The sequence below is a fragment of the Salvelinus sp. IW2-2015 genome, linkage group LG26 (assembly GCF_002910315.2).
Source record: "Salvelinus sp. IW2-2015 linkage group LG26, ASM291031v2, whole genome shotgun sequence".
In the NCBI taxonomy this organism is placed as follows: Eukaryota; Metazoa; Chordata; class Actinopteri; order Salmoniformes; family Salmonidae; genus Salvelinus; species Salvelinus sp. IW2-2015.
In genome coordinates this window covers 42,601,134-42,745,312 of record NC_036866.1, presented here as the reverse complement: position 1 = coordinate 42,745,312, position 144,179 = coordinate 42,601,134, and the positions used below count along the sequence as shown (strand labels likewise).

At 43.1% G+C, this 144,179-nt stretch overlaps 2 protein-coding genes and 1 pseudogene across 2 annotated transcripts; all 3 read left to right on the top strand.

The window, feature by feature from the left end:
* Window positions 1–12,337: 12,337 nt before the first annotated feature.
* cav2 (caveolin 2) lies at window positions 12,338–16,244 on the top strand. The gene is made up of 3 exons (XM_023972015.2): window positions 12,338–12,614; window positions 12,922–13,109; window positions 15,626–16,244. The coding sequence occupies exons 1-3, from the start codon at window positions 12,465–12,467 to the stop codon at window positions 15,774–15,776; spliced, it is 489 nt and encodes a 162-aa protein (XP_023827783.1). The 5' UTR covers window positions 12,338–12,464; the 3' UTR covers window positions 15,777–16,244.
* Window positions 16,245–28,777: 12,533 nt separating this feature from the next.
* Window positions 28,778–42,887, top strand: LOC111953109 (caveolin-1-like; annotated as a pseudogene).
* A 25,988-nt stretch (window positions 42,888–68,875) lies between these two features.
* met (MET proto-oncogene, receptor tyrosine kinase) lies at window positions 68,876–142,614 on the top strand. The gene is made up of 21 exons (XM_023971068.2): window positions 68,876–69,186; window positions 72,851–74,093; window positions 96,413–96,604; window positions 100,629–100,790; window positions 101,561–101,737; window positions 102,832–102,992; window positions 103,592–103,697; window positions 103,977–104,113; window positions 104,283–104,447; window positions 105,865–105,967; window positions 121,454–121,672; window positions 123,987–124,136; window positions 128,291–128,447; window positions 128,875–129,015; window positions 129,492–129,758; window positions 132,405–132,485; window positions 133,847–134,028; window positions 134,277–134,386; window positions 134,641–134,806; window positions 138,068–138,204; window positions 140,337–142,614. The coding sequence occupies exons 2-21, from the start codon at window positions 72,852–72,854 to the stop codon at window positions 140,572–140,574; spliced, it is 4,293 nt and encodes a 1,430-aa protein (XP_023826836.1). The 5' UTR covers window positions 68,876–69,186; window position 72,851; the 3' UTR covers window positions 140,575–142,614.
* The last annotated feature ends 1,565 nt before the right edge of the window (window positions 142,615–144,179 follow it).

The following is a 144,179-nucleotide window of genomic DNA, read 5'->3' as shown; positions in this document are numbered from 1 at the left end:
GGACATCTGAACAGCGATTACTCACCACGAACTGTGCAATAATCTTTTTGTTTAATGGGTCAGATGCGAAGGATATACTGCTCTTCCCGGACCAGGCTCAAATCAAATGCCTTGCTTGGGCGGAACTCCGAATGTGCTAACCACATTAGTGCTGTAGGAGKAACAGTACGCGAGGACTAAAAACATTTTAGAACGTTTGCAGCGTGCTGGTTTTCACAGCATTTCTCTGTTGTTTTCAAGATTAACTAAAGCTGCACCAAGAGGGGAGAAGTAGTCTACAATGCTGGCCATATGAATATTTAAAATGGTGACATTTTTGGAGTGATATTTTGCTGTGCAGGCTAGCAGGAGGGACAAGAAATAGCTAGCCACAATGAGGTTAATTTTCAGAAAAGTCAGCTAACCTTGTAAACTACCTTGTCACGATCGTCTAAGTGAGGAGACCAAAGCYCAGCGTGATGTGAATACATCTTCCTTTTAATAAATMAAGAACACTTAAACAAACTATTACAAACTATACAAAATAACAAACGAACGTGACGCTAATGAAAACGAGTGCAGACATGCAACAMCAACATAGAAAATCACCCACAACCCACAATGACAAAACAGGCTACCTAAATATGGTTCCCAATCAGAGACAACGACTAACACCTGCCTCTGATTGAGAACCATATCAGGCCAAACACAGAAACAGACAAACTAGACATACAACATAGAATGCCCACTCAGATCACACCCTGACCAAACAAAACATAMAAACATACAAAGCAAACTATGGTCAGGGCGTGACATACCTACTGTAGGTATAACTAGCTACCGTTAGCTACTAGCTAATTAAATTTCTAGTACAATTATAAAACCAACAAAATGTAAATAAAAATATCATATTATTGACCTYTAAGGTTAGCCYTGAGCCCAGTATCTAGTTTATCCAGGGTCAGTGATAGGCCTACATTGAGCAATCATGTACTGTCAATGAATGCAAGTAGCTAAACTTCTCTGTGAGTTATTTTATCCTCATTTGTATGCTATTTTATAGTTTATTTTCTTGAATGTATCGACCGACGGCCTTTACACGCACACGTCTTTTTGTCTGTTTTTGACTATTTTAGCTCTTCACGGAACACACCGCCTTACTTTGAATTTTAAACGTCATGCTAGCGCTGCTAGCTGTAGCTAGCCTGCTTTGATTTTTAGCATCATGGCTATCAACGGCTACCCAATGGATATCAATGGCCAACCATTGACTGCCCAATGCTACCACTGTGAAATGCAGAGGGACAGAGTGGAAGATTGAGCGCATACGGAACAGGGGTATGTCTTTAAAAAGTGTGTTTGGTGTGACCGGATGATGGACAATATCGGGCAGCTGCAGAAGGACGTCAGTCGGCTATCCGATAACTGCTAGGTGATGCAGAGTTTGGCGAAGTCGATCTGTCACACTTCTCAGAGCAAGTGGTTTGTTCAACTTCACCACAGAGACTGGGCATACAGTTGAAGTCAGAAGTTACATACGCCTTAGCCAAATACATTTAAACTCAGATTTTCATAATTCCTGACATTTAATCCTAGTAAAAATTCCCTGTCTTAGGTCAGTTAGGATCACCACATTATTTTAAGAATGTGAAATGTCAGAATAATATTAGAGAGAATTATTTATTTCAGCTTTTCTTTATTTTACTAACCTCCCAGTGGGTCAGAAGTTTACATACACTCAATTAGTATTTGGTAGCATTACCTTTAAATTGGTTTAACTTGGATCAAACGTTTCTGGTAGCCTTCCACAAGCTTCCCACAATAAGTTGGATGAATTTTGGCCCATTCCTCCTGACAGAGCTGGTGTAACTGAGTCAGGGTTGTAGGCCTCCTTGCTCGCACATGCTTTTTCAGTTCTGCCCACAAGTGTTCCATAGGATTGAGGTCAGGGCTTTGTGATGGCCACTCCAATACCTTGACTTTGTTGTCCTTAAGCCATTTTGCCACAACTTTAGAAATATGCTTGGGGTGTCACGATCGTCGTAAAGATGAAACCAAGGCGCAGCYTGCATAGAGTTCCAAATACTTTTAATAAAGAGAAACTCACTTAAACAAAAAGAATAAAGAACAACGAACGAAACGTGAAGCTATACGAATAGTGCAGACAGGCAACTAAACATAGAACAAGATTCCACAAGCACAAAAGGGAAATGGCTACCTAAATATGATCCCCAATCAGAGACAACGATAAACAGCTGTCTCTGATTGGGAACCATATCAGGCCAACATAGACATACAATACACCTAGATGACAACACCCCCTGACATACAYAAACCCTAGACATACAAACTAGCGTARTCACCCTAGTCACACCCTGACCTAACRAAAATATATAGAAAAACAGAGATATCTAAGGTCAGGGCGTGACATGGGGTCATTGTCCATTTGGAAGACCCATTTGCGACCAAGCTTTAACCTCCTGACTGATGTCTTGAGATGTTACTTCAAAATATCAACAGAATTTTCCTCCCTCATGATGCCATCTATTTTGTGAAGTGCACCAGTCCCTCCTGCAGCAAAGCACCCCCACAACATGATGCTGCCAACCCCGTGCTTCYCGGTTGGGATGGTGTTCTTCGGCTTYCAAGCCTCCCCCTTTTTCCCCCAAACATGACGATGGCCATTATGGCCAAACAGTTCTATTTTTGTTTCATCAGACCAGAGGACATTTCTCCAAAAAGTACAATCTTTGTCCCCATGTGCAGTTGCAAACRGTAGTCTGGCTTTCTTTTATAGKCACTGCTTTTATGAAAATAAAAGCTGAAATATTTACTATACAACAAACAATAAGATTAAAAACAACAGAATTACACAAACTGAACAACTAAAAAGCACCTAAGGAAAAGCAACCATTTTATGTCAGTGATGTGTTAAGTGCCTTGCAAAAAGGAGCTGATTCACTTGATCCCTTTGTACAGKTTTCTGCCCCCTCATTGTAGAACATTTGACACACTTTTTTATTTAGCAATTGCTTCTGGTGCCGTCCTMAAGATTTGGAAGGCGGTGTATGACCTCCCCCTTTAAAAAGGTGGAGATCCTTCTGATCTAGGTAACTACAATTCTGCACTATTTTGCCTTGCAAAAATATTAGAATCACTTGCAAACTTTCAGCTAAAGACCTTTCTAACTTCAAATGATATTCTTAATGTTAAATTAATTGGTTAATTGAATTCATTGGTTAATGTCTTAACCAATCTGTTTTTAAACCTGGACATAGCACTGTTTCAGCAGCTACTCTTGTCTTAAATGATATATTCAATTGATTATATCATAGGAATCACTGTGCTGCCATATTTATAGATCCAAGGCCTTTGATACTGTTGACCATCCCCTACTCATTCAAAGGTTGTCTGAAACGGGCCTTGACCATGCGTCTTGCAAGTGGTTTGGTAACTATCTATCAGACAGTACACAATGTGTGCTTTCTGATGGTGTCAAGTTAAATTACCTTGACATTACTAAAGGTGTCCCGCAGGGATTGAGTTGGGACGTGTCCTATTTACAGTATATAAATAATATACTTGCTTGGTCTACAAGCAAAAACCTGAAATATTCTGTTATGTACGCTATTGCCCCTATGGCTGACCACGCTATGTTGGAACTGCAATCTGATTTTGTCAACTTGCAGAAAGTCTGGCGATTTGGAATTGGTACTTAATGTGTGAAAAACTAAATGTATACCGTTTTCTAATTCTCGTAGAAATATTCCAGATGGCTTACACATTTATGCATTTGATGGTTCATTCATCGAGCAGGTTCCCGCATATAAATATCTGGGCTTTTGGATTGACAATAATTTGACATTTAAAAAACATACGGATGACTAGTTAAGATGCTGAAATTTAAAGTAGGCTTATTTTATAGAAATAGATCATGCCTTTCCCTAAACAGCAGAAGCAGATTGTACAGTCATCTTTTCTGCCAGTTCTTGACTGTGGTGACACCATTTATCAGAAGGCAGCTATACCGCTACTTTTAAACCTTTGGATGCAGTCTACCATAGTGCCCTTCCTTCGCTTTATCACAGGTGACAGTTTTAATACGCATTGATGCATCCTGTATCAAAAAGTTGMCCGGTCCTCATTAAAGTCCTGTAGATCACTTCATTTGTTTACAAAACTCTACTACTCAAACTTCCGACCTACCTGACTTCACTGTTAAAATAAAAAAAGATGGGACACCAAACCCGTTCACAATGAGGGATAACTCGAGGTTCCACTAGTTGAGGYTTTCCCAAACTCAGTCCTCAGGACCSCAAGGGYTGCACGTTTTGTTTTTTGCCCTAGCACTACACAGCTGATTCAAATAATCAACTAATTATCAAGCTTTTATCATTTGAATCAGCTGTGTAGTGCTAGAGACAAAACCAAAACGTGTAGCCCTTGGGGTCCCGAGGACCGATTTTGGGAAACGCTGCACTAGTACGTACATGCTGATCTAGGTCTTCAGTTTTAGTGCCCAACATTATTGGAATAGCCTAGAAAACTCCCTAAATCTTGACTCTCTGGTGCCTCTAGGGCAATTTAAGACTTTAATGTTAAATCAATTTAATGAGCAACTGTTTGGATTGAAGGTAAAAKATTGTATTTGTGGTGTTTGAAGCTGTAGTGTTGGTTCTTTCATTTACATTTTATTTTATTTWATTTTGCATTTTGCATTTTGCCTTTGTTGAATTGTTGTCCTCAGGGCACCATTGTTAATGAAACCCTGGTCTCAAAGGTTTGCCCTGAATAAATAAAAGTAAAAAAATAAATTAAATAAATGTCCATCAATCTAAACTCTGGACCTCGAAGCCAGTTCCACTGTTCCCCTCGAACCAGGGACTGATTTAGACCTTGAAAATCAGGTGGATGCAATTAGAAAACCAGCAGGCTCCGGACCTCGTAGAGTAAGASTTGAATACCCCTCTATCTACTATGGGAAAAACTGCAAKCTTTTTGCAAGCAACATTGCTAAAATGAATAAAATAAAATGAACCTCTGTAACGGGTTTCGTCCTCCTCGTCTGACGTGGAGTAGTAGGAAGGATCGGAGGACCAATGCGCAGCGTGGTAAGTATCCATAATGATATACTTAATAAATCAAAACGAACACTGAACACAAACAACCCGAAACAGTCCCGTATTGGTGAAAACACTAACACAGGGATACAGAGAAGAAAACAAACCCCACAAAACCACAAAGGAAACAAGGCTACCTTAATATGGCTCCCAATGCAGAGACAACTACTACACCTGCCTCTGATTGAGAAACCATATACTAGGCAAACACATAGAAACAGACAACCTAGACATTACAACATAGAATGCCCACCCACATCACACCCTGATGTGGGTACAAACATACAAAGCAACATACAAACATACAAAGCAACATACAAACATACAAAGCAAACTATGGTCAGGGCGTGACAGTACCCCCCCAAAGGTGCGGACTCCGGCCGCAAAACCTGAACCTATAGGGAGGGGTCTGGGTGGGGCATCTGTCGCGCGGGTGGCGGCTCTGGCGCGGACGTGGACCCCACTCCACCATAGTGGTGCGTGGGGCTGCCACAGGACCCACCAGGCTGGGGAGACCTACAGGAGGCCTGGTGCTTGGAGGAGGCACCGGAAGGACCGGGCTGTGTGGGAGCACTGGAGCTCTGGTGCGCAGCCTTGGCACCACTCCCCCGGGCTGGATGACTACTCTAGCCCGGACCCTCCAGAGTGCAGGCACAGGTTGAACCGGGCTGTGGGTGAGCACTGGAGATCTGGTGCATACTACGCGCACCTCCCCCTTAGGCTCAATACCCACATTCGCCCGGCACGAGAGGAGCGCAGGCATAGGACGCACTGCACCCTCCCAGCGCCCCGGAGACACAGCACGCAGAGCCGGCGCAGGATACCCTGGACCGAAACTGCGTACCGGACACCAGACACGCTGAGCAGGCACAATACGCCCTGGCTGGATGCCCACACTCGCATGACACTTTCGGGGGGCTGTCCTATAGCGCACCGGGCTTTGGACGCGTACTGGCGACACCGTGCGCTTAACCGCATAACACGGTGCCTGACCAGTAACGCGCTGCTTATAATAAGCATGAGGAGTGGGCTCAGGTCTCCAACCTGACTCTGCCACACTCCCCGTGTTCCCCCCCATTTTTGGGGGGGGATGCCTCTCGTACCTGTCGCGCTGCCGTGCTGCCTCCTCATATCGCCGCCGCTCAGCTTTCGCTGCCTCCAGCTCTGCCTTGGGGCGGCGATATTCCCCAGCCTGTGACCAGGGTCGATTACCGTCCAAAATCTCCTCCCATGTCCAGGAGTCCAGAACTCGCTGCTGCCGATACCACGCTGCTTGGTCCTTTTTTGGTGGGTGGTTCTGTAACGGGTTTCGTCCTCCTCGTCTGACGTGGAGTAGTAGGAAGGATCGGAGGACCAATGCGCAGCGTGGTAAGTGTCCATAATGATATACTTAATAAATCAAAACGAACACTGAACAAAAACAACAAAAGTACAAACAACCCGAAACAGTCCCGTATGGTGAAAACACTAACACAGGATACAGGAAACAACCACCCACAAAACACAAAGGAAAAACAGGCTACCTTAATATGGCTCCCAATCAGAGACAACGACTGACACCTGCCTCTGATTGAGAGCCATACTAGGCCAAACACATAGAAACAGACAACCTAGACATACAACATAGAATGCCCACTCAGATCACACCCTGACCAAACAAAACATACATACATACAAAGCAAACTATGGTCAGGGCGTGACAACCTCATAATTTTACTCTGTAACGCTCATCTCCTGTGGTCTAATTGTCATCTCCTCATTTTCATACTACAGTATACCTAAATTACAAGGGTTGGATTTGCAGCACTTGTGAGCACTTAAAAAGGCATGTACAAAATCTGGTATATGGTTTGCTTCATATACATTGATACAATGTTTAATAGTATCAATTTAAATTGAGAACATATAAATAAACATGTAAATAATGTGTGAGCTTAGCTATTCTCTGCTTGAGATGACAGATCCCCATAAGGTCAGTAATACAATCATATTGTAGGCCTATGGTTGTATTGGCGATGCATACCATATGATAAGTTGCTAAATGGATTCAGATAGCTGATATACTGAGACAGAGTGACAATCAAATAAGACAGATTGGAGATCTTATAACTAGACAAAAAGGAAATGTTCATTTGAGAATACAACACAGACACACAGAAATATTAGAGGCAGAACAAAACCCCTTCCCTCTTAATTGCAGGATTGTTATATGTGATTAATCAACATTGACACTAGTTCATTTGAATAAGAGTTTATCAATTAAATCAAGTTCAAACACCACTTCAAAGAATCAACACTTCATCACTACAAAATGTTCAAATAAGCTAACTCGCAGGTAAAAGAACAGTAGACATCTTAGTCGCAACAACATTGGGTAATTGAGTAGTAACGAGTAGGCTATTAGTAGGCATCATTTCAGGTGAACCAAAAAAAACTCCATATCAGCGGTGGCCAACCTTGCTCCACTGATCCCCTGAGCTACTGGCTGAGCTGTTCCAGTTAGCATTGTATACAAAAGTACCGCTGGTATACACAGTTGCTTTGTGAGAAGGTATTAAAGTTCACACTTAGCCATTGTTATGTATATTCCAGTTGTACCAGTGGCCTGGCTTTGATCCCAAATGAGAGCACGTCCACCGGAGCCATGGCCCAGTGAGACACAGGTGCCGGCCCGCGTAGATGGAAACAGAAGACTCTGAGTCTTTTGGGTAAAACACTGGGGTATATCCTGTATGAAAATTCTCTATTAGTCTCTTGTGACCTGTCTCTTCATATGCAAACAGTCTTTCACAGCTTATCATATCTGAGGACAGAAAACATCAAAGAAACAGGCTTCATTATACAAAAATTWGGCAGCACTGAATATGATGTTGCTGTTATCTCGCTGTCCTCAAAGTTTTCCCCTCAAGGGACTGGAACAGGAAAATCTCTTCATAATGTCCTCCCACAAAATTGCCTGTCCTATCCAGTAGCTAGCCAAGGCAGCCGATTGTGCAGATCTAGCACCCATGCAATAATGGCTGTCTAGGCTATCCAGTAGCCTACACTCTCCCTTTACTGGCAGATGGAGCTGCAATTTCACCCTCTTCCATGGCTGTTATCTACAAATGCATTTGCAGACTGTGTTTTTAACTTACAATGATTATTTCAAGATAGCTAGCTAATAGAAAGTTAGCTAGCTGTTGACATGTAATTCACTTAGCGAAACAGTGTGTACAATTAGCTAGCTAGCTAGCTAGCTAGCAGCTCAGTTGAGTTAGCCTACAAAGTGGCCTACCAGTACTGTAATACATAATTTTTAAACACTTTCTAAATGTATTTACTTAGTTGAATAGGTTTTCCCACTGACTCCTTTTTTGGGGTCCTTACAAAAATACTATGCCATCTTCAAGACTTTTCCAGTGATAGCAAAGCGCAGACAACAGCCTTGTGGACGAATGGAGACAAGGCCCAAAGTGTGTTTGTCAACAGAGCAGTTTAGAGCGTGTTGTGACGTTTGACTTTACAAGCGTAATCCACTCTCAGTTTCAATGAATATAAACCGCAAACTATCGGCTACACTTGATAACTTAATAACTAGCACTTAAAACTAGCATAGATAACAACTACCTTGATGGAAAACAGTGATGTACATAACACGCAGCACCCCTTCTAAGGTGGTGGTTGAAATGTAACATCCATTAAAAACCATTTCTGCAATATAAAATTCTCCAGACCTCCAAGGGAGGCGTGACAACGACATGATTCGGGAGGTAGGGCAATGCGAGACTAATAAGAGTATACACAATGTTATGCAACCGGCCCTCACCACATTACACTGGCTGGCTACCCCCCATCCTACCCCAGCCAACCCTACATTACCATATCCTAGTCAACCAGTCAGCCCGGCCTCCCTCGTTGAATGCTTGGCTGTCAGAAAAGCCTTGTGTGTTTAATCCTGGGGATTGTGGGTTTGTATGGTTCCACCACTCTAGGGGCAGAACCCCTCTCTGTTCTCCCTGCTGACTGGATTCCTGCCTCACAAACACACTCAAAACAAACACACACACGGCCCTATAAAGCAGGGTTGTGCTCAATTCAGAATTGAAGAGCTTGAGAGAAACTCCCCAAAAACAGGTGTGCTTGTAGCGTCATACCCAAGAAGACTTGAGGCTGTAATCACTGCCAAAGGTGCTTCAACAAAGTACTGAGTAAAGGGTCTGAATACTTATGTAAATGTGATATTTCCAGGGGCTGGGGTGTTTTATGAATTTGCACAATTTTCTAATAACCTGCTTTTGCTTTGTCAGTATGGGTTTTTGATGAGTGGGAAAAAAAACAATTTAATKAATTTTAGAAAAATGCTGTAACCTAACAAATGTGGAAAAAGTCAAGGGGTCTGAATACTTTCCGAAGGGGGGTTAGTGTGAGAATAATCCCAACAATTAAAAAATGTATCTATATTCTATGCACGTACAGTTGAAGTCGGAAGTTTACATAAACTTAGGTTGGAATTATTTAAAACTCATTTTTCAATCACTCCACAAATGTATTGTTAACAAACTATAGTTTTGGCAAGTCGGTTAGGACATCTACTTTGTGCATGACACAAGTAATTTTTCCAACAATTGTTTACAGACATTATTTCACTTATATTTCACTGTATCACAATTCCAGTGGGTCAGAAGTTTACATACACTAAGTTGACTGTGCCTTTAAACAGCTTGGAAAATTCCAGAAAATGATGTCATTGCTTTAGAAGCTTCTGATAGGCTAATTGACATAATTTTAGTCAATTGGAGGTGTACCTGTGGATATATTTCAAGGACTACCTTCAAACTCAGTTCCTCTTTTGCTCAGACAACATGGAAAATCAAAAGAAAACAACTAAGACCTCAGAAAAAAAATTGTAGACCTCCACAAGTCTGGTTCATCCTTGGGAGCAATTTCCAAACGCCTGAAGGTACCATGTTCATCTGTACAAAAATAGTACGCAAGTATAAACACATGGGACCACGCAGCCGTCATACTGCTCAGGAAGGAGATGCGTTCTGTCTCCTAGAGTGAACGTACTTTGGTGCGAAAAGTGCAAATCAAACCCAGAACAACAGCAAAGGACCTTGTGAAGCTGCTGGAGGAAATAGGTACAAATATCTATATCCACAGTAAAACAAGTACTATATCGACATAACCTAAAAGGCCGCTCAGCAAGGAAGAAGCCACTGCTCCAAAACCACCATAAAAAAAGCCAGATCAAAAGATCACAAAGATCGCCCTTTTGGGAGATTGTCCTCTGGTCTGATGAACAAAAAATAGAGCTGTTTGGCCATAATGACCATCGTTATGTTTGGAGGGAAAAGGGGGAGGCTTGCAAGCCGAAGAACACCATCCCAACCATGAAGCAGGAGGTGGCAGCATAATGTTGTGGGGTGCTTTGCTGCAGGAGGGACTGGTGCACTTCACAAAATAGATGGCATTATGAGGCAGGAAAATGATCTGGATATATTGAAGCAACATCTCAAGACATCAGTCAGGAAGTTAAAACTTGGTCGCAAATGGGTCTTCCAAATGGACAATGACCCCAAGCATACTTCCAAAGTTGTGGCAAAATGGCTTAAGGACAACAAAGTCAAGGTATTGGAGTGGCCATCACAAAGCCCTGACCTCAATCCTAAAGAAAATCTGTGGGCAGAACTGAAAAAGTGTGTGCGTGCAAGGAGGCCTACAAACCTGACTCTGACAAGCTCTGTCAGGAGGAATGGGCCAAAATTCACCCAACTTATTGTGGGAAGCTTGTGGAAGGCTAGCCAAGACATTTGACCTAGTTAAACAATTTAAGGCAATGCTACCAAATACTAATTGCGTGTATTGAAACTTCTGACCCACTGGGAATGTGATGAAAGAAATAAAAGCTGAAATAATATCATTCTCTACTATTATTCTGACATTTCACATTATTAAATAATAGTGTGATCCTAACTGACCTAAGACTGGGAATTTTTACTAGGATTAAATGTCAGGAATTGTGAAAAACTGAGTTTAAATGTATTTGGCTAAGGTATATGTAAACTCCCGACTTCAACTGTATATCCTGGCTTCAAAGAAGGTTGGTGGCACCTTAATTGAGGGGAACGGCTCGTGGTAATAACTGAATGGAATTGTAACAAACACATAGTTTTGAGGTTTCAATGCCATTCCATCTGGTGCTTTCCTGCCATTATTATGACCGTTCTCCCCTCAGCAGCCTCCTGTGCCTGGCTTTAAAAATATGAAGACAGAGCGATTCTAAAATTGCTCCCAAGTATGTTCACTATTGGCAGAAGGAAAGGTCACTGAACTCAATAAATAGTGCAATAAATCTGCAAGAACCTCCTGAAGACATGCACAAAATGCACTCAATGTTCCTTTACAAACATACACGCATGCACACACAACACCACACACACACACACACACACACACACACACACACACACACACACACACACACACACACACACACACACACCCAACACACCACACAACCACGACACAAAACCACTTCCAAACTCACATACACATCCCTCTTATTTTATCCTCCTCGCCCTCCTCCACATCCCTTTTAATTGGAGATTGTGATAGTGGAGGAGGAGGAAAAAGAGAGGAAGTGAAGGAAGGAGACTAATGTTATCAAACAGGCTACTGTGAGGAGTGTGATGATTAAGGCCTTTTGTGACTTGGCACTCAGTGATAGTGGAGGAGGAGGAAAAAGAGAGGAAGTGAAGGAAGGAGACTAATGTTATCAAACAGGCTACTGTGAGGAGTGTGATGATTAAGGCCTTTTGTGACTTGGCACTCAGACACCTCATGATTATCTGAATGGTGAATGGTGCATGAAGAAGTCTTGTGGTGGCAGGTAGCCTAGTGGTTAAAAGTGTTGGTCCAGTATCTGAAAAGCCCCTGATTCAAACCCCCAAGCTGACTAGGTGAAAATCTGTKATGTCCTTGAGCAAGGGAGTTAACCCAAATTACACCTGTAAATGCTCTCTGGATAAGAGCATCTGCTAAATGACTAAAATGTATAAAAAAAGATGACTAGTGTGTATAGCCTACACAAATGTTAAGATAAACAAATCATGTCCAATGGTTAACTAACGTCAATTACTATTTTGCCAAATATAGCCGAGTTCAGATTATTTGATACATCTGACGAATTCTTGAACAAATATAGAGTCAAACAGTGCAAATAGTATGGGGACGTGACTTTGCTTGTTGTGTCTACACTACGTTGCGCCGCTTTCCGCGCGGGGCGTGGGACCGTTTCATGCGCGCAGGCACAGACACAAATGCAGAGAGCGCTACCAACGAGAGCTCTCCGCTGCCCACCGCGCCGTCTGTGAAGTGAAAATGGGTCTCGAAAGGGAGAATTACGAGACGAGTATCATCATGGACGAGGACGAGTTCAACAGATCAATAGAACCGATTTTGTCGAAAAAAGACTACGTCTACGCGGCGATCCCAGACCGAGATCCCAATGACATAAACGCGCACTTAAAGGTAAACTACTGTATCAGTGTCTCAGCGCACCGTGCGCTCCGGTTTTCACAAAGTAAACACCAGTGGACGGATAAGCTGTAGATCAATACTTTCGTTATMGTCGTTTTGCCATATGTAATAAACTAATCATAAGCAAACATTTTATTCATGCATAATAAATGAAAATGGCATGCGCCATTGCCTGTGTGTTTAGTTTCCATGTTGGCTGTAAACTCCTGCTAATATGTTTGTTTGGACAGAATATGACAAATGGGTGTGGGAGTGAGTCCATGACTGATTCCTGACAAGCGCTTGTCTCCTTCCCCAGGTTGGTTTTGACGATGTGATCGCAGAGCCCAGTTCCAGCCACAGCTTCGACAGAGTATGGATAGGAAGCCACGCCGTCTTCGAACTGTTCAAATATGTATTCTACCGAATACTGACCACCATCCTCGCCGTTCCCATGGCATTTATCATCGGGATAGTCTTCGGGGTCCTCAGCTGTATTCATATTTGGTAGGAACACATCACATGCTATCTTGTTGTTTCAGAGCTTGGCCAAGGGCCACATTTTCCATTGCCTGCTCTGCTGCCTATTTGTTTTGACCCATTGCAGACAGTTTGCACAGAAAGACCAGTAGGCATACTGACATATATATTTATACAATTAATATCATATGTAGGGTACAACTATGAACGCATTGTCATTGTTTTTACTTTATTTAGGCAATTATGGCATAGCTTTTCCATATATAGGCTTGTTTTGCATTATGTGCTGTATCCATGCCAGAGGACACAGTGGTTAGGTTGAAGGCAAACCAAGCAACTCCTGACATTCACAAAATCTGCCTAAGTCACTTAGCTAAGGGGCTGCTTGCTAAAACAACACCAGATCTGTGCCCAAGTGAGGCACTTTATGGAAAGTTAGGAGGAATGCAGTGTTCAGCTGGTAATGGGAAAAAAGCCCCCATAACCCCTGCCAGATAGTTGGCATTCTAGTCTGCCTTGCAGCCCTGTAGGCCTGTTTTCAGAGGAGAGTGGAACATTCCACTAGAATAGATAGGCTACAGATTTCTTGTGGGCATGTTTTGTGGGCATGTTTTGTGGGCAAGTCACAAAGTAACTGTCTTATGACCTTTAGTACAGATTATGGACTAGTTTCCCCATGTCTCAATGTCTCAGTCTCTCCGAAGAATAGATTTTTGCCAAAAGTCAATGGGTTGGATCTCAAATGGCACCCTGTCCCCTACAGAGTTCGATCTTGGTATCATCAAACCAGAGAATCTTGTTTCTCATGGTCTGAGAGTCCTTTAGGTGCATTTTGGCAAACTCCAAGCGYGCGGTCATGTGCCTTTTACTGAGGAGTGGCTTCTGTCTGGCCACTCTACCATAAAGGCCTGATAGGTGGAGTGCTGCAGAGATGGTTGTCCTTCTGGGAGGTTCTCCCATCTCCACAGAGGAAGTCTGTAGCTCTGTCAGAGTGACCATCGGGTTGTTGGTTACCTCCCTGACCAAGGCCCTTTTCCCCAATTGCTCAGTTTGGCCGGCGGGGCCACTTCTAGGAAGAGTCGTGGTGGGTCCAAACTTCTTCCATCTAAGAATGATGGAGGCCAATGTGTTCTTGGGGACCTTCAATGCTGCAGAAATGTTTTGGTACCCTTCCCCAGATCTGTGCCTTGACACAATCCTGGTTCAGAGTTCTACTTATGTAAATAAGGTCTGTTTTTTAATTTTTGTTAAAAATTCAAAAAACCTATTTTCACTTTGTCATTATATGGTATTGTGTGTAGATTGACGAGGAAATGTTTTTATTTAACCCATCAAGGAAATGTTATTTAATCCYTTTTAGAATAAGGCTATAACATAACAAAATGTGGAAAAAGTCAAGGGATTTGAATGCTTTCCGAATGCACTGTATACTCCGGACTCTGACATTGCTTGTTCTAATGTTTTTAGATTTCTTAATTCCATTCTTTAACTTTTTAGATTTGTGTGTATTGTGTATTGTTAGATATTACTGCACTGTTGGAGCTGGGAACACAAGCATTTTGCTACACCCACAATAACATCTGTTAAATATGTGTATGTGTAACAGTATAACTTTAGTACGTCCCCTCGCCCCGACACGGGCGCGAACCAGGGACCCTCTGCACACATCAACAACTGACACCCACGAAGCGTCGTTACCCATCGCTCCACAAAAGCCGCGGCCCTTGCAGAGCAAGGGGAAACCCTACTTAAGTCTCAGAGCAAGTGACGTAACTGATTGAAATGCTAGTAGGGCATACCCGCTAACTAGCTAGCCATTTCACATCCGTTACATATGTGACCAATAAGATGGGATTTGATTTGAAAAGTAGTGCTTTATATTGGGAATAGGGTGCCATTTGTGATGAGGAAGAGTCCGTCTGCACTGTCTGTCACAGCTTTTATGGAGGATAAGCCTTTTAAATATGGCTTTGGTGACAGAGCAGGGATCAGTAGAGGATGGAATGGGAACAATGAGAAACAGTTGACCCTGTGGCTGGTCAATAGACGTCTGGGATGTGTCTGATAGATAGTGTCACAAGATGTCGTGGCACTAAAGATGGCACTATAATAAATTAGGGTTAAGTGCCTTGCACAAGCGCACATGGACACGGGTATTCAAAACCGTGACCTTTCGGTTGCTGGTCCAACAGCTCTAACTGTTAGGCTTCCTGCCACACGTAATACATACTGCAAGCTCCAAGCATTCATAAAGTCTGCATGAACTGTTTATGCATATCCAAAATGGACAAAGTAAGAGGATCGAGAAGGCTGTGTTAGAATTCATGTTGCGAGGATACTCTGGACTCTGCAGKAAACGGAACTTGTTAGGAACACCTCATGCATCTGATATTACACCCAACACAAGGTTAAATGTTCCCCGTAATGTCATATGTATGTAGGTAATACCTATGCCTACACATTCTGTGCATTTGAAGAATACTGTGTGTGTGTGTGTGCGCGATGCAAAGTGAAACCTGCTTTTGTGGTCCTCCTCCTTCCAGGGTGTTGATGCCAGTGGTGCGGAGCTGTCTGATGGCCCTGCCCTCTGTCCAGGTGGTCTGGAGCAGCCTTACAGACATTTTTGTCACCCCCCTCTTCCACAGTTTGGGCAGGTGTCTGTCCTCTGTCCACGTCAAGGCCATGGACAACTGATAGGGTCTTTGTTATGGGGGTGGGGGTTCAGAAGTTACAGGATATCTTCACTTTTTTTTTTTCCTATTTCTAAGTGGGAAAAATAAGTAAATAATTTGAGGTGAGTCTTAAAAAAGTGAAGATATCATTTAGTTATGTTTGCGTTGAAATATATAATAGCTTTATGAAGCCAACATCGACACACCATGTGGTGGAATTATGGTAGAGCATATAAGTGCAACTGATAAGTTACGAGCGCTCATAAAGGATGATTAGGGTAAACTTCCCTTTGACAACACCACAGCACCATCTGGGTAATAAGATGATCCAACATGATCATTTATGTCATTTGGAAATTTCAAGATTCACATGATAAATCAGATTGTCCACTGTTCATAGAAGTGGTTGTGTAGCATTTAGAATCAGTTTTGATGTATTCTGCCAAAAGGACAATTGTGCAGTTGTGACCAAAATAAATTATTGTCATTCCATTATTTTGATGCTAAAAAATAACTGTTTTAATCGTAAAGGATCAGATCAGGGCAACAGTATATTGGCCAGTTAGGCATCACAACATTCCTGGCATCAGACATGTAACGTTTGTGTAGTTTCTGCTTTTTATGTGTTGTGGATATATAGCAGAGGATTCAGATGGAATTTGAATGAATGAATTACTTCATATGTTTTCTGTAATAGAGTGTACACTGATCCTAGATGCTGAGATGCAGCTTATCCTTCTCCAGCCTTATTTTGCTGCTGCTGTGTTAATCTCACAGTGCTTTGGATACATTTTGGACATTTGCTTTCCCACAAAGACAACCTACCTAGTAAAGACCTAAGACAGTTGTATATATTTTTGAACAGAAGCTGGACTTTTACATGTTTAATATAATAAACAAAAGGGTGGGTTGTCTGAGTATTGGCTTTTGAACTAATTATTTATGCACAATTGCCATGTTTCTTGACGGCCCATGTTTCTGTGAGTCGTGAAAAAACTGGACAGAACTTTTATGTTAAGTATCTAAGATGAGTTTACTACTCTGGTTTATTCTATACAGTCAGGTACATGGCCGTGGGCCTAGGTGCTGCTGAGCTTTCTAAAAGCCGCAGAGCAACTAGCTTGCCTTATTCTTTGACGCCAGAACCCAAGTGTGGAGAGAATCTAGCAGATAGTGCCGCCAGTTCTTCACAACTTATCGTATAATAGGTCACACAAAACCTTGGCTTCGTCCAAAATGGCACCCTATTCCCTAAAAAGTAGTGGGCTATATAGGGTATAGGGTGTCATTTCAGAGGCACGCTCGTGCTTTGTTTTAATGGGACAACCAAACGCAGCGATTCTGTCAGTAACTTCTAATCCTTTGGCTAAGCGAGGCGGTTGACAGCTTGCCACCCAGCCAGTCAATAGACCATGTCTGTACTTGGCTGAGTTATCTCTTCAGTGCTGAGAGGAAATTGGAGGTGTGATTGTGCAATAGAACACACAGGTGTGGAGTTATTGTTTTTATGTAGCAAAAATGGTAAATGGCATGATGTGATTCTAATTGAGCTCAACAAACGAGACTTATTCTTTGATTTGTAAAAAGTACCAAAAGTGTTCCTATTCTGCATCAAATAAAGATCATTATTTCTAAAAAAAAATCTGAGTATTGCTGCGTGTCTCTCTGTCATAGAAAATGATGAGAACTGTGATAGGAGATATGTTTCTCAGTCTCAGTGAGAGAGACGAGTTGTAAATCACTAACTGAGCTGGTCTGATTGCATAAGACACATTCCAATACAGAGAGAAGAAGAACTGCCTCTGCCTGACCCTGTGGGTCTATTGCAACACGACCTGGGGCTCTGCTGATAATCTACAGGTTTACACAGCACAATACTGATTTGGTAGAATATGGAAGAATATTCCATACCAGAATATTCCATACTGATAATAACCTACAGGGTTACATGAATACAGCATTTTACTGACTTGGTAGAATGTAAGGAATATTCCATACTGATATTTACAGTTTGAAATTTACTGGGGTGGGGGGTTGGTCCAAAATAGGGGATTCATACCTTCTTTTTGTTTTGCTTTTGGGAGGGTTGTGTGTTTTTTTTATTGGGTACAGTGGAGGATAGTGCACATTTCCCCAGGTTTACATTCACCCTTTTGCAGGTTTTATGATATCATTTCTTCCATCCTAGCCACATTTACTCTTCTGCTTGCCCACGCCTCCCCTATCAAGGTAATTTGGTCCCTCCCTTATGCACTACACTTTTCTGCTCGATTACTATACCACAGGTCAATGTAGTCTACCAGTCTAACAATCCATCTGCCCTCTATCTACAATTCATTGTGACAATAGTGGTGGGTGGATCGTTTATCCAGATCTGCAATAGGCTGACTAGCAATCATACCACACGTAAAATCATTAAAGGTTGCAACTATTTTCAACATACATCCACAAGAACATAGGGGAATAGATGATAGGCAGCGTAGAGGGTTACGCGTGTCATTGTGCATGAAAGAACATTGAAGACATGAGACAGACAGCTCAAAAAGCTCCCCCATTGATCTTGGTTAGGGACAATAAAAATGTCCTACCTATAAACTAGCCTACAACACCCACAATGCAATGAATCATAGCATTATTGTTTTCAAGTGAGTACAAAATTCTGCTCTAGGCTGTAGACTGCAGTGAAAATGTAATTTGAGTAACGGTGCAAAATCCCTGTGATTTGAATGTCTGATTCCATTTTGATCAGTTGTGGGTTTACTCTAGACAGTTTATAAGGTCTAGAAAAGCACAGTAGCAGGCCAGTCTGGCTGTAATTTTACTTCTGATACTGATGTCTTTTGGGAATCATCGTTCTCCCAAGTCGTCCTATAATAATGTGGCCACATACAGAGCTTTCAGAAAGTATTTACACCCCTTGACTCTTTCCACATGTTGTTGTGTAACAGCCTGAGTTTAAAATTGATACAAGTTACATTTTTGGTCACTGGCCGACACACATAATGTCAAAGTGGAAAAAAAACATTTAAAAAAAAACAAGTATTTCAACCCTTTGTTATGGCAAGCCTAAATAAGTTCAGGAGTTAAAAATGTCTTTACAAGTCACAGAATAAGTTGCATGGACTCTGTGTGCAATAATAGTGTTTATTAACATGATTTTTGAATGACTACCTCATCTCTGTACCCCACACATCCAATTATATGAAAGGTCCCTCAGTCGAGCAAAGAATTTCAAACACAGATTCAACCACAAAGACCAGGGATGCCTCACAAAGAAGGGCACCTAACGGTAGATGGGTATAAATACAAAAAGCAGACATTGAATATCCTTTTGAGCATGGTGCAGTTATGAATTACACTTTGGACGGTGTATCAATACACCCAGTCACTACAACGATACAGGCGTCCTTCCTAACTCAATTGCCAGAGAGAATGTAAACCGCTCAAGGACTTCACCATGAGGCCAATGGTGACTTTAACACAGTTACAGAGTTTAATGGAGGTGATAAGAGAAAACTGAGGATGGATCAACAATTTTGTAGTTACTCCACAATACTAACCTAAATGACAGAGTGAAAAGAAGGAAGGCTGTACAGAATACAAATATTCCAAAACATGCAACTTGTTTGCGACAAGGCACTAAAGTAATACTGAAAAAAATGTGAGAAGGCAATTAACTCCTTGTCCTGAAAACAGTGTTATATTTGGAGCAAATCCAATGCGTCACATTACTGAGTACACCAGACACTGGAAGATGAATCCACCTCTCAGCAGGACAATAACCGAAAACACAAGGCCAAATCTATACTGGAGTTGCCTACCAAGAAAACAGTGAATGTTCCTGAGTGGCTGAGCTACAGTTTTAACTTAAATCTGCTTGAAAATCTAGCAATGATCAACAACCAATTTGACAGAGCTTGAAGAATTCTGAAAATAGTAATGGGCAAATGTTGTACAATCAAGAACAACTCACAACTGTAATCACTGCCAAATGGGATAATAACATGCATTGATTCAGGGGTTTGAATACTTATGTAAATGAGATATTTCTGTATTTCATTGTCATTCAATTAGAAAACATTTGTAAAAACCTGTTTTCACTGTCATTATGGGGAATTGTGTGTAGATGGGTGAGAATGTTTTTCTATTTAATCCATTTCACTTTCTGAAAGCACTGTATGCTCCTAGCTGGCCCAGTTATTCAGGAAAGCTTAGGCACACTGCCTCCTTTCCGATCTGACCGGCTATTCTTTGCGCACCTAGAACCTAATGCTTCAATATAACCTAAATATTTATTATTTCACTTTTATATTTCGGGCATACAACAATCTCAGCTCTGTAAGTTTTGCTGCAAAGAGACAGAATCACTAGATCATTTATTCTGGTAATTCCCCTATGTAACTTGTTTCTGGTCAGGGGTTCAGGAATGGTTAAAAAAATCACAACACTTACTTAAAATGAACCTTACAAATAGCAGTGCTAAGCGATTTGGAAAGCCATAGTCAGTCAATAAATAAAATAATAATACTTGTAGGAAAGGTTTTCATCTTTAGCTCACAATCTGTGGATACTATACGGTTAGAAAGGTTGTATGTATGTAAATGTATGTACGTAAAACATGTATATAAAAAAAAAAATATGTAAAACATCACAGCACAATTGAAAAATATATGGCACATGGAAACCAGACAAAGGTATGTTTTCTCAGGACTCTTTTGTTGAAGATGTAAAACCTTTATGTTGGTCTGATGTGTATGAAGAAGTGAATACAGACGCAGCACTGGAAGTATTTGTAAAATGATTCATGCAAGTTGTTGACAAGCATGCACCTGGTAAGAAATGAACTGTGAGAACTGTTAGAGTCCTCTGGATTGATGATGAATTGAACGTTTGATTGGTTCAAAGAAATTATGCAGAAGAGGTGGCAAACAAGTCATGCTGCTCAGCTGATTGGTTGACATACTGTAAATTCATAAATATTGTGACTAACTTAACAAAAATAAAAATAAATCATGTTACCAAAACAAGATAAATTATAAACCAAGAGAAATTAAAAGACTTTGGAGTACCTTAATAAATTATATAATGGTCAGAAAACCCAATTCATCTCCATCGTTGATGGGTCATATAAAACAAAAACGTTCGATATTGCCAAAAACGTTCGATAGTGACTATTTCACTAGAAAAACTCAGATGTGAAATGACAAAATTGAACAGTGAACCATCACATTTTCAGATAAAACACATAATAATGAAAGAGAAGGATCGCCATTTTCAATTTGGGCAAGTTAGTGTAGGAGAGTTCGAAAAACGATTCTTATCCATCTATAATGATACCTACCAGGTATAGACGACCATAATGGGAAACTATTGAGAATGGTAGCAGACCGTATTAGTAACCCTATGTGCTATATCTTTAACTAAAACCTAAAGGAGTGTGTGTGTCCACAGGCGTGGACGGAAGCTGAAGTAATTCCACTGCCTAAAAATAGTAAAACACCCTTTGCTGGCTCTAACAGCTGCCCAGTCAGTTTGCTGCCTGCTCTTGGTAATCTGATGGAGAGAACTGTGTTTGACCAAATAAAATGCTATTTTTCAGAGAACAGGTTAACTACTGACTTTCAGCATGCGTATAGAGAAGGGCACTCAACTTGCACAGCACTGACTCAAATGACAGGTGATTGGTTCAAATAAATGGATAATAAGATGAAAGTTGAAGCTGTATTGTTAGAGCTCAGCGCAGTCTTTGCTGTTATCGATCATACATTGTTATTGAAGAAGCTCACATACAGTACGATGGCTTTACATCACCTGCCGTCACATGGTTGGTGATGTATTGTTATTCAATGGAATCTTCTCTGACATCAGATATGTACAGTGTGGTGTATCTCAGGGCAGTTAGTCTTCTCTATTTTTACAAATGATTTGCCACTGGTCATACATAAAGCTAGAAGGACTATGTGTGCAGATGATTCAACACTCTATATGTCAGCACCCAAAGCCAGTGAGCTAACGGAAATTCTAAATGAGGAGTTACACTCAGTATCAGAATGAGTTATTAATAATACATTGGTCTTAGATATCTCAAACTAAAAGCTTTGTATTTGGTTCAAAACATTCTCTAAGACCTAAACCTCGACAGGAGTTGTGTATCAAGGGTGTGGCCATGGAAATGACTGAAGAAGCTAAACTGCTAGGTATAACATTGGATGGTCAATTACCATGGTCAAGTCACATTGACAAAGTTGTTGTGAAGATGTGTGCAAAGCTGTCGTCAAGGCAAATGGTGGCTAGTTGAATAATCTCAAATATAAAATACAGTATATTTTGATTTGTTGAACAAAGTTTTGGTTACTACATGATTCCATATGTGTTATTTCATAGTTTTGATGTCTTCACTATTATTCTACAATGTAGAAAATAGTAAAAATAAAGAAATACCCTTGAATGAGTATGTGTGTCCAAACCTTTGACCGGTACTGTGTCTTTTTTTTTTTTTTTTACAAAAATCAACTGTACTAGTTGTTCAGTTCTGTCACGCCCTGACCGTAGAGATCCTTTTTATGTCTCTAATTTGGTTTGTCAGGGCGTGAGTTTGGGTGGGCATTCTATGTCTGGTGTTCTATGTTGTCTATTTCTTTGTGTTTGGCCGTGTGTGGTTCTCAATCAGAGGCAGCTGTCTATCGTTGTCTCTGATTGAGAATCATACTTAGGTAGCCTGTTCCAACCTGTGTTTGTGGGTGGTTATTTTCTGGTTAGCGTTTGTTGCAACTGTCAGAACTGTTCGTTGGTCGTTTTTGTTCGTGTATTCATCTTGATTAAAAGTTATGGATACGTACCACGCTGAACTTTGGTCCTCCTCTCCTTCTCCAGACGATTATCTTTACAAGTTCCATCTCGATTACTGTCCGTTAATATGGTTAAGTGCAGCAAAGAAGGACCTAGCAAAGCTTTAGCTGGCTCAGAACAGAGCAGCCCTAAACTGCACATACAGAGCAGAACAGAGCAGCCCTGTGCCCTAAACTGCACATACAGAACTAACATTAACAACATGCATACCAGTCTTTCCTCGTTGAGGGTTGACAAGAGATGAACTGCTTCTCTTCTAGTTCTTTTAACCCTATGTTACTGTAATGAAAATTCCAGATTGTCTGCATAATCAAATAACATTCAGCTCAGACACCCATACATAACCCACAAGACATGCCACCAGGGGTCTCTTCACAGTCCCCAATTTCAGTATAATGACAGGATGCATGTAACGCGCTTCCTCCTTCTCCTCATCAGAAGAGGAGTAGCATGGATTTGACCAACGTGCAGCGGGTTTTGAATACATCATGAAACTTTATTTACAAGACAAAACTAAACACACGAAGAACACTTGAATATTTTACAAAACAACAAAACGAAGAAGACAGACCTGAACGAGAGTACTTACATAAAACACGAAGAACGCACGGACAGGGAAAACAGACTACACAAAAACCGAACAAACGCTACAGTCCCGTGTGGTACACCGACAAGGACACAGGAGACAATCACCCACAAACAAACAGTGAGAACAACCTACCTTAATATGACTCTCAATTAGAGGAAACGCAAAACACCTGCCTCTAATTAAGAGCCATACCAGGCAACCCAAAACCAACATAGAAACAGCAAACATAGACTGCCCACCCAAAACTCCCGCCCTGACCATCACACACATACAAAACAACAGAAAACAGGTCAGGAACGTGACAATGCATTTGGAAGTTCATGCACTGTAAAACTCTTGTATGACTTTATACAAGTATTTTATCAATAGGAGTAGGAAAAAGGTGCCTTGTGCATTTATAAGCATCAAAGACGGCATTAACGATAAGTAATAAAAGAAAGACTGCACTTCTAAAAGCCTATGTCACACCATATCCTGCTGAATCTGCAAGAGAACATTTATTTCATGTTGATTTCGGCAAAAATTCCAATGTGGCACTGACTCGCCCATGGATTGATGTTTCAGCATCGTCTCAATGAAGAGTTCGACATTCGACTAGGCACTTGCGACATGCACGAGCATTTACAAGCCTCCTATAGTTAGCGGCATGCGGACAAGCAATATCCACCGTTGTAGTACGGATGAAGCCTGGGCTGGAATGTAAATCTAACTGAAGCAGGCTAGCTAAAAGCCTGAGTAGATCTAGCTTGCTTAGTGGTATACCCCTCTGAGCAGGTTCCTAATCCTGACAGAGCATTGGGCTGGGGAAAAATCTATATTTTACTCAGGAAAGTCATACTGTTTCCAACAGAAATGACACAGGTAACCTACACACAAGCACGTGTGCACGCACACACAAACACACACACACACAGGCCAACTTGAAAACACCATCTAGTAGTTGAACAGATCACGTCAATTTCTCCATAGCTGCTGCATAATGTGTCGTGGCAGGTTAATGACGAGTTACTGTTTCATCCTGCTGCGCTGCTTGTCTACACTGTAAAACGTTGTTTGTACAGTATTAACAATAAAAACTAACAGTAAAGTACTGTATTCATTATTTACAGTAAATTGCTGTAAATGGCAATGCACTCAGGGTGACTAAGCGTAAACAGAAACTTATACTGCAAATTCCAAAGATACTTTGGTTTAACAGTACATTACTGTAACCTCACAGCATTGTTGGGTTGGCAACTTGCAGCTTTTTCAAACAATTCTGAGTGATAGGATTGAGAGACATCAAGGTCTGAAGTGAACCAACCAAACAAGGTGTGTACAACATTTATATGATTTAGAAATATTCCACTGTAATGAAAAACATTGATTTATTTGTAAATGTGTACATTTATCGACAGTAAAATACTGTGAAGCATTATACTGCAGCATACTGTAAATTGTGGTGCATTGTGGGAAAATGTTGTGGGCAGGGAAATAATTGCTGTATTTCGAATGGTACTGTAATTCCACCCTACAGAATACACTACCGTACTGTATTTCTGGAGCGCCAAAAACCTTTTGACCACTAGTGGTTGCATGGTACGTCCTTAGGTCTGTTTTACCCTATAGTCACTGCCAGTTTGGAAGCCTTTGTTAGCCTGGCCCTCATAGCCTGGTTCCTCTCTAGGTTTCTTCCTAGGTTTTGGCCTTTCTAGGGAGTTTTTCCTAGACACCGTGCTTCTACACCTGCATTGCTTGCTGTTTGGGGTTTTAGGCTGGGTTTCTGTACAGCACTTTGAGATATTAGCTGATGTAAGAAGGGCTATATAAATACATTTGATTTGATTTGACTTGCTTTGTGGAGTGTGGTGTCAAAAAAGCGAAAGCATCTCTTTATTACGGACAGACCTCTCCCCATCTTTACAATTATTTAATTCATATGTTTTGACTATGACAGTTTACGATCTCAGCCACACCATTCATTACAAGATTTAGCTGAAGTCTAGAATTTAGGAACTTATTTGTACCAAATACAATGCTCTTAGTTTTAGAGTTGTTCAGGAGTTGTTCAGTTGTTTATTACTGGCCACCCATTCCAAAAAAGATTGCAACTATTTGTTAAGGGTTTTAGTGACTTAAATAGCTATGGTTGCTGATGCGTATATGGTGGAGTCATCAGCATAGATGGACACACATGCTTTGTTTAATGCCAGTGACAGGTCATTGGTAAAAATAGAAAAGGTCATAGAAGAATAGAAAAGGGCCTAGAGATCTGCCCTGAGGTACACCACACTTTACATTTCTCACATTAGAGAAGCCTCTGAGTTCTATTGGATAGATATCTCTGAATCCACAATAAGGTTGAAAAGCCATTACATAAGTGTTCTCAACAACAGGTTATGGTCAATTCCTCATCAATCCATGGAGCTTTAACAGTTATAATAGTCAGTTTCATAACATGTGCATGTTTATAATTGGAAGAAGCAATTTCATAAATTCATCAAGTGCAGTGTCTGAAAGATTATCCTTATTAATCACATCAGACCAACAAATTGTTTTATCATCATCCACATAAGAAATATTTAGTATGATCTCTTATACACTATTTTAGGTCCAGCTTTGGAACTTTTGCTTTCCTGGATATAGCCACTATATTGTGATCACTGCATTCAATGAGTACGGAAAAAGCTTTTAAACAACATTCTTGTCACGCCCTGACCTTAGAGATCCTTATTTATTCTCTATGTTTGGTTAGGTCAGGGTGTGACTTGGGTGGGAAAATCTATGTTTTCTATTTCTTTGTTGTTTTGCCGTGTGTGGTTCCCAATCAGAGGCAGCTGTCTATCGTTGTCTCTGATTGGGGATCATATATAAGTTGTCATTTTCCGTTCGGGTTTTGTGGGGTGTTGTTTTCTGTTTAGGTTGTTTCCCTGACAGAACTGTGCGCTTTCGTTTTCTCCGTTTGTCATTTTGTTTGAGTGTTTTTTGTGAACATTAAATCATGAACACTTTCCACGCTGCGCTTTGGTCTCATTCCGACGACGAATGTTACAATTCTACAGTATTAGTAAAATGTGGATGATCTTGTTCCTGTAGTGTTTGTAAACACCCTGGTAGGTTGATTAATAACCTGAACCAGATTACAGGCACTGGTTACAGTGAGAAGCTTCCTCTTGAGCAGACAGCTTGATGAAAACCAGTCAATATTCAGGTCCCCAAGAAAGTAGATCTCTCTCTGTTTACATCACTTACACTATCAAGCATTTCACACATATTATTTAGATACTGACTGTTAGCACTTGGTGGCCTATAGAAACACCCCAAAATTAAAAGGTTTTTAGATGTGTCAGGTGAACCTGCAACCACAACACTTTAATAACCCTTGACAAGAAGGCGGGATATGCTGTGAAGCCTGTGAAGACAGACCCAACATACTGTTAGTCATAGGTATTCATTTCAAATCTGCACCAATTGAGCATTTCAGGCACACCAACATTTCCAAATACAAACATTCAAAAGTTTCACAAAAAAAGTGCACAACCAAATATTGCATATTTAAAATTGAGTACTTCAAAAACACCAGAAAACAAAATTGTTGTATGAGTAGATCACTAGATAAATGAATTGATAGCATAATAACTCAGAACAGTTGTCACGCCCTGACCTTAGAGAGCCGTTTTATTTCTCTATTTGGTGAGGTCAGGGTGTGATGTGGGGTGGGCATTCTATGTTTTGTATTTCTTTGTGTTTGGCCGAGCGTGGTTCCCAATCCGAGGCAGCTGTCTATCGTTGTCTCTGATTGGGAATCATACTTAGGTAGCCTTTTTTCCCACCTATGTTGTGGGATCTTGTTTTTGTACAGCTCGCGTAGCCTACGGAATGTTAGTTTTGGTTTCATTTTGTTGCTGGTTCTCATTTAAATACATATGATGACCACAAATTACGCTGCGCCTTGGTCTCCTTCAAACAACGAACGTTACAACAGTAAATGAAAAGAAACTAAATTAACCTCCCATTTTAGAAATATTTACCTTTTCAAAAACATTACAGGCTACGTAGACAGGCTCCTGGATCTTCGCTTCAATCTTGGGGGTGACTGAAGCCTGCTTGATTGAAACGGGACACGTGGCACCCCCTCCTCTCCTGCTCCCCTCCCCATCAATATATGCAGTTGGTTGCATTTCCTGAAGCCTAAGTAATTCGCTTTTACGTGATATGATCTCACACTTTGTTTCATTGTATTGTTTTTTTTTCAAGCATTCGGACGGGAGATTAATGTTACAAATTGTACAAGTCAATGGGTCCTGCACAATGTAGGGCGGCCGGGTGCCTATATTAGGCTTACGGCTCTATTTTATTTTTATGTCAAATGATGTCTCCATTATTTCTCACCTTTTATTTCTTATGAGTGTTCATGTTGATAAATATTTTGGCTATGCTGGCATATTGTAAATGATCAAATGAATGTCTGATCAATAAATACACATCTGAACATATTGTCATTTATAATGCTAATGCAGATTGTATGCTGTTTTCATATACATTCCCTTGTMTCTAAGCTTCTAAATTGACTAAAACTTGACTAATTCTTGTGAAGTATATTATCTAAGTAACTGAATTCTGTAATGCTGTTTGTCTGACGTCCAACCGTCCATTTTCAGCTGTTGACCACTAAAGCCTTTTGCAGAGAAAATGGGTTGAGGCATACTATTTAAGCTCAGAATGAGTAGTCTATTGTTTACCCTGTCATCAATGACATGTGGCCCACTGTTTAGCATGGTACCTGGCAAAGACTACAAGGGTGTTTTAAAGAGCTGTCAGTCAAGGTGAGCTGATGAATATAAGCTCCCCGCCCACTCAGCCGGTTCTTTCAAGCTGCCTGATAGTTAGAGATGAGAGAAAAGGTCAAATGCATTCAATTCTGAGCATTTTAATAGCATAAAGATATAATGGGTGATGTTTTGGTCATTCAAATGCTATTTTTACTTGGGAAATAGGATGAATGTGTGGGACCTTTAAGGCCTCTAGAAGTGCAATTATAAAATACTTAAGTGTGGGATTTTATATCACTTGCACTTCTAGAGGCCTTAACAAAGACTTCTAAACTGGTATTCATTGATTTGCTGTAATATGTAAACACAATAACTAGAGGCCAACCTGCTTGCACCAATCCCATGCAATTATGGTAAAATACTGTAAAATGCAAACCCCATCTCCTCAATAAATGGAATTAATGAATCTGTCCATTCATGAATTATTTACAATTACCATAAAATTAGTACAGTAATGCACTGTACTGTTGTTTTGTGTAAGGTACAGGCAGACAGTTGCTTGTAAATTACCATAAAAACAGCAAAAAAGATCACAGTAACATTATTGGATACTGTAAAATATGGTACAGTAACATACTGTACCGTTATGGTAAGTTAAAAACAACAGGAAATGTTTTACAGTGTACACAGGTGACTGCTCAGCGAATATGAAACACATTCATTCAGTCCATGCAGATGCGCGCCGAGATTAACTCTTAGTTCTCTCCAGCTGCGTAACTAATTGTGCTTCCAATGTGCGCAACGTAAAGATAAGGCGACAGGATTTGGTAATATCCCCGGAGGAGCCCTCCAAGTCGTCACCATATTCCACACGCCTCCTGTTATTGCTTTACTTCCTCTGTTAAGCTGATATTGTCTTGGTTCAACGACACACTGGTCTGTTCGCACTTCAGGCGCGGGACAGCATGACTGGTGGACTCAAGGACGGCGAAACTGACGAGGTATGGTTCTCGGTTCTGTTCTGGACACTGCTGTCCATTATTTGTAAACATTTGTACGTTTTTAGAAGATATTTCATCATCTGAGAGCAATAAAGTTTATCTGGCTCATTCTCATTCTGACATTTATCGAAAATGCCCTTGGAAAATTGGGAAACTTTTAAACTCCAAAGCCTATTTGCCAATAGTTATCTTTTTTGGCACCTAGTTGTGAACGTTACTCCCACTCCTACTGGGCGAATGTGCAAGCCCCCTCTATCCATTAGCAATGACATGAGACATTTACAGTTATTTATTCACTTGTATTTTCTATTGTTTTAGTGAGTATTTGTACTGTGGCTGTGTAATTGCCCTTACCTACCCTGGGACGTTGGGTGCAAATTATCTTTTGCGTAACCCCGGCACATTTACATGGATGTTGCATTATTGATGTTGATTAATGTGCATTGTCCCCTATAAATAAATAAACTACACTTCTTACATTCTGAGCATTATTTATGTTTTAATCCACATAGATAATTATGCGCACAAAGTCAGTCAAAGGTGTGTTTGTTTTAGAATGTTAATTCTATTAGACTAGCTAAGCCAATCGAAAAATGCACATTCCAGTAAAACTTGACGACAGTTACGTGATTGGAAAATATGCTTGCGATGCCTTATGTGAAACACGTTCTGTGTACAGAGCATCCTAATAACCATCGTTAACACGCATTGTGTGAGTTCTTGGTGACGACCCCTTGCGGCGAGAGACGGATATCTGCTATAGAGGGGTGTGGTGCTCTCTCTTAAAACCATCTCAGGCTGGGGTAGGCTGCTAACTCTGGTGCGCTCAGTCCGTCTATCCTCTGCTCTCTACCCGTCTCTCCACTCATTTATCCCCCGCTTCTCTTCTTTCCCTCCGGACTACAAGGGATTTCTGCACTCGCAGTTCATCAGGAAACAAGGGAACATATACAAACCAAATAACAAAGAAATGGATAACGACAGTATGAGCGGGATGAAGACGATGCAGGACGTCCACACGAAAGAGATCGACCTGGTGAACCGGGACCCCAAGTACTTAAACGACGACGTTGTCAAGGTGAGTTCAAATCCGAACCAGTCCGTATATGGGATTTTGTATTATTATGCATGTTACCATTATAATATACATATGAGGACTGGAAATTGTCACTTGCACGATGGAGTAGAAGCAGTCAAATGTGCACAGTAAACTGTCAAGGGTGACCCAAAGTAGCTTACTGCGTGTGTTCAAGTTCACGTTAGTCAGATAGTAGTCAGATACACATGATATACGTGCAGTACACAATGCAACAAAATGCTTACTTGCAGGTTCACCTCTTGACAAATGCAACAACAATAGAAACGTAGCCTAATTAAGTGAATAAAATAATAATTAAAAAACTCAATGATTGAAAAATAGGATAAACATTTATCAAAAAATATGCGAAGTGGGTGGTGAGTCGCATAGCATTCTCACGTGTAACCTATACTATACGTCAGTTTGAGCTTTTTCGGGTTAATGACCCCAGTTTACAATGGTTTGTGAAGGGGCTCAACACGTGCGTAAAAGTTGTAAGCAGCAGCAGAGCATATTCTTAATAAAATGTATTTGTCACATGCTTCATAAACAACAGTGAAATGCTTACTTATGGGTCCTTTGCCAACAATGCAGAGCGAAAGATAAAGCTTAAAACAATTAAAAAATATATTATATAAATAGCGACATGAGGAATAAATACACAGTGAATAGGGAATAACAATAACGAGTAAAAATAACATGGCTATATACAGGGAGCACCAGTACGTAGTAGATATGCATGGGAATGAGGTAATTGAGGTAGCTATGCTTACTGAACAAAAATAGAAAACTTTGAGTTACAGTTCATATAAGGAAATCAGTCAATTGAAATCAATAAATTAGGCACTTCACATGACTGGGCAGGGGCACAGCCGTTGGTGGGCCTGGGAGGGCATAGGCCCACCCACATGGGAGCCAGGCCGACCCACTGGGGAGCCAGGCCCAGTCAATCAGAATGAGTTTTTCCCCACAAAAGGGCTTTATTACAGACAGAAATACAATGCAAGAAAGTGTGAGTGTGGAGGTGTGTATGTGTGTGTTGGGGTGTGAGTGTGTGCTCATAGAGTCTGTGCAAGAGGGTTAGTGCAAAAATGGGTCAATGCAGGTAAAACATTTGATTAGCTATTTAGCAGTCTTATGGCTTGGGCGTTGATTATGTTCAGGGTGCTGTTGTTTCCAGACATGGTGTACTGGCACTGCTTGCCTTGCTGTTACGAGAGAAAATTCTATGGATTGGGTGGCAGTAGTCTTTGACAATTTTTTGGGGCCTTCCTTTGTCACTGCTTGGTATAGAGGTCCTGAGTGGCAGGGAGCTCGGCCCCAGTGATGTACTGGGCTGTACTCACCATCCTCTATAGTGCCTTGCTCGCAATGGTACAGCTGTATAACTTTTTGAGGATCTTAGGGCCCATGTTGCTACGGCTGCTGTCATTAGAACAGAGTGGAACATCCTTGCTCCGGTGTTGGAACAAAGGAAATATTACTCATATCCTGTTGTTGGAACCAAACATTTCTCACAGTCCTTGTTTTATAGTTACACAGCATCTGTTATTAAATTAGTGAGTGAGAATAATTATTTTCGAAGTAGACACAAACCACACTGTGCCCATTTTGTGTACTTACAAATCTCCTTATTTGAATCCACAGATTTTCTTCTATAATACACAAATATACAATTTTGCAAATTAATCTACACAATTTTCTAGTACAGGTACAATATATAAGATATCACATAATTCAGTATAAAAACAAACAAATGCAGATATTTACCGTTGAAGACAACTTGAAATGAAATGCCTCAATTTGACTTGCTATGACAGGGGAATTCACCATTTCAAAGTAAAATGAATGAATCCTCAAAACCTTTAAAAATGACACCATTAAGTTATGTTCAGAAAGTATTCACACCCGTTGACTTTTTCCACATTTTGTGGTGTTACAGCCTGATTTTTAATAGATTACATTGAGATTTTGTGTCACTGGCCTACATACACTACCCATAATATCAAAGTGGAATTATCTTTTTCAAAACGTTTACAAATGAATAAAAAATGTAATGCTGAAATGTATTGAGTCAATAAGTATCCAACCCATTTGTTATAGCAAGCCTAAATAAGTTCAGGAGTAAAAATTTACTTGACAAGCTACATAATACGTTGCACGGACTCACTATGTTTGCAATTACAGTATTTAACATTATTCTTTTATGCCTATCTCATCTCTGTATCCCACACACAATAATCTGTAAGGTCCTTCAGTAGGCAAGTGAATTTCAAACACAGATTAAACCACAAAGACCAGGGAGGTTTTCAAATGACTCGCAAAGGGAACCTATTGGTAGAAGGGTAAAAGAAATACATAAACACACATTGAATATACCTTTGAGCATGGGTAAGTTTTTAATTGCACTTTGGATGGTTTATCAAAGCACCCAGTCACTATAAAGACACAGGCGTCCTTCCTAACTCAGTTGCCGGAGAGGAAGGAAACCCCTCAGCGATTTCACCATGAGGCCAATGGTGACTTTAAAACAGTTACAGAGTTTATGGGCTGTGATAGGAGAACTGAGGATGGATAAACAACATTGCAGTTACTCCACAATACTAACCTAATTGACAGAGTTAAAAGAAGGAAGCCTGTATAGAATAAAATATTCTAAAATATGCATCCTGTTTGGAACAAGGCACTAAAGTAATACAGCAAAATAATTGTCAAAGCACTTCACATTTTGTCCTGAATAGGTGTTACGTTTGGGGCAAATCCAATACAACACATTACTGAGTACCACTCTCCATATTTTCAAGCATAGTGGTGGCAGCATCATGTTATGGGTAGGATTGTAATCATTAAGGACTGTGGAGTTTTTCAGGGGGGGAAAAACTTTCAGAATAGAGCTAAGCACAGGCAAAAAAACCTGGTTAAGTCTGCTTTCCACCAGACACTCAGATTAATTCACCTTTCAGCAGTACAATAACCTATAACACAAGGCCAAATCTACACTGGAGTTGCTTACCAAGAAGACCGTGAATGTCCCTGAGTGGCCGAGTTACAGTTTTGATTAAAATTTACTTGAAAATCTATGGTAAGACCTGAAAATGATTGTCTAGCAATGATCCACAACCAATTTGACAGAGCTTGAACAATTCTGAAAAGAATAATGGGCAAATGTTGCACAATCCATGTGTGGAAAGCTCTTAAAGACTTATCCAGAAGCTGTAATCGCTGCCAAATGTGCTTCTACAAAGTTTTGACTCAGGGGTTTGAATACTTATGTAAATTACATATTTCTGTATTGAATTTTCAATAAATATGCAAACATTTCTAAAAACATTTTTTTCACTTTGTCATTTGGGGGTATTGTATGTAGATGGATGAGAGAAAAAATATATTTAATCCATTATGAATTCAGGCAGTAAGTCAAGGGGTATGACTATTTTGTGAAGGCACTGTATGTAAAAGATTAGTTTGTTGAGAGAAAGCTTGGCTGAAAGAGCGCTGATGTAGGCTATAGTGAAAACCACCTGTCGTGTGTGGTGGGAACAGAACAGCAGCTGCCACAAAGACAGAGGCTGCTTCCCAAATGGCACCCTATTCCCAATGGCCCTGGTCAAAAGTAGTGCACTAAATAGGGAATAAGGTGCCATTTTGGATAGTAGTGAACTTTGATTCATAAAACATGAAAACACCCACATAGGTGAGGGATCTCATAGAGCCGAGGGATTTTCAGCATGCTTATAGAGAAGGGAACTCAACATGTACCGTACTGCACTGACACAAATGACTGATGATTGGTTGAAAGAAATTGATAATAAGAAGATGGGAACTGTACTGTTAGATTTCAGTGCAGCCTTTGATATTATTGACCCTATCCTGTTGTTGAGATGGCTTTTCAACCTCAGCTCTGAATCCATGATATGGCAATCTATCTAATAGAACTCAGAGGGTTTTCTTTAATGGAAGCTTCTCTAATGTCAAACATGTAAAGTGTGGTGTACCGTAGGGCAGATCTCTAGGCCCTCTACTCTTTTCTATTTTTACTAATGACCTGCCGCTGGCATTAAACAAAGCATGATTCAACCATATACGCATCGGCAACCACAGCTAATAGTCGTGTAATGGACCGTAGTTGATCCGTGATCCGTAAGAAACACCCCCCCCATGGTTCGGCACGCATGTGAACCGTGGATCAATTGAAAAGTTTAACCATCATAGAGTGAAATACAGTTTTACTGCCGCTGTTACTTTTTAAAGTAATAATTCCCTAAATCTCTATGGAGAGTTGCAGTGAAAAGATAAAGACAAGACAGATGCTGTGAATTACTCTGAAGCCTGAAGGTTGATTTAGATTTTTTTTTTTAAGCAGTTGTGTGTAATGTTCACGTGAACGTGGCATGTTGAATCAATCCTGGATGCTCGCGTTGCAAAAAGCAAAGAAGAAAAAAGAGCAGTGACAGCCATGGCTAGCGGAGGAGCTGAAGAACTGGAAAAGCCTCCCGCTTCATTTAAGTCTCATGTACGGGAGCATTTTGGCTTCCCTGTCAAATATGATGACAGAAGAAGGGTGGTGGACAACACCGTTACCGTGTGTAGGCATTGTGCCACAAGAAATCCGTATCATCATGGAAATACATGGAGCGTGGCCACGCATTTAAAGCGTCATCATCCTGGTGTGTCAGTGACGGGAGCCAACTCAGCCAAGAGACAAGAACTTCTCACGGCGGCATTTAAGCAGCCCGTTGCTGCAGAATCAGACCGGGCTAAAGCCATCACCAAATCTATTGGGATGTTTATCGCTGCAGACATGAGGCCATACTCTGTTGTGGAGTATGGCCTCACGCTACGAAATCCCCTCGCGCACCACTTCAGTATGAAGGTCGTGCCAGATCTTTATGAAGAGGAAAAGATCCAAATTGTCGACTAATTATCCAAGCCATCCTCTGTTGCCCTCACCACATACGGGTGGACCTCCAGGGCAACGGAAAGCTACGTGACTGTGACTGCTCACTACACCACAGAGGAGTGGGAGATGCGAAGTTCGGTGCTACAGACACGCAGTCCCCTATGAGAGTCACACAGGCACAAATCTGGCGCAGGTACTGCTAGGAGCAGTAGCAGAGTGGAACCTAGAGGCCCAATAGCAATATCCCAACCGCCACAGATAATGCCAAGTAAATGAAGTGATAGATGCTGGACTGGGGCCACAGATAGCTTGCTTTGCACATGTGTTCAATCTAAAGGGGAATCAATTCAAAGGGGAATCTCAGTGAACCAGATGGACCGCCTCCTTGGGACGATCAGGATGGTGGATCCCTTTTTCCACCGAGGTACAACAGTCGCTCGTGTACTTAAGACCAAACAAGAAATGTTACAGCTACCGACCCACAAAGCRCATACACAATGTCACAACAAGATAAGAAACATTRATGTGTTGGAAGTTCCCAACAATTGTTTGCATAGTCAACTTACACACAGCACTAACACACACACACTTAACCAACCAGACATGCCACCAAGGGTCTTTTCACAGTCCCCAGGTCCAGAACCACTTCAAGGAAGTATAGTATTATACACAGCCATGAGTGCGTGGATCTCCCTTCCATCTTATATAGCACAAGTGAACAACAAACCTGGTTTCAAAAAACAAATAAAGCAAAACCTCACAGCACAAACCCTCTCCCCCAGTTGACCTACTTGTTGTGTGTAAGAACTGACATGTACACTACCGGTCAAAAGTTTTAGAACACCTACTCATTCAAGAGTTGGTTTTTTTTCATTAATTTTTTTACTATATTCTACATTGTAGAATAATAGTGAAGACATCAACACTATGAAATAACACATATGGAATCATGTAGTACACAAAAGTGTTAAACAAATCAAAATGTATTTTATATTTGAGATTCTTCAAGTAGCCACCCTTTGCCTTGATGACAGCTTTGCACACTCTGAGCACCACACACACATACTGCATGTTTGTGTTTTTAAATGTATGTCAACTGTAAAGTCTTTTGTCTGTAATGTCTTTTTCGTTATGTGTCGGACCCCAGTAAGACTATATGTCGCCATTGGCGTCGGCTAATGGGGATCCTAATAAATCAAATCAAAAATATATATAAATAAACAAAAGCTTAAACGCATACTGACAAAGTACTCATCATCATTCACGGTTTTGTTTTATATCTGAAGCAACATGGCAAACAAGTTAAATAGTCAAAACATATTTATTTTTTTAAGAGTTTCAGTAGCTACGTTTCTTTGAGTTAACAATCCAAGATGTTTGCAGCCATGAGTAGTTCCAGGGCAATCCTACTAGTCTTATGCCTTGTGTGCAGTATTTTCTATTTTATTACAATGGGTTCAGTCATATGAAAATAGAATCATATGAAAATATTATAACAGGGAACCTAATTCATGTGAGGAGAATAACATTATTCCAACCATGGACTTTTCTTACACGTGAACRTGCAAATTAGATTTTCACATGATTGATTTTAAAAGTTTTTCACATGTGAAACCGCAAATTTGTGAAACTGCAATTCACATGTGAGCTGAAAACATGTTATTCTGCTCAAGTAAAAGGTGACGTTAACATGGTCATTCTAAATTAAATACATGTGAAAATAMYGTTTCATGTGTGAAAGTTAAGCTCAACATGTGAAAACAGCTATTTCACATGTTTTTTTTTTGTAAGGGACACGCACACTCACCAGACCCGCATACATACAGACATACATACAGTCACAAACACACGCAACACACACAAACAACGCACACTACTCTCTCTCCTACTGCAGAACCAGTAGACTGTTGACTTTCTTCAGCAGTGATCTTATAGTTAGAATTTCAACAMCTGCACTCAATTGGACACATCAAAGAATCAACATCCATGCAGAGTTTGCCTTGTGAATATATTTTCCTCTCGTAAAGCTGAGTTCTTTATATAGCCCAGTCAGTGGAGTGGCTCCAAAGCCACGCAGCCTTCTGTTAAACCACAATGGGGCTAAACTGGGCAGAGTAGACACACCCACAGCCACACCCACAGCCACGCCGCACGGGCATCACAGCATTGATCGGCTCGCTAATTAGCCGCTAGCTAACATCTCCCTGCCAAATGCTCCAGTATCCTGGGAGGCGGGAGGCACATTATAGTGGGAAATTAATATGTTCAGGCTCAATGGAGTAGCTGAGGCAGGGATTCCCTTAGATTTTCCAGGCGGGGTGCAAACAAGGGGCCCAAATCAACATGATTTATTATGCAACAAATTCAATTAAATGAATTAAAGACACATGAAACCCCTTTTAGGTGGGAGGAAACAGAGCTAGGCAAGGTAGCTAGGCTAGCGATAGTACAGGAAACACTGGACTGAGGCATTCTGCAATCTAGGGACAAAATGAAAAAAATACATTACAGTTCTCACTCCAGATTGAAGCAACCAGACTGGTCACATGTTGAACCTGAGAATGGGTTGAGTTTGTTTTACAGTATGTCCAATCCCTAAAGGGGCGACYGGTACTGAGACGTACAGTTGAAGTCAGAAGTTTACATACACATTAGCCAAATACATTTAAACTCAGTTTTTCACAATTCCTGACATTTAATTCTAGTAAACATTCCCTGTCTTAGGTCAGTTAGGATCACCACTTAATTTTAAGAATGTGAAATGTCAGAATAATAGTACAGAGAATGATTTATTTGAGCTTTTATTTCTTTCATCACATTCCCAGTGGGTCAGAAGTTTACATACACTCAATTAGTATTTGGTAACATTGCCGTTAAATTGATTAACTTGGGTCAAACGGTTCGGGTAGCCTTCCACAAGCTTCCCACAATAAGTTGGGTGAATTTTGGCCCATTCCTCCTGACAGAGCTGGTGTAACTGAGTCAGGTTTGTAGGCCTCCTTGCTCACACATGCTTTTTCAGTTCTGCCCACAAATTTTCTATAGGTTTGAGGTCAGGGCTTTGTGATGGCAGCTCCAATACCTTGACCTTGTTGTCCTTAAGCCATTTTGCCACAACTTTGGAAGTGCTTGGGGTCATTGTCCATTTGGAAGACCCATTTGCGACCAAGCTTTAACTTCTTGACTGATGTCTTGAGATGTTGCTTCAATATATCTACATACTTTTCCTACCTCATGACGCTATCTATTTGGTGAAGTGCACCAGTCCCTTCTGCAGCAAAGCATCCCCACAACATGATGCTGCCACCCCCGTGCTTCATGGTTGGGATGGTGTTCTTCGGCTTGCAAGCCTCCCCCTTATTCCTCCAAACATAACGATGGTCATTATGGTCAAACAGTTCTATTTTTGTTTCATCAGACCAGAGACATTTCTCCAAAAAGTATGATCTTTGTCCCCATGTGCAGTTGCAAACCATAGTCTGGCTTTTTTATGGTGGATTTGAAGCAGTGGCTTCTTCCTTGCTGAGTGGCCTTTCAGGTTACGTTGATATAGGACTCGTTTTACTGTGGAAATATATACTTTTGTACCTGTTTCCTCCAGCATCTTCACAAGGTCCTTTGCTGTTGTTCTAGGACTGATTTGCACTTTTCACACCAAAGTACGTTCATCTCTAGGAGACAGAACGTGTCTCCTTCCTGAGCGGTATGACGGCTGCATGGTCCCATGGTGTTTATACTTGCTTACTATTGTTTGTACAGATGAACGTGGTACCTTCAAGCATTTGGAAATTGCTCCAAAGGATGAACCAGACTTGTGGAGGTCTACCATTTTTGGTCTTGGCTGATTTCTTTTGATTTTCCCATGATGTCAAGCAAAGAGGCACTGAGTTTGAAGGTTGGTCTTGAAATACATTCAAAGGTACACCTCCAATTGACTCAAATGATGTGAATTAGCCTATCAAACGCTTCTAAAAGGTTTTTGCTCTGACATGCACTGTCAACTTATATAGACAGGTGTGTGCCTTTCCAAAACATGTCCAATTAATTTAATTTTCCACAGGTGGACTCCAGTCAAGATGTAGAAACATCTCAAGGATGATCAATGGAAACAGGATGCACCTGAGCTCAATTTCGAGTCTCATAGCAAAAGGTCTGAATACTTATGTAATTATGTAAGGTATCAGGGTTTTTTTTTTWWATAATTATTTGCTAAAATTTCTAAACAGTTTTTAATTTGTCATTATGGGGAATTGTGTGTAGATTGCTGAGTAGTTGTATTTATTTAATCGATTTTACAATAAGGCTGTTATGTAAAAAAAAAAATGGAAAAGGTCAAGGGATCTGAATATTTTCCGAATGCACTGTATAAACACACGTATAAACAAATCACGTGAAAAAATGTCAAACGTCTAAAAATGTAATTGAGTTAATCACAAGATTTGGAATTTTCTCAAATTAAGCTGTCATTTAAGATTTGTTTTATGTAAAAAGCCTTACAAGAATATTGTCATCTTGATTTTGTCCAAAGTAAAGGATAGCAAAATCAGGTAAATTGATAAAGCACACTTTCTTTAAGGATCCGAACCTTTTTTTCAATGTTCGCCTAAAACGACAACCCAAATGTAACTGCCTTTAGCTCATGACCTGAAGCAAGGACATGCATATTCTGGATACCATTTGAAAGGAAACACTTTGAAGTTTGTGGAAATGTGAAATGTATGTAGGAGAATAAAACACATTAGATCTGGTAAAAGATAATACAAAGAAAAAAACATGCGTTTTTTTTTTGTACCATCTTTGAAATGTAAGAGAAAGGCCATAATGTATTATTCCAGCCCAAGCGCAATTTCGATTTTGGCCACTAGATGGCAGCAGTGTATGTGCAACGTTTTAGACTGATCCAATGAACCATTGCATTCTGTTCAAAATGTTGTATCAAGACTGCTCAAATGTCCCTAATTGTTTTATTAATACATTTTCAAGTTCATAATTGTGCACTCTCCTCAAACAATAGCATTGTATTATTTCACTGTAATAGCTACTGTAAATTAAACAGTGCAGTCCGATCCCGTAGCGATTAACCTCAATGTAAACTTATCTTGAGATCACATTTGAGTTTCTAGTTGTATAGGGAATGTTTTCAGTATATTTCAAACCCTTTCAAACAATGCAAATAATCACGATAAAAAAAAGTGTGCACTAAATTTACTAAAAGTTAACTGACTAACTCTGACAGCTGTAATTCAAAATAATCTCTTTGTAGGAAAGTATCTGTTTACATTCATTCCAATAGCAAAGACATTTACATATTTTCAAATACATTAAAACACTTTTTGGGGGGGACCTGTGTATTAAATGTAACAAAAACCAATAGACAGCTAACAATAACAGAAACTAAAAATAGCTAGCTAGGACAAAATGGAAGGCTAGCTATCGCCTATCATTAAGCTAGCTAGTGATTAGCAATTGTCATGCGAACATTAGATACAAATTTCATAAAAAATAACCTTCTAAAATATATAACATTAGTGTGGTTCATATCTACATGTAAATACCCTCAATATAAGGCGTCGTTTGTAAAAATAAAACTATTTAATAGCCAAAACATTTATAACATAATTTTTTTTTAATCTTCCAAAACGCCATCTTGTTCTCATTGACTTGTATACTTAGCTTGGATACAGTCATGTAAATGGGAAATTCTCACTTGTTTTTCACTCAGTCAAAACAATTAAATTATACATCAAAATAACCCAAGAACAAAACAGTTTTGTTCAATTGTTATCTCTAGATTTTGAAAACGTAACCATGCGTACAACCTGGGGGAAAAATATAAAATTAAGGAGACATAGAGAGCTAGCTTCTCTGTTCTTTTCAATGGGCTTCTTCCAACAGTCACYGAGCGACATACAAAGACGAGAGGCACGCGTCTGCAGCAGTAACACTCTGAATGCCTCCACCTAGTGGTAGCGCTAAGTATGCATATATATCAATGCAACACCATAATAATGGAGTGGATGGCTCATAAATAATACATCATTTTTAACACACTTGAATTATCATACTCAGGTAGTCTAAGTAACCTTTTTGAAAACAACCATTTCACATGTGAAACTGCAAATTTCCCTTTTTTTGTAAGGGTACATACAGTACTGTACTCAAGATGTACGCCTCTGGAAAATTAAATGGACGTTGCTGGGTTTTGTGGCTTAAAATAATAATATGATTTATATTACAGGGCTGTACCATCAACTTTTATTTTATGCTATAAGTTTAGCATGTTCAGTTTAGGAACCCCTTTGTGTACACAGWAAGAGCTGGTAGGAATGTCTTCTGAATAAAACCTTCAATTTGATATWAAAAAATGCACTTTTACTCTGCACTAGATACAGGTGTTGTTAAACCCTCTGACAGCAACACGTCTCTCGCAGACAAAACACACACGCAATTAAGTAACTGTAAAATAAATATTTGCTCTATCGTGGGCCTGGTAGCGAATGGGAGAGTGAAAGGGAAAGAGAGGTAGTGAGGTAGCGAGAGAGAGCAAGTGTCCTAGCATGCGTGTGTTTTTCCACTTCACAGTCTGCACTAAAATGCCTATGTGGTCATGGGTACTTGGGAGGCACGTAGCAAACCCGTCGATCACCTGAGAAGTCTTTTTACACTGAAAATAAATACCTTTCATGGTTTACCTGGGGCCCAAACGGCTACTCTTGACTAGTCTTCATGTAAAAAAGTAGGATCTTCATTTGATCACCCTGTTGTTGCAGGAAATTTCCTGATTTGATGTGACCTAACAAAAAAAGTATCGACCCCTATAAAAATGACCATGATTTGTAATTCACATTTCCTGTTATTATTTTCCTGCTTTGAGAAATTCGTTAGTGTTGCACCATCTTGGGAATATGGTGCTGCTTATTTGCCCTCTGACTCAGACAATTCTGGCACTGTGGCTCTGTCTTTTGTATCAGCTCTGTCTGTCAGGAATTGTGAAAAGATGGTTTAGGAGGGTAGAGAAAGTACAGAGGGTGAGGAGGGCATCACAAAAAATGTTTGTTGTGGGGGGGGGGGGGGGGGGTTGACCTGGTTTGACCTCCCATACCAGTCACTATGAGAGTCATAAATCTCTGTGTAATTCTTTTCTGCACATTTTTAGAAATAGGTTATATTCTTTATCTATGTTAGTTGCTTTGACAGTGAGTGTCTAATGAACCGTTATTGATTCGGTGGTTCTCTTCTTCTCCCGTCAGGTGGAGTTCGAGGATGTGATCCGCGGAGCTCAGGGACATCAGCTTCGACGGCGTGTGGAAGGCTAGCTTCACCACCTTCAGGTGACAAGTACTGGTGCTACCGTCTCCTTACCGCCTGGTGGGCATCCCGTGGCGCTGGTCTGGGCATCTTCTTCCGCCATCCTGTCCTTCACCCACATCTGGGCGGTGGTGCGTGCATCAAGAGCTATCTGATCGAGATCCACTGTGTCAGCCGTGTTTACTCCATCTGCATCCACACCTTCTGCGATCCCTGTTTGAAGCCATGGGCAAGTGCTTCAGCAGCGTCCGCATCAGCACACCAAGGGGGTGTAGAAAGAGGGGAAGAAGAGAAAAATGAATGGAGGATGAGGGGAGGATGGTGGGAATGAGGTGAGGGCTGGAAACCATAACAGATTTTAAAGGGAGAGAAGACACCTGAAGAAACTGAAAGAAAGAGAGGAGCAACCTTTTTTGATAAAAGAAGAGGTGAGACATTTCTAGAGCTGTGGGGCGGGATGTTGTCGGTGAGGGGGCGGAGACACAGAGAGTACCTTGCCCGCCTCTTTTCTCCGTCTCCTCGACGACTATCGTTTCTCTCCAGTGCTGTTTAACCAACAGGGGCACATGATTATGTCAAGTCATTCCTTGGGGTCTTTGTTTTTTATTTTGTTTTTGTTAGTGTTTATCATTGCAGGGCACCACACGCTAGCCGCCCCCCCCCCACCACTCCATTATTCCTAACATAATCGACCACATCGCTCGTGCTCGACTCTACCATCTCTCTGATTATAGCTTGTTGAATGAAGGGTATGATTGATTGAATTATTGATTGATTGATTAGTTAGTTAATTGATTGATACTSTCATATGATGGATGTTGGTGTTCTCTGCTGGGTTTGTGTTACTATTTTTGGGAGGGTAATGCTATGGGTGCGGGGAAGGGATATCCCTGTGCCTGTGCCTGTCCCATTGCGTTGTTTGGAGAGAGTTGACAAATCCCACCTGACACAGCACAAAATCCTAGAGCCAAAACCCTCTCAACACCCCTCTCTCAGTCCCACTACCCCCACCTGACCCCCTCACACACCCTCCACCCCGCTATGCCTGCCATGACTCCTAGTCTGAAACACTGAACCTGCCCTTGTTTCTGCATTCACCAGCACCTCTACAAAGCCACCGAGCCAACCAACACACTGCTGTCAGTCTGCATGCCCTGACAGACAGACAGGCAGACACACAGGTATAAGACAACCACARGATGACATCATAATCACTCTCTCCATCAACACTCTTGTTTTGTTCCAGCTCCAATCCAAGCAAGAGAGATGAAATTCTATGACAACAACCAAGTCTACGAACGAAACAGCCTTCATGGTATATACCATTTTTCTATGTGACAGAGAATGTTTTTTTATGTTTGCCTTTGAATCTCCCAAAAAATATCACTTGAACTTTGTTTCATTACATTCACACCTAGGGATCTTCTTTGAAACCGTTTGAGGTCTCTTCTCTGMAGAGGGAGGGTTGAACTTTCAATGTCGATGCACGTTTGCTGTAGCCATAGCTAAATAACCATGCTTTTTCTACACTTATTGAAGATGAAGAACTTTAGCTTTGAGCTTTGTTTGCCCAATGTATGCAACTTTTGAGTTAGTTTGTCTTTTTTATTTTTTTTACTCCACGATGAGTTTTGAGAGTATTCCCTGATTGAATAGTATGGTCTGGTGTAGACTTCTGCTTATTGACTGTCGACCACAGGAGGCTGCTGAGGCGAGGACAGCTCATAATGGCTGGATGTGTTCGATACCATTTAATCCGTTCCAGCTATTACTATGAGCCCGTCCTCCCTAATTAAAGTGCCACCAGCCACCTGTGCTGTCGGCAGCCCAACCAAGGACTATCAGCTAATACAGTCCCCTCGGGAAGTATTCAGACCTCTTCACTTTTTCCACATTTTGTTACATTACAGCATTATTCTAAAATGGATTAAATTATTTTAAAACCTCATCAATCATCAGAATGTCCTCATCAATCTACACACAATACCCCATAAGGACAAAGCGAAAACAGGTTGTTTGAAATTTTTGCAAATGTATTCAAAYTATAAAACAGAAACACCTTATTTATATAAGTATTCAGACCCTTTGCTATGAGACTCAAAATTGAGATCAGTTGCATCCTGTTTCCATTGATCATCCTTGAGATGTTTCTACAACTTGATTGGAGTCCACCTGTGGTAAATTCAATTGATTGGACATGATTTGGAAAGGCACACACCTGCATATATAAGTTCCCAAAGTTGACAGTGCATGTCAGAGTAAAAGCCAAGCCGTGAGGTTGAAGGAATTGTCCTTAGAGCTCCGAGACAGGATTGTGTCGAGGCACAGATCTGGGGAAGGGTACCAAATCATTTCTACAGCATTYAAGGTCACCAAGAACACAGTGACCTCCATCATTCTTAAATGGAAGAAGTTTGGAACCACCAAGACTCTTCCTAGAGCTGGCCGCCCAGCCAAACTGAGCAATTGGGGGAAAAGGGCCTTGGTCAGCGAGGTGACCAAGAACCCGATCGTCACTCTGACAGAGCTCCAGAGTTCCACTGTGGAGATGGGAGAACCTTACAGAAGGACCATCTCTGCAGCACTCCACCTATCAGGCCTTTATGGTAGAGTGGCCAGATGGAAGCCACTCCTCAGTAAAAGGCACATGACCGCACTCTTGGAGTTTGCCGAAAGGCACCTAAATACTCTCAGACCAAACAAGATTCTCTAGTCTGATGAAAGCAAGATTGAACTCTTTGGCCTGAATGCCAAGCGTCACATCTGGAAGAAGCCTGGTCACCATCCCTATGGTGAAGCATGGTGGTGGCAGCATCATGCTGTGGGGATGTTTTTCAGCAACAGGGACTGGGAGACTAGTCAGGATTGATGGAAAGATGAATGGAGCAAAGTACAGAGAGATCCTTGATGAAATTCTGCTCCAGAGCGCTCAGGACCTCAGAATGGGGCGAAGGTTCACCTTCCAACAGGACAACGACCCTAAGCACACAGCCAAGACAATGCATAAGTGGCTTTGGGACAAGTCTTTGGATGTCCTTGAGTGGCCCAGTCAGAGCCACCCACTTCCAGTACCCAAACGAACATCTCTGGAGAAACCTGAAAATAGCTGTGCAGCGACGCTCCCTATCCAACCTGACAGATCTTGAGGATCTGCAGAGAAGAATGGGAGGATCTCCCCGAATACAGGTGTGCCGAGCTTGTAGCGACATACCCAAGAAGACTCGACACTGTAATCACTGCCAAAGGTGCTTCAACAAAGATCTGAGTAAAGTGTCTGAATACTTATGTGAATGTGATAATTCATTATTTTAATTTTTATATATATAAATTAGCAAWTATTTCTAAAAAACAGTTTTTGCTTGGTCATTATGGGTGTATTTTGTGTAGATTGATGAGGGGGGYAAACGATTTAATACATCTTATAATAACGCTGTAACAATAACAAAATGTGTTAAAAGTCAAGTGGTCTGAATACTTTCCGAATGCACTGTAGATCTCCCACCKCTGAAATCACTGCTGTTTGATAGCGAATGGGGGCATGTTTTTTAATATACTGACACGAAGCACACTTTGTCTGCGTCCCAAATGCCCCCTATTCCCTATATAGTGCATTATACTGTATAAGGAATAGGGTGCCTTTTGGGAAGCACAATTTGACTGTCACCTTTTTCCTACCTGCTCTCTGTGAGGATGGTAAATATTAGCACGTTGCTTGATTGAATGAAAAAGGTCATATGTATTTTTATATTAAAATGACATTTTCCTTCCCTTGCTTTTACTGTACAATCTCACATCACGCTGTGCACATTAAAATGTAATATAATCCCATCTGCTAGTGATGCTTGCTTGTTAGGTTTGTTTTGTTTTGTTTTGTAAATCAGTCTCTCATTGGGGAGAGGAGATTTGTTGTTATATGACTCTGACCTTCGTTTGTCCATAGATAGAATGTGATATTTAGACTACATTGTGCAAATACACCTACACTACCGTTCAAAAGTTGTGTAACTTAGAAATGTTCTTGTTTTTTAAAGAAAAGCACCTTCTTTTGTCCATTAAAATAACATCAAATTTATCAGAAATATAGTGTAGACATTGTTAATGTTGTAAATTACTATTGTAGCTGGAAAGGGATGATTTTTTTATGGAATATCTACATAGGCGTAAAGAGGCCCATTATCATCAACCATCACTCCTGTGTTCCAATCCCACGTTGTGTGAGCTAATCCACGTTTATCATTTTAAAAGACTAATTGATCATTAGAAAACCCTTTTACAATTATGTTAGCACAGCTGAAAACTGTTGTTCTGATTAAAGAAGCAATAAAACTGGCCTTCTTCAGACTAGTTGAGTATCTGGAACATCATCATTTGTGGGTTCGATAACAYGCTCAAAATGGCCAGAAACAAAGACCTTTCTTCTGAAACTCATCAGTCTATTCTTGTTCTGAGAAATGAAGGCTATTCCAAGRGAGAAATTGCCAAGAAACTGAAGATCTCATAAAACGCTGTGTACTACTCGCTTCACAGAACAGCGCAAAGTGGCTCGAACCAGAATAGTACATTAGTGTCTAGTTTGAGAAACCAACGCCTCACAAGTCCTCAACTGGCAGCTTCATTAAATAGTATCCGCAAAACACCAGTCTCAATGTCAACAGTGAAGAGGCGACTCCGGGATGCTGGCCTTCTAGGCAGAGTTCCTCTGTCCAGTGTCTGTGTTCTTTTGCCCATCTTCATATTTTATTTTTATTGGCCAATCTGAGATATGGCTTTTGTTTTGCAGCTCTGCCTAGAAGGCCAGCATCCCGGAGTCGCCTCTTCACTGTTGACGTTGAGACAGGTGTTTTGCGGGTACTTTTAAAAAGACYACCATTTTATGTAGGCCTCCTTGCTGCTCAAACTTGCAGACTGTTCCAAAGAGGAGCTTTGTCTGGGTCAGAAGACTATCCCTAAGGTAAAAACAATGGATGTTGAGGCTACCAGTGGCAGACTTACCATCTCAGGTCTCACATCATCAGGGGCCTCATGATTTTTTAAATAATACAAGGGATGCCTGGAGGGAGTACTTCCAGCAAGGTGGGGAGGCGTTCACCCGCATTGCCATGATGACCCAAAACCCTAACCCAGTGAAATTGGGAATCAGCTCAGACCTGGGCTGCACACGAAGTACACAGACTGGCCTCTGCCTGGGGCCTCCTGGGGCCTCCAGTGCTGTTGTAGCCTGGCTACAACATAATTCTTCACCTGTACTGTAACATTGAGAAGTGTTTATGAATAAGATATACACACAGACTTACACTCCATCACCCCACTTGTGTTGACAATACCTTTCAAAAAGCTGCTGTATTTGGCCATTTACTGACCTTTGCATTGACAGATATGTTTTGTAAAGAGGATGATAGTCAGTCGTACATCAATTCGGTTTAAAACAAGTTTGCAAACAGGGAGACACCTCTCACACAGAAGCATAGAAAAATGTCTAGCAGGCCTCTTGGATACAGGCCCTTTATATTGTAATCCGACAGTACCTAATGTTCTGTAAAGACCAGTCCGAGAGGCTGGGAGAAGACACAACATCAGCGTCCGGTTACAGAATAACACAGTGTCACAGATGCATTATCAGCATGCCCTCGGCTCAGTGTGGCGTCAACCTTTAACCATAACATTCCACACGGGCAGACATTGATGCTGGCAATTAAACACATCAAAGGTAGGAACATCAGTGCTGAGTTACAGTAAATCAAATACAGGAGAGGAATCAATCAAATAATTCCCTATTACAGTACCTCATTTTGGTTATTTGACATCCGCATCAAAAGTGGCATGCAAATGACCAAGTATCTATGCATTTTAAAATCTAAGATTACTACAAATTGCAGTGTGTAGACCGTTTAAAAAATGGCAAGCCCAAATCAACTAATAGGATCTAAAAACATTGTTGAAAAAAAGTACAGAATGTTTGGATGCCATCTTATTCWCTTTTCTTACATATAAACCATTAGCAACCTCGCAAACCTCCATTACTTATAATGGGGAAAATACCACCCAGTTTTTCACACGGTTAAAATTCCCTTCGATTGCCTTCAAACATCACCAAACTCATGTACTATGTAGTTAACCATGTTATCTCAATATTTCGTGAGTCATATTGCACTTTTGCATATTACATACTTGAATTAACAGGGTGGAATGATGAGATGGAGAACATTTCAGCTAGTAGGGTTCAGGCATTCTCCAAGATTGAAGAAACAACATCCAAGACCTCACGGTCCCACTAACACTCCCCATTGACGTCACAGCTCCCCCTAGCGGCAGTAATCATATACATTACTTTCAATGCAAATACCTGGGAGGCCTAGAAAATGGGAGCTCCATAAAATAACAAACGAAATAAAACAAAAAATTGACCATACATACAGTATTTGTGTGCGTCACATAGACATAGAAGACAGAGAAAAGACAACCCCGATATGATTTGGGATTCTTTTAAGGGGAATGATAATCTCATACTCAGCAAAAGTTAAATCTAAGTTAGTGATTTATTTGTATTTATTTATAATACAAAAATAAAAAATCTTTACAAGGTTAAGAAGAAAATACAATTCCTGAATTTAAGAAGGAATATGATATTTTACTTTTGAAGAGCCAACAAATACAGGTTCAACTCAACTAAAGCATACTACTCAATGGCAAATAAACCTGGTAAACATCTCGCAGTCCTCACAAAATGAATACACGTCAAAACAGTTATAATTTTAAAAAGATAAAGACACAAATGTGTTAATTAGAAACAACAACTCAATGAAMGACCATTTTAAAAGCGTCTTCTATGAAAACAACAGTTGCAATTATCAACCCTGAAGCAAGTGTCAGCAGATAAAAAAGAATAACTAAAAAAAGAGACCAAAAAATAAATGTCAGACACTGATAAAACYTTAGCACGGAGAAAGGTACCAGGAATGGATGGCTTTCCCATAGAATTCTATTTAACATTTTGGGACAAAGTAGCGCCCCTATTTATACAAATGGCAGGCCCYCATTGACCTGGTGAGTAGAGTATAGCTTACTCCCTGGAATTACTAAGACGTCTATAGTCCCGCTGTCAGGAACCACTTGCACCTGGTAACCCGTAACAGGCTCTGTGCACGTAGTAATTCGAAATAGGCTCTGTGCACCTGGTAACCCGCCCACTCCAACCTCCATGGCCTGAGTACTGCCCCCAGCCCCCGCGTCCGGTCGTCCCTGCTTGGACTCGGAGTGCCCCCCCGCCTTGATGGCCTCCTTGTYCACCTGGTAACCTGAAACAAGCTCTGTGCACCTGGTGACTCATCCGCTTTTATCCGCTCAGAGACTAGGTCCCCAACCCAACCTCCACAGCCTGAGTGCTGCCTCCAACCCCTGAGTCARGCCCGGTGGTATTATCAGAGGCTTTTCTGTCTTACAAACTGGACATCAGTTGTCACTACTAACCTAAACTCCTTTGAATTTCATCAAGTTGACATTCAGTGATCCGTGCCCCTTGGGAATCTAGACTTCTTCCGTCCCTTTTATGGTTCCACAGCAAATCAATGGGCGTGGATGGTACTACCCACATTAGATGTAGGCCTCCCTCCCCAGACAAGCTGGAGATACCTCTCCCCACTTCATGAAGCATGAGCCAGATCCATGCAATGCCCTATCCCTGCGGGGACAATGGGTTTAGTCTCCGCCTAAAGTCTAGTGAGCARAGAGGAGACCTCCCCACCTACAATGTGTGGGGCCGGCYAGCGCCGTAGCTGGGGAGATCCGTGAGAAGGGCCTGGCGTGCGTCCAGAGTTTCCGCCMCCAACCGCCGGACCCAACCCCCCACCGGTCCGCCTTCGGCCCGCCGATGGACACCACCCCAACGAACCCCCGCACACAGCCCCTTGCGAGACCACACACGAGAGACCGCGAGATGGGCCGCACAACAAACTTCCAATGCGGCTCGAGCGCAGCCTCGCTTCGCACCCCAGCCCGACCAACCCAGCCCTTAGAGCCAATCCTTATCCCAAAGTTATTTTTTGGCATCTTCCTTTACCTACATTAACATTGTTATAACATGCCAGAGGCTGTTCACCTTGGAGACCTGCTGCAGATATGGGTACGGCCCGGCGTGAGATTTACACCATCTCCCCCGGATTTTTAAGGGCCAAGGAGAGCTCACCGGACATCGTCGAAACCATAACGCTTTCCAGGGCTTGGGCCCCTCGTGCGAACCCATTCCAGGGTACCCTGCCCTTCACAAAGACAAGAGAACTCTCCCCGGGGCTCCCTATAACTTCTCTGGGATCGGTCGCGTTACCGCACTGGATGATTCGCGGCGCCCTTCTCCGCCAGTCCGTGGACATTCTAAAAGTAGTTTGAGGTCAGTAGTTCACATGACCAAGGAGCTATTGAAATTGGAAAGTAAAAAAAATGTATGTAAAAACGTGTGATGAAAATGGACAAACTATAGGGTGTGCAATATAGAAGGCTAGTCAGTGGACATTCTGAGCCTTGTTTGAGGTCAGTAGGTCACATGACCAAGGAGCTATTGAAATTAGAAACATTGAAAAACATAGAAAATTCATGTAAAATTGCGCGAGATGAAAATGGACAAACTAAAGGTTGTGCAATGTGTAGGCCTGAACCATGTTTGAATCCAGTAGGTTACATTACCAAGGAGCTATTGAATTTTGAAAGTTTGAACGTGTGATATGAAAATGGACACACTAAAGGGTGTTCAATGTGTAGGGCCACTGAGTGTACGTTCTGAACCTTTTACATTTACATTTAAGTCATTTAGCAGACGCTCTTATCCAGAGCGACTTACAAATTGGAAAGTTCATACATATTCATCCATATTCATCCTTGTTCAAACCTTGTTTGAAGTCAGTAGGTCACATGACCAAGGAGCTATTGAAATTCAAAATAATAATTTAATACAGTGCGAGATGTAAATCGACAAAAAAAAGTGTGTGCAATGTGTGTCTGCCATCGGGTTAGCTAGAACCAGTTTTGAAAGTGTTAGGATTAATGGTTAAAGAGCTATTGAAATTTGAAAAAATTGATTTGTCACTATGTTGACGGTCCCTAACTGCTGTTGGTGGACGTAAGGAAAACTATAGGTGAATATCCGTTGAATATCCAACCTGAAACTGTCTTCACCTCGGTTCAACTCTCACACTCATTGCGTGACCACATTTTAAACATTAGTTTCAAATTACTAAGGAATGCATTATTTAGACCATCTATTTGTCGCGCACACATAGAGTCGAGAGCTCTATGTATTTCAATTATTTTACAAGCGTTRGCTTGGCTCCAGAATGGTTTACCTTTTAAAAGTAGAGACTTCTCTGAAAAAAGTAATTTCCCTTGGTATGTAATCGATTTGTACTTTTAAAGTAGAGTCCTTCCACAGCAATATCGAACTGTTTATTTTCATAAATTATTTATCAAGAAACCCATTTAAAGATATATCATATTTGTATTAAGAACTCTACCGTCAACACTCTTGACAAAAGTTTTGGGGTTAGCAATTATTAACTAAACTTCCAAAGTSTATTTTCAAAACGTCAACTGATGGACAATGAGTACCTTGAATCACGTCTTGTAAGGGGTGCGTACTGGCGGCAGAGAAGTCAGACGCAGGAGAGCAAAAACTGTGTTTCCAGCGGCGCAGTTTAATAYTAAAAACCKKCSGYAAAKKYYAKKAWRKAWWAAWMGGMWKKWWAKCCSYKSKKKCKRKYYACATAARGTGCACAAGCACTTACAATAAACGARACCGGACAAGGACATGGGGYYAACAGAGGGTTYAATACACAACATGMAATTGATGGGATTGAAACCAGGTGTGTGGGAAGACAAGACAAAACAAATGGAAAATGAAAGGTGGATCGGCGACGGCTAGAAGACCGGTGACGTCGACCGCCGAACGTTGCCCGAACAAGGAGAGTGACCGACTTCGGAGGAAGTCGTGACACGTCTCTATAAAAACATTTAGCTAGACATTTTTCTGGGCTATACGCCTTAGTCTTTTTTTATCACCCTAGGCTAAAGAAAGGAGACCATTTCACAGCTGTTGTATCTTTTGATATTATTGATTTGCTTTTTCCCATGATTTAGAACCAGCCTTAAACCCCTTTTCATTAAATGTTGTATTTGTATATCTACTTCAGGATTACACTATAGACCATATATTACCCTTTAAGTATGCAGCACTGAGCTGTCATCTGTATTTTACCAAACAAAAAGTATTATCTACKATCCTGGCTTTGATATGTTTCCAAACTTGATCAGACCTGTAGGCTACTTTGATTTAATTATCAATATTCTTAAAAAATGTTAGCCCCTTTTTCTCCCCAATTTCGTGGTATCCAATTGTGTTAGTAATTACTATCTTGTCTCATCGCTACAACTCCCGTACGTCATGCGTCCTCCGAAACACAACCCAACCAAGCCGCACTGCTTCTTAACACAGCGCGCATCCAACCCGAAAGCCAGCCGCACCAATGTGTAGGAGGAAACACCGTGCACCTGGCGACCTTGGTTAGCGCGCACTGCGCCCGGCCCGCCACAGGAGTCGCTGGTGCGCGATGAGACAAGGATATCCCTACCGGCCAAACCCTCCCTAACCCGGACGACGCTAGGCCAATTGTACGTCGCCCCACGGACCTCCGGTCGCGGCCGGCTGCGGCAGAGCTTGGGCGCGAACCCAGAATCTCTGGTGGCACAGCTAGCGCTGCGATGCAATGCCCTAGACCACTGCGCCACCCGGGAGGCAATGTCTATTATTTTAAGATTAATATATAATGTGTTCAAATTATGAAATACATGTGCCTTATACCAATGATCACGAAATGAAAACATAGTAACTGTATTGCTTGAACTACTCCATATAACTTTTCAAAACCAATCACAGTCATGCAATTTGTCAGACAACTCAAGAGCTTCACATTAAAAACAGCCAAGAGCATTGCGCTGTCAAATAAATGTCACATATCAACYGGATGCCTTCTTATTTTTTGAACCATAAGCTCCAGCCATTCGCCCAGCTGGCCATTCACATCCCACTGTCCTTTCTCCATTTTGGCACATGTGTAAGTRGCATTGTTCTACCGTGCCAAAAGGACCAGACATCTAATACGGAAGAGTGAGTGGCAATTCACAAATATAGTACCATAGTTCCAAAAATAGACAGACCAACAAAAACACGACACAGGCACAAATGAGGACAACATGAACAAACACAACACAGMCTCTACCCACCAGAGGTTATTCCTGACTTGTTCAATCTGAACAAGTTTTCACCACCCTGCTATACACAATYCACACAGTAACACTATTGTATATAGTGGTATCAAAAAGAAGACCCGGGGTTGGTAATCCCTGGTCCCGGAGAGCGAAAGTCAKCGAATTCCCAATTGTGACCCTCAATCATGAGATTAGAGAAAGYACCCAGCAGAGATTCCAGCTCTAGAGATGTAAATTACTTGTMGGTAATCACAATTCTACCTTGCTCAGGGCTGGTGCTCCCCCTCGTCTGGTTTCACAGAACCAGGTCGAGTGGTCGCGCCGCCCCGGGGCTTCTAAACCTTAGTCACAAAGTGAACCAACAACATGACACTCAACAAAGGCTCTACCGACCAGAGGTTAATGCCTTACTTGTTCAAACTAATCTGAACAAGACTTCACTACCCTGCTACACACTGGTATAGCAAAAAAATAATATTAGAAATGGGTTGCTAATCCCTGGTTCCGGAGAGCTCCCACAATTGTGTGGTAAGTTATACAATTTACTTACTACACTGGCCCGGTGTCGGCCAGGTGGTTACTTTTCCACTTGGCCAAAACCGCCGAAGCAGATGCCACTCGAGATTAGATTTTATATGGTCTTAACTGGGAGCACATACGTGCCACAACTATGCTGTCGTACAGCTTTACAAGTACCTGATACTCTGCAGACCCCGTACCGACCGACTACACTACTGTACAGCTTTACAAGTGCCTGACACTCTGCAGATCCCTTACAGGCAGGCTCGCCCGAATGCACAGTTAGCGCCTCTCAAAATATGGACCACACACACAGCTGACTTGACTCTCCCTGAGAGACATGCTTTTCCCACCCCGCAGGTACCCTATTCACAGGTCAGGCTGTTGTACGGCCTCAGGAGTGGCATATACTAGTATCCCATTTTATTACGTTGACCACAATGCAACCAAGATGGATCTATTGACAATACAGCGAGGCTCCTTTCACCAAAATACGTGGTAATCTTTAGGGAAGGCAACCTCTCAGTGAGAGAAACCACAGAKGGCTCCACAACAGAGGAGTACACACGTTTGTTTGCCTCACCTCCAGAGAGATGATTCTGAAGCTTCGCTCAACGAACACGGCTGAAAACCTTAGCATCCTATCCTCGTCGCCAAACTGTGAAGGGGATTTTCAGGTGAACAAAAGAGCAGAGCAGTAAAAACCAGCCCGAGAGGCTGGGAGGAAGACATAACATCCTCGGTAGGTTACAGAATCACACAGTGTCACYGATACATTATCAGCATGCCCTCGGCTCAGTGTGGCGTCAAACTTTAACCATAACATTCAACATGGGCAGACATTACAGGGGAGGTTATTAATCAAATAATTCCCCATTACAAGATTTTACTCACAAAGAACCCTGATATTTAGTTTTCATCATCATTTTTTTCCAGACATGAACCGTCCTCCTTCAGTTTGTTTGCATTCAAAGACATACCATGCTTTTCAGAACTATGACTTCAGATATCTATTCATAATAATCACGGCAAAGCAATTCATATTGGGGCTGGCCTACACTGCTTACATCCTATGTAACCACTGACAGTTCTAGGAACTACACTGACATTAATAAGGAATCAGAAATGGTCGAGAACAGCGCGTACAGAGGTTCACTTCAAATGACTGGATGCCAGAGACTAATTGAACAAGATACATATACATGCTGAACTGTTCCTGGCTCTCTCTCTGATACAACTCAGCCATATTGGACAGGAATGTACTGGGCCTAGAGATGTTTAAGTATAGTAGCTATGTGCTGGGGTCATTATGCACTCAAATAATTCTGCCTCTCTCTCTCTCTCTGATCTAGCTCCACCTTTCAATCCTTCACAATAAAGCAGTAGCCCTTTCCTGCAGTGAAATTACCAAAAACGTGCAGAAAATCTGGTGCTTCTGTCAAATGGTTTTGCTATATTTCAGTGTTCTGTGATGTACACTACCGATCAAAAGTTTGGGGTCACTTAGAAATGTCCTTGTTTTGAAAGAAAAGCACATTTTATGTCAATTAAAATAACATCAAATTAATCAGATATACAGTGTAGACATTGTTAATGTTGTAAATTACTATTGTAGCTGGAAATGGCAKGTCCTCACAGGTCCTCAACTGGCAGCTTCGTTAAATAGTATCCGCAAAACACCAGTCTCAACGTCAATAGTGAAGAGGCGACACCGGGATACTAGCCTTCTGTGAATGTTGACCTGTTTAAAGGTCTTACATCGGCTACGGAGAGCGTGATCACACAGTCGTCCGGAACAGCTGAGGCTCTCATGCATGTTTCAGTGTTACTTGCCTGGAAGCAAGCATAGAAGAAATTTAGCTCGTCTGGTAGGCTTGTGTCACTGGGCAGCTCGCAGCTGTGCTTCCCTGTGTAGTCTGTAATAGTTTGCAAGCCCTGCCACATCTGACAGGCGTCGGAGCTCGTATAGTACGTGTCAGGGTATGCGTGAAGGGCTATAGGAAGTCAGGCGCAGGAGAGCAGATAGTTGGTAGCAAAACAGAGCCTTTTATTTGGCGACCCAAAAGCACACGGCACAAACTAACACGAAATACAAATAAGGGTTTAACATAACKCAGCTTAACCAGACTAATGTGCGCGTACATGAACGGATAAACAATACCACACAAAGACATGGGAAAAAACAGAGGGTTAAATACACAACACATAATAAGGGAAATGAGAACCAGGTGTGTGGAWAAACGAGACAAAACAAATGGAAAATMAATAATGGATCGGTTATGGCTAGAAGACCGGCGACTTCGACCGCCGAACACCGCACGAACAAGGAGAAGYAATCAACTTRGGGRGAAAGTCGTGACAGTACGATTRAATCTTTGTCCTGTATTGACACTTTGCCTGTTTGATGGTTTGTCGGAGGGCATAGCGGGATTTCTTATAAGCTTCTGGGAAAGTGGCAGCTCTACCCTTTAGCTCAGTGTGGATGTTGCCTGTAATCCATGGCTTCTGGTTGGGGTATGTTCGTACGGTCACTGTGAGGATGACGTCATCGATGCACTTATTGATGAAGCCAGTGACTGATGGTYTATACTCCTCAATGCCATCGGATGAATCACGGGAACATATTCCAGTCTGTGCTAGCAAAATAGTCCTGTAGCTTAGCATCTGCTTCATCTGACCACTTTTTTTTGACCGAGTCACTGGTGCTTCCTGCTTTAGTTTTRGCTTGTAAGCAGGAATCAAGAGGATAGAGTTATGGTCAGATTTGCCAAATGGAGGGCGAGGGAGAGCTTTGTACGTGTKTGTGTGTGGAGTAAAGGTGGTCTAGAGTTTATTTCCCTCTGGTTGCACATTTAACACTCTGGTAGAAATTAGTTTCCRTGCATTAAAGTTTCCAGCCKCTAGGAGCGGWGCCTCTGGATGAGCGTCTTCCTGTTTGCTTATGMCRGTATACAGCTCATTGAGTGCGGTCTTAGTGCCAGCATCGGTTTGTGGTGGTAAATAGACAGCTATGAAGAATATAGATGTAAACTCTCTTGGTAAATAGTGTGGTCTACAGCTTATCATGAGATACTCTACACCAGGCGAGCAAAACCTCGAYACTTCCTTAGATTTCGTGCACCAGCTTTTGTTTACAAATATACATAGACCYCCACCCCTTGTCTTACCAGAGGGGTTCTATCCTGCCGAAAAAGTGTAAATCCCGCCAGCTGTACAGTATATTATTTATGTCGTCGTTCAGSCACGACTCGGTGAAACATAAGATATTACAGTTTTTAATGTTCGTTGGTAGGATATACGTGCTCATAGTTCGTCTATTTTATTATCCAATGATTGCACGTTGGCTAATAGGACCGATGGTAAAGGCAGAATACCCACTCGCCGTCGGATCCTTACAAGGCACCCAGACCTACATCCCTGATATCTCCGTCTCTTTCTCCTGCGAATGACGGGGATGAGGGCCTTGTCGGGTGTCTGGAGTAAATCCTTCGCGTCCAACTTGTTAAAGAAAAATCTTCTTCCAGTATGGGATGAGCAATCGCTGTCCTAATATCTATAATGCAAAGAAACACACACAATAGCACAATTGGTTAGTGGAACGTAAAACGGCAGCCAACTCCTCCGGCGCCATTATTAGAATCCTTCCTATTCAAGGTGTCCAAGCTGAAAATGTGAGGTGTATACTTTTGTTTCAAAGTAGATTWGTTTAAGACTACCAAGAAACACTCTGTGTGACCCTGATTTYGCCCACTGCAGTAAAAMGTTAAATAATAWGAAAAGCTAAGGGAATTCCATTCTACTATTTAACGAGAGTAGACAGGAGAGTAAACATTTTTGCCACAGTGCCATCTGTCTCCACTCTGACTTGAATGTGGTAAGCAGAGTCATACTATATTACAAGCGTTATTTAWCAATGAGGCCTTATGCCCATCTCTTCAATGTTGCTTATTTTTCCTCTGTAGGTTGCACAACATCACCATGGTAACCAGAAACAGTGAAACAAACAGTTGAGTAATACACTACAATGTTTGAGAAAACAGGACCTATCTCAGTCTTGATTTARACAAAAAACACGTAACTTACAGTAAGTACAGGTTGAGGCAAGCAACTCCATACGCACTATATATACAAAAGTATGTGGACACCCCTATGTGGAGGAGGAATAATGGTCAGGGGTTGTTTTTCATGGTTCTGGCTATGCACCTTAGTTCCAGTGAAGGGAAYTCTTAATGCTACAGCATACAATGACATTCTAGACGATTCTGTGCTTCCAACTTCGTGGCAACAATTTGGGGAAGGCCCTTTCCTGTTTCAACATGACAATGCCCCTGTGCTCAAAGCGAGGTCCATACAGAAATGGTTTGTCGAGATCGGTGTGGAAGAACTTGACTGGTCTGAACAGAGCTCTGACCTCAACCCCATCGAACACTTTTGGGATGAATTGGAACGCCGACTGCGAGCCAGGCCTAATTCTCCAACATCAGTGCCTGACCTCACTAATGCTCTTGTGGCTGAATGGAGKAATGTTCCAACATCTYATGGAGAGCCTTCCCAGAAGAGTGGAGGCTGTTATAGTAGCATAGTGGGAGGGGACCAACTACATATTAATGCCCATGATTTTGGAATTAGATGTTTGACGAGCAGGTGTCCACATACTWTTGGTKATGTGGTGTATCTGCTTAAACAGTATCTTGATTCACTGCCTCAATATCAGTAGCCTAATTACAGTTGAAAGGGATTTAAAGTTGCACTAAGGCTAGCTTCCTCTTTCACATTGTCCATCATGCTTATTGTCTGTTAGTTGCCAAATCCGCTAAGCAACCATTAGAATGACTAGAACACACAGACATTCACATTCAATGCAACGTTCTGTGATAGTGTGGTTTGTCCCTTCTAGCGATTCTAATTCTATGGCCGGGACAGGCCAACGGACCTCCCTGGACCTTCCAGAAAGGGTGTGGAACCACTGAAGCACACACAGCATAAACACAGCAGGCCAGGCCTGACTGGACCATGGTCCATTAAGCGCAACACTGTCATTTTCACTAGGCACCAAACGGAAGACAACTGAATGAAACAGGGAGGAACTACTTGAACATGTCCAATAAGAAATGCTCATTTTCCATTTCCATTGCAAAACGTTTTYTTACGTCTTGCTACGGTGTGACCTTATGAATACACGACCCAGAAAACTACTACTAGAGCGGTGGAGAGGTAGAGAAGGCTTCCGTCAGTCCCAGACTCCCAGCCGCAGGTAGGTTACAGTAGTGAGGGAGAAAACCTCTCAGATTCCTCCAGGAGGGAAATTTCCATCCAGAGCTTCACACAGCGAGCCCAAAGCAGACATAACAGGAGGATGACAGAACACAAAGACATCAGTGTTACCTTGCCACAATGACCAACAGTCCTCACGCCATAGCCCTCTGGCATACATCGAGAATCAGACATCTAGTACTAGAGTTTGGATAAAGTTAAGAAAATGTGACATTAAACACATTTTTCTGTTGGAGTGACTGTTAGGTGATTGGTCATGTAGCCTACCAATGAAACAGTACAGTGGCGCCATCAGGTGATAACAGATTAAACCCGCATAGAGTACACACATCTCTCCTCAACTCAACTCAATGACATATTTCATTTCTGGGAAAAAAATGACTTGTTACGTCCTCATTTCATTGAACAAGACAATAAATTGGTGCCTTGGAGGTGTTCTTCCTTCTCCCTGGGATGATTCATCCAATGATGGATTAGTCATCACACACAATGGAAAGATAAGGTAAGGTGACATAGACCTGTTTCCATTTTATTCTCTCTTTCTCTCTCTCTCTCTCTCTCTCTCTCTTTTCTCTTCCTCTCTTCTCCACCTCTACAATGGGTCAGGGAGAACAGGTCTTGGACCCATGCTTTTTGGGGGCACAGTCCAGTCTAGATATCTTGGCTTGATCCACCATGAATAGTGATGATGGTGATGACACTGATCACACAGGAAGACTGGCGGTGGGCCATCTCCTCCAGCCCCAGTGTCTAAGAACTACTCCCCTTTCAGATGTTTCCTGTGGCACACCAGGTTTCTCTTCTCCACACCACCAGTCATCCTCTCACATAGCTATTTGTCTTTAAGCGTTCCAGTTTTGACTGCTTTGTTGTCGTCTTTTTGACAACACAATTTTACTGCACGGTGGGAAATGAGTCGGGAAAGATATTCAGAGAAGTACTGATGTCCACATGTTCAATTGTACACACTGTATGTCTGGATTTGTCATCCATTAAACAGAACAGTCCTCCTCTCTGTAACGTACATGTTGTTAATCCACAGCCTGGGGAGAGAAGCCAGATAGGAAAGAGGAAGACGATCCATTTCTTACAAATATGAAATTCTCATGGCAGGCAGGCCCTGAATTGTTATGGTCGTGCCCAGTCCCCTCTAGCCGCCCTGTATTCCCCGAACCATGACCTGGCTTCTCCCAGGTGGGCAAGTGAGCCGGTAGAATAGCACTAGAGCTGCTCTGAGTCTGAAGAACCTGGCTCCACTTGAGCGGGATTTGTTTTGTGTCCGTTTCCTCAGGTAAACAAGCCGAGTGGATTTTTCATAGCTCTTTCAAGAAACCGTGTAAACATTTTAACTAGACCTGAGAGCATTCCGCTAGAGACMGAGAGAGATCAAAATTGAAATTTAAAATTCAACATACTGTGGTAAATGTTTTATTTTGGGACGGTTGTTTTGAGAATGGGAATCCGGATCTATTGCTCCCCCTGAAACAAATTCAAGAAAAGTTTAAGAGAAGGTTTTATTGTAACGCTAAGTGAGGATTTATCTACCACAGCTAATTGTTATAGTATGCCTTTCTGAATTTGGATTCAGTTCARGTTTCCAATATTCCACAGATGACACCATTTTGTTTCATATTACTTTTATTACAGACGCTGTGCCTCAAATATGAACGATGACAATGAGATTTCGTCCGATAATGGCCACACAAGGAGAGATTAGAGGATGCCAGAGTCTTATTGATTGACACTTTTTCACTCTCAGATGTAGTTATCTTATTGGACAACTCCCAGATTGGGATCTTTTGATTTCCTATTGTATTACGACCACGCTTATGACGCTACAGACGAGTCTCTGAGACGAGTACGTCCACCTGACCCTCACTCATCTTGACACAATGTARTCTTCCTCTGACCTCCATCTTGTGATATGACACATTTATGTCTCTCTTGTTGTTACCAACCAAACATTGTGTTTTTATCGCCAAGATGCTTCATTATTGGACATTACTCTCGGTCACTGGCCTACAGGCCTCCATCTCCATCCAAGTCAATGAGGATATGTGGTTAGTGACTGATTGATCGAGAGGAGAGGGGATCACTAAATCCCTGTCTATCTGTCTGTCTGTTACAGTGATCAACTTATGGAGCGACCCCTCCCCCCCCTCCCTCCCCCAGCCCAGCCCAGGCCACAGCAGGGTCAGGGCCACAGCAGGGTCAAGCATCAATCAGAGTTTACAGTAACAGAATGGCGGGTAGATCTCTATGGTCAGCGGTTACTTCAGGTTTCTATTGACCTGCCAGGTGATAAATACAGTATCTCTACTGGACTTACCACTGCTGGATGACTGCAAAATGAAAATTGAGGAGATGAGGATTATTACTGTTCCACTTTCTTCCTCTTGACAGGGGGGTTCTCTGTGAGGTCAAAAAAGAGTCACGGTGGCTCAGAGGAATAAGTCAAGTAAGTCACTCTCTCTGTTTGTTTCTCCCCATTTTTGGGGTTTTGCCTTTCTCTTTTCCGCCTGTCGTTCATTAGCCTCTGTTTATTCTGACTGCCACGATCTCTGCTCAAGTTCCAGGAGGACACAGTGCCTAGGTGTTCACACTCTTCTCCACTAGATGGCAACAACAGTTATAGAACATTCATGGAACAGTCAAGCCTACGCTGGTCCGGGTTACTTTTGGGACACGTTATGTTCAATGAACGTAAAATGTTTAGGCCGCAACCCATGAAATCTGTGTAAATCGGATCCTTGCTATACACACAGGACGGCACTAGACATATCTCTGTTTATCAGAACTGTGGTGCGGTGGTGGATGAAGATCATTCTTGTRGCGCGTGTCACACAGTGAGTGTTTCACATACCAACAGCAACAGTGACTACAGCGTGAACATGTAAGGTTAACCACCCCGACCATCCACCCAACTGAACTTTTCCTCCTCAGCTGCTGTTGAGGGAAAATGCCCCAGTTGGAATGGAGTCCACCGTCGCCACAGGAGCCACGAGCCACCACCTCCACCCTTCAGACACACACACACACACACACTGTTCTGTCAGGGCAGACACACCCCTTGGTTACTGCATCAGACATACTGTACATGCCCTGAGGTACTGCAAAACACAGCAAACAGACATGAGACACGCACTGTAAAACCAAACAAAGGAGGAGTAGCAGGCGAGGATACTCCACACTACGTAGCTGTTGCTGACAGAATAAGGGTAGAGCGTTGACTCACAGAAACATCAGCAGGATGTATGTGCACTTGAACAGAACACTCTCAAATAGGCTGCAACCAGATAATGTCTCTTGTGACAGATTATTACAACCACTGTTMCCAAGTGGGTTACTATGGTAAGGGTGCACATGGCCCAAACACACGGCACCTGATTCACATGTTGCATTCACCAGTTCACCAGTCACTAGAACGAAGTCATACGAAGGGCACTTATGTTACTTGTTCTCACTTGTTCCGACTCACTCAACAGACTCAAAGAAGTCTGCCTCCCTCAGAATTCAAAGGTTACGGTCACTTTTGCAGTCACTGTAGAAAGTGAATAGTCTCCTACTGACCAGCGTTGCCTGCTCATTTTATGTTCTCCAACGTTACACTATTATCTTGATTTCCAACTCCCTTTCACTTCAATAGCCTGGTTTCAGGAATTGGGACAAGGTGATTATTGTGCTGTCCACTGTGATTCATAGGTGACACACTCAGCTGGGTTAGGACCCGTTTGAAATTTACTGTGGTGGGGAGGGAGTCCAAAATAGGGGAGAGTTGTGTGGTGTTTTATTGGACACAGGGGAGGGTAGTACGTTTTATCCCTGGTTTACATTTGCTCTTTTGCAGGTTTTACTATATCATTTCTTTCATCCTAGCCACATTTCCTCAACTGCTTGAATGTGCCTCCCCATTATAAATGTGTGTTGTTACTTCCCTTACGCACTACGCTTTTCCATGTGCTAACTATACCACAGGTATATAGTACAGTCTACCAGTCTAACTGTCTAACCTGTCCTCTATCCGCCATTCATAGTGACAATAGCGGTAGGTGGATAGTTTGTACAGATCTGCAATAGGCTAACTAAGAATCATATCACACATAAACCCATTCAAATGAGCATTCATTTTCAATATGAATCCACAAGAACCAATAGGACGGGCTGATAGGCAGCAGAGAAGCCAGGTGCATCATTGCTCATGAAAGAACAGTGAAAACATGAGGCACTCAGTTTAAAAAACTCCCCCMTTGATCTTYTTTAGGGACAATACAATTATCCTACCTTGACTAGCRTACAACACCACAATGGAATGAATAATTTCATTATTGTTTTCAAGTGAGTACAACATTCGATCCTAGGCTGCAGTGAAAATGTCATTTGAATGATGGCGCAAACGCCCTGTGATTTGAATGTTTCATTCCATTTGGATCGGTTGTGGGTCTACTCTAGATAGTTTATAAGGTCCAGAAAGGCACAGTAGCAGGCGAGTCTGGCTGTATTTTTACGTCTGATACTGAGATGRGCTTTCTGTTGCATTTGATCATTCTCCCAAATCGTCCTATAATAATGTAGCCACATACGCTCTCGGCAGGCCCAGTTACTCAGGGAAGCTTAACACGCTCTGCCTCCTCTCCAATCCAAGCGGCAAGGAACGCTTCAATATAGCCTAAATATTTGTCATTTAACTTTTAAAATGTATTACCTTTCATATGTTGCACAGACACAACCAGGCACAATGTTTTAACCTGATTAGGCTACTTCGAAAGTCTCCTGTAGGCATGCGCACGTTTGTCGAAAATATAATTCCAGCATCCTCAAAATGGCTTGACGTTAACCAGGTTTCCACCCTACCTTTTTATGCGAGTAAAGTACATGTTGGGGGGAAAAAATGACATGACATCATGGCAAAGCATGTACTTTATTAGGCCAGATTAAATATGCTATGATGAACTTCACAGGGTGGTGAAAGTGCACAGTGATGAGCTTGATGCTCATTTCAATAAATACTGAGGGTCTTGTTCTGGTGACATGGTGAACAATGCTTGACTGCTGTTTGACAAAGAACAATAATCTCTCACTTTTGTCCATAATAATCTCATCGTGTAGGGTATACCTGCACTGCATCTGCAAGCTTTTGGCTGGATACGCAAGTGCCAATACCAGAGTGCACTAATTTTCGCTATGCCTAGCAAAAGTTTTTRGTGACAAAACCATCAGTAGGCCAAGAGTTGAAAATGAATGGAAACCCATTTAACTATGTACATATTTTACCCACAGAATTTGATCTGCAACAAGTCAATTTGATGGAAACACAACTCTGATGGGAAAATGCYCATTTTGTTTTTATGCAGATTTTTTTATTTGCATGAAAATCTGGCAATTGGATGGAGACCTAGATATAGACACCCTAAGGACTCTGGCAAGTGCGCTAGTCCAGTGTCACTGTGATTATGCTGCACATCATGGTTCACCAGCAGCCCAAAGCATCGAAAGAATAAGCTACAGATCAGCTTATAAGAATTGTACTTAAATTTCCCCCCTCATACCTCACACTCGTCTAGAAGTGGAGCATTTTAAGCAGCTAGCCTGGCTATCTGTGGAAAAAATAGTCATACTAATTCAACTTAGTCTGGTCCACAGAATTACCACAGACTCAGCCCCCAGGTACCTATCCAACAACCTATCCAAGAATGCCAAGAGTGTGCAAAGCTGTCGTCAAGGCAAAGGGTGGCTACTTTGAAGAATCTCAAACATCAAATATATTTTGATTTGTTTAACACTTGTTTGGTTACTACATGATTCCATTTGTGTTATTTCATAGTTTTGATGTCTTCACTATTATTCTACAATGTAGAAAATAGTAAAAATAAAGAAAAACCCTTGAATGAGTAGGTGTATACACACCTTTTAACTGGTACTTGTATATCCCGGCGCTGTTGAGTGAGAACAAAAACACACAGCAATTCAAAGCCATACCAGCCAAACCACTTTTAAAGAATGGCAAAAGCTGGCTAATGTGTGAACAGTATAACTTTTTGTCTTGTGTCTTCTCTAATGTGTCTGTATCTCTGTAATGTGTCTGTATCTATGTAATGTGTGTATCTCTGTTACTGTGCTGTATCTATGTAATGGGTGCGTATCTTTGTAATGTGTCTGTATGTATGTAATGTGTCTGTATGTAGTGTAATGTGTCTGTATTCTCTGTACCTGTGTCTGTATCTTTGTAATGTGTCTGTATGTATGTAATGGTCTGTATTCTCTGTACTGTGGTCTGTATCTTTTTAATGTGTCTGTATGTATGTAATGTGTCTGTATGTATGTAATGTGTCTATATCTATTGTAATGTGCTGTATCTATTAATGTGTGTATGTATGTAATGTGTCTGTTCTCTGTAATGTGTCTGTATCTCTGTAATTGTCTGTATCTCTGTAATGTGTCTGTATGTAGTAATGTGTCTGTATCTATGTAAAATGTCTGTATCTATGTAATGTGTCTGTATCTCTGTAGTGTTCTGTATCTCTGTAATGTGTCTGTATGTATGTAATGTGTCTGTATCTCTGTAATGTGTCTGTATCTATGTAATGTGTCTGTATCTCTTGTAATGTGTCGTATCTCTGTAATGGTCTGTATCTATGTAATGTGTCTGTATCTCTGTACTGTGTCTGTATCTATGTAATGGGTCTGTATCTTTGTGAAGTTGTCTGTAGTATGTAATGGGTCTGTATGTAGTAATGTGTCTGTATCTTGTACTGTGTCTAGTACGCATGCTTGCTATCTTTGTAATGTGTTCGTATGTATGTAATGTGTCTGTGATCTCTGTAATGTGTCTGTATGTATGTAATGTGTCTGTATCTATGTAAAATGTCTGTATCTATGTAATGTGTCTGTATCTCGTAGTGTGTTGCTGTATCTCTGTTAATGTGTCTGTATGTATGTAATGTGTCTGTATCTATGTAATGTGTCTGTATCTATGTAAATGTCTATCTATGTAATGTGTCTGTATCTCTGTAGTGTGTCTGTATCTCTGTTAAGTGTCTGTATGTTATGTAATGTGGTCTGTATCTATGTAATGTGCCTGTATCTCTGTATGGTGTCTGTATCTATGTAATGTGTCTGTATCTAGGTAATGTGTCTGTATCTCTGTAATGTGTCTGTATCTCTGTAATGTGTCTGTATTCTATTAAAATGTCTGTATCTATGTAATTGTCTGTATCTCTGTAGTGTGTCTGTATCTATGTAATGTGTCTGTATCTCTGTAATGTGTCTGTATCTCATGTAAAATGTCTGTATCTATGTAATGTGTCTGTATCTCTGTAATGTGTCTGTTATCTATGTAATGTGTCTGTATCTATGTAATGTGTCTTGTATTCGTGTAATGTGTCTGTATCTCTGTAATGTGTCTGTATCTATGTAATGTCTATCTATGAATTGTCTGTATCTCTGTAAAATGTCTGTATCTATGTAATGTGTCTGTAATTCTCTGTTAAATGTCTGTATCTATGTAATGTGTCTGTATCTCTGTAGTGTGTCTGTATCTATGTAATGTGTCTGTATCTTCAGTATGTGTCTGTATTATGTAATGTGTCTGTATCTCTGTAATGTGCATATATCTTCTGTAATGTGTCTGTATCTCTGTAATGTGTCTGTACTATGTAATGTGTCTGTATCTAGTAATGTGTCTGTATCTCTGTATGTGTCTGTATCTATGTAAGTGTCGTATCTGTAATGTGTCTTATCTCTGTAATGTGTCTGTATCTTTAATGTCTGTATCTATGTAATGTGTCTGTATCTCTGTAATGTGTCTGTATCTATGTAATGTGTCTGTATCTCTGTAAATGGTCCTATCTCTGTAATGTGTCTGTATCTTATGTCATGTGGCTGTATCTCTGTAATGTGTCTGTAATCTATGTAATGTGTTCTGTATCTATGTAATGTGTCTGTATCTTTAGTGTTCTGTATCTATCTGTAATGGTCTGTATCTATGTAATGTGTCTGTATCTATTAATGTGTCTGTATCTCTGTAATGTGTCTGTATCTATGTAATGTGTCTGTATCTATGTAATGTGTCTGTATCTGTAATGTGTCTGTATCTATGTAATGTGTCTGTTATCTATGTAATGTGTCTGTATCTCTGTTATGTGTCTGTATCTATGTAATGTGTCTATATCTCTGTTATGTTCTATCTCTGTATGTGTCTTATCTATGTAATGTGTCTGTTCTATTGTAATGTGTCTGGTATCTATGTAATGTGTCTGTATCCTCTGTAATGTGTCTGTATCTATGTAATGTGTCTGTAATCTATGTAATGTGTCTATATCTATTTAATGTGTCTGTATCTCTGTAATGTGTCTGTATCTTGTAAGGTCTGTTCTATGTAATGTTCTGTATCTCTGTATTGTCTTATCTATGTAATGTGTCTGTATCTATGTAATGTGTCTGTATCTATTGTAATGTGTCTGTATCTCTGTAATGTGTCTGTATCTATGTAATGTGTCTTGTATCTATTGTAATGTGTCTGTATCTCTGTAGGTGTCTGTATCTAAGTAATGTCTGTACTATGTAATGTGTCTGTATCTATGTAATGTGTCTGTATCTATGTAATGTGTCTATCTATGTAATGTGTCTGTATCTATGTAATGTGTCTGTTCTCTGTAATGTGCTGTATCTATGTAAGTGTCTGTGTATCTATGTAATGTGTCTGTATCTATGTAATGTGTCTGTATCTATGTAATGTGTCTGTATCTATGTAATGTGTCTATCTATGTAATCATAAATCTATTTATGTAAAAAAAAAAAATGAGACCACAATGGAAATAAGTCCCCAACTTTATTTGCCATCCCAGTCACTTTAAAACATATTTGTGCTGTGTGTATATATACTGAACAAAAATATAAACACAACATGTAAAGTGTTGGTCCCATGTTTAATGAGCCAAAATAAAAGATCCCAAGAAATGTTCCATACACAAAAAGCGTATTTCTCTCAAATTTTGTGCACAAATTTCTTTACATCCCCGTTAGTGAGCATTTCTCCTTTGCCAAAATTATTTATCCACCTGACAGGGGTGACACATCAAGAAGCTGATTAAACAGCATGGTCATTACACAGGTGCACCTTGTGCTGAGACAATAAAAGGCCACTCTAAAATGTGCAGTTTTGTCACACAACACAATGCTACAGATGTCTCAAGTTTTGAAGGAGTGTGCAATTGGCATGCTGACTGCAGGAATGTCCACCAGAGCTGTTGCCAGAACTTGCCTCTTTATTTATGGCTAAGGGAGCCTTTTTACCTTGACAACCAATAATTAAGAATATACTGAGTCAGTGGTCTTTCTTGGGGAAAGTCAGGTGGAACGTTGGATAGTTTTTCTAGTGTGAAGGAACGGTGCTTCTATAGCGAGGTATAGGCAATTGTATTTACTTGTTATGACACAGATAATTATTAATTAACATACAATGTGGGGACAAAGCGAACGACTGAACAATACTGAGAAAAGTTAACGTTGCTAACGATATAACCTGTAAACTCACCTGAGTGTAATCGCGCGCCTTCCAACCTCCCGCAGTACAGTAGTCGAGAGGAGGAGCGCTGCGCGCTAAAGCGGACAAAATACGCAGGGGGTTTGAAAGCCAGTGTGTGTGACCTACACATCTACATTATCCCCTGAGTCACACAGGTCCGCAGCTTGTGAATCGGAGTCAGAAAGAGTCGAACTTTGWCTAAGAAACGGGAAAACGGTTGTGTTCTTTGTGAAAAGAAAGGGAAAACGTCTGATAAGAGTATTCAAAGTCAAACATCTTCTGCGCATCAATTTGTTATTTAGCCGTCAAACGTCGATGCATGCGTGAGGAATCCTGAGTTTTGTAGGCTACTATGATTTGAAAGAAGAAACCAAAACATAACTGAGACAGGTAAGTTCTATTTTTGCCTTTTTATTATTATTGTGTTTGCTTTACTTTGAATGACTTTGTAGCCTTTGACTCATCCACGAAYCACTCGTCAATGCTTTATAGGTCGTTTTCAATACAACGTCACAATAAGGTGTAGAGCGTTCGATTTYCCTTCTTTGGGGCAAGACCCACAGCTCCGCTAATACCATTGACATCTGCGTGCCGTTTTCAAGGGATTGATAAATAAATGTTAACTATTTGGTTGAAATATCACCACCTCTTGAAGAGCATAGTCAGACCTACAAATGTCAGATTATTCCACGCAAAAACAAAACAATTGAGCACAATGGCCATTACTGAATACTTTCAATGATTAAAGAAAATAAGATTGTCCAAATAGCCTAAGTTTTGCAATACATGCATTATAATATGCTAAGAATTTATAGCCTACACTAACCAAAATCTCCAGAATAGTCTCACAGAAATGTCCGCGTGTTTCCCTCACAGAGCAATTTCTCCCATGAGTCATTTCCCTCTCTTTAAATCACAATATATCGTCAAATATTCTGTTTCTCAAAGCTGTATTTACTTAGGATACGTCATTGTTCCTTGCAATAACACCTCTTATAGGGGATGAATTGTTTCGGGACTGGAGCAGGTGCGTGGTAGAATGTGGAGTCAAGAAAATGTGTTTTTGTTCCTCACTCTTACTCATCATTTTAAGTAAAAAACAAACTAGTCACTTGACCAGTATGCACACCTGCCACTTTGGCTGCCATCCATCCTTGAAAATAGTATAGTAGTCAGAACTGGACTGGTGATGGTCCATGTTAATTGTTTAATTTTGCACTTTCCACTGATTTATTTAGATTGTAATTTGCACGACTATGGCTGACCCTGTAAAACAACATATTTCACTGCACCTATCTGGTGTATGTGACKAGAAAACATTATTATTGTTTAGTTTGTTACAATCTTGTCATGATCCTATGTTTTAGGGCAGTTAATATCCTAAAGAAATCCCAGAGGGTTAATCAATAACTTGTTTGCAGTAATTAAGCACATACTGTATCATTCATTATATAATAGAAACATAATTTCCATAGCCCATTACATGATGGCTGGGGAATCAACCATTTTATACGATAATGAGTTGGATCAATGGTCTGAAAATATCAAAAACATAACTTCCTATACCAGTTACATTTATTAGGTTTTCTGAGAATCGACAATATAAGCTCAAAAAAAAGTACTCTGAGGACATTAAGTGAATGCTGGGGGGTTCTGTTGGGCTTTCTCTCCTGCAGTTTTTGTTGTCTTGTTAAAAATGTGCTGAACCACCATCTCAGATCGTCCTGATATGGATCATACTTGCAAATGATCTGATGACTATCATGCATGGGGTCTAAAATCTCTCTCTATTTCTCTCTCTCTCTTCCACACTCCCTCTTTCTCTGACACTCTGACAGACCCTAAAAGCATTCCCCAGTCGATTGCCATTTAAGTGGCCTGCACCAACTATTTATCATTTTGTACAGCGCACCACTCACAGTCCCCCTGCATTGTTTTAATGGAGTTCTATCTACCACTCCCTTGGAGACATTTAACTTAGCGCCGTGGTTGGTTGCATCGCCCTGCAGAGAGGGACGGCTGCAGTGTCCACGACTCCACCGTGATTCACCATGTTGGGTCGCACTGTGGATGGAATTTGGAAGCACAGAAGTGGTGCTCAATGGTGTTTGGTGGTGCTCGGTCAACACAGCAGCACGATACGTCAATAGCCTATGACTTTATTGTCCCTCAGTCAGCACATCAGCAACAGTACTCCAGTCCCTCATGAGTGTCACTGATTGGCTCGTTCACAATAATAACGAGTCATAGTAGAAGTGCTGATGTGTTTGATATTGAAGTGGGGCTCTATAATGCTCCCATATCAGCTTTCAGCAACAGTGATATTACTGACGTGATGCTGTGGTGGAGTGAGTAAACCACGGCTTTAAACCCCAACACACAGTTCCATGTGTGTGCCGAGCTGACAAGCAATCTGTCCCTCTCTCTTGTGTTTCTAATGGTCTCTATTTTAAGCAAGAGAAAGCACCTTTTTCACCATATACAGTTGAAGTCGAAGGTTGACATACACCTTCGCCAAACACATTTAAACTCAGTTTTTCACAATTCCTGACATTTAATCCGAGTAAAAAGTCCCTGTCTTAGGTCAGTTAGGATCACCACTTTATTTTAATAATGTGAAATGTCAGAATAATAGTACAGGGAATGATTTATTTCAGCTTTTATTTCTTTCATCACATTCCCAGTGGGTCAGAAGTTTACATACACTCAATTAGTATTTGGTAACATTGCCTTTAAATTGTTTAGCTTGGGTCAAACTTTTCGGGTAGCCTTCCACAAACTTCCCACAATAAGTTGGGTGAATTTTGGRCCATTCCTCCTGACAGAGCTGGTGTAACTGAGTCATTGTCCATTTGGAAGACCCATTTGCGACCAAACTTCCTGACTGATGTCTTGAGATGTTGCTTCAATATATCCACATAATTTTCCATCCTTGTTATGCCATCTATTTGGTGAAGTGCATCAGTCCCTCCTGCAGTAAAGCACCCCCACAACATGATGCTGCCACCCTGTGCTTCACGGTTGGGATGGTGTTCTTCGACTTGCAAGCCTCCCCCGTTTTCCTTCAAACATAACGATGGTCATCATGGCCAAACAGTTCTATTTTTGTTTCATCAGACCAGAGGACATTTCTCCAAAAAGTACGATATTCGTCATGATGTGCAGTTGCAAACTGTAGTCTGGCTTTTTTTATGGCGGTTTTGGAGCAGTGGCTTCTTCCTTGCTGAGCGGCCTTTCAGGTTATGTCGATATAGGACTCGTTTTACTGTGGATATAGATACTTTTGTACCTGTTTCCTCCAGCATCTTCACAAGGTCCTTAGCTGTTGTTCTGGGATTGATTTTCACTTTTAGCACCAGAGTACGTTCATCTCTAGGAGACAGAACGAATCTCCTTCCTGAGCAGTATGACGGCTGTGTGGTCCCATGGTGTTGATCCTTGAGTACTATTGTTTGTACAGATGAACGTGGTACCTTCAGGTGTTTGGAAATTCCTCCCAAGGATGAGCCAGACTTTTTTTTCTGAGGTCTTGGCTGATTTCTTTTGATTTTCCCATGATGTCAAGCAAAGAGGCACTGAGGCACTTGAAATACATCCACAGGCACTTGAAATACATCCACAGGTACACCTCCAATTGACTCAAATGATGTCAATTAGCCCATCAGAAGCTTCTAAAGTCATGACATCATTTTCTGGAATTTTCCAAGCTGTTTKAAGGCACAGTCAACTTAGTGTATGTAAACTTCTGACCCACTGGAATTGTGATACTGTGAATTATAAGTGAAGAAATCTGTCTGTAAACAATTGTTGGAAACACCACTTGTGCCATGCACAAAGTAGATGTCCTAACCGACTTGCCAAAACTATAGTTTGTTAACGAGAAATTTGTGGAGTGGTTGAAAAACGAGTTTTAATGACTCCAACCTAAGTGTATGTAAACTTCCGACTTCAACTGTAGCTCTGTCTGATCAAGTGAGGGCAATGACTGTCAGTGACTGTTCTGAATAAGTAATTCCTCATTTGTAACTCATTTTTTAACTTATTTTTGGAACAGGATGAAGAATATCTGCTTGTTGGACATCGCTCACATTGTGATCATCCGCTGGGCTCTGTGTTTCTCTGGGTCCGTGGTGATGGGTCAGTGTAATGAGGCAGCTGAGAACTCCAAGCTCAACCTGTCTGTGACCTACGACCTGCCCAGCTTTGAGGCCAACTCCGCCATTCAGAACCTGGTAACCTTCGAGGGGACCGTCTACATTGGTGCCGTGAACCGAATCTACGCGCTGTCAGAGAACCTGACCAAGCTGTCAGAGTACCGGACCGGGCCCGTGTCTGAAGGCGCTGTCAGAAGGCGGTGTGGTCCTAGTTGTCAGGATGGAGCCTGTGGTAAGACCAACGCTGTGGTGGACAACTATAACATGGCCCTGCTGGTGGAGCGTTATTATGATGATGAGCTGTTCAGCTGCGGCTCAGCGGACGCCGGTGTCTGCCGTCGCCACCTGCTGGAGGAGAGAAAGAAGGCGGACGGGGAGGTACAGTGCATGTATTCACCCAAGACAGATAATGGAGGACGGCACGGCTGCCCCGACTGCGTGACTAGCCCCRTGGGGTCCCGTGTGCTCAACGTGGAGAGCGGAGGCGTGGTGCGATTCTTCGTAGGAAACTCGGAGATCCCTGGAAGCCCATCCCGGATGATCTCCAGCCCCCAGGCCCAGCAGCCACAACACCACACCATCTCAGTGCGTCAGATGAAAGAAACCCAAGATGGTTTCCGCTTCTTCTCCGACCAGTCCTACATGAATTTGGCCCCGGCCCTCCGCGGCGACCACCACCTCCAGTATGTCTATTCCTTCCAGAGCGGCTACCACGCCTACTTCCTCACCGTGCAGCGCGAGAGCCACAGCTCGCAGGTTCACCACACCCGCATCGTCCGCATGTGCGGCACGGACCCGGAACTGCGGCGCTATGTGGAGATGCCATTCGAGTGTATCCTGACGGAGAGGAGGAGGCGGCGGCGCTCAGCCAGCATCGAGGTGTTTAATGTCCTCCAGGCAGCCCATGTGTCCAAGGCGGGCCGCGAGCTGAGGCAGGAGATGGGGCTGAAGGAAGGAGAGGACGTGCTGTTCGCCGCCTTTGCCCGGTCCAAGCCAGACTCTCCGGAACCCAGTACAAGCTCGGCCGTCTGCGTCATCTCACTGGCAGATGTCAACAACTTCTTCAAGGACTTCATCCAGAAGTGCCACACCAAGCAGCCGTACCACTTCACCGGCTCCGAGGAGAAGCGCTGCTACAACGGGGTAAGAACTGAACAACAATGCACTATAAGTTATGTGTTATAGAATAGACTGCACTGTAGATGTAGTGAGAGTACTCTTCAAGGGTATTACGGTTATTAGTTTATTTTCGGGATTTTAGAGTTCGAGAATTAGCTACTGCAGTAAATATGGTATGTAGTTGACTTGAATTTAACATGGATTACGGAGATCTAGCGAGGCACAAGGATTCAGTGATAAATCATTATGGGAGGGAGTCAACTMTCTTGCCTCACTGGCCTCACGCCACTCCTCTTCTCTTCTCTGTCTTCTCCATCCATCCATCATCATTGATGGGATCAATCGGTTAAATCATCTGATCAATAGTGACATGAGTTTAACTGCTGACGACCTCTCCAGAGGTCCTGTCAATAGTCCTGTCAATATCTGTAGCAGCACTAAAAATCCTCCCTTGACTTCATCAATACCTGGGTTCAAATACAATTTAAAATAACTGCTTAAGCAAACACTCAATGTACAGTATATTTGAAAGATTTCAAGTAGTATTTGATTCCAGGTAGGCCTGACTGAATCATTACCTAACCTGCAGCCATATAACTTATAGGTCTGGTCACCATGTAATGTTACATCAGTATATAACTCAGGTGCACTCCCACAGAATAAGGATGTTAATAGGTTTGAACGGTTATGTAGCTACAGTACAGATACCGAGGGAGGAGAGCAGGGGAAGGGGCTGCAGAGAAGAATGCAGAGGGGACAAATGGAATCATGGAATGCGTTTCTGACTCTTAGCGTGCCACGATGAATCTGTGGTAGAATAACAGGGACTCAGCAGCTGCTGGGAGGAAGATGATCCCATCCCTATGCCCGTCAGAGCAGAGGCATCTAATGAGAATCTCTCTCTCTCTTTCTCTCACTCCCTCTTGGAAATAGTTTTGCACGAGGCTCAATTTCCTCTCCATCACAAGGATTGTATCTATTTTTCTGTGATACCCCCAAGTGTCTTAAAATAGAGAATCAGAACTCTGGATTACTGATGGTCAATGTTATCTCTCTGCTTTCCCATCTACATGCCCACCTACATCTGATTCCATCTGTGGGAAAGAGAAAACTGTGTTAGTCTAGATATAGCATTAAGCCAACCAATGACAGTGCACATCAAGCTACTTCTAAAGTTCTATATCCATTCTATTCTACGCTGAAACACAACCCCGCCAAGCCGCACTGCTTCTTGACACAATGCACGCTTAACCCGGAAGCCAGCCGCACCAATGTGTCGGAGGAAACACAGTACACCTGGCGACCGTGTCAGCGTGCATGCGTCCGGCCCGCCACAGGAGTCGTTAGAGCGCGATGAGACAAGGACTTCCCGGCCGGCCAAACCCCCCCCTCCTCCCCCTGGACGACTCTGGCCAATTGTGCGTCGCCTCATGGGTCTCCGGGTCTCAGCCGGCTGCGACATAGCCCGGAATCGAACCAGGATCTGTAGTAACGCAGCTAGCACTGCAGTGCACAATCTTATCAGAGATTATTTTTCCTTGACTAATTACACTACTTGACAGACAAGAGAGCGACGTCAGATGCCTTGAGGTGCAGGGTTCTCTACACTTATAAAGTGTAATAATCTGTAACACCTTTTAATAATTCCACAGTCAGAAGTAGGCTACGTTTTTATAGTCTACATCATCTTTCTTGGCAGCTGTTGCGTGTCAGAAACCCCATTATTATTGTTTTGGGTTTAGTGGTGTACAGTCTCTCCTGCTCTTGTTCTCAGTCTCTCTTTCACCGACTCTGAACACTCTCAAACATTCATCACTCAAATCTGCTATTTCAAATATTTTGGTTTTGTGGGTATATCTGCTTCAGACAATGTCATACAGTTGAATCCATCTTGTCGATTATCAAATGTTGTGTTGATTTGCTGCAGCCAAAAGAGCTTTTAACGTTACGCGACAGGTAAACGCTAACAGGGTTTCTCTTTGTACGTATGACTTTAACAGTCATTCAAACATATTCCGTTGTGCTTTCGAGTCTAAACAACGAGTAATTTAAACTTTAAAGCACCACTTTTTTTTTTACTCGGGAAAGGCAGTAAAGAACTAATGAGTATGAGCGTACAATAACTGACCAACCGTCCCAATGTTTTGCCCTGTTTTTGTTTTAAAGCCTGAAGAAGGATCTCATCCCAGTTGTTGTCTAATGAATGTATGGGTCGTATTCAGTGGCATATGGCAAGTAGGCCCTCTCTCTTATCGCATAGTAAGAGAACCAGATAATCTAGGCCATAAAACAGTAAAAAGTTGTAAACGTATGAGGCATGCTTTAGTGCACTTTACATAATTCTTTATCATCTGGTCAACTAAACTCCTGTCGTTGACCTGGAATAGGAATTTAAAGGAGGGTTGGAGAAGTGAGCCGATGCAAGAGCATGTTTGATGATGTGAATGGTGGTTGTCAATTCCACCGAGCCTCTTAACTCCTGGCTATGGGCCCTTAGGGCTCTGGTCAAAAGTAGTGGACTATGTAGGCCATAGGGGGCCATTTAGGATGTGCCCAAGTAGTGTAGGGAGCCAGATATGATAAATGATACAATGGTGTCTCTGTCGTCTTGTTCATGTGCTATAGGCTAGAGCCAGTCTCTTTTCAGTAGCTGCTCATTGCCTCTCTCACTGCAGGCTTATTGTGGGTCTCATGGGGGCCATTTGTTAGTTACCAGAAACACAAATCATCTAGAATACTAATGAAAGACTAATAACTGGTCCCCTCAATAGACTTACTGTATACACACAAAGTTCAACGAGCCTCTTGAAGCTATCGATTGGATTAGACAGGAGATTTTGGCTTGACAATGTTATTGGCAACAAAAAGAAACACTACACGTTTTGCTGTGTAATGGTAATGGAAGAGAGTGAGAGATGCTTCAGACTTGGAATGTCACCAACAGGCTTTGTGGCCATTATCATAAGTTGAGTCGAGAGAAAGAGAGAGAGAGAGAAAGAGAGAGAGAGAGAGGCAAGGGGGACAATTGGGCTCTAAAAATAACAAACGGCCACATTTAAAGTCAAAATTATTATTAGATTACCATTGATCTGTGAAAACCCACCCGACGCTGATTGCTTTTAAATTGAATCTGAAGCCTGATTGATTGTACGTATGCAATATAATTCCAATGGAAGAGGATTTTGATTGACAGTCATTGTAATTAGCAGTACTGTTTAAATGAACAGGTTTTAAAGGGTGGCCTTAAGAACAAAATAATAATTTCTGATTATGAAATGCAACAAAGATATATGTCCTTATATATCCAGCATCGAACACATCGCTATATACTTTTAAAAAGTGTCCATTCAACAGTTGAGTAAGATCTACAGTAAGGGGCAACTGCTGCTGTTTGAGATGCACGCACTGTGTTTCCACACATAGAATTTGGAATTAGAATGCTAGAATGGACATTAACCTTCTTATGATTGTATAAAGGTCAGCCATTTTGTTCAGGGAGTTGGTCAACCAATGTTTGCCAGTGCTGTCATAAGATATTGTGTAAAATAATGAATTTGAAGAATTTATCTGAACTGTATGTTTGTTAGCCTGGGTAGCAGTCTCTTTAGCTAATCCACTCCATGTCATGTGCCAAAGAGACTGGCCTTTCCTCTTCAAATATGAACATTCTATCATTAACGTGCTTGAGGATAATAGTGGATTTGATCCTTATTCGATCACCCTCACAGCTATCCTCCAATCACAACGATTATGCACATTTTGGGACTTTTTTCTCTCCACAACCATTTTTTTGTTTGTCCGGACGAAACCAGTCTGTCAAAATTTGCTACCTCACCTCTACATTTTTACACCTAATACATACTCCAATTCAAACCCCAAAATATCGTAGTCTTTGTTATAGATTCTAATTATATTTTTGAGGAGGCACATGTAAAATGTGTTCCACACACACATACAGTTGAAGTCGGAAGTTTACATACACCTTAGCCAAATACATTTAAATTCCCGTTTTTCACAATTCCAAACATTGAATCATAGTAAAAAGCCTTCCACAAGCTTCCCACAATAAGTTGGGTGAATTTTGGCCCATTCCCCCTGACAGAGCTGGTGTAACTGAGTCAGGTTTGTAGGCCACGCTTTTTCAGTTCTGCCCACAAATCTTCTATAGGATTGAGGTCAGGGCTTTGTGATGGCCACTCCAATACCTTGACTTTGTTGTCCTTAAGCCATTTTGCCACAACTTTGGAAGTATGCTTGGGGTCATTGTCCATTTGGAAGACCCATTTGCGACCAAGCTTTAACTTCCTGACTGATGCTTGAGATGTTGCTTCAATATATAAACATAATTTTCCTCCCTCATGATGCCCTCTATTTTGTGAAGTGCACCAGTCCCTCCTGCAGCAAAGCACCCCCACAACATGATGCTGCCACCCCTGTGCTTCACGGTAGGGGTGATGTTCTTTGGCTTGCAAGCCTCCCCCTTTTTCCTCCAAACATAATGATGGTCATTATGGCCAAACAGTTATATTTTAGTTTCATCAGACCAGAGGACATTTCTCCAAAAAGTACGATCTTTGTCCCCATGTGCAGTTGCAAACCGTAGTCTGGCTTTTTTATGGCGGTTTTGGAGCAGTGGCTTCTTCCTTCCTTTTAGGTTATGTCGATATAGGACTCGTTTTACTGTGGATATAGATACTTTTGTACCTGTTTCCTGCAGCATCTTCACAAGGTCCTTAGCTGTTGTTCTGGGATTGATTTTCACTTTTTGTACCAGAGTACGTTCATCTCTAGGAGACAGAACACGTCTCCTTCCTGAGCGGTATGACGGCTGCGTGGTACCATGGTGTTGATACTTGCGTACTATTGTTTGTACAGATGAACGTGGTACCTTCAGGCATTTGGAATTTGCTCCCAAGGATGAACCAGACATCCACAGGTACACCTCCAATTGACTCAAATGATGTCAATTAACTTATCAGAAGCTTCTGAAACCATAACATAATTTTCTGGAATTTTTCAAGCTGTTTAAAGGCACAGTCAACTTAGTTTATGTAAACTTCTGACTCACTGGAATTGTGATACAGTGAATTATAAGTGAAATAATCTGTCTGTAAACAATTGTTGGAAAAATGACTTGTGTCATGCACAAAGTAGATGTCCTAACCGACTTGCCAAAACTATAGATTGTTAACAAGAAATTGGTGGAGTGGTTGAAAAACGAGTTTTAATGACTCCAACATAAGTGTATATAAACTTCCGACTTCAACTAAGTACCCTCCAAGTACCCTACTTGGACACCGGCTCTCCACAATTTCTCACTCTCCCACGCCAAATAGCCATTAAGCTAGGGCTCTTCGTAGGTTGCGATTTTTTTACCTGGTTACAATAGCACTCACAGCTTTCCAAGAAAACCAACATTTGGACATTTATGGTCTGTATATTTATAGGCTATTTATACAGTTAATGTATATTAAACCTGTATAAACTGTATTTAATTTAATAGGATCTCACTGGTCCCACATGCCTGAGCATGCTGGTGCCCTGCCTGCCTGCTGTCACTAGGATGTTGTGGTAGAACCAACCCAGGGTTGTATTCACCAGACACCAAACAGAAGAAAACGGACCAAAACATTGAGGGACTAACCGAAATTGTCCAATAAGAATTTCTAGTTTTTGTTGCAAATCTCTAGTTTTTGTTGCAAAATGTTTTCCATTTAACTACTGAATATGCCCCGGTGGTTTAGGTCACAGCTCGCCTGGTGGGAGGGAGAGGCTCAACATCACTTCACTGGTGAAATGAACAAAATCATGAAAATACAGGATCGTTCCTGCCCTGTCCTGTTCAAATCCATAATAATCCCACAATATTGGGTTTTGATAAGGTAGGATAGGTGTGTATGCCTGGTGTATGTGTGAGTGTGCACGTATAAGTGATAGTAAGAGGAACTGAGAAAGGTACCAGATAAGTCAAGAATTGTGTGAGGTTCAGCTTGAGATTTAGTGTTTGTTTTCCTCAACCTGCATCTGTTTCACAAAACCACACACACTCACCAGCCTAGCCCCTATGAACATGTGGTAAGAGTTGGGTGAGAGACCCTGCAGCTGCATACTCTCTCAGGCACCTCCACCTCCACCCCCTCAACTCAGTGACTCCATCCCAGTATGAGCTCAGACCAGTACAGTGTGTCATGACTTGTCCGTGCCCAGACAGGCTCCGTGCTTGAGGAAAGGCTGAGCAACAGCAGCTAGATACCACCAGGCACCAGAGACTGACTGGCACGCTGGCCACCTGGCATCCAGCTGCTAACTGATTGCCTTCAGCACCTGTCTGTGGGGTAGAATAAATATTATAGAAATAGAGAACAAAATTATAGAAACCCCATGTCATATAAACACTATGTCATAATGGCACAGTTCACTATTTCACATGATGTATTAAGTCCTTGCCCATAGAAAGTCATGGAAAACCTTACTTACTTTACCAGGCTGTAGGCTTATAAACTTGCATTGACCAACACTAACTGTGCAATATACAGAGAAGAGCAGTGGGTCAATATTCTGCGACCGAGTCGTGGTTACGTAAGATTGTCCTTTTGGTCAATCGATGATGACATTATCAAACTGGACTTTGATTCTCAATGAATGAAAACAGATATGTTTAAAAAGCTGTTTATTTCAGAKATTCTTCAAGGCGGGTAGGTTTTCTGTTGGTTAGAAATTCTCCAAGGCTGGTGTGTTTGCTGTTTGCAGTAGTGGCCGTTGATTGGTGAATACCTGGGGCGTGAGGTGGTTGGAGATGTCAACAAAGCAGGATGACAGAAACTACCGGTAGTTTCTCTGAGAAGATATATAAAGCGATCTGTGCATTTGAACAACAGCATAAATACACCTTTTTCCACTTTTGCATGTCAAAAACCGAATGACCAATGCTGCACATGCTGCCACTGTTTTGAGCAGATCAGATTATACTATTTAGAATAAGCAGCCAGCTCATGAACGAACAAGTGCACCAGGAATAATGCAACAAGCATACAAATGCAATAAGTGAAAACACATTATCTAACTGAGGATAGCTGGCTAACATAATGTGACAAAGTATGATGTGCTGGCTAGTAAACGTTCATCCTGACATAACTTCATATTTCCGAGTAAGTCAGATATGAGTTTAGAAAGACTTGAAATTGGCATGGGAGATAACTAGCTAGCAAGCTACCAGCTAGCTATATCAAAAGGTAGATAACTGGTTCGTTTTAGCTAAAAATGTACCAATCTATGTATCAATGTTTCTCAAAATTACTGTACCTGGCTAAATAATTTGATCATGCTTTGTGATACACCCGGTTTTATGCTGTTTTAGTCCACACAACATGTCGCCCTGTCACCTACAATAGAACCTGATAAACAACATTAGGGGCAAACAATCAAATTGCCCACGCTTTTTTGTCCTACCAGATCCGCGATGAGAAGGTTCTAGCTAGTGTATCCCTCTGTCCTTCAACTCTTGTTGGATGTAGGCTCCTGTGACTGTTATGATAATTTATTTGCAAGTCAATTACAATGATCTTTTTGCTTTAGAGCCATCTGTACCTGATAGAGAAGTTCTACTGTAGTCTCACCTGTGGAAGTAAGCTGTCTGGCGCAAGATACTTTTTGGGAGGAGGAGACTAGAGCAGACCCAGAAGATCCGACTGAATGGACGCACATTTGAGCACCCCAAGACGGTCTATTTACTTTGTGCTGTTATAATCTATGCTATGAAATCCTCCTATTTCATTGGGGCTGTTCCCCCTCATAGAATATAGCTGGCAACACAATCCAAGCAATGTTCGCACAATGTTGGCAGTCACTGTGGGGCAAGTAACTGAACATCTTGTTTTTAACAATATATTTTTGAAACAGACAAACTACACATTTACCGCATTTTTATGAGCATTTAAAACATAATCCATGTAAGGAATTTTTTGGACCAATCACAAGTGTGGCGCTGCCCCTAACTCCCTAATGGGCGAGCCGCCTCTGGCTGTTTGTTCAAAATTTGCCAGGGCTGGTGTGTTTGCTGTTTGTTAGAAATTCTCCAGGGCTGGTGTGTTTTCTCAGTTTACATATGCAGGTATTTCCTAGTAATAATCGGGTTGCTTTCTGTGGTAAATGTTAGTTTATATTTTGCATTAAGTTAATCATTAGTGAGCGGTCTCCAGTCCCAGTTCTCTGTGACTTGTTTGGGAAAAACAACATTGCGTAGTATAGGTGTGTGCTTCTTGTCTGTTTGTGAGGTTGGAATTGTGTGCACACCTTACCTTATCTATGAGCAGTAACTAGTGGAAACGTCTCCCTCCACTTGCAACCTGTCTGTCTCCCAGAGGGAAAGCACATACTGGAATTGCCATAGCCCTGACACGGATCTCTGCTGTCCACCGCTCCTGTCCTCGTCAATTTCTCTTTTCGACATGCCGTTACAAATTATATACATTCTCTTCAAATCACATATCTTCCATTTTGTCCTCCACACATCTAAGCAGGGATTTTGCAAAAACTTGGCTACTTTATTGCTTGTAAGAGGTCTTTGCCAATAGTCCCTAAGGCTCCACATGATACACTTGTTTAGTGTGTGATGTGGAGTGAAGGAGCTTTGCTCAGTTGAGCTTAGCTATGAGTCAAGGGCCCAGAGCTGTTTTCTAATCAGTCACCTGCCGTTCCTCCTACTCCTTTACTTCTCCGCCTCTACCTCCACACAGTGATATCCTGCTTCCTGGTGGAATAGCTATGTGTACACACTCGTCTTTCGGCATGCACGCACATACACGAGGCACCCTCCTGGCCAGTGCCCTTACCTCAACCCCCCACCCCCCCCACCCCTTCCCCCTCATCTCTTCTTAAAGCGTTGTCTCACTACCAGTCTGAGCTGGCTTCATGGATGGCCCAGGTTTTAAACACCAAGGTCAGTGTAGGGGAGGAGCAGTGGAGCAGAAACAACCTTCTGTGTTAGGCCAGCCGGTCTACTCCACCCTGTGGGCACGGGAGCCCAGGCCAGCGCCCCAGCATGGACCTCAGACAGACTAACATGGTGGACTCTACAGACCTATGGACTTCTGGACTTCGCCATGCAGTTGCATATGTCTCTAGCACTTGATTTTAGGGGTCCGTAATAAACCATTTATAAAGGCATTTATAAATTGTTTGTTCACCATTTATTAATAATTACTCCCACGTTTAAAAAACATTCACTAAGTCTTTTTGCAGTCCCTAGTCTAAAGTGAGCACTATTTATACTTTATAAATGTTTTGAGTGAACAGATAAAAGATGGGCATGCCATTGGTAGACATTCAAGCCATACCTGGTAAAAGAATAAGCATGCCACACAGTATGTGGAAATATATTATGTTCTGGGAATTGCCAGGGACCTCCTGATACGATATTATCACAATAATTAGGAGCCAATACAATACGTATTGCGATTCTCACGATTCTACATGTATTGTGAATCGATACTCTGTTTTTATTGCGATTTCATGTTCCAAAAATATTTCTCACTATATGTCTGCTCCAGAGAGAGAAGAAATGTCTGCTACAGAGAAATATGTTGGCTAACTATTTAAAAAGAAGATGGAGAACAAGCTATAGGATGAACAATACCAGAGTTTTGGCGCACGCACAGCCGACTAGCGCTAGCTAACGCTACCTAACGCAACAAAAAAATCTCTCTCTATATTTTTTTTAYCCTTTTACTGCAGTCGGCTAAATCAGGGTCACACAGAGTGTTTCATGGTCGTCTTAAATACATTTACTAAGAAACAAATGTATACACCTCACACACATAGTTATGCAACCTGGTCTCAGCATTTCAACCAACCAGCCTACTTTTTGTTGTTGTTTTTGCCTTAAGTAACCATCTTTCTTATGTAACCATACAAAACCTAACATTGGACTGCGGGAAAGCGCTACCAAATCTATACTACAGTCAAGGTATCAATATCCAGTGCCTTAAGAAAGTATTCATACTCTTTGACAGATTGTGTTACAGCCTGAATTCAAAATGGAATTAAATAGATGTCACCCATCCACACACAATATCCCATAATGACAGTGAAAACATGTTTTTTTGTTTTGTTAAATTTTTTGGGAAAATGAAATATATTATTTACATAAGTATTCACACCCCTGAGTCAATACATGTTAGAATCACCTTTGGCAGCGATTACAGCTGTGAATCTTTCTGGGTGTCTCTAAGAGCTTTTACACACCTGGATTGTACAGTGTTTGCTATTTTTTGATTGTTTTATTCTCCAAGCTCTGTCAAGTTGGTTGTTGATCATTGCTAGACAGACGTTTTCAAGTCTTGCCATTTATTTTCAAGCCGATTTAAGTCAAAACTGTAAGTAGGCCTCTTACCACAAAGAACATTCAATGTCGTTGTGGTAAGCAACTCCAGTGTAGATCTGGCCTTTATCAGGAATCAAGGTAAGACTCAAGTGCAGACCGTGGGAAGTAACAATGTTTTAATGTAACAACAGGGGCAGGCAAACGACAGGTCAAGGCAGACAGGGGTCGATAATCCGGAGTAGGAGCTAAGGTACAGGACGGCAGGCAGGCTCAGGGTCAGGGACAGGCAGAGTGGTCAGATGGGCGGGTACAGGGTCAGGACAGGCAAGGGTCAAAAACCAGGAGGACGAGAAAAAGAGAGTCTGGGAAAAGAGCTGACATGACAAACCCTGGTAAGCTTGACAAACAAGACGAACTGGCACCGACAGACAGAAAACACAGGTATAAATACCCAGAGGATAAGTGGGGAAGATGGGCGACACCTGGAGGGGGTGGAGACAAGCACAAGGACAGGTGAAACAGATCAGGGCTGACACTTGTGTTTTAGGTTATTGTCCTGCTGAAAGTTGAATTTGTCTCCCAGTGTCTGTTGGAAAGCAAACTGAACCAGGTTTTCCTCTAGGATTTTTCCTGTACTTAGCTCTATTCAGTTTATTTTTATCCCAAAAAAAACTCCCTAGTCCTTGCCGATGGCAAGCATACCCATAACATGATGCAGCCACCACTATGCTTGACAATATGTGGAGTGGTACTCAGTAATGTGTTGTGTTGGATTTTCCCCAATCATAACTCTTTGTATTCAGGACATAAAGTTAATTTATTTGCCACATTCTTTGCAGTTTTACTTTAGTGCCTTATTGCAAACAATATGCATGTTTTGGATTTTTTTAATTCTGTAAAGGCTTCCTTCTTTTCACTCTGTCATTCAGGTTAGTATTGTGGAGTAACTACAATGTTGTTGATCCATCCTCAATCATAGACATTAAAGACGATCTGTAACTATTTTAAAGTCACCAGTGGCCTCATGATGAAATCCCTGAATGGTTTCCTTCCTCTCCAGCAACTGAGTTAGAAAGGACCCCTCTATCTTTGTAGCGACTAGGTGTATTGATACACCATCCAAAGGGTAATTAATAACTTCACTAGACTCAAAGGGATATTCAATGTCTGCTTTTAACATTTTTAGCCATCTACCTATAGGTGCCCTTCTTTGCTAGGCATTGGAAAACCTCCCTGGTCTTTGTGGTTGAATCTGTGTTTGAAATTCACTGTTCGACTGAGGGACCATACAGATAACTGTATATGTTAAACGCTATTATTGCACAGAGAGTGAGTCCATTCAACATATTATGTGACCCCCCTGGTGGCAGGGAAGTCAGGCGCAGGAGATTGAACTTGGTATAAAACAGAGCAGTTTAATAAGTGCTCAAAAACTCTGAAAACCAAAATGTACAAAATAATACAAGTGGGTACAAAACCCGTCACACACCAGAACATATCTTGCACATAGCTTACAAGCAAACAATCACCGACAAGGACAATGAGGGGGAACAGAGGGTTAAATACACAACATGTAATTGATGGGATTGGAACCAGGTGTGATGGAAGACAAGACAAAACCAAAGGAAAATGAAAAGAGGATCAGCGATGGCTAGAAGGTCGGCGAAATCGACCACCGAACGCCGCCCGAACAAGGAGAGGGACCAACTTCGGCGGAAGTCGTGACACTTATTGACTCAAGACATTTCAGCTTTACATTTTTTATTAATTTGTAAACATTTCTAAAAACATAATTCCACTTTATGGGATTTGTGTGTTGGCCAGTGACACAAAATCTCAATTTAATACATTTTAAATGCAGACTGTAACACAACAAAAAGTCAAGGGGTGTGAATACTTTCTGAAGGCACTGTGACATCATCCAAAATAATATTGCGATATGTAACCGTATCGTTTTTTCCCCCCATCACTAAAATATTTATACCTGTTGTGAATAAATGGCTTACTAACATTTACAAATATGGGAATAAGGAATAATAAATGGTGAGCAAACTGTTTGTAAATGCATTATAAATGCCTTATAAAAGGTTTATTATGGACCCTTAATATAAAGTGTCACCCATATGTCCGTATAGTTGGTCCTGCCGTTAGCCATATGGACAAAAGCAGGCCTTGAGCCAGTCCACCATGCAGCGGATACATGGACAGAAGTGTCCATGCGCCGGTCAACAGTGAACTGATGATACATTGACAGAATGTGAGAGATTTTATGTTTCAGGGTTAGGTTCAGATGAACCGTTGAGTACATCTAAACCTAGGTTAAGATAACTTGCTGAAATGGAAGGGGATTTAAAGTCCTTCCGGGCCAAGGCATGGTCTGACTCTGGCATCAGCTGATGCTAAACCCCCAGTCATTCCATTCAGCTATACTAAGCCACACACAATGGAGCCAAGAGATTGTGTCTGAATGTCTACTCAAGTATGGAGGGGATAGAATAGAAAGACACCCCCCACCCTCCTACTCCAACCTCTCAATCCCTATCCTCTCAACGCTCGTGTGGGTTTTATCACCCTGTCGCGCTCCCATACAATGCACCAACAAACAGAGACCTAGGCTATCTAGCCAAATCCCCAGGACACCATTCAGATTGGGGCAGGAGGCTTTGATGTTATCCACCCCACTGGGGATTGGTGATCTCTGGATGAATCATATTGCTGTCAAAGGAGGAAAAGGAAGGGAGGGCATGCTCACACCTGAGTGAGCATGAACTGTTTTTCTTGGAATTGAATGGTGTATTTTACGGTCAGAAAGCCCAGTATTTGGCCATGCATCTAATGGACTATCCCAATTCACTTCCAAGAAAACTTTGTCTTTGTGCATCAGGGATTGTGTCAAAAGAGAAAGATTTTGTTTTTAAAGTTGGGCTCCCGGGTTAGGGTTTGGCCGGTGTAGACCGTCGTTGTAAATAAGAATTTGTTCTTAAAAGACTTGCCTAGTTAAATAAAGGTTAAATAAAAAATAAAACAACCAGCAATTACTGGTTTGATGTATCCTACAATAGTCTCCAGCAATGAACCCTTGAGGTTGTTTTGGCAGTCGTCATACCGGTTACTGTGACAATGTTCAGTCATGTTTCAGAAGAAGAGTAAGAAGGTAGGTGATGCATTACACACAACTTCCTGTTTATATGTTGCTATAATACATTTACAGTCAAATACAAAAACCTATCCTGTTTGAAGATTTCTTCTCTGGCATTAACAGTACTGGGCCGGTATTCACAAAGTGTCCCAGAGGAGTGCTGTTTTAGGATCACGTCCCCCCTTATTCATTATGATTCAAGGCTAAACTGATCCTAGATCAGCATTAACAGTACTGGGCCGGTATTCACGAAGTGTCCCAGAGGAGTGCTGTTTTAGGATCACGTCCCCCCTTATTCATTATGATTCAAGGCTAAACTGATCCTAGATCAGCATTAACAGTACTGGGCCGGTATCACGAAGTGTCCCAGAGGAGTGTGTTTAGGATCACGTCCCCCTTATTCATTATGATTCAAGCTAAACTGATCCTAGATCAGCATTAACAGTACTGGGCCGGTATTCACGAAGTGCCAGAGGAGTGCTGATTTAGGATCACGTCCCCCCTTATTCATTATGATTCAAGGCTAAACTGATCCTAGATCAGCATTAACAGTGTTCCTGGATCTGTGCCCTTGAGAAACCAACCAGATGTACAGTATTTAGATCATCATGAATTATTCTCACATAATCTGTGTGTGTGTGGATGTGCTGTTGTGTGTGTGTGTGTGTGTGTGTGTGTGTGTGTGTGTGTGTGTGTGTGGAGATGCCAACTTCCAGGAGTTTATGAGTGTGAAAAGGCAGTACAATGATGCATTGTTGCACTGCCGCCCGTTTCTCTGAACTGGGGCTATGCCCATTGTTAGTTTGCCTTTTGTTGTGTGTTTTTTGTTTTACAGACATTATAGTATTCAGCTGGTGCAGAAATAGTTACAAAAGAAAATACTAAAAGCCACCACCACCTGCAAGTTGTCATGAAATAAATCGGAATAGCATACGTATGATAAGGTTGTGTTTGTTCTCTCCAAGTTTGTGTTGATTTTTAAACCTGCGTTCTCATTAAAGCAAAAGTACACTATATATACAAAAGTATGTGGACACCCCTTCAAATGAGTGGATTCGGGCTATTTCAGCCACACCCGTTGCTGACAGGTGTATAAAATCGAGCACACAACCATGCAATCTCCATAGACAAACATTGGCAGTCTTACTGAAGAGCTCAGTGACTTTCAAAGTGGCACTGTCATTGGATGTCACCTTTCCAACAAGTCAGTTTGTCAAATTTCTGCCCTGCTAGAGCTGCCCCAGTCAACTGTAAGTGTTGTTATTGTGAAGTGGAAACATCTAGGAGTAACAATGGCTCAGCCGCAATGTGGTAGGCCACACAAGCTCACAGAAGGGGACCGCCGAGTGCTAAAGCACGTAGCGCGTAAAAATCGTCTGTCCTCGGTTGCAACACTCACTACCGAGTTCCAAACTGCCTCAGGAAGCAATGTCAGCACAAGAACTATTCATCTGGAGTTTCATGAAAGGGGTTTCCATGGTCAAGCAGCCACACACACAATCTTAAGGTCACCATGCACAATGCCAAGTGTATGCTAGAGTGGTGCAAAGCTCGCCACAACTGGACGCTGGAGCAGTTCTATGATGAATCACATTTCACCATCTGGCAGTACGACGGACAAAAGAAGGGAAGAACTAGCTATGTTCAGATCCTGTGTCAATTAATAAAACAAAAGGTGATATGCACATCCCATACTTAAGATAAGATAACCAATGTTGGGGGAAAAAATAATACTTTAAAGGTCCAATGCAGATGTTTTTTTTAATCTCAATATCAAATCATTTCTGGGTAACAACTAAGTACCTTACTGAGATTGTTTTCAATTAAAATGGTAAAATTAGAAACAAAAATAGCTTCTTATCGAAGAGCAATTTCTCAAGCAAGAATTTTGTTAGGACTGTCTGGGAGTGGTCTGAGTGGGGAGCAGAAAAAACATTTATTGGKTGTTATTAGCAGAGAGGTTTCAAACTCATTCTTATTGGTCTATTAGCTAATGTATTGCATGGTGATGTCACCATGGAAGGCCAAAACTCCATCCCACCGAAACAGCCTGAAATTTCAGGCATTCTTTTCAGACAGCTCTTACACTAAAAGGGCATTATCATAATTTTTATAATTTCACAGTATTATTCCAACCCCATAGTGTGGAAAAACATGTTTTTGAGCCCACTGGGCCTTTAAGATAAATACATTAGGCATGCACACAGAATATTGATGCTCCCCAGTGCCCCATTGCTCCCCAGGCCCTGCTGTCAGACCCAGAGCCAAGATACAGTGTAGAGTTTCCTGACCCTGTTTACAACCCTTGGTTATCTGGTTCATCTTAAAGTCCCTACTGTTGGAACTGCTACTGGTGCTGTGGTCCTTCTGTGTTTCCCCACCTTGTCTCATATACAGTTAGCTAAGGTCTTAATAGTTCAGTGTGAATCCTTCTCCCTTTGCTCTGCYTTGGTCCTCCGAAAAATAAAAAGAGTGAGTGAGAGAGACCAGACAGACAGACARACACACACACTGAGAGCCCTAAACACACCATGCAAGTGGTAGCGGGATGACCTGAAGGAAGGAGCAGTCTTTCAGACTTGTAACTTCACTCACCGTGAAGTCCGTCATTAAAAAGGCTCTGCCAAACGTTTTGCTGCTCGCTGGCCGGGTGGAATTGATTAGTCCAGACTACTACTGACTGAGAACCAGGAATTCCGTTTCAATTCGTTTGGCCGGAAAGKGCTTTAAAGCATGTCAGTTTGGATCTTGGATCTTTGAAAAGCAGTTACGCTCTTTTGGAATCGTGCATGTTCCCTATTCCAAGTTGGATACGTTTCCTTATTACTCATCAGGGAGCATTGGCCATTGACAACTCCTCTCCAGTGCACTCTGCTCTGGGCAGTTCCTTTTCCTTCTACCAGAGTCCATTACTGTAATGCAGTAGTAGGAGACAGGGGGGTGGTTCATGGTGGAAAGGATTCCCCCTCGAAGCCCCTTCTGTCTGTCGGTGGTTGGTAATGAATACGAGTAGATAAGCGCTAATGCTAATAATGCATGGCGGGTAAATGATGGGCTCTAACTCCGCACGTCCCGCTGCCCCAACACTAAATTATCCTCAATTTGCATTGGTCTGTTTGGTCTAATTGAATTAACATGCTAGGCTGGCGGRGGCCTGCCATGTAACAGTAAATATGCTGTAGGGACTGGCTGGACTATCGGTCACAGAAAAGAGAAAGTCTTGGGCTAGTGAAGAATGTTCTATAGGTCCATGATGTTCCCTGTTTCCCTCCCATCGCCAGATATCAGCCATTGTTTAGATGACGGAGCACCGCTACGTGCTGGAGGAAGAGCTCTGAGGATAGAAGTTCATCACAGTACGACCACAAATAATATCTTTGGCCCAAACTCTCTCCATCTCGACACTGCACTCCTCTTGCTACACGAGACCAAGCTTAAGGAGCAAATTATTAGTAACTGCATTCTGCAGCTTAGGGAGAGCGAGAGAGAGGTGCTGGGTCATCATTCACTCATCATTCATTCAGCCAGTGTGTGTGTGTGTGACTATATAGAGTGTGGTACCCAAGGGTAGCTGCATTGTTCCCCAGCAGGATTCACAAAGGCCCCCACAGCCCCCCGGTCTGCGTTGACAGATCATTTGACTATTCAAATGAGCCACGGACACCAAGTTGTGCCTCGGTGACAGAGAGATAGAGAGAGGAAGCGAAAGAGAGAGAAGGAAAGAGAGAAGGGTGAGTGAGTGAGTGAGTGAGTGAGTGAGTGAGTGAGTGAGTGAGTGAGTGAGTGAGTGAGGGTGAGTGAGTGGTGAGTGAGTGAGTGAGTGAGTGAGTGAGTGAGTGAGTGAGTGAGTGGAATGAGAGGAGAGAGGAAGGGAAGGGTGACAGGTGGAGAAGAGTGTGGACAGGAGCGAGAGGGGAGGAAGAAACAATGGGAATACGGGGTAAAGGGAGAGGAGGGTTAGAGAGAAGTTTAGAGTGGGCCCCATACACAACAGGGGCTTTTAGACCCTGTACTTTTCTCCCTCAATGACTGAAACGCTCGTTCCAACGAGGGGTGGTTTTACACTCCAAAAACAGAAAATGAATATTATTCAGCCTGACTGAGTTCCTCTGGCGTCTGTTTATATGATGTGTGAAGCTGTCTCTGTCCGTGCTCAATGCACCCATGCCACCCTGGGTCACCATACCTAACCATACACACACACTCACACACTAACCCTAACTCTGCCTGGCATCCGGAGGGCACGCATCGCCCAGACCAGCTGCCTCGGAGCGCCAGGGTCTAATCCAACATTATTGTCAGCTTCTCTAATTCCCCTGACACACACACACACAACCAACACACACACACACACACACAACAACACACACAATACCCATACACAAACACACACACACACGTGCCTTCCCTTAGCCCAAGTGTCCCCGGTGGGACTCTCAGAACATAATTATGTGTCCTACCCCCCTAACAACACATGCACACACACATGTACACATTAATGAACCATGCATACACATATAATATACGCAAGCTACGTATATTGTGTGGGGGGCCTCCAAATACAACAAACACACATATACGTACATGCGTAATTACTCACACAAAACCCATCAACACCTTTTCCAGACTCTACAAAACATACATATACACACACCCCATTACAACCCAACCACTTGCCTCCTAATAAGTACACACACAAACAACAGTCAGTGCAAGCTGTCAGGGGGCAGAGTTTGTTTATTCTACTAAAGGCTCAGCTGACTTTGTGGAGAGCTTTGCTGCCCCACTCAAGAAATCAGCAATAACAAAGTGTGTGTGTGTGTGTGTGTGTGTGTGTGTGTGTGTGTGTGTGTGTGTGTGTGTGTGTGTGTGTGTGTGTGTGTGTGTGTGTGTGTGTGTGTGTGTGTGTGTTGTGTGGGGGTGGGGTGGGTTTTTTTTTTGGGTTTTTTGTTTTGTTTGTTGGGGGGGGTGTGTATAATATATAATGTTCTTGCTAAAGCAGTAGCCCCAGTGTATTTTAATGACTGAGTGAGTGTGTAGGTGTGTGTCTACTATTAATAGTAACACAGCCCCGGGCCTCCCGAGTGGCGCAGCGGTCTGAGGCACTGCATCGATGTACTTGCTGCATTACTACAGATCCTGGTWCGATACCGGGCTATGTCGCAGCCGGCCGCGTTAGGGAGACCCATGAGGCGACGCACAATTGACCCAGCGTCTTCCGGGTTAGGGGAGGGTTTGCCCGGCCGGGATGTCCTTGTCCCATRGCGGCCGGGCTCATGCACGCTGACACGGTCGCCAGGTGTACGGTGTTTCCTCCGACACATTTGTGCTTCCGGGTTAAGCGTGCATTGTGTCAAGAAGCAGTGCGGCTTGGCGGGGTTGTGTTTCAGAGGACGATCGGCTCTCGACCTTCGCCTCTCCCGAGTACCTACGGGAGTTGCGGCGGTGAGACAAGACTGTAACTACCAATTGGATATGACGAAAAAGGGGATACAAAAATAAATAATTATAAATAAAATAATAAATAGTAACACAGCCCAAGCCCAGTGGTTTTGTGTGTCGCTAGAGCCACTGGTGTGTCTACTCTAAGGGAGCCTGGCCCGAGGGTCAGAGTAGGAGTATGAAAAGGACATTAGACCTCTCTCTGCACCTTGTCTGTACCCCGCACGCGGATTACACACCCCTCTTGACTCTGGCAGGCCTCACACACATATACACACTCATGTAGACACACACACACTCACATGGGTCGCTAGCGGGCCCCGCGGAGCAGCTAAACACTGAGCCGCTGCTGCCATAGTAACTCTATCGCCTGGCCGTTGTGTTGCAGACAATGGCCGGTGGTTAAGTGTGGGGGAAAAAGGTGTACAGTGTCTCACATATCCCCCCGGCTTCTGTTTTACTGGACAAAAACATCTTCCTCAAACTTGGGAAAAGTTTGGAGACCAAAAACCAGTTGGAGTTCACCTTCCTTTGCCTTAAAATGTCTCTTTCAATTTCAAATCAGAGCAACAACAAAAAATTGAGAGTTAGAGAGAGAGAGTAGAGAACATAGTTAACCTCGCTAAGGAAATCGTTTGCCATGACAAGAGCGTGACTATTCTTCAAGACTGTCTTACTGTGTGCCAAAGAAAACCCCTAGGTCTCTCGGATAATAGCAATGGGGCTTCAAACACGACTTGTCAAAACACCCTTCCACTGTCCAATTACGTCCCCTTGATCCTCAGCGTTACCTTCACAGAGTTCCGTGGAATGCTCCGGAACCCTTTCTCTTTCTTCGTCTCTCCCTCCTACCGCTCAGCGTTGCTTTTACAAACACTCCATAGGACCCTGTTTGTTTGCTATCAAAATAATCTCCCCTGGTCCTGTTTTCGGAGCGGTTCTGTGGTAATCTCCGTAGTATCCTGGCTTGATGACATCTCAATCTCTGGGAGTAGTAAGAGAGAGAGAGAGAGAGAGAGAGAGAAGAGAGAGAGAGAGAAGAGAGAGGAGGAGGTCCCAGACTTCGACCACTTCCCATGGACTGTATCTCATGTGGTTTACTTGCGTGAGACTTCGTATCTAAGAGGGCGGACAGCGGGAGTTATGATGGATCAAAGTTGTTGGCCTGGAGATTCCGGTTAAAAGTAAAACACACACAGACACACACACACACCCACACACACACAACACCAACCAACACACCACACACACACACACACACACACACACAGCAACCACTCACACACACACTCACACACACACACACACACACACACACACTCACTCAGCACAACACACACACACACACACAACAACACACACACGTAGAACACATGAAAGATCGGTCCATCCGCATCTGCCCCCCCAGCCCCCCCCCCCTCACACAACACCGCACATTATATCTTACCCACCTGATCTATTTTCACTCTAGGTAGTCAGTCCCTCTCTCCTCTCAGACGTCAGATATTATTCTTCTCTTCTGAAAGAAAGATGAGGTTCTTGTAGAGTGAATCAACTCTGGCTCTGACAGCTCAGCACCGCTGGCCCTCTGCAGTACAGCTGTGGCTTTTGGCATTATGTACATCCAGAGATGTTGGCCAGCCTGAGCCTTGAGGATTGTCTTTTTTTTTTACCCTGGATTTCCCTCTGTAGTTGTTCTCTCTATCTATTCTACCTTGGCTATAGCCTGGGAAGCTAGTTGTAGCCAGTCAACCTGGTTTGGCTTATGATAAGATTCAGGTATATCCGTAGCTTTGAAGCTGTAGCTGTTGTTTGTTTGGGTCTAACCAGCCAGGACTGTCTTTTCACCTTGGAGCTAACTTCGCCTGTAATGGCCTATCTTACTTTGTCTGTAATGGCTGCTAGATGACGCTCGCTCGCTTGTATTTATTACTCTCCGCAGTTGTTCTCCTCAGCTTCAAAGCTCGCCTTTGAGGTTTACCCCAGACATTTCAGTGTTACACATTCGCAAGCAAGTCACCCTGACATAGTCCTCACATGTAGTACTTCATTTACAAGAGGTCTCTCTTTGGGTGCTTAGTTAGTTTGGCTATCCCTCCCTGATGCACAAGGTACCATCAGTCAGTGTGGTGAGTGAGCTGATACTAATTCAACTGGGTTTTTAAGATCATTTGAAAATAAATGACCCCACTACCTGCATCACTGTATACACTACTCTCTCTCTCTCTCTCTCTCTCTCTCTCTCTCCTCTCTCTCTCTCTCTCTTCTTCCTCGTCTCTCTCTCTCTCTCCTCTCTCTCTCTCTCTCTCTCTCTCTTCTCTCTCTCTCTCTCTCTCTCTCTCTCTCTCTCTCTCTCTCTCTCTCTCTTCTCTTCTCCTCTCCCTCTCCTCTCTCTCCCTTCCTCTCTCTCTCCTCTCTCTCCTCTCCTCTGCTCTCTCCTCTCTCTCTCTCTCTCTCTCTCTCTCTCTTCTCCTTCTCTCCAGTGTTGTGTTGCCTTAACCTGAAGTTGTTGTTCAGGCTTTGGAGCGTACAGTGAAACAGTAGATGCTGCCAGGCCGGGCCAAGTGGAGTTAGTGTTAGGGGCCCCAGCCTGGATCTCTTAATCAGTAACCCTCTGCCTCTGTAGTCTGTAGCTAGCACCCTAAACTCTGTAGCTGGCCCCGCCTGTTTAGTCACGGCCCCCGCCTGCCAGCCTCGGGTTTCATAAACTATTGATGACCGACGGGGGGGGGGGGTCCTTGACCTGAGAGCTTGTCTAGCTTGACCACACCACCCCCCCTCACCCTACCCCAAGCTTTCTCCACTTTAATGACTGGTGACCTCTTCTAATGGTTTAATGATGACGACTTAGGTTACTTTCAAAGCAGAGAGTAGGGTGGCCAAGTAAAAACCTGCACAGGGTTGCCTTTGCCAGACAGTGGTTCTGGATTGTGGCCTAGTGAAAACAAGCCAGGCGCAAACACACTTACAGAGTGGACTTTTACTCTATTACTAATGGAGAAGACTCTTGCATGCCTTTTGGGGCGCGCTAGAGAGAGAGAGAAGAGAGAGAGAGAGAGAGAGAGAGAGCAGTGAGCGTGTGTGACGTCATGGCAGCCGCACCGGCACGCATTCCCAATGTGTTTCCCATGAATTCCTGCCACGCACACAAACACACACACACTGTGCCAGCCACAACTCAGCTCTCCATTACGAGCAGGGTCCGATGAAAGAGCAGATGAGGAGGCTTAGGGAGCCCTGCTCTCCATCCCTCTCCCTCCCATTTACCCTCATCTGACAGGGGCATGGGGGGAGGTTAGGGGTCTTGGGAAGTGGTGTGGCTCATCAGTTGAGGCACTCTGAATGTAACTAGTTAAAAACCACTGGCTGTACATGACATATTTCATGCAACCGTATGTGATCCACGTATCTTACGTTGTATGTGTTTTCCTCCCCGTGTAGAGTTCGTCAGACGACTCGTTTGGCTGTGGGAAGCATGAGGAGGGCTACCGTCTGGAGGTGACCAGTACCATGGCCAGACTAGACTACTTCAGCGGTCAGTTCAGCAACGTCCTGCTCACCTCCATTGCCGTGGCGACCGCACAGGAGCAGACCGTGGCCAGCCTGGGCACCGCAGACGGACGCCTCATACAGGTAGGGCGACAGGGGGCAAGAGGGAGTACTGGCAAAGAGAGGGGAACTGTAACACTTTACTTAAACAGCCTTACGAGAGTGAGAGCAGTGAGAGTGTGAAATCACACACTCACTCAATGGAAAGGAGGCAGCATGAATGAGCCCTTTTAGCCCAAAAATGTCCATGAACAGCAAAGGGTTGGTGCTGTAACCTGCTTACCCAAGAAAAAGGAAGAGGAAGAACCCAAAGCTAACTTTGAATTAGTCATAAACAAAAAGTCAATTGAGCTCCTGAGTGTATACAGAAGGCTCAAACCTGCAAAACTGCCTGTTGGTGCCGTGGCCAGGCAGCACAGTCTCCCTTTCTTATTGTGCATGTAAATGGGGCAGGATGTTGGTACGTGACCAGTGAAACCTGACAATTTGGGAACACAAGGGGCCGACACACAGGTGGCAGCCAGTACAGGGGCAGGTTAGGAAACACCACAGCTGGGAGGAGGGTGGCTTCCTTCCTATTTGCTCAACACATGACCCCTGACCTTGCCTCGCCATGCTTCCACAAACCCTCCTGCTGCGTTCCGCCGTATGTACCATCTGAGCAAACAAACCACGTCTGGTTTTGACTATTAAGTACAGCCATTGGTGGATTTCACTTTCCGCTTCCCATTTGTGTTTGTAGGCCCTCAGCAGCGGTCTCACTGTCTCCTATAGAGACAGGATTTACTCAGGAGATGGCTCAGTCTAGCCTGGTCCCAGATCAGCCAACATCCTGCCCATTTACATGCATAATGCATAACCGATCTTGGACCAGGCTAGGTTGAGTCAGGTCAGGTGGAAGTGGAACACTGGCGCATAAGAGCTTTTGAGTGTTGCTCTGTCTTGCATGCCCCTGTAAAGGAAGCTCTGTTTGGCCTCAAACTCTCTCTGATGTTTTATGAGTACTTTTAGAAAAACTGTGTTTAAAAAAGTCACGGAAGAACGATGGGAATGGGCGAAAAGGCGACGACAGCTGCGCGGAAGCAGGGTTATGAGCCGAACTGCCCGTTAATGGCAAGCGCCGAGCTTCGATGACACGTTCCCTCGCACAGCATTTCTCTCTCTCTCTCTCCACCGAGTCCCCACAGCTGTTGGCATGTTTTTTTTCTCACTCTTTTTTTTTGTTGTTGGTGAAGTTTCTAACCTCATTGTCTCGGGATGGGGGTCTGGGAAGGAGAGAGCAGGAGACCAGCTGTCCTGAGAGAGGGATGCAGTGGACCTCATGGGGGGGGGGGGGACTTTAAGAGACGAGGTGAAGGTAGGGAAATATTGGTAGAATGGAAGAGTTGTAGCACGAGAGAGAAATATGGGGCCGAGTGTAGAAAAAAGAGGGAGGGAGAGAGGTTGTAAGGTTGAACGATTGCTTCTAGCTTATTAGAATCCTAGGAAAGGCCTCTGTCAACTGCCTTTCTTTCTGTTTACCCTTTGTTCCTAAGGAAAAATGCTCTTAGCACCAATGGAGAGAACAAAAGAGAGAGGATAGGAGAAAGAAAGAGAACGCTCTGCTGTGTTGTGCTGTGTCCCCGTGGTCTCTCCATTCTGGCTCAGGAAATCTCTCCCTATGGTTCAATATCACTGTGAAAATAGCACAGTGGCTGTGTTTATAGGCTAAATTCCCCTGTCTAATACAATAAGCTGTAATTCACACCACTATTACCCCTGGAGAAAGAGACTAGGCCATTCAGTCTTTGGTTGTAGCTGAAGAGTGGAGCAGGAAATAGTGTTCCCTGTGAGAAAGGAGACATGCCATTCATTGACTGGCTGAAGACTCTCACAAAGAAGACATTGGTTTTCAGCTGCAGCGTTTCAATGCTCCAAGGTGCCTTGTCAACAAAGGACCTTGAAAACAGGCGTGAGTGTCCACATCTGACTATCTGACATGACTTAAGACTAAGAGGGTAGCAGCCCCTCCTCGTACTCTTTACTGAAATGCAACGGTCATTTAAAGTGACTGACACGCACGTGCACACCTTGCAGTCACACACCTGGCAGAGGGCCATAGTCAATGAAGAGATAAGGGGAGATAGAAGGAGAGGAGGGGTGGGCGGGTGATACAGTGGATGATATAACCAAAGTGTTCCTATGTCAACCAGGACATAACCACACTCTATTACAGCCCACTGTTATGTTTCACCCCAACCCAACCGGTTCTGAGCTCCAAGCCTGTAACTGCAGCGTAACCACCGATGATGTATGTCACTCCAGGTGTGCGCTGCACTGTATCTGTGTGTAGGAGTGTGTATGTCCGTGCATGCGTTTATGTGTGTGTATGTGTGTGTGTGTGTGTGTGCATACGGGCGTGTGTGTGTGTGTGTATGAAGGCGTGCCTACGTGTGTGCATGTGCATGTGCGTGTGTGTGTGTATGAATAAGACTTCTGAAACACCTCACGACATGTCCAGGTACAAGATGCGCTCTTGCTGCTCTCTTGCCTTCGGGCAATGTCTTTTGTCCCTCCGTCTCACTGTAGCTCCCTCCACCTCCATGGTGGTTAAGCGCTAATCTGCCAATCTGTCATCTCACTCTCAATATAGCAGCATTTATTACCCTCCACACAGTAGTGGGAGTGGCTCGCCGGGCCCATACAATGCCAATGGAAAAAAACACACACTTTGCATGTGAAGTGAAATATAGTTCAGTGTTACTGTGTTAATAGTCCCTCACAACTAGATAACCTGGTCTGCACCACAAGATTCCATGGCGTTACCTCTTTGTTACCGTATTCTATTCTATTGCAACCTTCAATCTTGTACGGCACCCGATTAGTAGAAACAGCAGAAGATTGACTCAGCACTAAACAGTCCTACGAAATCTCCATGCCCAAGTTCATGTCAAGTTTTTTTTCTGGATCAAAAAGGCTTGGAAGGGGCCGTGGTAGGGTCTGTGGTAGGGGCGCGGTCGGCCTGGCGGCCTGGCTGAATTTCAGATAACATTTTAGAGGCCGTTATCTTGGTGGTGTAGAGACATTTTCGAATTTTTAAGCCAATTTCCTGCATTTTTACTAATTTCTCCATGGAGCTGAGAGAAATGCTTGCAGTTTGAAAGCTAATTTCCTGTGATTCTATTTATTCTCCCATGGAGCTGAGATAAAAAAAATCCACTTTTAAAGCTAATTTCCAGTAACTCTATGCATTTTGCCATGGCTAATGCTGTGTTATTTTGCTCAAACATATTAACAAAATCTATACTGCTAAATTCATTGTTTTGGTAATTGTCAATGTTCCCTGACTGTCTAGCTTTTATTTTGGTGCCTGTTAGTTATCAAAGATTATATTATTTAAAGGCCCAGTGCAGTCAAAAACTAGATTTTGCAGTGTTTTTTATATATTTCCACACTATGAGGTTGGAATAATACTGTGAAATCGTTTAAAAAAAAAGCTGTTTAAAAAGTCCACCTGAAATGTCTGCCTGTTTTGGTGGGATGGAGTTTTAGCCTGCCTGGGGACATCACCAGGTGGTAAATTAGTAAATTGACCAATAAGAAAGAGAGTTCCAAACCTCTCCCAATAACAGCTAGTTTTCAGTTTCCCCCTCCCCACTCAGACCACTCCCAGACAGTCCTATCAAAATTCTTGCTTTCAAAATGTCTCTTTGCTAAGAAGCTATGTTGGTTTATTTTTGACCATTTTAATTGAAAACAATCACAGTAAGGTACTTCAGTGTTACCCGGAAATGATTTGATATTGAGATAAAAACTGCTGCGTTGGACCTTCAAAAATATATAGGTCCATTATCTTTTCTACATACTTTATATTTGGTTTTAGCCGTTTAAGTTTACACTGAAAGAGTTTTTCCCGAAAAATGTATTTCTACACTGTATGGACTTACGCAACCTGAAGAACCGCTTAGGCAGTCTGCCCAAGTACAGCACCCCACAGTGCCTTTCTACATTATTACATTGCTTTATTAATAACTGAGGTATGTGTGGCATCTCCGGTAGACAGGGGTTGTTTTTTATTATTAAATGATATAACTCTGTGTTTTACTGAGCTAGCCTCTGTCTTCCCCAGGTGGTGGTTTCCCGTTCCAAACGCAGCACGCCCCATGTGGACTTCCGTCTGGATGACTCGCGCCCCGTGTCCCCCGAGGTGGCTCTCCTGTCCCCCCAGCGCCACCACGGCTCCCCCCAGCGCAGCCAGGACGGCTCACTATTGTTGGTGACAGGAAATAAGGTGGGTAGACAGTAGACACAGGGGAGGGAGTATCAGAAGACATGAAGAAACACACACACACACAAAGACACACAGTGTGTAATGATACACTCAAAGACACACACACACACGCGCACTGTATCGACACACACATACTTTATATTCATAACAGACATTCTTTACATTACTGGTTTGATGGAAACACCAGCCCCCTGGCACTAAGACACAGTGTTCGACATTGACCAGAGCCAACAGATTGTTGGAAACAAGGTCCTGAAAGCTTGACATCAATGTCCTACAACATTTCAGCCAACAGTTGAAAATAAATGTTTTCCCCGTATGCCCACATTGATCAGAGAAATGTTGTTTTTTTTTTTTTGTCAATGGCCTACGTACAATACCCCATAATGTGAAAGTGGAATTCTCTTTTTTTCAAAGATTTTACAAATGTTTTCACTTTGTCATTGTGGTATAGTGTGTGGATAGGTGAGAAAAAAAGACTTAATCACTGTTGAATTCAGGCTGTAACACAACAAAGTGTGGAATAAGTCAAGGGTATGAATAGTTCCTGAAGGCACTGTACAGTATGATGTTTTTACAATGAAGTAATGCATAACTATATAATATTATAATAGTAATGATATGGTATTTTAGCTTAGCAGATGCTTTTATCCAAAGTGTCATATAGTTATGTGACCAATGCAGGAATCAAACCCACAGCATTCATATGTACCAAACAAACTTGTTTTTGCTTAGTCTGTATTCTGACTGGCTGTCGTGTGTACGCCCAGATCACCAAGGTCCCTCTGATTGGTCCTGGCTGTGAGCAACAGTGGATGTGTAGTTCCTGCCTGCTGGCGCCAGGTTTTATGGGATGTGGCTGGTGTGACGGCCGCTGCACCAGGGCAGCCCAGTGTCACCCAGCGTCCCTCTGGACCCAGGACTCCTGCCCTCCCGTCATCACCACGGTAACTAGCCAGTTCAAGTTAAAAAAAGCTTTGTTGTCCACAAGCACAACATTTCACAACACCCCCTATGTCACTCCCTCTGACCAAAACACTGGGACTATTGTTGTTGTTTTGGTCTTTATTGTGAGAGTGTCTACATAAACAAAGACAAGCTGCTAGTGACTAGTGTCATCTGAGGCCATACAGGTAACTGCCAAAATAAAGGAAACACCAACATAAAGTGTCTTAATAGGGCATTGGGCCACTACAAGCCAGAACAGCTTCAATGCACCTTGGCATAGATTCTACAAGTGTCTYGAACTCTATTGGAGGGATGCAACACCATTCTTCAATAATAAATTCCATAATTTGGTGTTTTGTTGATGGTGGTAGAAAACGCTGTCTGAGGCACCGCTTCGGAATCTCTAAGTGTTCAATTTGGTTGAGATCTGGTGACTGAGACGGCCTTGGCATATGGTTCACATCGTTTTCATGCTAATCAAACCATTCAGTGACCACTCGTGCCCCGTGGATGGGCACATTGTCATCCTATGGGGGCATAGCCATGGTAGCCAAAATAATGTCCAAAATAATGGCCTACGCAGCGTTTTTAGACATGACCCTAAGCATTATGGGATGTTACTTGCTTAATTAACTCAGGAACCACACCTGTGTGGAAGCACCTACTTTCAATATACTCTGTATCCCTCATTTACTCAAATTTTTAAAATTATTTTGGCAGTTACCTGTAGCTAATTGTACAGTATACTATATGCCATATACCCTTTTGGTAAGTATGGAAACAAAGCTCCCACTAGTAACCTGGATACATTACCCAGTGACACAGTGGGATTTGGCTGTGAACAAGCTAGTCATGTTTTTACTGGAGAGCTTGTAAGCGACTCCTCCATTGTTGTTTAAAGGTTGTCTGCCTGGTCGCTTGTCGTTTCTAGTGTGCGGTTTTTACACTTGTTTTTGGATACCAGTTGTCTCTGCTAAAACCAGCACCTGGATCTAGAAGTAGAGGGTTTTCTCTTTCTTTGTCATCTGATTGTTTGGAGGTTGTTTGAAGGATGTTTAAAGGTTGTCCTTGGGTTGTTATTGTGTTTGTGTAGATCTCCCCAGCCAACGCCCCCCTGGGAGGGAGCACCAAGGTGACGGTGTGTGGGAGGAACTTTGGCTTCAACAAGACGGAGAGGTTTGACCACACGCTCATCAGCCTGGACGTGGCCGGAGCACCCTGTAAACTACTGAAACGAGAGAGCAACAGCAACAGGTGAGGGAGGACGGACGGGGATTGGGGTGTGTGTGTAGGCGGGGGGGGGGGGGGGGGGGTAGTGCATGCATGCTTGTGGATGAGTCAGTGGGTGGGTGGTGTGGTGTTGTGTTTGTGTGTGTACTGTTAAATCATGCGTTGGGATAAGGGTGAGGGTAAACAGTTGAATGAAGATTGTTAAGGAAATGGCACCATAGAATGAGGACTCCAAGTGCCGGAGCGCATTCCCACATTGCATTGCATTCTGCTCATGACTTCACTAAGTGTTAAATTGGTGTGAGAATGGCTGCGTACAGAATTTCACTCTTTCCAATCCAAGAGGCCATGCCAGACAACAGCGTTTAACTCAAAAGCCCATGTTACCAAACATCCCCCCCCTCTTATAGTCAACTCATTGTGTAGAAGATTGAACCCCGAAAGATGGCCTCTTTGTGCTTTTCTGCAGCGTAGTAAAGTCATCATCAAATTAGGTTAACTGCTTGTTTACCCCAACAAGAGTGAGCACACAATGTTTGTTGTTGGTGTCCTTGTGCCTCTCTTGCGGGATAAATCATGTTTTATTGAATCGTGTGTGTGTGTACACGTCTCTGTGTGTGTAGGTTGGTGTGTGTTCCGGCGTCTCCTGTGAACTCGTCTCTGGCTAGTAGTGTGGTGAAGGTCCACAGTGGCAAGGAGATGTCCCAAACACAGGGATTCACCTTTGTGGTAAGAACTGAATGCGGTCTCCACTCACAATCACAATGTGAACTCAGTAGACAGCAGTCATTAACCCTGGTCCTGGAGAGCTAAAAATGCAAGCGTTGGTTCTCTCTCTAGCTCTCCACGACTACAGTTGGTGCCCACTGTCATAGACACTGTAGGTACAGTGTGTCAGATGGATGGACAGATTGATTACTTGCAGTAACTGACTGATTTGCAAATGAACTGTAATTGTGGTTGTTGTTGGGTTTGAAGTGGTTTCTACTCCCCTCCCGTCTCGCTCAGAACCCAGTAATCAGGGAGATCTTCCCTGCATTCGGTCCTAAGTCAGGAGGCACCGTGCTCACCATCAGAGGCTCTTTCTTAGACAGCGGAAACACCAGACAGGTCACTGTTGGGAACGCAACCTGTGAGATCCTGAGGTGAGTAACATCATGTCTCTGCTTCGAGTAAAAATGCGTGTGTGTGTGTACATGCGGACAAATATACACTGTATTTAACAGGTTTGGGTTATTATCCAAATGTGAGGAATTGTGTTGTGTGTGTGTACTCTCACGAATATGCCGGTGTGTATTTTGTCTCTTTCGCCAGTGTGTCAGTTACCATGGTGATGTGCAAAACCCCTCCCCAGTCGGCCCCGTCCCTCCAGGCGGTGTATGTGAGGGTGGACTCTGTGGTCCGAGAGGCTCCTGTACTCTTCGCCTACAACGAGGACCCTCTCATCTCCAGCATCCAGCCCACACGATCCTTCATCAGGTACTCGATATTAGTTTGCTAGTTCGTCCGTTAGTAAGGAGGAAGGCAGGCCGCAGAGCAAGAGCAGGGGTAATAAGTAGGTGTCGACAGAGGCAGCTAGGGAAAGAGATATAGCTATTTTTTTTATCCATAGGAAGAGGTTCCATAGGATACAGGTGTCAGAGAGGGAATGAGAGATTGTAGGGGGGGAGTTTATGGAAACAGAGAAGTCCCAGAGAGAAAGAACGAGTAGCCGTGTGGGGTATATAGAGGAGAAGAGAAAGAGAGAGAGACATTCATAAAGGATAAGTGGGTGAAGAGGGACACATGAAATACAAATCTATTCGGCTGCTGGTGGGCAAGGAGACCCCCAGCTCCGCTAAAACCATTGGCAACCATGTGCCATTTTCAAGGGATTGTTAAATAAATGTTGTAACTATTTGGTTGGAATGTCATCACCTCTCGAAGAGCATAGTCAGAACTACACCTTTCCCGATTATTCCACATCAATCATCAGAGTTATACAGCAAGTAACTGCAGGCTTTTTATGACCAGAAAGCATTGATTGAGCATGTATTTTCAGATGGGTGAGGGTAGCCTATCGATTTGGCATGTAGCTAGCTAAGCGAACAACATGTGTCATTTGGCTCCCTCAGAGATTAGACTTTTGTCAAGAGCTTGACATCGGCATTTCTTTGACTTAGTAACATTGCCAGTCGGATTACCGTCCTCGCCTCTATAGATGGCAAGCAAATCAAACGATATTTGGATGTAGCCTTCGAGCTTTGTTAACTGTTATTAGCTAGCCAGCCAATTTGACGTGGTCCGTCAATAAATGGAGCCTATCATGTCTGTCAGCAGCAATCGTGATTAAACCCTCTTGAAAACAACGTTGGAAAGGGGATCGTGTTAGCTAACTTCGCTAGGAAGGCCTACGTTGGTTGGGGGGGGGAGTACATTAGGTCTACTTACGTCTATGTTTAGCCAACCTTTACAGTTTATATCGTCAGATACGCCCTTCTGCTGCTTGACAGGCAGATCTCACAAAGGATGGGAAATGAACGTAAACCACTCATAGCCTATTTGTCACTTATACAGTAGTTCACTTTCATTTGACTGTGTATCACTCAAATATCCAATTAATGGTGGCCAATATTACTGGATGAATTGATTTTTAATGATCACTGAAAGCATGCAGTTACTTGCTGTACGACTCTGATGATAGAGCTAAATGTGCGCAATTGTTCTGCATGGAATAATAATGCATTTGTCATTATGCCTATGTTCTTCAAGAGGTGATGATTTTTGCAGGACAGTTGACGTTTATTTAACAATCCCTTGAATACGGCACGCGAGTGACTAATCACGAACAGCCATTTTCTCCATGGAGATCACACGGTGTCTTTATTCATGGCTACTCTCTCTGTGTCCCCAATAGCGGAGGCAGCACTGTGGTGGCCCAGGGCTTCTACCTTCACTCGGCTTCCCCGCCTCAGATGGTGCTCATCCCCACAGCCCAGGACGGCAAGGTCTTCACTGTGGTGAGTGTCTTCACCTTTATTGAACTAGGATTGAGGTTTAGGAAGACCTCTTTCCCATTGAGTGTCTGTCCGTCTGTTGAGGCGACCAACCGGAGATCTTCCAGCCTGTGCAAAAACAAAATACCTCCAGGCCCCCGTCAAACAAACCGTGTGGCTGTTATTCTCATTAAGCCCCCCTGAAAAGAGGAGAAAATAAGTGAAATATTAGGGTAACGGTGCTGGATAGAGTTGTACGAATGGATGGAGGGGAAATGGAAAATCTACGCTCCATATGCGATAGAGTCATCACCTCTGAGTCACAGTAATGTTACAGTAGCTGACTTGGTTTATTATCTGGCTTCAATCTGCTCAATCTGGGTTGATTATCTTTCTGCATCCCAAATAGCACCATAATCCCTATATAGTGCACTACCTTTGACCAAAACCCTACGGGACACAACCATGGTTTATTATGCACTGGCAAGGGAATAGGGTGCCATTTGGGACACAGCCATGGCCTCAATCTCTTTGATCTGTGTTGATTCTCCGTATTCTAAGAAAGCTGTGGTGCGTACACATGTATTCAGGCACTATCATGGTTACCACAGCACTAAAGAATCCCTGACCTGACTCTCCGTGCGTTCCACTTTTATAAGGAACCCTGATAACTAGATAGAAATTTAGGTTTCATTGCAGTTGTTTTTTAATGTTACCCTCTGTCTTGAAACAAACTGGTACACCTTAGTGTTGCGGGTTGGTGGTTGGCCGACTTGGAGTTGGCCCACATTGTGACATGTTGTTCTCAAATCAGATGTTATTGGTCACATACACATGGTTAGCAGATGTTATTGCGAGTCTAGAGATATGCTTATGCTTCCAGGTCCGACAGTGCAGCYGTATGTAACAGGTAATACAGTATCTAACYATTCCACAACAAAACCTGATATCTAACAAATTCCACAACAAAACCTAAAACAGACACAATCTAGTAAAGGAATGGGATGCGAATATATAAGTATATAATATATGGATGAGCAGTGACAGAGCGGCTAAGATGCAATAGATAGTAAAGAATAGATAGTGAAGGATACAGTATACAGTATATACATATGAGATGAGTAATGGGAGATATGTAAACATTCTTAATTAAAGTGGCATTATTAAAGTGACTAGGGTTCCATTTATTAAAGTGGCCAATGATATCAAGTCTGTAGGTAGGCAGCCGCCTCTCTGTGCTAGTGATGGCTGTTTAGCAATCTGATGTCCTTGAGATCTTTTTTTGCCCTCCTGTGACARCGGGTGTTATAGGTGTCCTGGAGGGCAGGTAGTTTGCCCCCGAAGATGCGTTGTGCAGACCGTACCACCCTCTGGAGAGCCCTGCGGTTGTGGGTGGTGCAGTTGCCGTACCAGGCGGTGATACAGCCCGACAGGATGCTCTCAATTGTGCACCTGTAAAAATTTGTGAGGGTTTTGGTGACAAGCCAAATTGTTTCAGCCTCCTGAGGTGGGTGGACCATTTTCAGTTTGTCGGTGATATGTACACAGAGGAACTTAAAACATTCCAKCTTCTACACTGCTGTCCCGTCGATGTGGATAGGGGGGTGCTCCCTTTGCTGTTTCCTGAAGTCCACGATCATCTCTTTTGTTTTGCTGACATTGAGTGAGAGGTTATTTTCCTGACACCACACTCCGAGGGCCCTCACCTCCTCCCTGTAGGCTGTCTCGTCATTGTTGATAATCAAGCCTACCACTGTAGTGTCGTCTGCAAACTTGATGATTGAGTTGGAGGCATGCGTGGCCACTTAGTCATGAGTGAACAGGGAGTACAGGAAAGGGCTGAGAACGCACCCTTGTGGGGCCTCAGTGTTGAGGATCAGCGGAGTGGAGATGTTGTTTCATACCTTCACCACCTGGGGGCGGCCCGTCAGGAAGTCCAGGACCCAGTTGCACAGGGCGGGGTCAAGACCCAGGGTCTCAAGCTTAATGATGAGTTTGGAGGGTACTATGGTGTTGAATACTGAGCTGTAGTCAATGAACAACATTCTTACATAGGTATTCCTCTTGTCCATGTGGGATAGGGCAGTGTGATGGCGATTGCATCATCTGTGGACCTATTGGGGCTGTAAGCAAATTTAAGTMGGTCTAGGATAACAGGTAGGGTGGTGGTGATAGGATCCTGGACTAGTCTCTCAAAGCACTTCATGATGACAGAAGTGAGTGCTACAGGGCGATAGTCATTTTGTTCAGTTACCTTAGCTTTCTTGGGAACAGGATCAATGGTGCCCATCTTGAATCATGTGGGGACAGCAGACTGGAATAGGGATTKATTGAATATGTCTGTAAACACACCAGCCAGCTGGTCTGCGCATGCTCTGAGGATGCTGCTAGGGATGCCGTCTGGGCCGGCAGCCTTGCGAGGGTTAACACGTTTAAATGTTTTACTCATGTCAGCCATGGAGAAGGAGAGCCCACAGTCTTTGGTAGCGTGCTGTGTCGGTGGCACTGTATTGTCCCCAGAGAATGTAAAGAAGTTGTTTAATTTGTCTGGGAGCAAGGCGTCAATGTTCGCGATGGGGCTGGTTTTCTTTTTGTAATCCGTGATTGTCTGTAGACCCTGCKACATACGTCTCGTGTTTGAGCCGTTMATTTGCGATTCCACTTTGTCTCTACACTGACACTTTGCTTGTTTGATTGCCTTGCAGAGGGAATAGCTACACTGTTTGTATTTGGTCATGTTTCCAGTCGCCTTGCAATGATTAAATGCAGTGGTACGTGCTTTCAGTTTTGCGCGAATGCTGCCATCAATCCACGGTTTCTGATTAGGGAAGGTTTTAATAGTCACAGTAGGTACAACATCTCCTATACACTTCCTTATAAACTTGCTCACTGAGTCAGRGTATATGTCAATGTTGTTGTCTGAGGCTACCCGGAACATATCCAAGTCCACGTGATCGAAGCAATCTTAAAGCGTGGAATCTGATTGGCCAGACCAGCGTTAGATAGACCTAAGCACYGGCGCTTCCTGTTTTAGTTTCTGCCTATAGGAGATGTAGTCATGCAACAAGATGTAGTCATGGTCAGATTTGCCAAAAGGAAGGTGGGGGAGGGKCTTGTATGCATCGCGGAAGTTAGAGTAGCAGTGGTCGAGTGTGTTACTCGCTRGTGTACTGCAATCGATATGCTGATAGACTTGAGGTAGCCTTGTTCTCAGATTAGCTTAGTTYAAATCCCTAGCTACAATAAATGCAGCCTCAGGATATATGGTWTTCAGTGTGCATAAAGATACCAAGACAGCCTTYATGGCCGTCTTGGTATCCGCTTGCGGGGGGGATACACACGGCTGTGACAATAACRGAGGATAGTTCCCTTGGGAGATAATACGGTKGGCATTTGATTGTGAGGAATTCTAGGTCAGGTGAACAAAAGGACTTGAGMTCTTGTATGTTGTTACYATTACACCATGAATCGTTAATCAAGAAACATACACCCCCGTCCATCTTCTTAACAGAGCGATGTTTGTTCCTGTCGGCGCGATGCACTGAAAATCCCYTTGGCTATACGGATTCCGACAGCATGTCCCCAGCTAGCCATGTCTCTGTGAAACAGAGTATGTTACAATCGCGGATATCTCTTTGGAAAGCAACTCTTGCCCTAATTTCYTTGACTTTGTTAACTAGGGATTGGACATTAGCGAGTAATATACTCGGAAGCGGTGGGTGGTGTGCGCACATCCGAAGCCTAGAAGACCGCTCCGGCACCCTCTCCTCCGACTGCGTTGTTTTGAGTCGGCCTCTGGAATCAATTCAAATGCCCTGGGAGGTGCAGACAAAGGATCCGCTTTGGGAAAGTCGTATTCCTGGTCGTGTGTGCTGGTTTCCTGGTAAGTTGACGTCTCTCTGATATCCAATAGTTCTTCCCGGCTGTATGTAATAACACTTAAGGTTTTCTGGGCTAACAATGTAAGAAATAATACATTAAAAAAACAAAATACTGCACAGTTTCCTAAGGACTTGAAGCGAAGCTTCCATCTCTATCGGCGCCATCTTGCCATCTCTATGAACCACAACAAATCTGTTTTACACACAAGTGGCCTCTGATGTTATGTGGACAGGTAGTGCTTTGTTATGGTGTTATCTTTCAACGTGGTAGCAAGGCACACAGGTTTAGTCATGACTCCCTTAGGAGAAATGCACACTCAAGCAAAACACACACATACACTGCTCTAACACTTTATCTCAAATCTCAACCAAACAAAATCCCTCTCTATCCCTCTCAACCCCCTCTACACCAGACCACTYTATCTGTATCAGCTAAGCTACAACCAACCCCCACCCCCTGACATCAAGCGCACGCAGGCACACACACACACACACACCAGCTCGCCTTTCAGTTTCCCTTTCACTGACCCCCTCCTGGTGTGACCTGTGATGAGGTTGGTGCTCTATAGAGTCAGAAGGGTCAGAAGAGACAACAGGAGAGGAGGGATCAGATCYGCGTGAGGGATGAGGAAGGAAAAAGGACACAGGTAGACGGTGTCCTCATAATATGCCTCAATACCAATTCAACTACCAATAACATTGTTGTTACACATTTCTGATTTGAAAGTTTCGATTTGGAGACTTTGAAAATGTTTTGTGGAATTTATAATGCTTAGAATTTCAGCGCATTTTCTCAATAGACCTGAATAGAAATGGGATCAATCTTGGTACAACTATGGATCAAATAAGCGTGGCTCAACGCATGCACTGAGTTTGTCCCCTTTCAAACAATCTTATTTCCTTTCCATTCCAACCACTAATCTAATACCTAAAGCCTCAGAGAAGACTGACTGGATGACAGTGCACCAGGCAAGACAAGACAGGGACTTGTACTGTGTTTAACAACACGGGGTATAATTTCTAATGATTTAGTATAGGGGATAATGCTCTAGTCCCCTAATGCTCCAGCTGTTGCCTCTTAAATTCTTTACAGTAACCAGGATGAGATGAGGCATTCTCTAGGAAGAGACAGTATGAGACACAGTATTATTTTGACCCACAACATGGGGTCGCCYGAGAKGAGAGGGAGATAGAGAGAGAGGGATCACTGTTTCCAAAGAGAACACCCCTGGATATATGAATGCCTGAACAGTAATTTGAGRGGGCCTGTCATCATTCACCACCACAGCAGCTCTGTGTTTGTTCAGTAGAGAAAAGGGAAAGAGGAAAATAAAACTTTGATCCGTGTACAATTTCATCTCCTGACTTTGGGTAGCCTGACTGCACAGACCCCTAGCTGACTGTCAGCCCGTAAAATATAGTAGGACTGTGGTTGAAATAGGAGTCCCTAATATACTCCACATATGCAGTATACTGTACACATACAGTACACATGCACAACCACACACTTGCAGGCACGTACAGTACAAACACACACACTCGTGATCCTCTTTCCATAGATTTCATACCAACAAGGTCTAGAAGAGGAGATAAACAACTCTTCCATAGACCAACAATGAGATCCGGGGCCTCGACAACGGCATGAGAGAAAGGAGACAGAGAAGGGGYAAAAAATGTCCAGCATTGACTTGATATCTGTTTCTCAGATCTGGAGTAAAGCCGAGGCTCAAGTAATCTCAGCTTTCCCACAAACATGAAAGGAATGTTTTTTTTTCTTTTACGATCTGCAGGGAAAAGCTGGCACGGTCAGAAAACCAAAGGAGCCGAGAAAAAAGAGGGATGGAGCAATAGATCTGAGTTAGTGTGAATTTTCACATTACTACGCCCAGGGCCCATTCACATCCAGTGAAGGGGGCCAGGGAGCAGAGTGAGATTGCCAAGGGTTTGTGTGGAGAGGTTGATGGGGAAGTGGCGTTTGCGGTTGGACAGGGTTCGCTTCACTAGAGGATCCACTAGACTAGCCAGACACCGGTTGGTAAGGAATCATAAAGTTCCATGTCAACACAGCCCAGGTCTGCCTTTCCAATCCCCTGTGTTATAATGCACTATACGTGTATCGTAAGTATCATTATAAATACACTACGGCGTTATGTGTGTGCGCCTCATAGAAAGTGTGACCGATCCCTTAACCAGCCAGACACATGTTGGGGGAATTCATACATGGGGGTGCTCCATGTCAACTGAAGACCTGGTCTGGTCTGCCTTTCCCATCTCTTACCCTTTTAGCAGCATGGCCCAAGCCCAGCTTGTGGGGATGCCTGAGAAGGGCAAGAATGAGGCCTTCCGTTTCCACCTGGCTAGTTAAAGATTTTCTTGTGACCCAATACAGCTACACTTGTCGGTGTTATCTTTCTATCTTAGCTAACATGTATGTACAGCTTGAGTCCTTAGCTTCTTGGTAACACTTAGTATCTTATATGACAGCTTTGTTTGGCATTGWTAGCCCTTGGTCAGGATACTGAACACGTTCCAGAGAGTTTACAATTGTACAATTGCACTATGGTTGCTGTCTCCATCTTGGGAGTACAGGGTTGCCAGTTCAGTGATAATCAGAGCTAACTACCCACCTCTGCTGCTACAATATCAACTAACAAGTAATTGTATTCACAGTTGCTCCCTCCCAACCCACAGTCATTCAGATCAGTCTACCAACACAGGCCAAGCGAGAGGAGACATTTATGAAACAATGAATCTTTGCCATATAATGAGTAGTGGTTGACTGAGGTTTCCCCTAATTCACAGGATATTTGTCTAAACTCTCCAGGGGACCATTTTACCTTCTAGACCCGTTTAGTTGCTCCCTGTCGAAAAGTGAACACACACATACACACACACACACACTCGCCAGACTCAATTGTGATTGCTTGCTTTTGTTCGATCATCAAGTGCAGGTTGTGTGTGAGTGAACAGGGCCCGTGTGTGTGTGTGTGTGTGTGTGTGTGTGTGTGTGTGTGTGTGTGTGTGTGTGTGTGTGTGTGTGTGTGTGTGTGTGTTGTGTGTGTGTGTGTGTGTGTGTGTGTGTGTGTGTGTGTGTGTGTGTGTGTGTGTGTGTGTGTGTGTGTGTGTGTGTGTGTGTGTGTGTAGTGTGTGTGCCTGTGTGTGCATGACTGCATGCGTACGTGCATTTGTGTGTGTGTGCATGCTTGGTGTGTGTGTGTGTAACAAGGCCTGCAGGGTCAGAGAGAGTGTGTGTGTGTGTGTGTGTGTGTGTGTGTGGTGTGTGTGTGTGTGTGTGTGTGTGTGTGTGTGTGTGTGTGTGTGTGTGTGTGTGTGTGTGTGTGTGTGTGTGTGTGTGCGTGCGTGCGTGCGTGCGTGCGTGCGTGCGTGCGTGCGTGCGTGCGTGCGTGCGTGTGTGTGTGTGTGTGTGTGTGTGTGTGTGTGTGTGTGTGTGTAAACGAGGCCTGCAGGGCCAGAGTGTGTGTGTGTTTGCACTACATCTGGGTTATTGCTCAACACCGACTAGAGTTTGGAAGTCTGTTCAGGGGAACTGAACTGCTAACAGGAAGTTTCTGTAACACTTAAAACCAGCCCTGCTATTCCACCCATGGCTACTGTGATTAGCAACAATGATGCTCATGGGAATTGGAGTTCAATCACTTTGTTAGAGCCAAAGTACTAACGAGTCATTGAAAGGTTTATTAAAACACTTCCAGGTTCCGGAGAGTTGAGCGTGGAGCAAAATAGTCTGGCCACTGTGCGTCTGCCTCTGCTCCTGCTTGCCCTTCGGTGTCCAGACCAGGTTACTGTAAATGCACGTTGTGACAACTGTACAATGTATTCCATGTGTACCCCCGTACATACAACTAATACCACTTGAAACTGCTTATATATATCAATCAATTGATTGATTGATTGATATATATATATTCCACTCCTGCCGTGATATGTAAAAACCTGCCACCTAATAAAATGTTTTAGCAGGAAGGACATGTGACTGTGGTGCAGAAAGGCCACTAGAAATATGTGTTCGGGGTCATTTTTGGGGCCATGGGTACTTTGGGCTTGATGTCTGTCTGTGTAGGATGTCTTTACTCAAGGACGTGTTTGCTTTAGTGGCCAACTAGATAAATATACAATATCAATGGCCCCTAACCACGCGGCAGACATTTACACTTGGCTGTCAACTCTGGGCAGAGTTGAACTGGTTTTGTCCATGCCACAGCTGTGTGTGCACCAGGAGGCTTCGAAGTATCTGCTGCCGGTGCACCTTCAGGAGGCCTTTGTTGAAAACACACAAAAAGTTCCATAAGGAACACCAGATTGCTATATATAGGAAGCATGGGGACTGACTGACAATAACTCCCTGCGACTCCATTATCACATCAAGAAACACTTCGAGAACTCGTCCGCACCACTTCCCAAATCTCCAGTTAGACGTGAAGAGCCGGAAATGACGACCATAGCAGAAATCTGGACCAGTTTTTCTCCACACTAGTCGTGTTAGAGGACAGAAGTGCCATGTCGATGCCGAGAGGGGAAAGAGGAGAGAAAAAGAAGAGATGCCGGAGGATACAGGGACGGCAGGTAGCCAAGTGGTTAGAGTGTTGGGCCAGTAATCGAAAGGTTGCTGGATTGAATCCCCGAGCTGACAAGGGAAAAATCTGTCCCTGAACAAGGCAGTTAACCCACTGTTCCCCGGTAGGCTGTCATTGTAAATAAGAATTTGTTCTTAATTGACTTGCCTTGTTAAATGTAAAAACAATTAAAATACCTGAACTAACTTCCACCACTTTAGCTTATAGACTGTGTCCCACATGGCACCCTATTCCCTATGTAACTGGTGTGAAATGTTTAGCAGGGTGCACGCTAATAGCGCTTCAATTGGTGACTTCACTTGCTCTGAGACCTTGAAGTAGTTGTTTCCGCTGCTTTTGTGGAGCGATAGGTGACGGTGCTTTGAGGGMGACTGTTGTCAATGTGTGCAGAGGGTCCCTGGTTCGAGCCCAGGTAGGGGTGAGGAGAGGGACGGAAGCTATACTGTTACATTGATGCTGTTGACCCTGATCACTGGTTGCTGRGGAAAAGGAGGAGGTCAAAAGGGGGGTGAGTGTAACTGGTGTGAAATGGCTAGCTAGWTAGCGGGATGCGTGCTAATAGCGTTTCAATCGGTGACGTCACTTGCTTTGAGACCTTGAAGTAGTTGTTTCCCTTGCTCTGCAAGGGCCGTGGCTTTTGTGGAGCGATGGGTAACGGTGCTTCGAGGGTGACTGTTGTCAATGTGTGCAGAGGGTCCCTGGTTCGAGCCCAGGTAGGGGCGAGGAGAGGGACGGAAAGCAGAACTGTTACACCTATATAGTGCACTATGAGCCCTGGTCAAATGTAGTGCACTACAGTAGATAGGGAATAGGGTGTCATTTGGGACTTTGCCTTTATTCTTCTGTTCTGGATGTTCACTCTTCCTAGAACGCAGCCCCTTCTTGTCTCTCTGTTTACCATTATGTCAGACTAGAAAAGATGGAGGATGCATTACCATAAAAGTGATTGAGTGTGTGAATGTATCTAAGTTTGTTTTTAGGGTAGTGGTACCCTTACAAAATAACATGTGAAAAGAAACACATCTGGTTTTCGGACATGTTTATTTACATCTGGTTTAAACATGTTTATTTTTAATCTACGTCTGGTCTCCCATCCCATCCCTGCTTAGCTTCAGAGGCTTCAGAGGCAAACTAGCAGTGGGATGCAGGGTGCTACAGTATGTTGCTTGAATAAATGTTCCAAAAAGGCAGCGAAAGCAAAGGGGGAGGCGTTTTATTTATCATAAATGTTTCACACAAAAAAAAGAAAACATTTTGAAATTATTTCCTTGCAATATTTGGTTTTGCTATCAATACTTTTGGGTTTATGTTTTGCTTTCAGTATCATTATTATTCATTGTTGTTTGCAATACTAACAATTTTGTTCTTGACGTCAGACGTTTTTCTTGATATTTATGGCACAAAAGTACCTCACTCACTAGAGGATTACAACACATACTAACACTATTACTCTCTATTATTCCCTGCCACAGTTTCAGTAAAGAGCTGAGGGATGGAGCTGGAGAAATGCAACCACTCTCAAATCTATAGACTTACAGAAAACGTTTGACCTCTGTCATTGCCAACAAAGGGTATATAACAAAGTATTGAGATAAACTTTTGTTATTGACCAAATACTTATTTTCCACCATAATTTGCAAATAAATTCATTAAAAATCCTACAATGTGATTTTCTGGATTTTTTTTTCTCATTTTGTCTGTCATAGTTGAAGTGTACCTATGATGAAAATTACAGGCCTCTCTCATCTTTTTAAGTGGGAGAACTTGCACAATTGGTGGCTGACTAAATACTTTTTTGCCCCACTGTATATACAATGTGAGCAAATGAGATGAGAAAAGGGAGGTAAAGGCAAAAAAAGGCCATGGTGGCGAGGTAAATACAATATAGCAAGTAAAACACTGGAATGGTAGATTTGCAGTGGAAGAATGTGCAAAGTAGAAATAGAAATAATGGGGTGCAAAGGAGCAAAATAAATAAATACAGTAGAGGAAGAGGTAGTTGTTTGGGCTAAATTATAGATGGGCTATGTACAGGTGCAGTAATGTGTGAGCTGCTCTGACAGCTGGTGCTTAAAGCTACTGAGGGAGATAAGTGTTTCCAGTTTCAGACAATGACCCTAAGCATACTGCTAAAGCAACACTCGAGTGGTTTGGCCTAGTCAAAGCCCAGACCTCAATCCAATTGAGAATCTCTGGTGTGACTTAACGATTGCTGTACACCGGCAGAACCCATCCAACTGAAGGAGCTGGAGCAGTTTTGCCCAAAAATCCAGGAGCTAGATGTGCCAAGCTTATAGAGACATACCCCAAGAGACTTGCAGCTGTAATTGCTGCAAAGGGTGGCTGTACAAAGTATTGACTTTGTCTTATTTCTTGTTTGTTTCACAATGAAAAATATTGTGGTAGGCATGTTGTGTAAATCAAAAAATGTATTTTAATTCCAGGTTGTAACATTTTAAAAACTTGTCAGGGATAACACAATAAAGTCAAGGACTTATTTCCATTGTGGTCCCTTCAAAATCAAATCAAATCAAATTGTATTTGTCACATGATTGTGACATGATTTGTAGACAACAGTTGTAGACTAACAGTGAAATGCTTACAATTTCCAACAATGAAGAGTTAAAGATAAGATTTAAAAAWATATATAATAATATAAATAGTGACACAAGGAATAAATACACAGTGAATAACAAATAAAAATAATGAGTAAAAATAACATGGCTATGTACAGTATATAGGGAGTAGAAAATAAGATGGCTATATACAGGGTGTACTAGTACCAAGTCGATATGCTGGGGTACGAGGTCATTGAGGTAGCTATGTACTGTACATATAGGTAAAGTGACTAGGCAACAGAATAGATAATAGACAGGTGTGTGTGTGTGTGTGTGTTGTGTGTGTGTGTGTGTGTGTGTGGTTTGTGTGTGTGTGGTGTGTGTGTGTGTGTGTGTGTGTGTGTGTGTGTGTGTGTGTGTGTGTGTGTGTGTGTGTGTGTGTGTGTGTGTTGTGTGTGTGTGTGTGTGTGTGTGTGTGTCAGTGTAAGTATGTGTGGGTGTGTGTGTCAGTGTAAGTTGTGTGGGTGTGTGTGTAGAGTCCTGTGTGTGTGCATAGAGTCAACGCAAGAGAGTTAGTGTAAAAAAGGGTCAATGCAGGTAGTCCAGGTAGCCATTTGATTATATATTTAGCAGTCTTGTTTAGAAGTCTTATGACTTGGGGGTAGAAGCTGTTCAGGGCCCTGTTGGTTCCAGATTTAGTGCATTGATACCACTTGCCATGCAGTAGCAAAGAGAACTGTATTTTTTTGCCTTCCTCTGACGCAGCCTGTTATAGAGGTCCTGGATGGCAGGGAGCTTGGCTCCAGTGCTGTGCTGTACACACTACCCTCTGTAGCATCTTGTGGTCGGATGCCAAGCAGTACCAAGTGGTGATGCAGCCAGTCAAGATGCTCCTGATGGTGCAGCCGTAAAACTTTTTGAGGATCTGAGGGCTCGTGCCAAATCTTTTCAGCCATCTGAGGGGGAAGAGTCGTTGTCAAGCCCTCTTCACGAATTGTGTTGGTATGTTTGGACCATGATTGTTCCTTGGTAATGTGSACACCGAGGAACTTGAAGCTCTCAACCCACTCCACTACAGCCCTGTTGATGTGAATGGGGGCGTGCTCGGCCCTCCGTTTCCCGTAGTCAACGATCAGCTCCTTTGTCTTACTGACGTTGAGGGAGAGGTTGTTGTCCTGCCACCACACTGCCAGGTCACTGACCTCCTCCCTATAGGCTGTCGCATCGTCGTAAGTGATCAGGCCTACCACCGTTGTGTCGTCTGCAAACTTAATGATGGTGTTGGAGACATGTGCAGCCATGCAGTCGTGGGTGAACAGGGAGTACTGGAGGGGACTAAGCACACACCCCTGAGGGGCTCCTGGGTTGAAGGTCAGCGTGGCGGATATGTTGTTGCCTACCCTCACCACCTGGTGGCATCCCGTCAAGAAGTCCAGGATCCAGTTGCAGAGGTAGGTGTTCAGTCCCCGGGACCTTAGCTTAGTGATGAGCTTTGAGGGCACTATGATGTTGAACGTTGATCTGTAGTCAATGAACAGCATTCTCACGTAGGTGTTCCTTTTGTCCAAGTGAGAAAGGGCAGTGTGGAGTGCAATAGAAATTGCGTAATCTGTGGATCTGTTGGGGTGGTATGCAAATTGGAATGGGTCCAGGGTGTCTAGAATGATTGTGTTGATGTGAGCCATGACCAGCCTTTCAAAGCATTTCAATGCAACAGATGTGAGTGCTACAGTGGGAGCTGGTCTGGTTGAAACATGTAGGTATTACAGAGTGGGTCAGGGAGAGGTTGAAAATGTCAGTGAAAACACTTGACAGCTGATCAGCGCATGCTCTGAGTAGGAGTCCAGGTAATCCATCTGGTCTTGCGGTCTTGTGAATGTTAACCTGTTTAAAGGTCTTACTCACTTTGGCTACGGAGAGCGTGATCACACAGTCGTCCAGGAATAGCTGGTGCTCTCACGCATGGTTCAGTGTTGCTTGCCTCGAAGCGAGCATAGAAGGCATTTAGCTCGTCTGGTAGGCTTGTGTCACTGGGCAGCTTGTGGCTGGGTTTTCCTTTGTAAACAGTGATAGTTTGCTAGACCTGCCACATCCAACGAGCGTCAGAGCTGGTATAATAGGATTCGATCATAGTCCTGTATTGATGCTTTGCCTGTTTGATGGTTCGTCAGAGGGCGTAGTGGGATTTGTTATAAGTGTCCAGCTTAGTGTCCTGCATCTTGAAAGCGAAAGCTCTAGCCTTTAGCTCAGTGCGGATGTTGCTTCTGGTTGGGAAATGTACGAGCACTGTGGGGATGACGACGTCTATACACTTATTAATGAAGCCGGTGACAGATGTGGTAAACTCCTCAATGCCATCGGATGAATCCCGGAACATATTCCAGTCTGTGCTAGCAGAAAAGTCCTGTAGCTRAGCATCCACTTCATCTGACCACTTCCGAATTGAGCGTATCACTGGTACTTCCTTAAAGTGCATGTTGCAATACATTACACATACTGAACAAAAATAATGTAAAGTGTTGGTCCCATGTTTCATGAGCTGAAATAAAAGATCCCAGGAAGCTTATTTCTCTCAAATGTTGTGCACAAATTTGTTTACATCCCTGTTAGTGAGTATTTCTCCTATGCCAAGATAATCCATCCAGCTGACGGTGTCACGCCCTAACCTTAGAGATCTTTTTTATGTCTCTATTTTGGTTTGGTCAGGGCATGAGTTGGGGTGGGCATTCTATGTTRTGTTCTATGTTGTCCTTTTCTTTGTGTTTGGCCGTGTGTGGTTCTCAATCAGAGGCAGCTGTCTATCATTGTCTCTGATTGAGAACCATACTTAGGTAGCCTGTTCCCACCTGTGTTTGTGGGTAATTGTTTCCTGTTTTGTGTTTTTTTCACCTTACAGGACTGTTTCGTGTCGTTCACTCTATTTGTTGTTTTTTGTCATTCAGTGTTCAGTTTATTTGATTAAATTGACTATGAACACTTACCACGCTGCGTTTTGGTCCGATCTTGACTACTCTTCATCAGACGAAGAGGATCGTTACAGACAGGCTTGGCATATCAAGAATCTGATTAAACCGCATGATCATTACACAGGTGCACATTGTGCTGGGGACAATAAAAGGCCACTCTAAATTGTGCAGTTTTGTTACACAACACAATTCTCAAGATTTGATGGAGCGTCCAATTGGCATGCTGACTGCTGGAATGTCCACCAGAGCTGTTGCCAGAAAATGTAATGTTAATTTCTCTACCATATGCCACCTCCAAAGTTGTTTTAGAGAATTTGGCAGTATGTCCAACTGGCCTCACAACCGCAGACCACATGTAACCACGCCAGCCCAGGTCCTCCACATCCGGCTTCTTCATTTGTGGGATCATCTAAGACCAGCCACCCGGACAGCTGATGAAACTGAGGAGTATTTCTGTGTACCTTAAAGCTCTTTTGTGGGGGAAACCTCATTCTGAATGGCTGGGCCTAGCTCCCCAGTGGGTGGACCTGGCTCCCAAGTGGGTGGACCTATGCCCTCTCAGGCCCACCCATGACTGCGCCCCTAACCAGTCATGTGAATTCCTTAGATTAGGGCCTAATCTATTTATTTCAATTGACAAATTTCCTTATATGAATTGTAACTCAGTAAAATCATTGAAATTGTTTCATGTTGCGTTTTATATTTTTGTTCAGTGGAGATTCAGACTTGAAAATGGTTATATAGTTCAGTCATCAGTCAGCTTTTGACATTCTTTTTAAAATCAAAGTATAGTTTGTTCCACTCAGCACGCCGGTATATCTTACTGGATAGACTCTTACATTTGAAACAGTCAATATAATAGTATCAGGCACTGGTATTGCAGCAGATGCTGGTTTGGATTCTATACAGTACTTGATGTTCTGTCATTACTTTGGCTTTATTATGACCTGCTGGAATCTGGAACTAATCATCTGCATGGAAGGGAATGTTTCAGGAAGTGATTACATATGCACATTCATTGTCTCTGAGCAGGTGCTGGATATATATATWTTTTTTTAAATAATACATTTCAAAAATAAAAGGTGAAAAGAGACTCATATAAGACCTTCTCTTATGTGTTTCTCAAGTCGGCGTCTAGCTCAATAGCACTTATGGTGGCTTTTTGGTTTGAATCCAGGGTGGTATACACACACTGCTGCTGTGCCCGGAGCATGGCACTTAAACCCCACTGAAGCTGTATGGAGAAATAAATAGATAGTGTGTACAATTWGAAAGCGTGTAATTAGCCCTGGGAAGAAATGTGTCCTTGTTATGTGACCGGGGAACAAGGGAAATGCTGGAGGAATTTGTAAGGACTGTTTCTCCTTAAAACACAATTGCGGTGTGTGGTGCATGTGTACATACGTACATGTGTGTGCACGTTGTATCTGCCATCGTTAATGCAGTAAAGGACAATGTATTGTGTGTGTGTGTGTGTGTTACTTACGCTATGTGTGCGCTCTCTCTCCAGAGCTGTACGCAGAGTGAGGACAGGCTGGCCATCCTGTGTACCACTCCCTCCCTGAAGGACCTGGGCCTGCAGCCTCCTGTGGTCACCAAGGTGGCGTTCGTCCTGGATGGTTTCACCGTGCCCCAGTTTGACCTGCTCTATGTAGAGGACCCTCGCTTCGAGGACTTCCAGAGACCCACCGTCACATCCAAAGGCAACAAGAGCATACTGGAGATTAAGGTGAGACATGTCAGATCATTCAAAGTCATGACACCTTTTTATTCCCTAACTGGGTTTCAATTGACCTCCTGAATTGTCTGAATTGAAGGGGAATTGACTCTGAGAATATTAAGGTGTGACATGTGAGGTCCTTTCTCCCACATCCCCATTCCCCCTCATCCCTTTCCCCACCACCACCTCTCCATGCAGGGCTCTATATTTACCTTTTTGACAAGGAACACGTGTGCGCCTAAGTTGAAAAATGTACAGCAGTTGCACACACAGAAATGTAAGAGCACAATGAAAAATATTTGAGGTAATAAAGCACAGAAGACTATGAAGGCGCATTTGCAAGTAAAAGGGTCGCACTGTAAAGCCCTGCCATGAAAATAATGATTAAGGCTGGGGTCAATGCAATTACTAATGCATCCATTCAGAAAATGAATTAAAATTGGAGAATTCCTCATGTAAAACAAATGGCGCTTACAGTTTCTCTTCTGGAAGAGAGTTTCAGTTGATCTCCTGAATTGAAATGGAATTGAACCCTGATTGTAGCTTGTTGTACTTTGCTCTCCTCGACACCCTTCCACTGACTCACCCTCGCCCGTCTGAGGTGGGAAGGAAACAATACTGGGGGCGGGGGGGGGTTGTATACTGAAAGAAAACAGGAAAAGGAGTCCGTTTCCCATCGCTCACCCCCTACATTTCCCTCACTCACTCCTCCGATCCCTCTCCTCTGTGTATTCTCTCCAACTCACTGCATTGTCTCAGGTTCCCGAGGTCAAAGCCCTTGACATATTAATGGCGTGTTTCAAATGTGCAACCTAATTTTTCTGGGTAGAAAAACATATCTTTTTTTTTTTACAATGAAAACAATTATAGCTTTTTTTTTTTTACTGAGGCGGCCCGATGGTTAGTYACAGCTGTGTGGAACAGGTCTCACAGGATCCTGGGTCGGCTTTTTTCCCAGGCATGACCTTGGACCCATGGCTTAATCCAGCCCCTGCCCCTCCTTTCCCTCTCAGTAACCTCCCAACCCCCATCTAGGTCCCAGATGAGCTCCCATGAGCCCCCATTACCCCAGGGACACCCAAGGCCCTGGGTTGCACTGTTATAGGGTACATTTGGGGCCATCTGATATCTTTGCCCCAAAATGTCCGCCAATCAGTAAAGGCTACTGATAATGTTATTAGTCTTGGCTGGTGTAGAGCTCTTATCTCTACAGATCGTTCCATGGGAGGGTAACAAGCATCTTAGCCCAGATTAGCACCACACACTCTGTTTGTTTGGATAGACTGTTTGATGCCTGGCAGAAATTGTATAGTTATTCTCTTTATGGGATATGTTGCTTTCAATGACTCGTAACCACACATTAAATGTTACACACAACCTCAAGAGTACAGACATGAGATGACACGTGTTGAGATGAGATGAGAGATTGTACATGTTATCCAATATGCTTTGTATATGTTAAAATACTGTTGATATTAGAGTTTGTTATTATCTCAGTGTCCGTGTGTGCGTATGCGGGGGGATTGTGAAACAAGGACCTTCTCCCTCGTGGGGACATTTCCCACATCCCCATGAGGACAAAGGCTATTTTAAGTTTAGTATTAGGGTTAGGGTAAGGGTTAGTGGTTGGGGTTAGTGTTAGGAGTTAGGTTTAGGGTTTTGGTTACGGGTTAAGGTTATAGTAAGGGTTAAGTTTAGGGTTAAGGGTTAGAGAAAATAGGATTTTGAATGGAAATACATTTTATGTCCCCACGAGGATAAAATAACACGTGTGTGTGTGTGTGTGTGTGTGTGTGTGTGTGTGTGTGTGTGTGTGTGTGTGTGTGTGTGTGTGTGTGTGTGTGTGTGCGTGTGTGTGTGTGTCAACCAAGTAGTTTGAGAATAAACCATCAGGCGACAGTGTTGAAGTTGAGACAGTAACATTAGAGACTGAAGGAACCAGACCATTTTACAGTCCTAGAGCCAAGTCAAATGTGTGTGAAGGAGTGGCAGAGCATGTAGCCAAGGCAGTGAGGGTGAGATTCCTTCCTTCAAAAATCCTCTCTTCCCGTCTGAAGAGCCCTCATCGACAAAAAGGGTTAGTTAGTTTGTATGCAGACCCAGAGAGGCTGTTGTCTCTGTCCTGGAGAGAGGGGCCACGAAAACAGTAGTGACACCACAACCAGTGCCTCAGTCACTTCCACTGGAACCAGTTTTCGAGCAAGCCTGCATGCATGTCTCTGTGTGGATATTGTAGGACTCACTGAGGATGATGTAGTACGTAGGATTTTATACTGACTCCATTTATCCCTTTCCCCTTCTTACTAAATCTCCATATCTCCAGGTGCCAGGCCGTGTGGATGTGGAGGCCATGAAGGGGGAGGTGCTGAAGGTGTCTAACAGGACCTGTGAGAGTGTGACTGTGGTGGGTAACACCCTGGAGTGTACTGTCCCCATGGAGTTACGGGATGCCACCAATGAACTGGAGGTGGAGGTGAGGACAGACACACACACACACAGAGAGAGAGAGAGAGAGAGAGAGAGAGAGAGAGAGAGAGAGAGAGAGAGAAGAGAGAAGAGAGAGAGAGAGAGAGAGAGAAGAGAGAGAGAGAGAGAGAGAGAGAGAGAGAGAGAGAGACTCTAGTACAGACACATGACCAAAACACACTCCCTTCAGCTAAACTCTCAGTGAACATTTCCAAACTGCCTCCATTAGGTTTCTACGGAGTCCCATCATCACCCCTAGTTAAACATTAGTGAGACCACCCTACCTTGCCTTGGATCTCTGAGCCCTCCACTTCAGCCCTTCACTTGAAACAGCCCTTGTCTACAGAGACCACTTCAGACCACTACAGACCCCCCCCCCCCCCACACACACCACACGCTCAGATAAAGGCCTTGTTGGGCTGCCAATGCATCCATATAGAGGGCTCTGTGTGTGGTGCGTGCGTGCGTGCATTTGTGTATGTGTCCATGACGATGGCGTTGTGTGTGTGCACGTGCTTGCGTGCAAGCGTGTGTGCTTGAAGCATGTGTGTGTGTCGTGTGTGCATCCTGAGTGTTTGTATTGACAGTCCCTGCTTTGATAGATGCCAACTCCTCCAAAGACATTTGATCAAGTTCGCCATTGCTATTTCCTTTAGATACCGTCTTAGCCTAATTCCAATACTTCCAAACTTGACAGAAAATAAGGGTGTTATTATCACCATAAAAGGTGAATGGGTGTTTTTCAGGACGAGTTATAATGGTTGTTCACGTGTGCACAGTTTTACGACAGGTCTGATTTATAATGGGAAACATGTATGGCATTCACCAAGTTTATACATCAAAATACTTTTGTGCAGATATTTCATGTTAAAATTACACAACACTTATAAATGAGGCCCCTGGAGAGGAGACCGTGGCCGTGTCCGAATACCCATACTAGCGTATTACATACTTGGCAACTGCTTGTCATCCGACCGCAAGGCGCTACAGAGGGTAGTGTATACGGCCCAGTTCATCACTGGGGCCGAACTCCCTGCCATCCAGGACCTCTATACCAGGCGGTGTCAAATACTTTGTCAAATACTCCAGCGTCCCAAGTCATAGACGGTTCTCTCTGCTACCGCAGGGCAAGCGGTACCAATTCACTAAGCCTGGAACCACCAGGACCCTGAACAGCTTCTACCCCCAAGCCATAACACTGCTAGTCAGTTAAATAGTTAACCAAATAGCTACCCGGACTATCGGCATTGACCCTTTTTGCACTAACGTTTTTGACTCATCACATACGCTGCTGCTACTGTTTACGCTCTGTCACCTTATTCCTAGTTACAAGTACATATCTACCTCAATTACCTCTGATCATCGACCCGGTACTGGTACCCTTGAATATAGCCAAGTTATCATTACTCATTGTGTATCTATTATTACGTGTTTTACTTTTCTATTATTTCTCTATTTACTTTCTCTCTGCATTGTTGGGAAGGGGCCCGTAAGTAAGCATTTCACTGTTAGACCAAACCTGTTGTTTACGAAGCATGTGACAAATAAAATTAGATTTGACCTGGGAATTGAACTCACAATCTCTTGGTTCATGGGGTACCAATCTTCCTGCTAAACCACCATGTCTGTATCAATGACTGATTTGACCTGTATTGCTATACAGCACTTTGCATTTCAAAGTAAATCTCAGCTCTGTTAAAAAGTACACTCAAGTGAAACTATTTTATTTATCATCGTGATTTGACTACTATACAGAAACCCTCAAAATTGCTGAAATAAATCCGTCAAATCAATGATGAGAAAATGGTCAGATGAACTGATGATTGACACAGACATAGTGGTGTATCAGGAAGATCGGGAATGCCATGAACAGAAAAGGTTGTATGTTAAAATCCCAGGCGAGGACATGTTGAATATGAACTACTGTACAATGTAATCATATAGGTCAACATGTGTTAAATACATCTTAGCCAAATACATTTAAACTTCACAATTCCTAACATTTAATCAGAGTGAAAATTCCCTGTCTTAGGTCAGTTAGGGTCACCACTTTATTTTAAGAATGTGAAATGTCAGAATAATAGTAGAGAGAATTATTTATTTCAACTTTTATTTCTTTCATCACATTCCCAGTGGGTCAGAAGTTTACATACACTCAATTAGTATTTGGTAGCATTGCCTTTAAATTGTTTAACTTGAGTCAAACGTTTCGGGTAGCCTTTCACAAGCTTCCCACAATAAGTTGGATGAATTTTGACCCATTCCTCCTGACAGAGCTGGTGTTACTGAGTCAGGTTTGTAAGGCCTCCTTGCTTGCACACGCTTTTCAGTTCTGCCCACAAATCTTCTATAGGATTGAGGTCAGGGCTTTGGGATGGCCACTCCAATACCTTGACTTTGTTGTCCTTAAGCCATTTTGCCACAACTTTGGAAGTATGCTTGGGGTCATTGTCCATTTGGAAGACCCATTTGCGACCAAGCTTTAACTTCCTGACTGATGCTTGAGATGTTGCTTCAATATATCCATATAATTTTCCTACCTCATGATGCCATCTATTTTGTGAAGTGCACCAGTCCCTCCTGCAGCAAAGCACCCCCACAACATGATGCTCTTAGGCTTGCAAGCCTCCCCCTTTTTCCTCCAAACATAATGATGGTCATTATGGCCAAACAGTTCTGTTTTTGTTTCATCAGACCAGAGGACATTTCTCCAAAAAGTACGATCTTTGTCCCCATGTGCAGTTGCAAACCGTAGTCTGGCTTTTTTATGGAGGTTTTGGAGCAGTGGCTTCTTCCTTGCTGAGTGGCCTTTCAGGTTATGTCGATATAGGACTCGTTTTACTCGTTTTCCTCCAGCATCTTCACAAGGTCTTTTGCTGTTGTTCTGGGATTAATTTGCACTTTTCGCACCAACATACGTTCATCTCTAGGAGACAGAATGCATCTCCTTCCTGAGCGGTATGACTGCTGCGTGGTCCCATGGTGTTTATACTTGCGTACTATTGTTTGTACAGATGAACGTGGACCTTCAGGCATTTGGAAATTGCTCCCAAGGATGAACCAGACTTGTGGAGGTCTACAATTTTTTTTCTGAGGTCTTGGCTGATTTCTTTTGATTTTCCCATGATGTCAAGCAAAGAGGCACTGAGTTTGAAGGTAGGGCTTGAAATACATCCACAGGTACACCTTACTTGTGTCATGCACAAAGTAGATGTCCTAGTTTGTTAACAAGAAATTTGTGGAGTGGTTGAAAAACGAGTTTTAATGACTCCAACATAAGTGTATGTAAACTTCCGACTTCAACTGTACACACGCGCACAATGATTAACACACGGGACGAGACCCGTAATCATCTGCGCAATCCACAAGGGCACGAAAGCCCAAAACACACAGCAGAAGTCGGACGGACAAGTCGCAGCGTTGTCGTACGGGCCATTCCCGCTGTCTCCCTTAATGGTCGATTATTCTGTCACGCTGATATGAAGGATCGGGAGACAGGCGCAGGAATGCGTAATAGGMTTTTTTATTATACCCKAAATTACGGCGTGCCGTGTAAAGGCACGTGGACGAAGATCAAACAAACACGTAACAAAAACACAGGGTTGAAACCCAAACAAAAGAGCGAGGAGTACCTCGAATAAATAACACTAGCGTACAATGATTAACACACGGGACGAGACCCGTAATCATCTGCGCATGCCACAAGAGCACGAAAGCCAAAACACACAGCACATGTACTCACACGCACCAACGGACATAGTAACAATAATRGGCAGCCCAATGGAAACCAAAGGGCACATATATCCAAATACTAATCAGTGGGAATAGGGGACAGGTGTGCGTGATGAAAGTTCCGGAGGGATCCGTGACACAAGTTGAGCACATCATTTAAAATTTCAAGTCGGAGCTAAGTTTGGGCCCAGTATAAACGTTAAGTTCAGGTAACACTTTGATCAAAAAGTTGAGTAAACTTAAAAAGGCTGTGGAACCAGTTAATTAATAATAATTTAGTTGAAACAACTAGAATTGTTTTACAGTGTGTGTGCGTGCATCAGTATTTCCCCTAGGAAAAAAAGAAAAGAAAAAGATTATCTAGTAAGTAGTTGTACATCTCACTCACTGTTCTCCTCTCCTTTCTGTGTGTGTGTATTATGTGTGTAGTGGCGTCAGGCATCGTCTTCAGTGAGTCTGGGAAGAGTGATGTTGGCCCATGAACAGGATTACAGAGGTCTGACAGCTGGCTGTGTGTGTGTCAGCCTGTTACTTCTTCTGCTGCTCGCTCTATTCATCTGGAAAAGGAGGAACAAGCACATTGATGGTACGTGTGTTATTATATAAATGTGATGTACAGGATTTACTATGTTTTTGTTTGTGTGGGTTTTGTGTGCGTGTGTACGTTTGCATGTGTGTCCACCTCCTACTAGCTGTGTTGGGCTTTTGGGGTTGGGATGGCTGTGGGGTTGTTGGAGATGTTGTGCTGACTGGCTGGTCATGATGGGAGAAATGGTGGAGCGCTCTGTCCTTCTCCTTCAATGACTGTGTTCTCTCTCTCCCTCCACCACTCCCTCTCTCCCTTTCTCTGGTCCTACCTTCTCCCTCTACCTTTACCCCATCTTTCCCTATCTCTCACCTCTCTCTGCCACCACTCTCTTCCCTACATCCCATCACATTCCCTACATCCAATCCTCTACCTACCTCCCTCCCCTCCCCCCTCTTCTCCCCCTCTCCATCTCCCTGGTCTCTAGATCTGGCTGAGGGTAAGGTTTGGTATGATGGCCGGGCTCACATTCAGCACTTGGACATGTTGGCAAACGCCCGAAGCGTCAGCCCTACTAACGAAATGGTGTCCCACGAGTCGGTGGACTATAGAACCACCCTGCTGGAGGGTACGTTTCCTGACACAATACCATGGCCCTAATCCTAACACTAACCCTGTCCTAACACTAACACTGACCTTATAACCCTGTACTAACAATGCTCGCTTTCATTTCCTAAACTTCAATGGGTACATATCATTCATTTATAACAAAAAAAATGGATGTAGCAACTGCTTCTAACTCATAAGTTCACAACCCAGAGATGGGCTGCAACTTCTAAGGACTAGAGTTGTCCATCCCTGCATGAACCTCTTTCAATATAACCCTAACTGTTTCCACTAATTCGGGCAACACTGACATAAAGGAAAAAAAGTAACGTAACTACCTTTCTCACTTTCCTCTGCATGTAATGGGCAGGGCTCAAGTTCTCCCTCTTTCGTTCTGTAACCATGACTCTCTCTGGCATCACTCTGTGATCATATGACCTAACGTTGACCTCTGACCCTGACCCCTGTAGTAATTGACCTTTGGCTATATTGTTTCAGACCAGGGCGTGGAGAGGCCAGAGTCGTGCAGGGGGGCTCCCCCCATCTACGGGGGCCATGGGGAACTCCTGTCCCCCAGGCTGGGGCTGGGTGGCATGGGGATGGGGATAGGTCTGGGGGTGGAGGGGGAGCTGGTGTCCCCTCTCCTGTCGGCCTCGGTCCACATCGACACGTCCCAGCTGCACCCTGACCTGCTGAAGGAGGTTCAACATGTGGTCATCGCCAGGGAACACCTGCTGTTACACATAAACCAGGTCATAGGCAGAGGTAAGTGGGATGATCATACATGTGTGTGGGATACATGGATAGACATGTACAGGGATAGATGGATGGATGGATGGATGGATGGATAGTCCAGGGGGCAGGAGGGGGACAGGGGGAGCAGGTAGCTGCCTAGTGGTGGCTATTCAGCAGCCTGGTGGTCTGGGGGTAGAAGCTATTGGCCATTCTGACAGTTTTTGTCATGATTCTCCTATACTGCCCACGTCTGGGTGATGGAAATGGGGAGAACAGGCCATGGCTCAGGTGGCTGGGGTCCTACCTCTTCCCTGTAGGCGTGTCATCATGTTTGGTAATCAGGCCTACTACTGTCATGTCGTCAGCGACCTTGATGATGGGGTTGGAACTGTGTCTACTATACATACTTTTTATACATGAAAAGACGCCCACATCCATGAACACACACACCTACACACACATTACCTTAACGTACACCAAAATGGCCAAAAGTATGTGGTCAGCTGAAAGATTCCCCGAGCTTACCCATGATGTTGCCCAACGATTTCAGTCAATAAGTCATAGTTTAAGTCAAAGTACACTAGATATACAAAAGTATGTGGACAACCCTTCAAATGAGTGGATTTGGCTATTTTAGCCACACTCGTTGCTGACACGTGTATAAAATAAGAGCACACAGCCATGCAATCTCCATAGACAAACATTGGCAGCAGAGTGGCCTTACTGGAGAGCTCAGTGACTTTCAACGTGGCACCGTCATAGGATGCCAACTTTCCAACAAGTCGGTTTGTCAAATCGAAATTTCTGCCCTGCTAGAGCTGCACCGGTCAACTGTAAGTGCTGTTATTGTGAAGTGGAAAACGTCTAGGAACAACAACAGCTCAGCCGCGAAGTTGTAGGCCACACAAGCTCACAGAATGGGTCCACTGAGCGCTGAAGATCATAGCGTGTAAAAATCTGTTTGTCCTAGGTTGCAACACTCACTATCGAGTTCCAAACTGCCTAAGGAAGCAACGTCAGCACAAGAACTGTTCGTCGGAAGCTTCATGAAATGTGTTTCCATGGCCGAGCAGCCCCACACAAGCCTAAGATCACCATGCTCAATGCTAAGTGTCGGTTGGAGTGGTGTAAAGCTCACTGCCATTGGACTCTGGAGCAGTGGAAACGCGTTCTCTGGAGGGATGAATCACGCTTCACCATCTGGCAGTCCGACTAAAAAATCTGGGTTTGGCGGATGCCAGTAGAACGCTACCTGCCTGAATGCATAGTGCCAACCGTAAAATTTGATGGAGGAGGAATAATGTTTTTCATGGTTCAGGCTAGGCCCCTTAGTTCCAGTGAAGGGAAATCTAAACACTTCAGCATACAATGACATTCTAGACGATTCTGTTCTTCCAACTTTGTGGCAACAGTTTGAGGAAGGCCGTTTCCTGTTTCAGCAGGACAATGCCCCTGTGCACAAAGCGAGGTCCATACAGAAATGGTATGTCGAGATCTGTGTGGAAGAACTTGACTGGCCTGAACAGAGCCCTGATCTCAACCCCATCGAACACATTTGGGATGAATTGGAACACCGACTGTGTGCCAGGTCTAATCGCCCAACATCAGTGCCGGACCTCACTAATGCTCTTGTGGCCGAATGGAAGCAAGTCCCTGTAGCACTGTTCCAACATCTTGTGGAAAGCCTTCCCAGAAGAGGAGAGGCTGTTATAGCAGCAAAGGGGAGAACCAACTCCAAATGAATGCCCATGATTTTGGAATGAGATGTTCCACACGCCGGCGTCCACATACTCAGACACACTTATAAAGACTTTAGGGGATCTGTAGGTCTCAACCATGGTAATATCAGAATCCATCCCCATAGGGGATACACCTAAATACAGTGTTCACCATGTTAGAGCTTATTGACCAACATTATCAAACCAACAGGTTTGACATTCAGATATAAAAACAGAAAAAAGGAGAAAGGCCTTTCTCTGTTCTTAACATCCGCACAATGTTCAGGGACAATGCTCCCCAACAAATCCCCCCTCCCCCTTGACTCGGCCCTCAGGGAAGCCTGGAGATTCTGAAGCAGGATTATGGGGTGGCGTGGGATGATTTATTCCCGGGTAGAATTCCGAGCACCATTGTTTATCCGTGTGGTGTAACCCGAGCCCTCAGTGCATCTGCAAGGGTCGTGATGGGAGAACACCTCAGAGTTCTCTACACTCCCTAGCTTTAATAGCCCAACACCCTTGCAAAGCTGCACTGAGCCCTCCAGACCACATATAATAAAGGCCACAGTAACTCAGATATGGGGAGATATAGCTTCTAATGAACCCTACTGAACTAAACTGAAGGGAATGAATGGGCGCCTCAAGTAGAGGTTTATAGAAGTAATCTAGACTTCAACAAAGGGAAATCTAGCTTTTCAGCCTGCCTGACTCCCCTGAACAAGGTAGTTAACCCACTGTTCCTAGGCCGTCATTGTAAACAAGCATTTGTTCTTAACCTCTCTGGGATATGTGGGACGCTAGCTCCATTGACTTACTGGTGTAAAGAAATATGTCCATAAATAAACAAGGGTTTCAGCATCAAGCATTCCTCTAACAGCAGACACTCTGTTTTTAGCTTATTTTGACACCCATTTGAGCTTAATCTATTCTTGTGTTTCTCTCTCTTTTTTCTTCACAGGTCACTTTGGCTGTGTGTTCCATGGGACCTTGTTAGAGGCCGACGGTCAGAAACAGCACTGTGCCATCAAGTCCCTCAACCGTGAGTACAGACCACAGCATGACCAAAAGAACCACATCCCATAGTCACTTGACCAGGGTTGTGTTCAGACACGAAACGAGAGAAAACCTTTTGAAGCTACGGGGTTCCGACTTGGACGTGGTTGGATGATCAAAAACAGGAAAGGCCAGATCTTTATCTGGAACATGGCCGAAGATACAATAATAATGCTAAGAGGAGCTACCGTACCTACACCGTGGATTCCATTTGAAACACACCTGACTAACCATGTCCACAATTCAACCATCTAAGCAGAATCCAACCTCAGTCATCCCCTATTCATTCATTCACATTTCATAGCTATGATGTGATATGATATCATAGCAACAACGCAATGCCACAATAACATTAGAGGGCCTTCTCATTCCAGCTGGGCTCTTGACACACAACACACACACACACACACACACAATGACACACACAGCCGCAGCGGTGTGGCCTGTAAAAGGATGATTGAGATGAATGGGCTCCTGGCGACGAGGATGACATTAGGGTCCCCCTGTCTCTAATCGTGTAACCTGTCACTTTACCCTGAGAGATTAATGTCCTAGATAAGGCTTTGGTGAGATCTGCCGCTGGGCTGGTGGTAACCCATAGCGATGGAGGGCACTCGGCTGGTAACCCATAGCGATAGAGTTCCCTCTGCCTTTCGTTTAGACATTGTTCTCCGAGCCTTGGCCTTCTCATTGAGTTTACAGTGACCTAAAGTTCCCCAGGGAACTTTAAAGAAAACGAAGTTCCCTGGGGAACTTTGTCACTGTCATGGCAAAGACACAGTGTTTTCGGTGAATATTGTAGGTGATGTCACCATGTTGTTTCTGCAATACAGAAAAGTGTGGTTTAAACTCTTGCAGCTTAACAGTCTTATTGTCCTCTTTTTTTTTWAACTCAGCATTAAATGGCAAGTCTTCTTTTTCCGTTTGAGTGTGTCGTCATCTGGTAGGGCAATCAGCTGTTTTATCTTAGCTAAATGAGATTCCGTTTTAAACGAGATTAGAAGAGAGGGGAGGGGGAAAGAGCAGTGACACCAGGAGCACTGATTCGATTGGGTAATGGGAGTGTTGCGTAGCGGTTGCCTATAGGTTTGGTTTAGGGTCACAGTCCCAATGCTCAGACAGCCTGAAGACTGGCTCCTCATGGGCTGCTAACAGTGGTACATAACTAAGGTTTAGATGGCACGGTAAAGAGATTTAGGTTTATGGCTTCAGGGCCTGTTTTGTTTGCGTTTTTGGTGGTGGCCCATCGAGCAATGCATGATTATAATACAGACTTTAATGTCAGGACTTGGTTAAATAAAGGCAATAAGTAAACAAGTCATTCTGTAATATCTTGCCTGTTGTCAGGGATCACTGACCTGGAGGAGGTGTCTCAGTTCCTGAAGGAGGGGATCATCATGAAGGACTTCAGCCACCCCAACGTGTTGTCTCTACTAGGGATCTGTCTGCCCACTGAGGGCTCTCCTCTGGTGGTGCTGCCATACATGAAGCACGGAGACCTCAGGAACTTCATACGGGACGAGACACATGTAAGACACGCAAACACACACACAAACTCTGGTCATACATGAAATAATGTCAGACAAAGTCCATTGCAGCTGAAACATTGTATATGTAGGGACAGGAATAAAGCACAGAAGCAGCATTTTCCGTGTGTGAGCTTTTCTTTCTGTATTTGTGTGCTTTACTTCCTATATTAAGTATTTRCCCCCCCCCGGCACCAGTGGATACATTTGGGATGTGTATCTCACCTCCACCCTCTTCCTTGTTTCTTTAGAACCCCACAGTGAAGGACCTGATGGGCTTTGGTCTGCAGGTGGCCCAGGGCATGGAGTATCTGGCCAGCAAGAAGTTTGTACACAGAGACCTAGCCGCAAGGAACTGCATGTAAGATCTGGAACCAACGGTCAAATGCAATCTCAAACAGTCAGTGTGTGAAAGTGTACCCATCTTTGTAGTGAGAGAAGCATACAGTCATGCATACTTTGAGATTCCGCATTGTAAAAGACGCCATTTTGGCTCCAACCATTACAAGATTATATAATAATGTTCGGATCCAACATGGCTGTCAGTTTCCCTAGCTCTGTTAGTATACTGTAAAGCTGTTGTTGACCCCATCCCTCTCTCTCTCTCTCTCCTAGGCTGGATGAAAGCTACACAGTGAAGGTGGCAGACTTTGGCCTGGCCAGGGATGTGTATGATAAGGAGTACTACAGCATCCACAACAAGAGTGGAGTCAAACTACCTGTCAAGTGGATGGCCCTGGAGAGCCTGCAGACACACAAGTTCACCCCAAAGTCAGATGTGGTGAGAGACTACCCAAGCACACACATCAAAATCAAAAATCAAATGTTATTGGTCACATACACATATTTAGCAGATGTTATTGAGGGTGTCGCGAAATACACACAAATCCAAAAGTAAAATAAATGAATTAAGAAATATATAAATATTAGGATGTGCAATGACTAAATTACAGTAGAATATATTGCAGTATATACATATGAAATGAGTAAAGCAGTATGTAAACATTATTAAAGTGACTAGTGTTCCATTATTAAAGTGACCAGTGATTCCATGTTCTATGTATATAGGCAGCAGCTTAAGGTGCAGGGTTGAGTAACCGGGGAGGTAGCCGGCTAGTGAAGGCTATTTAACAGTCTGATGGCCTGAGATAGAAGCTGTTTTTCAGTCTCTCGGTCCCAGCTTTGATGCACCTGTACTGACCTTGCCTTCTGGATGATAGCGGGGTGAACAGGCAGTGGCTCGGGTGGTTGTTGTCCTTGATGATCTTTATGGCCTTCCTGTGAACATCGGGTGCTGTAGGTGTCCTGGAGGGCAGGTAGTTGGTGATGCGTTGGGGAGCCCTGCAGTTGTGGGCGGTGCAGTTGGAGAGCCCTGCAGTTGTGGGCGGTGCAGTTGCCGTACCAGGCGGTGATGCAGCCCAACAGGATGCTCTCAATTGTGCATCTGTAAAAGTTTGTGAGGGTCTTAGGGGCCAAGCAAATTTCTTCAGCCTCCTGAGGTTGAAAAGGCGATGTTGTACCTTCTTCACACAGTGTCTGTGTGGGTGGACCATTTCAGATCATCAGTGATGTGTATGCAGAGGAACTTGAAGCTTTCCATCTTCTCCACTGCGGCCCGTCGATGTGGATGGGGGCGTGCTCCCTCTGCTTTTAAATGTCCACGATCAGCTCCTTCGTTTTGTTGACGTTGAGGGAGAGGTTATTTTCCTGGCACCACTCCGCCAGGGCCTCACCTCCTGCCTGTAGGCTGTATCACCATTGTTGGTAATCAGGCCTACTATAGTTGTGTCGTCTGCAAACTTGACAATTGAGTTGGAGGTGTGTGTGGCCACACAGTCATGGGTGAACAGGGGGCTGAGTACGCAACCTTGTGGGGCCCAGTGTTGAGGATCAGCGTAGTGGAGGTGTTGTTGCCTACCTTCACCACCTGGGGGTAGCCCGTCAGGAAGTCCAAGACCCAGTTGCAAAGGACGAGGTTCAGACCCAGGGCCCCGAGCTTGATGATTACCTTAAAGGGTACTATGGTGTTGAAGGTTGAGCTATAGTCAATGAACAGCATTCTTACCAAGGTATTCCTTTGTCCAGGTGGGATAGGGCAGTGTGCAGTGCAATGGCGATTGCATCGTCTGTGGAGCTATTGGGGCGGTAAGCAAATTGAAGTGGGTCTAGGGTGTCAGGTAAGGTAGAGGTGATATGATCCTTAAATAGCCTCTCAAAGCAATTCATGATGACAGAGGTGAGTGCTACGAGGCGATATCATGCACACACACTCAGGCACACACTTGCATGTACCGTACCAGTCAAAAGTTTGGAACACACCTACTCATTCAAGGTTTTTCGTTATTTTTACTATTTTCTTCATTGTAGAATAATAGTGAAGACATCAAAATTATGAAATAACATATAATAAATAATGGTAGTAACCCACTTATTAGCTCTATTTGGTAAAAGGCCATGTCCGTATTATGGAAAGAACAGCTCAAATAAGCAAAGAGAAACGACAGTCCATCATTACTTTAAGACATGAAGGTCAGTCAATGAAGAACATTTCAAGAACTTTTGCAAAAACCATCAAGAACAGTTGCAAAAACCATCAAGCGCAATGATGAACTGGTGCTCATGAGGACCGCCCAGGAAAGGAGGACCCAGAATTACCTCTGCTGCAGAGGATAAATTCATGAGAGTTAACTGCACCTCAGATTGCAGCCCAAATAATTCTTCACCGAGTTCAAGTAACAGACACATCTCAACATCAACTGTTCAGAGGAGAATGTGTGAACCAGGCCTTCATGGTCGAATTGCTGCAAAGAAACCACTACTAAAGGACACCAATAAGAAGAGACTTGCTTGGGCCAAGAAACACAAGCAATGTACATTCAAAAAATCTGTCTTTGTGAGACGCAGAGTAAGTGAACGGATTATCTCCTATGTGTGGTTCCCACCGTGAAGCATGGAGGAGGAGGTGTGAGGGTGTGGGGGTGCTTTGCTGGTGACACTATCAGGGATTTATTTTAGAATTAAAGGCACACTTAACCAGCATGGCTAACACACGCATTCTGCAGTGATTCGCCATCCCATCTGGTTTGCCGTTAGTGGGACTATTTGTTTTTCAACAGGACAATGACGCAATACACTTCCAGGCTGTATAAGGGATATTTGACCAAGAAGGAGAGTGACGGAGTGCTGCATCAGATGACCTGGCCTCCACAATCACCCGACCTCAAACCAATTGAGACAGTTCGGGATGAGTTGGACGAGGAATGAAGGAAAAGCAGCCAACAAGTGCTCATCATATGTGGGAACTTCTTCAGAACTGTTGAAAAGCATTCCAGGTGAAGCTGGTTGAGAGAATGCCAAGAGTGTGCCAAGCTGCCATCAAGGCAAAGGGTGGCTACTTTGAAGAATCTAAAATCTAAAATATATTTTTATTGTTTAACACTTTTTGTTAGTACATGATTCCATATTGTTATTTCATTGTTTTGATGTCTTCACTTGTAGAAAATAGTAAAAATTAAGAAAAAAATGCTTGAATGAGTAGGTGTGTCCAAACTTTTGACTGGCTGGTGTATACGCTACTAGTCACTCTTCATTCACTTACAGTATTACGTAATCAACACACACACCACGATGATAACCCGTGATAAATAGTAGCAAGCTTAATTCTTTGGAGCTTAATCAGAGCTCCGTCCTCTCAACCCCTCGAACATCCACCTGCCTTAAACAAACCACACTGTACTGTTCCATCTCTGGCTGAGGTTATAGGTGTAGCTTGTCTCGCTCTGCTACAGTATCTGCTGTGGTCTCACTAAGGTTAGCTGATTTTAACACTCCTGGCTGGCTGCTCTCTTCACTGAAGGCCAGAAGGGAAATAATGTCATCAGGCTGACTTGGCCTGTGTTCGAAATGACACCCTATTCCTTATATGGTGCGCTTCTTTTGACCAGCACCCATAGGGAACAGCGTGCCATTTCAGATGCAGCCTGTGATTGTACTGTGATGTGATCTGATGTGTAATTGGTCCATCTGGTGTTCAATGTTTCAGTGGTCGTTTGGCGTGTTGCTATGGGAACTGATGACCCGGGGAGCCCCGCCGTATTCGGACGTCAACTCTTTCGACATCACTGTGTTCCTACTGCAAGGGAGACGGCTGCTGCAGCCAGAGTTCTGCCCTGACCCACTGTGAGTGAACACGCACACACAAACACGCATACATATACAGTGCGCACACACGTCGCGCATGCACGCTGTACACACACACACAGACACAACACAAAACACACAGGCAGTGCACACACACCACACTGTGAGTGGAAAGTGTGTGTGTGTGTGTGTACACTGGTCACACACACACACACTCATAAACAAACACACAATATATACTTAACCATCAAGCTTATACCCAACCACTCCCAAATATAATGTGCAGACCGATGCTTTCAGTACTAATAAAAGTGTATTCATACGCACACATACGCCCACACACACTCCTGTGTCTTTCACCTTGACCAATGTACATAGGGATGGCTCAGTAGTGCTTGTCCTTGACAGAGACATTGAGATGAACAGAGGACCATTGTTAACACTACCCTTACGTACTGCATGGTCTGCTTGAAGAAAAGACTGAGACGGACAGATATGCAGACAGACAGACAGACAGACAGACAGACAGACAGACAGACAGACAAGACAGACAGACAGACAGACAGACAGACAGACAGAACAGACAGACAGACAGACAGACAGACACAGACAGACAGACAGACAGACAGACAGAGGGAGGGAGGGAGGGAGGGATGCAGCCAGACAGAGGAGGGAGGGAGGGGGATGCAGCCAGACAGACAGGGGCATGGAGGGAGGGAGGGAGGGAGGGAGGGAGGGAGAGGGAGGGAGGGAGGGAAGGGAGGAGGGAGGGAGGGAGGGAGGGAGGGAGGGGGGAGGGAGGGAGGGAGGAGGGAGGAGAGGGGAGGGAGTGATGCAGATAGCCAGACACAGAAGAGGGGAGGGAGGGAGGGATGCAGACAGCCAGACAGACATGGAGAGAGAGAGTTGTGTAAACTATAAAGCATATATAACTACTGAATCAATCAGGTCACTAAAGACATGAGATCCTCCTTAATCTCCCCCAATCTGTAAAACAACACGTTTCCAAGTACGAACTACGATTATTTCGTGAAAATAAGTGAAAATAAAATACTATCTCCCTATTCATCTCCGCAAGTCAGGGGGAGATTTCAGGTGAGGGGTAAATCATAGTATATATTCAGCCAAGCGGAGAGCAAAACGGAATGATCCATAACCGTTCATATGAGTCTTTATTCATGAACATTCACTGACATACAGTATTCCCAGAATGAATGGGGCCCTGTGGCAAAACTGGCAAAACTACACTGAACAAAAATATAAACATGTGAAGTGTTGGTCCCATGTTTCATGAGCTGAAATAAGATATCCCAGAAATGTTCTACATGCACAAAAAAATGTATTTCTCTCAAATTTTGTGCACAAATTGGTTTACATCCCTGTTAGTATGCATTTCTCCTTTGCCAAGATAATCCGTCCACCTGACAGATGTGGCTTATCAAGAAGCTTAATAAACAGCATGATCATAACACAGGTGCACCTTGTGCTGGGGGAAATAAAAAGACAACTCTAACATGTGCAGTTTTGTCACACAACACAATTCTTTACGATAAGACGCCTGCAACATCGTTTTAGAGAATTTGGCAGTACGTCCAACCAGCCTCACAACCGCAGACCACGTGTAACCACACCAGCCCAGGACCTCCAAATCTGGCTTCTTCACCTGCGGGATCATATGAGACCAGCCACCGGGACAGCTGATGAAACTGAGGAGTATTTCTGTCTGTAATAAAGCCTAATTTTGTGGGGAAAAACTCATTCCGATTGGCTTGGCTTGGCTCCCCAGTGGGCGGTCCTGGCTCTCAAGTGGGTGGGCTTATGCCCTCCCAGGCCCACCCATGGCTGTGCCCCTGCACAGTCATGTGAAATCCACAGATTAGGGCCTGATTTATTTATTTCAATTGACTGATTTCCTTATCAAATCAAATTCGATTGGTCACATATGTAGCACATGTAATTGCGGGTGTAACAAAATGTTATATGAACTGTAACGCAGTAAAATGTTTGAAATTGTTGCATGTGGCGTTATATTTTTGTTCAGTATAAATGTGGCTACTAAATATCTAAGTGAGCAAAACATATGTACATAACTGTATTTCACCTGCATATAGGCTTATCCATGCATCAACATTTAATCCTAACCACCTCCCCTCCCTTATCTCCCACCCCAGGTATAACGTGATGGTCGAGTGCTGGCACCCCAAGCCGGAGAGGAGGCCCACCTTCTCAGAGCTGGTATCCCTTATCAACGCCATCTTCTCCAGCTTCAGCGGAGAGCACTACATCCTTCTCAACACCACCTATGTCAACATAGACAAGATGAGCCCCTACCCCTCTCTCATCTCCTCATCCTCCTCTTCCTGCTCCACCCCTCAGGGCCACCCCCTGGAGCGAGACTGCTGCACCTGAGAGAGAGGGAGTGATGGCGAGAAAGAAAGAGAGAGAGAGGGAGAGATGAAAGAAAAATAGTTAAGGAGAAAAGGAGAGGGAATGAGGAGAGATTGAAGACAAGGGGGTGGAAGGAGGGTAGGAAAAGAATGAGCTTGACAGAGTAAGAAAGAGAGAGAAAAGAGTGGGCTTGAGGAGGCGAAGCCGTTGGGTCGCTTGGGAACTGTATGTGACTGACAGACAGACACTGGACAAACTCTGTGTACGCTGGCTGAGAAAAGACAGTTTAAGGACACTGACTCGTGCCGTGCCTACTTCACGTGTGTGTAATGTATGTATACTGACCAATGTCCAACCAAACAAACATCACTGTACGCCTGAGGCCTGTATGAACTGTTAGGTCGATCTTGGCCTCCCTCTGCTCTTTAACCTAGAACTTGCTCTAGACCCTCCCATGACCTTTTACCCTGGTATGCCCTTGGAGCCTGACTTCAGGAGGTCAGGCTTCTCGTCTCTCTCTACCACATACAATTTGGAGATATAGGAGAACCTTTTCAATGAACAAAGCCTATAGAATTCTATAGAAGCACATTGTGTGTATCAAGTACAAGTGACTCGCCGAACATTTCAACAACTCCCGAGCCAAAGAGGGACCGGATGATGTTTTTGGAGACATTTCCGCTTGTTAATGGGTGGCATGTGTATGGCGATATGGCGAAGGGCCGGGCTCAAGGTTTTTTCCCCCCTCGCTATAAAATTCTTTACACCATCATCCGCACTGCCACTGAATTCCCCTCTCTTCCCACCTCTCCTCGCATGCCTCCTCGCATACATCCCTAAGCACTAGGACTGAATGAAGAAAGTCCCAGCTCCAGCCTCCAGGTGATGTTCTCACTAACCGAGGTGGCTGTGCAGATTGGCTGGCAGAAGGAACAATTTGCTGCCCGTGTGCAGTAGGCTACACTGGATACTTCTTTATGTGTGTAATTATCTTTGACGATTCTCTTTTGATGTGCTTCTTTCAAAACATCTCGCTGCTTCATTGCTGTGAGTGACTCACCTTTTAGGAATCTGCAGATGTTTCCCAGTTGAAAGGTGTTTTRTTGCCTTTCGGTTGGTAACACTTTGACTTGAACCGGCCTGTCATAATGTCTACATAGCGTGTGTCATAACAGTTCATGCAAGCTCAGCCTGAAAACAACTGACATGATCATGTTTTAGACTTCAGAGAGTCAAAGTGGGGGAAATTGGAGACACGTTGGAACATTTGATGGTCTTTGGCATCATAGTACTACGTCAGTTGGAACAAGTGTTTTTACTGTCAATCATGACTTCATCGCGGCGTTGTCACATACTGCTATGTCGACATTTTGAAAGACCACTTCAAGTTAAAACGTGACCATTTTTCCTCTCCTTTGTGAAGCGTTTGTCTTTTTTTTTTACTATGGCTGCTGTTATGTTTTAAATGATCAGGCCAGCAATGGACAGATATGAATGTTTGCTCAAATAAATGTTAAAAGAACTGTACTATATTTTTTATAATGCCTTTATTGTGAAAATGAGCCTAAATAAATGGTCGGCCCAATAGAATAATGCCCGAACTGAGCAGTGGTGCCWCAACAACGACCAATCAACTTCAGTGAATGAACCACTGCCTTCTGTACAAAAAGGATAAAGGTTAACACCTCTGTGGATGTGTCTTCTATATGTAGGATTTAACTGTGGTAAATGTGTGTGTATGTATACTGTATGACAGGTGATCGTTGTTCGGTACAGCACAGTACAAGCAACAGATACTGTACAGTCATTGAACAACTGGGGCTAGCAACTTCACGTCCTTAACTATTAGACTGTTCTAGATGTTCCTATTGGTAACTAAATGGCTTGTAAATCCATGACTTTTGTCCATTAATATGCCATTGATCTCACTGTCAGTGCAGTGTGAGCATATATATGAAGCACTGTTTAGGGATCGTCTATGAACGTAGTGACGGTACATATGTTGTTGCTATGTTATGTCATCTGACTGACTCAGTGTAATAAAACTATATTATCAGCGTGGACATGTCAAATACTGTATCTTATTATCATTGTCTGTACATTCTTTATTTGACCAGGCAAAGATCATTTTTATGATGTCACACAGTGCCTTCGGAAAATATTCAGACCCCGTGCCTTTTCCACATTTCGTTACATTACAGACTTATTCTAAAATGGTTTACTTTTTTWAATTTTTTATCCTCAGCAGTCTACACACAATAGCCCATAATGACAAAGTAAAAACATTTTTTTTGTATTTTTGCAAATATATTATAAATAAAAAACTGAAATACCTTATTTATATAAGTATTCAGACCCTTGCAATGAGACTCAAATTTGAGCTTTTGAGCTTTTCCAGTGATCATCGATGAGATGTTTTTACAACTTGATTGGAGTCAACCTGTGYTAAATTCAATTGATTGGACATGATTTGGAAAGGCACACACCTGTCTATATAAGGTTCCACAGTTGAAGGTGACCAAGAACCTGATGGTCACTCTGACAGAGCTCTAGATTTCCTGTGTGGGGATGGGAGAACCTTCCAGAAGGACAACTATCTCTGCAGCACTCCACCAATCAGGCCTTTATGGTAGAGTGGCCAGACGGAAGCCACTCCTCAGTCAAAGGCACATGACAACCCGCTTGGCGTTTTCCAAAAGGCACCTAAAGACTCTCAGACCAGGAGAAACAAGATTCTCTGGTCTGATGAAGCCAAGATTGAACTCTTTGGCCTGAATGCCAAGCCTCATGTCTGGAAGAAACCTGGCACCATCCCTACGGTGAAGCATGGTGGTGGCAGCATCATGCTGTGGGGATGTTTTTCKGCGGCAGGGACTGGGAGACTAGTCAGGATCGAGGCTAAGATGAACYGAGCAAAGTACACAGAGATCCTTGACGAAAACCTGCTCCGGAGCGCTCAGGACCTCAGACTGGGGRGAAGGTTCACCTTCCAACASGACAACAACCGTAAGCACACAACCAATACAACGCAGGAGTGGCTCCGGGAGAAGTCTCTGAATGTCCTTGAGCGGCCCAGCCAGAGCCTGGACTTGAACCCGATCAAACATCTCTGGAGAGACCTGAAAATAGCTGTGCAGCAACTCTCCCCATCCAACCTGACAGAGCTTGAGAGGATCTGCAGAGAAGAATGGGAGAAACTCCCCAAATACAGGTGTGCCAAGCTTGTAGCATCACACCCAAGAACAATCGATGCTGTAATCGCTGCCAAAGGTGCTTCAACAAAGTACTTTGTACATGTGATATTTCAGTWAAAAAAATGTATTTAATCAAGTTTAGAATAAGCCTGTAACGTAACAACATTTGGAAAAAGACAAGGGGTCTGAATGCTTTCCGAAGGCACTGTATGTTACATATGCTGCCTCAGTCATTCTACTCATTGCCTCATCTACCTACCGATAGCTTCAGAGTATCCACAGGGTGGATGGGTGGATTACTTAATATCTGTCCACCAAGGAGTCAAGTGGCTTCAGTTTCAAATTCATTTATTTAACCAGGACATCTCCTGAGGGAGAGAACCGAAACATAGAAAAACCTGGAGGTTCTTGCTGAGAGTTGGGGGGGGGAAA

Excerpts from the sequence above, each read along its gene's own strand:
- cav2 (XM_023972015.2), top strand. The coding sequence starts at position 12,465 with ATGGGTCTCGAAAGGGAGAATTACGAGACGAGTATCATCATGGACGAG. Across the intron at positions 12,615-12,921 it reads ACATAAACGCGCACTTAAAG|GTTGGTTTTGACGATGTGAT; the intron begins GTAAACTACTGT and ends CTCCTTCCCCAG. Across the intron at positions 13,110-15,625 it reads CTCAGCTGTATTCATATTTG|GGTGTTGATGCCAGTGGTGC; the intron begins GTAGGAACACAT and ends TCCTCCTTCCAG.